General features: G+C 39.0%; 7 protein-coding genes across 12 annotated transcripts; all 7 read left to right on the forward strand.

The window, feature by feature from the left end:
* Positions 1–6,018: 6,018 nt before the first annotated feature.
* Positions 6,019–7,243, forward strand: LOC102077078 (hepatocyte cell adhesion molecule). The gene is made up of 2 exons (XM_005463131.3): positions 6,019–6,769; positions 6,858–7,243. Exons 1-2 carry the CDS (start codon positions 6,047–6,049, stop codon positions 7,086–7,088), a joined length of 954 nt encoding a protein of 317 aa, XP_005463188.1. The 5' UTR covers positions 6,019–6,046; the 3' UTR covers positions 7,089–7,243.
* A 13,222-nt stretch (positions 7,244–20,465) lies between these two features.
* Positions 20,466–30,511, forward strand: LOC100703120 (butyrophilin subfamily 3 member A2). The gene is made up of 6 exons (XM_005463132.4): positions 20,466–20,653; positions 26,308–26,649; positions 26,995–27,208; positions 27,370–27,434; positions 28,736–28,855; positions 28,993–30,511. The coding sequence occupies exons 1-6, from the start codon at positions 20,605–20,607 to the stop codon at positions 29,511–29,513; spliced, it is 1,311 nt and encodes a 436-aa protein (XP_005463189.1). The 5' UTR covers positions 20,466–20,604; the 3' UTR covers positions 29,514–30,511.
* Positions 30,512–32,347: 1,836 nt separating this feature from the next.
* Positions 32,348–37,001, forward strand: LOC100703390 (butyrophilin subfamily 3 member A2). The gene is made up of 6 exons (XM_003458168.5): positions 32,348–32,541; positions 34,275–34,613; positions 34,780–34,993; positions 35,242–35,306; positions 35,493–35,606; positions 35,865–37,001. Exons 1-6 carry the CDS (start codon positions 32,436–32,438, stop codon positions 36,287–36,289), a joined length of 1,263 nt encoding a protein of 420 aa, XP_003458216.2. The 5' UTR covers positions 32,348–32,435; the 3' UTR covers positions 36,290–37,001.
* Positions 37,002–37,400: 399 nt separating this feature from the next.
* LOC102077350 (butyrophilin subfamily 2 member A1) lies at positions 37,401–57,029 on the forward strand. 3 transcript variants are annotated; one of them, XM_005463133.4, is made up of 6 exons: positions 37,401–37,548; positions 41,025–41,369; positions 41,862–42,075; positions 42,259–42,323; positions 42,604–42,714; positions 43,966–45,657. In XM_005463133.4, exons 1-6 carry the CDS (start codon positions 37,428–37,430, stop codon positions 44,430–44,432), a joined length of 1,323 nt encoding a protein of 440 aa, XP_005463190.1. In that variant the 5' UTR covers positions 37,401–37,427; the 3' UTR covers positions 44,433–45,657. The 3 variants fall into 3 exon arrangements, with proteins under 3 accessions (XP_005463190.1, XP_005463196.1, XP_019210271.1); XM_005463139.4 differs by lacking the exons at positions 37,401–37,548; positions 41,025–41,369; positions 41,862–42,075; ... (1 more) ...; positions 42,604–42,714; positions 43,966–45,657 and adding exons at positions 49,529–49,690; positions 52,533–52,874; positions 53,285–53,498; ... (1 more) ...; positions 53,962–54,078; positions 55,590–57,029; XM_019354726.2 differs by lacking the exons at positions 37,401–37,548; positions 41,025–41,369; positions 41,862–42,075; ... (1 more) ...; positions 42,604–42,714; positions 43,966–45,657 and adding exons at positions 49,529–49,690; positions 52,533–52,874; positions 53,285–53,498; positions 53,702–53,766; positions 55,590–57,029.
* A 3,905-nt stretch (positions 57,030–60,934) lies between these two features.
* Positions 60,935–68,410, forward strand: LOC102077443 (low affinity immunoglobulin gamma Fc region receptor II). Of its 2 annotated transcripts, none has more exons than XM_005463134.4 (4): positions 60,935–61,186; positions 66,077–66,343; positions 66,424–66,687; positions 67,728–68,410. In XM_005463134.4, exons 1-4 carry the CDS (start codon positions 61,156–61,158, stop codon positions 67,832–67,834), a joined length of 669 nt encoding a protein of 222 aa, XP_005463191.2. In that variant the 5' UTR covers positions 60,935–61,155; the 3' UTR covers positions 67,835–68,410. The 2 variants fall into 2 exon arrangements, with proteins under 2 accessions (XP_005463191.2, XP_025756843.1); XM_025901058.1 differs by lacking the exon at positions 60,935–61,186 and adding an exon at positions 61,711–61,862.
* An 8,786-nt stretch (positions 68,411–77,196) lies between these two features.
* LOC100703935 (endonuclease domain-containing 1 protein-like) lies at positions 77,197–90,847 on the forward strand. 2 transcript variants are annotated; one of them, XM_025901016.1, is made up of 4 exons: positions 77,197–77,450; positions 77,580–77,627; positions 78,561–78,899; positions 90,434–90,847. In XM_025901016.1, the coding sequence occupies exons 1-4, from the start codon at positions 77,241–77,243 to the stop codon at positions 90,815–90,817; spliced, it is 981 nt and encodes a 326-aa protein (XP_025756801.1). In that variant the 5' UTR covers positions 77,197–77,240; the 3' UTR covers positions 90,818–90,847. The 2 variants fall into 2 exon arrangements, with proteins under 2 accessions (XP_025756801.1, XP_019210289.2); XM_019354744.2 differs by lacking the exons at positions 77,580–77,627; positions 90,434–90,847 and adding an exon at positions 87,193–88,172 and having other exon boundaries at positions 77,206–77,450.
* Positions 90,848–93,245: 2,398 nt separating this feature from the next.
* On the forward strand, positions 93,246–100,508 carry LOC112843133 (uncharacterized). Of its 2 annotated transcripts, XM_025901013.1 has the most exons (3): positions 93,246–93,369; positions 97,502–97,837; positions 98,329–100,508. In XM_025901013.1, the coding sequence occupies exons 2-3, from the start codon at positions 97,502–97,504 to the stop codon at positions 99,148–99,150; spliced, it is 1,158 nt and encodes a 385-aa protein (XP_025756798.1). In that variant the 5' UTR covers positions 93,246–93,369; the 3' UTR covers positions 99,151–100,508. The 2 variants fall into 2 exon arrangements, with proteins under 2 accessions (XP_025756798.1, XP_025756795.1); XM_025901010.1 differs by lacking the exon at positions 93,246–93,369 and having other exon boundaries at positions 97,185–97,837.
* The last annotated feature ends 6,168 nt before the right edge of the window (positions 100,509–106,676 follow it).

Genomic DNA, 106,676 nt, shown 5'->3' on the forward strand with positions numbered 1-106,676 from the left:
GGCCTTGAATGTGGAGAAACTGGTTAGACTGCAGATATAATTTTTTTTTGCAAAGAACAAAGACAAAAGATGAGCACTGTCACACACAGCAGGCCAAAAACATGCAGCTGAGGAAAGAAGAAGGATAAAGAGTCAAAAGATGGCAAAAGGAGTGCCACGCCGAGAGAACACCCCTCACAGACAAATCAGAGATATGATAACAAATGCAGAGAGGAATGAGAATGAGGGCCCAGCATCTTCACCTGATTTTTAACCTACTTGGCTTCAGGATTGACAGTAACATCACAGCCTGACTCACTGTGGAGTGGACTGCTGCTGTGGTGACAGAAGAAACAAGCATCCCAGCGTTGTAAGAAATCTATTTATTCACTTACATGAATACAAATAAATGCTAATGATGTAAACAGAAAATGACATTAGAAGTTAAATAAAAACAGAGTAAATGAAAGCCTTAATCAAAAATCTTTTTTGGTCATTGTTGATTGATTCGTGAATATTTTCTTTGTGATTTTTACAAATGTTGTTGTCGTCAATAATCTGCACAACAAACTACAAAGACAGTTCTCTTTCTACAATGTAAATATTCATAAAATACATACTATCACTTCCACCTCTTCTTAAAGTCAATAAAGAGCTGACATATGCTTTAATGTGAGTCGTAAGGTCTTGGGGTTGTTACAGCTTCACCTTGATCACAAACTACGCCACCGTCGAACTAAAACATAACATAAAATTCAATGAAATAAAGACATAAAATGATCTATTTAACATACAAAACATACCTCGCAGGCTAATCCATGCTTTGAGGCAGAAATGAGCACTTTACAGATACTTTTAAGAACAAACTTCCTCTGAATTAAATTAGGTTTGGTCACCACCTCTGGATGAGGTCCAGGTAGTAGACCAAACCCACGGAGTCGACACGATAGGTGTGTCCAGCAGAGTGGGCACGAAGCACATCTGGACCAGTAAGATTTGAGCAGCCACCACACAAGAATGACAGCCAAACACACTCCAGCTGGGTTGCAGTTGCTCCAGTACAGTAACAGAAACAGACTATTTAACAATACAACATGTTACAGATTTAAGAAATAGTACTAATATATACAAATCATTCTATAATAAATATCAAGGATTGACAGATGTGATTATAAATAAATATCAAGAATATTTACAGCAGCACAGAGTACAAAAGAGCATGTTAAAAAAGGGTGTAACTATTGCAGAGTGTAGAGTGTGTTAGATGGAGGTGTTGTCGTTTGTGGTGCTTTTTGGTATCTCATTCTCTCACTGAACGTGCTCCTGTGACTAGCCAGCACGTCATGGAGTGGGTGAGCATTATCCAGGATTGTCTCTTTTTTTGGACAACTCCATCCCCACAACATTACTGGCCTTGCGGATCAGTTTTTTTGGGTCTGTTGGCATCTGTGACCCTCAACCTAGCCCAGCATGCAACAGCATAGACGACAGCACTGGCCACAACAACAAACTCAAATTTATTGACCTCCAGGTCACACCTGCAAATCCATGCGGTGTTAGAGCTACTGAGGAATGTGCTTGTTTCATTTGTCATACTGTGTACGTTCTCTGTTATTGCGTAAGTCATCCCTTGTTACCGTTTCAAGAAATACATGGGGGGAAAACAATGCTGTTTCCGCTAACTCTTTGTGATTCAGCGCAGTGAACATCCACGGTTTCTTCATTACTGGCCACTCTGCTTTGTAATGTGCTCTATGTTAGACCCTCACTCTCCCCCCTGGCTGCAGCATGTTTTAGCGATGTCAGTTTCCATGTATTGATTTCCCCGTTCTGCTCTCTTATGTTTTATTACAGCGCTCTTGAGCTGACATTATATGTCATCTCATTTTCACAGCCAAGGACGCAAAGCTGCAATCTTTATTGAACTAAACTGGGCCTACAAATCCAACCTGAGGCACCGTGATGACTGAGACTGCTCAGAATACTTTCCTGGAGGGTTTCATGCTTCCTCGCCTGTTATCTTTGTGAATTGTTGTTGTTGTTGTGGAGTCACTAAATGCAACAAGGTCTTCAAATTAGCTTTCAATGCAGTCATGTTAACATGTATCGTCCGTGTTGTATAAATAAATAAAATACAAAATAAATAAATAAAACACAAAACAACATGTCTCCGGCGACCTCCTGCACACGATTACTTGTTCTCAGTCAGTCACGCCCTCACTGGGCAGCCTGCCAGAGTCACTATCAAAACTTTACCAAGCCTAAGTGATGACATTTGGGGCTTTCTTTGCTCTCATTCCAATATATTTTTTTTTAAAATCTTTTTACTAATGAAAAACAATAGAAAAATATCAGCAGTGAGACACCGCAGTAATCGTGCTGTAACTGTAGCTGTTGCTGTGTTTAATCCTCTTCAGGCTAAACTATTCACACTCAAATATGTAAGGTAATTTATCCAGCCGCATTAATATAATCAGTAGACGTGAAACTATGCATGCACTATAACTCTTTATAGCTGCTGAAGAGCTTCACAGAGTTTTCTTAACTCTTAGCCTACAGCACTCCTCTGTGTTGGTAGCATTGGGCACTAAATCCGCCTCCACAGTGAAAGGAGTGAAAGAGCTTAGGAGTGATTTGTAATTCTAGATGTTGTGGTTTGATTATGGTCCACTTGGCTGTGGCTCACTGGATTATCAAGCATTTTTGTTGTCCTTGTTAGAGGCATTTGTTGTTATATCCTGTTTTCCTTCTCTCACCCCAACCGGTCGCAGCAGATGGCCCCGCCCCTCCCTGAGCCTGATTCTGCCGGAGGTTTCTTCCTGTTAAAAGGGAGTTTTTCCTTTCCACTGTCGCCAAAGTGCTTGTTCACAGGGGTCATATGATTGTTGGGTTTTCTCTGTATGAATTATTGTAGGATCTACCTTACAATATAAAGCACATTGAGGCGACTGTTTTTGTGATTTGGCGCTGTATAAATAAAATAAAATTGAATTGAAAATGGTTTCTGTGCTATGTTTTAATAAAGTTGTTTGGATGACACCATAATTTAAATAATTGAAGAAAGTTATTTACTTTTATCTCTTATGTGTCATCTTTCTAATTGTCCTCGCACCTGTGCTTATGTTAAATATTTTTCCACGAGTGTTCTCTCTCTCCCCCTCTCTCTCTCTCTCTCTCTCTCTCCCTCTCTGATATCATCATTGTTCTGCTCTGGCTGCTACGGGCAGAAGTATGTAAGTGGATTACTCACACGTGTTTGAACTTAGCGATATTGCGAAATGTGCTATGTTTTAATAAATTAGTCCGGATGTTGGTATAATATAAATAATCGAAGAACGTTACGCCTAACCTGTTAATACCTGTGATTTTCTCCTCCGTCATCATCCTACCCTTGTTTGGCTTTATATTAAACACACGATTGATATTTCCCCCAACCAGACGAATGTGGACAAACTGCTTAGACGGGCTGAGGTTAGAAAAAGCATTCAGAACAAAGAGAAAAGACGAGCAATGCCACACACGGCAGGTCAGAAACATGCAGCTGAGAAACAATGACGGATAAAGAGTCAAAAGATGCAAAAGTAGCGCCACGCCGAGAGAAAACCCCCTCACAGAAAATCAGTCAGACATGTTGGGCTATAACAAATGCAGAGAGGGACGAGTAAGTGGCCCGACAGCTTCACCTGATTTTAACACGAAATGAGTAACACTAAAGAAATCCTGACTCACCGTTAATTAAGCTGATCTTTATTTAGGCGCTTACATGCAAATGATATGAACATAACTGTAGAAAAAAGTGAGGAAATAAAAGCTTTAATCAGAAATCTTTTTTGGTCGTTGTTCATTGATTTGTGAATATTTTCTTTTGTATTTATACAAACACTCTTATCAATAATCTGCACAACAAACCACTGATTGAAAGACAGTTTTCTTTTGACAATGTAAATATTCATAAAATACAAAATACAATTTAAAGTATTTAAAACTTAAAATTCTTCAGACTGCTGAGATGCTGGTGAGCTCAACGGTTTAATCACCTCTGGATGAAGTCCAGGTAGTGAGATCTAACCCACAGAGTCGACACGATAGGTGTGTCCAGCGGAGTGGACATGAAGCACATCTGGACCAGTAACATTTGAGCAGCCACCACACAAGGATGACAGCCAAATACACTCCAGCTGTAATGCAGACAACAGCAGGAGTTCCCAGACCCTTCTCTTCACAAATCTGTTTTAAAACAGTCTTCTCGTGTGCACAAACCTGCGGTTCCCGTGGCCAAGTTTTAACTGCTGAATGTGACTCATTCTTTCATGAACATTTTCCCCTTTTCATATTTGCAGCCGGCAGACGCAGGTTATCATCACATTGCCCCGCCCAGGGGAATTTTGTATTTCAGGTTTCACATTCCAGCTGCGATAAGCGTATTTATTATCACCCAGTAGAAATACACCACTACAGAAGCAAATGAGTTCACGCCACTGACAGCACTTAACATCCCCTATGACCGACTGGTTTTAGTGCTGATGGAGCGTTTTATAAAGCACAGATGAAATCCCTGGAAATCTGAAAGAACTCGAAAAACTGAACAGTAATGTTCAGGATCACGTCCTCCTGAATGGGTGTTAGTGTTTTACAATGTTATATCAGCTGACTTTCTTTTTTGAGATAACCTACAAGCTTTGTTCGGAAATTGTTCGTTTAAAAAAGATAAGCGTGGCTATTTGTTATTGTATCTGCGAAATGTCTGAACGCACCGGAAACATGACTGAAATGTGCAGTTAGAAAAATCCGGGGGTTACATCCCCGTGAGTATTTCTTCTTCTTTCTCCTGCAGGGGAGAGAAAAGCCGAGATAATAGATGAAGCTGGCGTCGATCGCGCATCACTGACTTAGCGGAATGATGCAGCCAGCGTTACACCACCCTGGGATATTTTCAGGGTGGGGGTGGGGCTGTGGTTCTGCTGAAGTTTCATCCAGTTTGAACACAACAGTGATGCAGCAGCACACGTCAGGGCACTTCTCCCCGCAGGCCTCCGTGAAAACATGCTCCGTGGGACATTTCTGGCCTTCGTGTCCTAGTCTTAGTTTTCCATTTTCGGGGAGCTCAGGCTTCCTGCTAATAAACATTAGTAAATGTTTGATGTGTTTTACGAAATTACCTTTATGTGACAAGCGTGTGGCAAAGTGTCCCCGTGCTTTCAACACGTGCTTTTTGTCCCGCCAAGAATAATCGATTTATTTTTTAAGTACAAAAAATATTCAAACATAAGCACGATTACGAATAAGTCTACTGTAGAAAAATGAAACAGGATAAATGAACATCAAACATCAGTCTTGTAACAGTTCAATTGATCATTCCATCATTTTCCATTTTAGTGCGGCTGTAAAAGTTTTCAATAGTCAACTCTTTATGAAGTTTAGACGGCCGCCTTTGTTTGTTTTAAATGGCCGAGCACCCTTTTCATTATCTGTAAAACTGTGACTCATCCGTCAGCTCCTCTATGGACAGAATCCAACACATGATTGAAGGCGTGTGTCGCGCCTTTGAACACGGTAACTAACACAAAGTGTTAGTGTTAGTTACTAACACAGAGTGTTAGTTACAGTCAGGTGTGTCCGCATTGTTTGACTTGTTTCACGTCCGGGCTAGTTCAATAAACAACCTGCGCTCCTTTCTGTGTTAAGTATCCCAAGATGCCTCTGTGTGTGTGTGGGGGGGGGGACCAACAAACATGACACTCTTTTGTCATGTTTGTTGGTCATGGTCTCTGTAAAATCAGTCACGCGGAAATGGCAGCACCCCAAAAAAGCAAATAATTAAAAAACAACACAGAAAATGATTGAAAACAGATCCTAATTTTTACCACAAGCCTCTGGAAGTGGTTAAAACAGTTCCTTTATTACCCACACACATCCAAATAAACCAAATCTCAAACTCATGTTACGCCTCTCAGACTGTAACATGAGACGAGACGGACACGCCTCCTAACACGAGAGAGAGCTCACACCACACGCTGAATATCCTCCACTCTCTTTCTCTCAGCACTGAGATCATCCTTCCTGACCTATGATGTCGGGTGGTGCTCTCTCCGTCTTTTTTGCTCTCTGTGTGCTTTTAGATGGCTGCTGTGGAAAACCGGCGATTCTGGGAGAGTCTGTAGAGTTATCAGCTGATGTGAAGTGTGAAGCGCAGGAATTCAGTCTGATCTACCGGCTGAGGGATGACAGTCCTCGGACTGTGGCCCAGCTGGTAAACGGTGTCTGGATCCCGGGAGAGAGCTACAGAGAGCGGGTGGAGCACAGCTCCACGGGCAGCTTGTTGCTAACCCATGTGAACTACAACGATCAAGGCTACTACGAGTTCACCTGCGCCGGGCAGGTTGTCACCACCATCCAGCTGGAGGTCCTCATCATCTCCAACAACAACCTCTCTGTGCCTGAAGGAGACACGCTCACGCTGCCGTGTTATTTCCACACTGAGGGGGACTCCGTGGACTCTGTTGTGTGGGAAAGAGACGGGGAGCTGGTGCTGAACCAGAGCCTCTCCTCCGGGAAGCTCAGACATGGGACTGGGTTTGAGGGCAGAGCGTCTGTGAAGTCTGACTGGTTTGTACTGGGAGACCTGTCACTGACGGTGGAGCGGGTCCAGCTGGTGGACCGAGGTGACTTCTTCTGCTGTGTTAATAAAGGCAGCAGAGAGAGCGGGAAGTGGAGAGAGAGGGGCAGCCCTGCAGCTGTGAGAGTGACTGTCAGTGAGAGGAGCACCAACATCAGCAGCATCTCTGCTCCCGTAAGTACACCTCAGTGCTAAACAGTGAAGCACATCACAGCTGTCAGCGCAGTGGGTCTCACATTATTTCATGTTTGTCTTTCTGCAGCCCACACGTGAAGCAGAGACACACACGGCAGCTTGTGTCACTCCCATCATCATCACAGCCGGCATAACCCTGCTGCTCTCTGCTGCTGCTGCTGCTGTGTGGTTGGTTTGGAGGAGGAAGTCCCGCAGATCAGGATCCACACCTGACGGCTCTGATGGAGGACCTGCCAGTGACGTGGAGACGACACCTTTCACTGAGAGAGGCTCTGACAGAGGGACGTTCATCGGATAACTGAAGCCTGTGTGTGTGGTTTCTACACAAACACGACCTCTGCTGTGATACTCTTTATAAAAAATGTTATGGATTTTTTTTGTATCTTGCTCCTTGCTTTAGCCTCACTTCCTGTTCCTGTAGTTTATAAGTTTTATAAGATGTAAATATCAGCTTTTCTGCCAATAAATATCTGAGATTTTAATGTTTGATCATGTTTGTTTCATGTTTTCGTGTCTTCCAGAGTGTCCCTTTGCCTTTTCTCCAGAAATCTGGCAATATTAAAATAATAAATGAAACAAATAAATAAAGTAGCTTAAAAAAACAAAACAAAACAAAAAAGTTAAATGGAAATGTGGAAAACTGATTTAAGAAACAAACAGAAGTCAAGCTAAGAATAAGAGAAAAGGCCAGACAACAGGTTGTTTGGTATGACGTCGACAGATCAAAGGGTGAAAGGTCAGAAAGTACAAAAATATCTCCCAGCATGCCCCTCTGCCATCAAAACGTCCCGTTAATTGTTTTCACTTTAAACAATGCTGTAAATGAGTAAATACATTTCGATAATGAATTTTAGCTCTGCATGAATGACGTTAAACTTCGGTAGTTTCACAACAAACAGTCGTGACTTAAACGTGTTAGTCCAACTTTCATGTCAGCTTGGAAATTTACAGCAAACATGTGCAAACGTGCATGTAGCTGCTGTGCTCTGCTGTTCTGTATTACTTTTCGTCCCACGGTGAGTCACTCTGTCACTCTGAAATGTATTTGGGACTCAGCCAAAAAGTAACAACGGGGAATACTGAAGCTGCTTGTGTTTAGTTTCTCGACACAGGCCACACCATGACATCGTGTGAAATTTTAGACAGTTTACATCACAGCCTCCCATGAAATCTGTCTGAAAGCGCTGAATTTACCTATCCCTGTAGTTTGTGTCAGATTTCTGCAAATGAAGATTAATCTGAATTTTGAAGTTTGTTCGGTTTTTGTTTGTGACAAAGTGCTCTTGCCCCGCTAACCAAGCAGAGATTTGTTTTTGTTGGCATCCCAGTGTTGTAAGAAATCTATTTATTTATTTACTTACATACAGTGGCGAACACTTGCTCTGCGTGAGACTGAGATGACCAAAAAGCAACTCACCACACAGGAAATCATTCCTGCCCGTGGGCATCTCCCTGTACAACACCTCCATCTAACACACTGTGAACACTGCAATAGTTACACCATTTTTACACACGCTCTTTTCTATTCTGGAATATTCTTGTCAATTTTCTTGATATTTATTTATAATCACCTCTGTTAATCCTTGATATTTATAATTGAGTGATCTGTATATATTAGTGCTATTTCTTAAATGTGTAAAATCTGTAACATAAGGTGTTGTTTGGAGTTTAGTCTGTTACTGTTACTATTTTTTACCATTTCTTCTTGGAGCAACTGTAACCCACATAATTTCCTTAGGGATTAATAAAGTATTCTGATTCTGATTGTTTCAGGATGACCTGCCATGATCCAATGACACATCTGCTTACCTGTATATTTGGCTCATTTCTCCTCCTCTTCTTTTCTCTTTTTTCTAAACTGAGCACCTGATGACTTTGAACTTTTCTTGTCCATCTTCCATTGGTTTTAATTTTGCACTCCAGTATGAACACCCATCCCCCAACTCGAGGATCACCACAACATAACCTAATAGACCTACACCTTAGTTCACAGATTGCGGTGTATTTCTGGGATTTCACACAACCCAGGATTCAAATCATGAATACATAATGGGCTTGGATTTACAACATTATGAATGAAATGTGTTCTATTTGGAAGCAGCCGGACCCCTCTGTGGGAAGTTAATATAGTTCATATATTTTACTATTTAGATTTTGCTGTTGTTGAACTTGTTGGTGTAATTAATAATTTAACAAGTAAATGCATGTTTATGGTGGTGGAACTAAAATTATTTTATTGCTGTGTTGGTTTGGTTACGTAGTAGGCCTACCATGAATACATGTGCCTTAAAGACTTGTGTTGACAGTTAAAATCCGGACGTCACGGATGTATGCAAATTAAGCGCATGCGGTGCGGGAGGTGGGAGAGAGAAAAAGAGTTAATACGGCTTAAGCTATACGCGGCAGCTGGGGAGAACAGAGCCACGCGGTTTTCCTACCGTAGTAGGTTATTTGTTGAGGATAACTTAAATCTGACCACTCCTGTAAGATGACCAGCAAACTGTGGAATACATTTTTTGTTACATCTTTTCACATCGGAGTCCACCAGCTCCATCCCCACAACATTACTGACCTTGTGGATCAGTTTATTGAGTCTGTTGGAATCAGCAACCCTCAACCTGCTCCCCCAGCATGCAACAGCATAGACGACAGCACTGTCCACAACAACAAACTTAAATCATTGACCTGCAGGTCACACCTGCAAATCCATGAGGAATGTGCTTGTTTCATTTGTCATACTGTGCCTTCTCTGTGACTACATGAGTCATCCTTTGTTCCCCTTTTCAAGAAATACATGAGGGGGGGAAATGTGAATGTGGAAATAATGCTGTTTCTGCTCTCAACTCTTTGTCATTCAGCGCAATGAAAGTGTAACAACAAACTCCTTTCTACACAAAACAACATGTCTCCGGTGACATCCTGCACACGATTACTTGTTCTCAATCAAAGCCACTCCCTCACTGGGCAGCCTGCCAGAGTCACTATCTAAACTTTACCAAGCCTAGGTGATGACATTTGGTGCTTTCTTTTTCCAGCATTCCAATTAGTTTTTCTTTTTACTGATTAAAAACAATAGAAAAACAGTGAGGGATGTGCTGTAATCGTGCTGTCACTGTAGCTGTTGCTGTGTTTAATCATCTTCGGTCTAAACTATTCACGTTCAAATATGTAACATAATTGATGTAATTAATCAGATAAGATGACAGGTTACAGTCAAATACCTGACGTAATGTTTATTGAACTAAGTTGGGCGTGTGCAAGTCAAATCCAGGAGAGCTTGATGGTTAACAAAGCGTGCAGACAAACAACTACAACTCACCAACAGTCACTGAGTAACGGAGAGTGAAACGTGGAGGACTGACGACACTTGCTTGATTAAAAGGTAAAAAGCAAAGGGACGAACCAGCCCGAGAGATGCATGTTGCACTCTGCTGTGGGTTAGGCTGCGATAACCTCACTGTTTTCAGTCAAACTCTCTTACCGGGCATCCTGCCAGTCTTTATCAAAGCGTGACATCAAGCCCAAGCGATGACATTTTTTTTAGCTCCTTTTGTTCGTAATGATCTCTCCGTCCGCCTTGTTTGTGTTCGGCTTTGTACTACACACAAACAGCGGCGTGAGGGATAGACGATTTAATGTCGATTTTACTTTTAAATCCCTTTAACAGTGTTTCAGTTGTTGAATTAATTTTTGTCTAGAATGAATGATTCATTTTCAAATATTTAACCTATGCTTTAAGTCACATTATTTTACTAAGTACACGCTGACAGACCGTCTAATCTTTACTGAAGCTGCAGAACAGCCTCGGGGTGTTATCGTAACTCTTAGCCTACAACACTCCTCTGTGTTTAAGATTCACCGCAAAATCCGCCTCAGCGGTGAAACAGATCAATCACGCAGCGTGTGTGCGGATTGTCGTTAAGCTCAGCAGTCATTTGTAATTCTAGATGACGTGATTAGAAGTTCATTTCTTCGACCTGTTGAAGTTCAGCAGCGTCTGGTTTTACAGCAAATCACGTTATGACCTCGCTACTCTGGTATCAGCATTTACTGAGCTTTAACGTCAATCTGGATTTCTGGCTAGCTTAGCATTAGCATGCTGTCTGTGCCGGTGTTTGCAAGCTGCGTTAACATTATACTGCTGTTGTATCTGTCCTGGAGCAATCTCCCTTTACCATCGCGCTCTCATCCTTATGTGCAATACAACGGCTATGCATACATACATGCATACATCAAAAAGTAAAAAAAAAAAAACCCAGTAAAACAGAATTTTACAAAAATGCAAAATAATTTTGTGATTAACCTATACTCATTATTTTACATGTATGGCAATTTTAAAATAATATAGGTAAAATAATTCGCTAGCATTATTTGAACAAGTTACTAAAAAAAGTCATATTCAAAGTAAATAAATATGTTTTGTATATTGTACTTATCAAAACTGGGATCAGATTAAAATGTATTAATTCTCACTTTTTTAAAATCTCCTGTAGATATATATTTTTAATTATTATGTTTTAAAACAGCGCCGTTCACCTCTTTGCTCTGGTAAACCTTATGTTTACATCTCTTGGCCTTAGTTCAGAAGAGTGAGGGCTAATGACATACGAGAGGGATGACAAGAGGCTGTGACATCTGTCACATCACAGGATTCACGAGTTTGCCAAGTGATCAACCTGAAAGTTTCTTGGCTCAGGATAGCAGCCTCTCCCTTCTTTTTGCTAGTGCAAAAGAGTTATTTATAGACGTCACAGCAGACAAACAAACAACGACTTCTAGTAGACTGAAAAACAATAGGAAGATATGTGACACAATTAAAGTAAGCAGACATCTTTATTTGAAGTATGAGTTTTCAAAGATTATTCACCTCACCATGTTTATATCTATCTATCTATCTATCTATCTATCTATCTATCTAAATATATGTATATATATATATATATATATATATATATATATATATATATATATATATATATAGATAGATAGATAGATAGATAGATAGATAGATAGATATATCTTTTTCTGCTTTTTCTTTGATAGATGCAGTGAAGACTGACTGACAGAAAAGCAGAAAGAGAGAGGAAAGGACGCAACAAATGGCCACAGGTCAGATCGATAGTTTCTGTAAAGTGTACACGTGTTTTTTCTCTTTCTGATATCATCATTGTTCTGCGCTGGCTGCTTCAGGCAGAAGCATACAGTTGGATATATGTTTGAACTTGGCTGGGCGATATTGCAAAATGACATGTTGGTTTGAATAAAGTAGTCTGGATGTCGCTTTAATTAACAACATTGAAGAAGTTTACCCCTGACCTGTGATTTTCTCCTCCGTCACCACGCTCCCCGTGTTGGACTTCATACACACGAGTGTTTTCCCCCTAACGTGCCGTTATCTATCTTGACGAACTGGTTAGACTGATATTTTTTTTTGTTGTTGCAAAGAACAAAGCCAAGAGATGAGCACTGTCACACACAGCAGGCCAGAAACATGCAGCTGAGGAACGAAGAAGGACAAAGAGTCAAAAGATGGCAAAAGGAGTGCCACGGCAAGAGAAAACCCCTCACAGACAAATCAGAGATATGATAACAAATGCAGAGAGAATCAGAAAGTGTCCCAGCGTCTTCACCTTCAACCTACTTGGCTTCAGGATTGACAGTAACGTCACAGCCTGACTCACGGTGGAGTGGACTGCTGCTGTAGTGACAGAAGAAACGAGCGTTGTAAGAAATGCATTTATTTATTCACTTACATACATACCAGGGGCGATTTTAGCCCATTTTTGGGGGTGCTTCAGCACCCCCAAAATGAATCAAAGCACCCCCAAAGATTTCTTACTTTTTTTGACAATATTTGCTGTTTGTGCGACACACTGCTAAAAATATAAAAAGCATACAGTGCTTGGTTGAGACATAACATTTTAACAACAAAAGTATAGATACCCCCCCTCCCTCCCAAAATGGTTTGTTCCAGCTCACTGTTCCCCTACTCTGGCTCTAGCACCGTTGCTGCCAGAGCGATGGTGGCTGAGACGCAGCGGAGCGGAGGTGTAAGTGCCTGGCTTAAAACAGGACATATTAGCTGCATTTAACCTTCAGTTACTCTTTATATAGTTAGGTAGGAGTCAGGCCATGTTTCTTTTTAGCTGAAAAACATTACACCCAGGTAACCTGCAGTAAGTTTTCAACACTGCAGTCCGTCCTATACTGTAGTAAAATCAGCGACATCTGACCGTCCTGTTGCTCCCATTGAAATATATATAGCCTATTTAAAATCTAAAACTTAAAATTGTCCCTAGCCTACTGTTGTTACCACTGTCCTGTTTTAAATGGATACTAACTAGCTAACTGACCGAATGCTCATTAACCTTATAACAACTGGTGTGTGTGTGTGTGTGTGTGTGTGTGTGTGTGTGTGTGTGTGTGTGTGTGTGTTTGTACAGAGAGACAGCCAGGTTCATAATAGATAAAAGGAAGTTTTTTCAAAAAAAGGAGCCACATTCAGGTAAAAGTGTAAAATCAAATGATCCGTCAATCAAGAATAATGTTGGATCAGTATTTCAATATTTAAATCTTTTATTAGATGTTCATGTGGTTTGGTTATTTTCGTTTTGGTTGAAAGTAAACTGAGAGAGGACTTTTTGTTAGTGATCTTAATAGTATTTTTTCATATTAATGTAATTTTTCATCTAATTGAATACAATCTATTTGTGTATGATTGTCAGTCCAAAGAGGGAGAGAGGAAAGAGGGGGATGTGAGGAGAAAGTACAAGGTCACGAAGAACCAGGTAAGAAAACAGACAGGGAACAGTGACAGGCACAACAAACTGTTAAACTGACAAAGAGAAAAAACCTGATTTTACTCATACAATCAGGAAGTTGCGTTCTCCCTATATTAAAGCTGCTATACAGAATCTGCAAAACAAACTGGGTTGAAACATTTTTGACCCTCTTTAACAACATTCCAACATAACATTATCATTGATTTGGGAGATTAAAATTAATGATATATTTTTATGTGGTTCAGCCACAACTCTACTAAAACCTCAGCCAGTAATAGGTAGGCCAACCTTTGGACCATCCAGTTGTCTGTATGACTGCTGCAGTACGTGCACCACATTTGTGCACTATCAGAAAGTGCCAAACAGCCCTGGTGGAGTGAGGAGCTGTAAAGAGAAGCAGAGTGGTCTGTTTATATTCTAAAAATGTTTTAAGCTAGCTTGTTTCAAAGATTCTGTACTGCAGCTTTAAATGTTTTCCAAAAGCACACATACACTTAACTTATCAGTGTTTCTCAAACTTTTTACAGTGTGTACCACCTGATAAAAATGTCAAGTCTCCCAAGTACCACTATGAAAGCATGAACCCGATTAAATATTACAACACAAAATTAGTATTATTAAATTAGTAAATTTAGTATCTGCAGTAAAGATTTTTATTTGTAATAATTTATTCTATTTTGGGAGTGTTTTTTTATGTATCTGTACTATATTATACATACACATTAAAAGTGAATCTCTGTCCAAAAAATGCACTCAGTTTACTTTTTACTCACTATGAGCATCATTCATTATCCTCCCCCAGTAATTAAGGTTAGGATATGTATTTTTTATTCCAATCCATTCTTCTTTTGCAGCATTTAAATAACCTTTATCTTTGACTTGATGGTGTTGTTACAGACTTTTCAAAAAAGTGTTTTGCTTTTCTTTCACAAATATGGGGATTAAATTGTGTTAAAATGTACAAAACAGTGATGTCATGTTTTGTGATGAGGACCCAGGCACAGAGAGACTTGTTGAATCTAAGAATCATATGATTTAAGAAAGAAATTTGCAGACTTGCACAGAGATGTTAAAATTATGATGACTGATAACGGAGATGAGGACAACAGACGACGAGGACAGGGAGGAATAAGGGTTTAAATGCACCAAGGAGACAGTCATAGAGAACTCGGGACAACTGGAGACATTTAAGGATGCAGGGACTGAGCGACACAGGGAAGAAGTCTCATCGTGATGAATAAAGTTTATCTTGCCTGGCTGGGCAGCTCTCTGGGTGCTCAGCACCCCCAAAGCTCTGATCCTAGAATCGCCCCTGATACATACAAATAAATGCTAATGATGTAAACATAAAATGACAGAAGTTTAAATAAAAACAGTAAATTAAAGCTTTAATCAGAAATCTTCTTTGGTCATTGTTCATTGATTTGTGAATATTTTCTGTTGTGATTCATACAAACGCTCTAGTCAATAATCTGCACAACAAACCACTGATAGAAAGACACTTTGACAACGTAAATATTCATAAAATACAAAATACAATTTAAAGTATTCGTAGCTGTTGCATTGCAGTCACATAATAATTACATTTCAAGTTCAAAATTAGGCATTTAAACTGGTTTCATGTTGTGTTGTCGCCACCTACTGGTGGACCTGAGAGTTGTGCTTGTGGCACGCATGCTTTTGGCGGGTGTTCAATTAAGCACGCATTCCGCCAGAGACTGAGGACTCCGTGTATTAGACGAAAATATGGACACTGCGTATCTGTGTTTTCATTTTGTATTAGTTTTTCACAGTGTTTGCTGGTGAAAAAAGGATTACTGGACAAACTCCGTGTCGGTGCGCAGCGACATCCCGGGACTGCGGCTGTATTTGGCGAAGTTTACCCCCTTCTTCACTCTCACAGTTTCCAGGAAGAACAAACGAGTCTCGTAACATCACTTTCACATATGGCATACTCCTCTCAGAACACTCACGAAGAAGAGCGCAGGTAAGAGCAGCTGAAGCAGCTCCATAACGATGCTCTCTGGCTGTATCCCAATTCAGGGTCTGCAGCCTTAAAGTACGCAGCCTAAGGCCGGAAGTGCGAGGCTTGTGAAATGGGACGGTCTAGCCTCCTTCGCGCTGCCCAGGTTGCCTAGCAACCATGATAGCTGGAAACGTGTGGTTGACAGAAATGAAGAACATATTTTGTTTGTTTGTTTGTTTGTTTGTTTCTACATGAGCTTTGTGTGATTTAATAAGTATCTGAGGCTGAGACCACAGGACTGTAAAACATGATTGTTGGGCTTCATTTCTGTACTGAACAGTCATTAAGATTAACTAGTAAATAACAATTAGCTAATGTTGTTCATGAGACTAAAGTCATTATAAATATGATATGGCCAATATTATAGTTATTATATTAATCATTATAAGTTATTACAGCAGTGAGTTTGAACTCTCAAATCAAATCACTTCTATTGTCACATCACATGTGCAGGTACACTGGTACAGCACATGTGAGTGAAATTCATGTGAGTGAACTGTGTGTCAAATACTGAGCTTCAGTAAAGATTCAAGTTGCAGTTATTTATATGTCCTATCACCTTAAATCTTCACTCAAAGACAAGTATCTTTGACAGTGTATATGTAGATGTATTATATATAAGAGACAAACATTGTTCTTTTAATATATTGGTATTACTAAATTTGGCTCAATGCTTATATATGTGTGTAAAAAGAAAATGTACGAGCTGTGATAACTGTTTCTGATAGAATGCAGAGTAGACTGATATATTAAATATTCCTTTATTGGGTGAGAAAATCAGACCATGTCATAACTGCTTTAAGTCATACAGAATAGATATCAGAGCCTTAAACAGGCTGACTTCTGCTAAATGGGTCAAACTGGGCAGAAAGTATACAAACACATAACATCCTTATAGAATATGATGTAACACTATAGATCAACTTACCTCAGAATATATAAAGCATATAAACAATTACAGCAATATGATGCAACAAACACAGCAGTGCTACTAATCCAAAATACTCAAAGCTTCATAGAACTGAAACAAACATTTATTTTTAGCTCCATTCTGCTGCTGATACATACTTTAGGTTTCTGAATATTAAACTTGTTGCTGCCTTTCATAGTGTGTAACTTGAAGGCTCTGAGTACTTTCTCCCACACTGAAAACACTGGGATGATAACATTATCTGAACATTACCTAATAAGACTGATTCAGGACAGACAATTAGTTATTGTAAACTTTCCTAGCAGTCCTTCACAAACAGGGAACAGTCTGTCTATTCTCTCCATCTGTCAGCTGCTGCTGGCTCTTCCTCCTCCTCTTCCTCACACACTGCTGAGTTTGTCCTGGTGGATCATCAGGGGTGCAAAGCCTCACAGATGATGTGCAGCAGTGGGTCCCTCAGTCTGTCCTCACTCTGGACACTTGCAGTCGTCACACATGGAAATCAAATGTGTGATAAGCTGCAGGATTCAAACACAAGTGTAACTTATAAATACATGTTCATACTTTTATTCCACAATCAGAGAGAAAGAAACAGAGAGAGAGTGCAGGACAGACAGACAGGTGACAGTCTCAGGTGTACACACTGCTACAAAACAGCACAAGAGAAGGAGGATTTAGTGTTTGTGTTATTACGAGTGCTAAACAAGAAGAGTTCCCAGATGGTCCAGTGGACACATGTGTGACTCCTGTGATTAAAGCATCTTTCTTTCAGCTTAACGAGTGAACCGTCAGCTCGTTCAAACACACGTTAAAGTCCGTTTGGCTCGACACCACCGAACAGAGGCAGCAATATAACATAGCTAACATTAACAGTGCAGTGAATCCTGCTTGTGCCGTCATATTCAGGACTGCAAACCGAGCAGCATCACTGACTTTCAGCTTGTTGTGTTTGTGGATATATGACTGACTTTAATTATCCATAAAATCATCACATTCTCTGTAAGATTAAGGTCAACTATTGTATTATTATATTTTAAAGCTTTAAAATCAAGTAAACACTGAAAGTACAAACATTGCTAATGTCAGATAACTTTGCCGACATGTGGCCAACAGTAATGTTTTAATGTTCCTCATTATTAAACATTTGCACATAAATAAGTGACATAATATTCAGTACTTACTTTTAACAGTTTACTCTTCGGCTGCTCCGCTTCTGCCATCTGCGCAGATCTTTGGATAATGGACGGTATTATGTATCCTGAAACAAGATAACATTCAGTAGTAAGGCCAGGACTCTGCAGTCTATTTACACCTACAGGCCAGTGGACACTCTTTCAAGGATGAGGATGTACACATCCTGGACAGGGAAGAACGCTGGTTTGAGCGCGGAGTCAAGAAGGCCATTTACGTGAAAAGGGAAAGACCATCTCTGAATCCAGGAGGGGGCCTAATCTGTCCCCATCTTACAATGCTGTGATTGCAGCCATTCCCCAACTCTCTGTGAATGGTACTCATGGCCATTGATCAGTGGTTGTTGATCAACTGTCATGAGAATATGCATATTAATGAGCAAGGAACTGACCTCCCAGCCCATTGTTCATTCAGTGGTGCTAGTTTCACTCATTATGCAAATATGCGCAGCCACCTGCCTAAACGACTAAAGACCAGTGGCACTCCAATCATTGCAAAGTGTTTTGAGAGAGGGGTGCTGGCCTACATTAAGAGCAATATTCCACACACTCTGGACCCCTGCAGTGTGCCTATTGGCCCAATAGGTCCATGCCAGATGACATCGCTGCTGATCTTCACTATTCCCTCTCCCACCTGCAAAATAATGACTCCTACATCACGGTGGAAGTTCGTGGATGATACTGCAGTGATTGGTTGCATTACTAGAGGGGATGAAGCAGCTTACAGGAGAGAGGTGGCCAGTCTGGTGTCAGGGTGTGAGGACAACAACCTCACCCTCAACACTGATAAGACAAAGGAGATGATAGTGGACATGAGGAAGAAGAGGAGGCCTCACCAGCCGCTGTTTATCCGGGAGAGTGAAGTGGAGAGGGTGAGCAGCTTTAGGTACCTGGGGTCCACATCTCTGAGGACCTCCCTTAGACACTGAATACCACACAACTGGTCAAGAAGGCTCAACAGTGGCTGTACTTCCTGAGGAGGCTGAGGAAATTTGGTATGTCGGCCAAGATCCTGGGCAGGTTGTACAGCTGCATTGTGGAGAGCACATTGACCAGCTGCATCACTGCATGATATGGCAGCACTACGGCAATGGACCGCAAACGCCTGCAGAGAGTGATAACAACCAGGACCCCGCTGCTCTTTCTGCAGAGCATCTACCATCGCAGAGTCCAGAGGAGAGCTGCCTCCATCCTGAAAGACCCCACACACCTCCAATGCAGACTGTTCACACTTCTGCCCTCAGGACGAATGTTAGAAGTGTGAAATCCAGAATGTCCCAACTAAACAACTCCTTCTTCCCCACAGCTATCAGACCCTTGAACAGATGACCTACCGCAACTGCAATTTGCACATCAGGACACTTTGCACACTAATTCATTTTGCACATTAAGCTCCTTTGTACATCTACATCTGGATACCTTACTTGTCTTCACTTACCTATTTTTGCACTTATTTATTTATCTTTCATTATTTTTATTCTTATTTTTTTTTATCTTTATTTATCTTGTTCCTTCAACCTAACTTGGCATTTGTGTATGGACAGCAAAGGAAGAATTTCATTGCACAGAGAAATGCTATTTCTTCTGTACACATGACAATAAACACTTTGAATCTTGAATCTTGAAATATACTGTTTATAAGACTGGGGAAACCCGAGGGAGTGTTCGCCCAGGGCACCAAACAGTCCAGAACTGACCCTGTCTGCAGTAATGCTCATCTAAATAGTCTCTTCCTGAAATCGAAACTCTTAAAAACATATTTGCCATAAGGACAGTCAAACTGGCACTGTGACACTGAACCATTTTTTGTTCTGTTTTGCAGTGTTTTCTACTTCTGTTGTGTTTTATTCAAGTTTATTAGTGATTTTATGTCCTTTTGCAGCATTTTCCTTTGTTATATTGGCGTTTTCTTAAGTTACAGCTTGTTTGAGCTCTCAGGGCCACTCACATCAATCAGTAATGGAGCTTCGTTTCAATGATCCCAAAAACTCCCAATGTAGAAAAAGCAAACCTGGATCGAAAAACACACACTATCATAGAGTGACTTGCCTAGAGATTCTTTATTGAAGCAGTGTGGGTCATCTTGACAAAGAACCTAAAAAATGGTAAATGGTCTGTATTTGTATAGCGCTTTACTTGGTCCTAAGAACCCCAAAGTGCTTTACACTATACACAATCAAAAAAGCAACCATCTTTTAAAGAAGAGCTTTGAATGTCCTTCAAGACGCCTGGAGAACTGAAGACTACTAAACGAAATGAGAAGAAATAGATTTCAGACTGTGTTGAAGAATAAAGGTGGTTATCCTAAATATTAACTTTCAAGTTCGTTAGATTTGCACAAAGTCATTTGTTTTGGGTTTTTTGTTTGTTTGTTTTGCGTGTGTGTTTTTGTGTGTTTCATTAATTCACCTATTTCACACTTTCCTAACAAAATATAAAGAAACGAGGAGTGGCGCGAGACTTTTGCACGGTGTCGCTACCCGATCCGTACCGGAAACCCGATCGGTACGGGCCGCAGCCCGCGAGCCTGCCTTCGGCCCGCCTCCTTCAGTCAGCTGATTAGAGGCAGACGAAGTCAGTTGAGTTTCGAGTTAAATTTGTATTTTATTTTAAGCCTTTCTAAATATCTCCAAAGGAGTTCAGTGATTCAAATCTCCCAAACTCAGTAATAAATAAATAAATACAATTTAAAAATGTATGATAAAATTCTTACCGACCCTCCTACTTCCTGTTTTGCCAAACTGTGGTTCGTCATTTTGCTTCAGGCTCTTCCCTGGAGAAGACGTACGGAAGAGTTTAAGAAAGTTTGAGACCTTTTTTTTTCTTTTTTACCTCCTTTTTTTAATCCCGTGGACCCAGCAGGTCACTTTTTCTGTGTTTCATCCATGTGTATCTCTGTGTTGCTGCTCCTCGCCGCCCTGTCTTCTTGCACAGGTAGGATTTGGATAAAGGCGACCGTACAAGAGTGGTTCGAGTGTGGATGGCTTTTCGACGCTCCAGTTTCCAAACCGGGCATTAATATACTTGTTATAAAAGCTGCCGGGGACGATCTCCGTGCAGCAGCTGCTCGGTCAAAACGAGCCCGTTCAGGAAGCAGAAGTTGTCTGAGAATAGTCAGGTTTTTAAGGTTTCTTCGTACTTCACTTGATTCACGGAAAGCTGCCATTAGATGGAATTACCGAACAAAGTAAACATGAATTGTTAATGTGTAAGTCGATGTACTTCTCCAAAAAATGCAGGCAAAGGGGCATCTCCTGATTAGTCTATAAGAAAAAAGAAAAAAAGACAACTTATAAGATCATAAAACATCCCATAATTGCGAGACTACAGCGCTATGTTTCGAAGAGAGAAGTCGTATATCTGAGAAACCGAGATAACGATCTCACAGGCCTGTGTTTAAAAGCGACGACTGTGAAGTCGGGCTTTAAGCCTTTAAAGGTCCCAGATAGCAAGGAAACATTGAAACAATGTTGAGTCAATATCAGGCGACGTCATTGAAGCAACGTTGAAGTGTGACGTTGACCCAACATCACTCTTGCACCCATTTTTAACGTTGAAACAACGTCAGGTTTTGATGTTGAATCAATATTGAAACCTGACATTGATTCGACGTTATATTTTCGAATACTGTTGACATTGAAACAATGTCAGATTCTGATATTGAAACACTGTTGAGCTATGGTGTTAATTTTCCACCTCTTTTGCACAGTTGCTTTTTATTGAAAAAAAAAAAAAAAAAAAAAAGGTCAATAGACATGTATCATTTGCAAAATACTTTATTAAAAGACAAAGTTTCCTATTTACATTTCTATGTTTCACGTCACTTTTTATTATTTACTCCGGGATGGGGATGGATGATGTGCGTCCTGCGCGCCACCCGTACGATCTGGAGCATATCTGAGCCATTTCTGGACTGCTTGAGCAAAGACCAACTCAGACATAGAGTTCGCCCCTACCTGCTGCGCCAGGCCATCTAGGACAAAAATAGACACACACACACAAAAAAAAAACAAAGACAAAAAAAAGGGAATTAGAGCACATGAATAAGCTCTTGTTAATTGTCTTCAGCAGGGAGAAAGTATGTAAACTCCTAGGCTGATAAACATGAAAGTCACCAGGCGTAAATCTGCAAACTGCCGCATTTGATTCCCAAAGAGCTATAAGCTGAAAATGTGATATGTCTTAGCATGGTGTGCCGTGTATCCTTTAAAAAAGAAAAAAGAAAAAAGAAAACATGGGGTCCTCGGGCTGTACAAAGTGTACAACCCAAGGACAAAACAAGCCGAAGACCAAAGACTCCATCTCCAGATTAACCGGACATGAAAGTCTTGTTATTAAGAAAGACAAAGTAATATAGCAAAAAAAAAAAAACATAGGAAATGTGAAACGCACCCAGCACATCAACTGATCCCTTTATTGTTCACTTTAGGCTCATAAAACTACAATAAACAGTAAAACTTACCAAATATGCATCTGCACAGCGCTGTCTCTTTAAATGCCCTTTTTTGCTTTGTCTGGTCCTTGGTTTTTTCCCCTGCCCAGTTGAGTACAGAGGCCAGCTCCTTTGTAATGGCATAAACCATTACACGGCGGACTCGCACCTCCAGTGTGGTCCAGCAGCACCAATCAACGCAAAGCGTCTCACCTATAGACACATTTTAAGAGATGGAATTAGCGTGTCTCATGTCTTAAATGTGTATGCAAGTGCTTGTGTGTTTACTTCATGTAATTGATGATAGAAACATGTCATTTAGTTTTCCCTAAAGCCTGATTTTCAAGTCATACAAAGAATAAACCAAAGTATTGGCAGTACAATGTATTTCTATTCCCTTTTGTTGGATATTCATTTGTTAGTTCTTGTAACTGCTAAAAGTGTTTACTAGTTTTTGCCTGTCACATATATTTGTTATACCATGTAAACTGTGAAATTCCAAGATTTTCAAACTTGCCTTGTAATAGTGGCCTCACAGAGTCTCTGGAATCTACAGAAAAAAAAAATCACAACAAGATGACATTCAGGAGTATAAATTGGGGGTTTTTTTTAGATAAGAGTACAATGACATTGTGATGCAGCTTTAAAACTTTTTTTAAAAGCATACCATCTATAGGGAAGACATCAGACTCTGCATGCTGGCGAGATCGCAAAGCTGTGTCGGTTTGTGCTGGAGTGGCGAAAGGTGCCGGAAGCTGGGTGGGGCATTATGATGGTTGCTATCAGTGGGCTGGGGGGCAGACTGGAGTGATGAGGGCTGTTTAGAAAAAGATAATTTTTTAAGTATTTAAGAATACAGACAACTTGTCAAAAAAAGTTTCCTTGTGTCAGACACAGATATGTACACAGACACTAGACAGTATTTTATTACCTGGTATTTTCACTCGAGGGGCCTGGGGAAACCGTTTTTTTGTAGGTTGCTCATCCTCTGAGTCCGTATATGTGTACAGGGGATTTGGTCTAAAGAAAAGAAATTAAAAACGGTCTTAAGTAATTGTAAATATGCTTTTGGCATATTGTTTCCTAAAGTTAGTTTGATTTCTAACAACACACACAGGAAACAGAGACGTGCAAGAAGGTACAGTATACAATGAATTTTTGAAGTGCACAAGTGTACACGACTTTGCATTTTTAAAAAGTTTACAAACTTCCACTTTTTGGACTATATTATGTGGTGATATTGCAGTATGCAAGCACCACAGATATGTATAAAAGACAAGATCATAAATTCTTAACAATCAAAGATATGTTTGTGAATAAAAGGGTTTTACTTGTGCTTTCTTTTAAGATTGGTCTGGGTTTCTTCTTCGGACTGAAGGTCAGACGTATCACAGCGTTCACGTGGATATCTCTGAAGACTGCGTTCTGCTTCGTGAAATGTGCCTGGAAATACAAACACAATGTACGGCCAGACATAAATTACGTGTGGACAAAAGGTGCAAACGCATAGAAAAATCAGCGTTTTCAAAAATACGCTGGTACGTGTGGACATAGCCTTATTCATTATACAAGGCACAAACAGAAAGTCATGTACGCGTGCAACGTAAAGTTAGGTCAGCGTGCAACGTACAGTCACGTGGGCATTCAAACTGAGTCTAAAGTTTTCGTGTGCGAATTGAAACGAGTGCTCTCCAATCATCAAAAGTAACAAAGTCATTGAACACGTTTATACAGTTAACTTTACGTTTATCAATCATATATCACAGATTTAGAATTTTTTGTAGTACTAAGCAACTACAGAGCGAAAGTCTGGGTCAAGCGTCGAGGCCACGGCAAGAACAAAGGAAAACTCGAAGCGTTAAAGCTAGCTTTGTAAGGGAATATAACGAAGAAATTATGAAACGAAAATGTTTTCTTTGTTGATATACTTTGTTCGCAGTGCAGTTTATTTGTTGCCGGATTGTAAGAAGTAGACACAATTTCGGGCTCGTAAATAACAGTAAAAAACTTGTTAATGTACAACATTAACGAGTTTTTTACTGTTATTCAAATGCAAACATGGAAATAACGAGTAGGAAAAAAAAAGTCATTCATTCTTACCTTATACTAATCGTGGTGCAGGCCAGTGCAGTGCATGAACTGATGCCTTCTCCGGTCAATTGCGCTGAGAGTAAATCAAATGTCCCGCTCTACTGTAGAAGACAATGAATACCTGGGGGGATGTACCAATGTGAGAGGGGTGCTGCGGAATAGTCCAAGTGATCGCTGCTTTAATTTCCCGGTCAACTATACATAAATTGCACGTAGACACGATTTTTTTTAAAGCTGGTGAACTAGACCAAGTCATTGATAACAAATGAACAATAAATCTACTTTCTCTGGTACTTTAAACCCGATCAGTTGCAATGCAATTTAATGCTCAACTACAAATCGATGGTTTTTGATGGTGACCGGAGCCGAATGATCGTCAACTATAAATAGACGTTTTCTCTACGTTGTTGTTGTCACCTGGTCGACTACAAATAGATCAAATATCAATGACAAAAAAACAACGGTGAATCAACATCGTTACAACGTCTCTATAGTAAGACCGTCGGTTTACCACAGTATTTCAATGTTGTTACAACATTGGCATTTCAACCCCGACCATATACGACGGTTTGGATGAAAAATCAACATAGATTCAATGTCGTCTTGCTATCTGGGGTCTGTCCCTGCTGGTTCTGTATTAATGCTGCTAACACGAGTGTGATCTTGTGTTGTCTATTATGTGCTAAAAGCGTCAACTTCAGTGAGCAGATGTTTGCATTTGTCAAAAGGATTAAAAGGTAAAAACAGGAAGTGTTTAGTTTTCGATGACTGGCAGGGAGAGTTTCACTTCGCCGTGGGGGAATTGTGGCCCACCTTTGGCGTTTTGTTTTAATCCCGTCAGACTGGAGGGTTTCACAGCATGAACAGCTGGTCGTGTCACAGCATGTTAGTCGGATTTGAATGTATCACAAACGCTTGTTTGCAGTTCTTGCTGCCAAGTGTGAAACCGATTAAGATAAGATAAGAAAAGATAAGATAGTAAAGTCTTTATTACTCACAGAGATTGGACAAATATAATAAGAACATAAACTGAAATATGTGATTGAATATAGATTAGCATAATCTTAGGACAATGACACCATGGAAACAATATAGAAAAACATTGTACTGTCTTGTACTGTAGGTATGTGACTACTCTGGTTTTTATGGGCGTGTGCAGGACAGTAGACTGTGTTTGCTCTGAATGTTGACTTAACAGTTAAAGTTGTGATCTATCAAAGCTCAACATGTGTTTGTTGCGGAAACTTCCAAAAGCAGCTTCAGTGACAGATTCTCACTGCCTGAGTTTTATCCTTTAGATTACAGGGACAAGTTCACAGGATGTTTAGAGTATATCAGTGGCATGTTTGGTAAACACCCCTCCCCCTTCCTATTAAACGTGGCCTGTCATATTATTCATGTTGCATCCCGTAATCGTCTTTCAGTTCTGTTGAAGAAGTTGAAGGTAGCTGTAAATGTTAGTCTCTGCTCAGCTTGTGATCGTGCCGTGCAGACAGACTTGTGAAACTCCAGAGAGTTCAGCAGCATCACAAGGACAAAAGTGCAGAAGTAGTCGACATCGAACAGACGTAAATTTACTTTCAGAAGTATTCTCACTGCACATGTGCGTGACTATACATCGCTTTAACGATTTACAAGCCCAAAAAAACCAACCCTTGAAAGGTCATTTCCACATCCTTTCTTTCTAATGCAGATATGTGTTTAGAGCAGATTGGTGATTTTGTTATCTGTAGGGACCCTACTAGTAGATTTGTAGTCCCTCTTTTAGTTAAAAAAGTTAAAGAGGGTTTACTATTCCGAGCTTTATCTTCATGAGTGTTTAGCAGCATCTGAAGCCACAGGCATTACTCATACATACACATGCCCTATATGTATGAGTAATCTGTTGTCCTCTGGGTTTCTAATAAGAAGCTGCGCCCTATAAATGTGCTTACTTTAAATTGAATAAAAAGGTTTGTGTGATGAGTAACTATATTGTTGCTACACCGATAAAAGGTGTTAGGAAAACTCTTTTTAAAACCCAGTAATGACCTACTCCATGTTTTATACCTTTTCCTCTTCACAGGAACAGCGGCCTCAGCAAACAATGTACCAAAGATCGTAGCCTCTGCAGGTGAAACTGTCCTCCTGCCCTGCAGCACCACTGCCAGCGACGATGTACCAGCAGTGGAGTGGAGTAGGGAGGGTTTACCTCCAGATATTGCCTTCCTGTACCGAGATGGATGTGAGACCTTCGAGATGAAGAATCCAGTCTTTCGGTACAGAACAAACCTCATCAGGGATGAACTTCACCATGGAAACCTGTCAATGGTGATGTCCAACGTGCAGCGAAATGACAGTGGAAAATACCAGTGTGCGATTGTTAGGAACCCGAAAACGGTCATCGCAAGAGTGGAGCTGTTTGTAGGTACGTCCACTCAAAGATTAGAGCTGCATTTAATCCCTCTAAAGTAATTTTTTTCACTTTGTAAGTCTGCACGCGCCTCACGTTTTGGTTTATGTTTCTTTAAACAACCTGAGGAGTGCATTTCACAGATTTCATTCTTTATTCTAAGCAGCAGTAACAGATGGCATTTTCACCCACATCATTTGTGACAAAGGTTCTCTTGGGTTCAAATGCAGATTCTTTAGTCATGTATCTCTCTCTTAAAGCTCGGATGAGATTTCCTAATTGTTTCTCACAGTTTTCTATGGACATTTGAACTGAAATGTTGGTCACAGACAACAGCCTGAATAATGAATATTTTTGCAGGTGCTGTTTCTGAGCCGACACTCTCAGTTGTTCCAGATGTGGGAGGTGGACTGACTCTGCAGTGTGAGGCTAAGTGTTGGTTCCCTGAACCTGTGATTAGATTTCTTGATGCTCAGGGAAATGAAATCAGTGCTGAAGACCCAAAGAGAGATAAAGAGTCTTTGGGATGCTTCACGGTCAAAAGAAGAGTCACTCTGCAGACTGCTACCAACAGGTTTCATTACAGTATTAATACTCAAACTTAAAGTGGCTCAATCTGGGTCATTTAGTTAAACTAAGTGGGATATGTTTTCAGAATATTTTCTGTGTGCACACTTTCTTCTTTTTCTAGAATAGCAAAGGAATAAATCCTAAATATGTGTCTTTTGATCACAGGGTCACCTGCAGAGTTTACCAGACTGAGGTAAACCAGACCAGGGACTCAGAGATTTACATATCAGGTACACCAGAACTTTAACAAACACCTGGATGAATAAATAATTCATATTTAAATTAGATTTAGACTTAGATTAAAAACAGCAACTTGTTGAATCTCAGTAAATAACAATAAAATTTAACTATATTTTGGATGTTAAAAAACAAACGTGTTTAAGTTGTTAGTATATCTTCTAACATCGCATTACTCCTGCAGCTCAATGTATATGGGCTACAGATAAGCAATCATTCTAAATATTTATTTTAATATTTCTAAAGTTATTTAAATACAACCTGAGATGAACAATAGCATGACATGTTACATTTTGTGATTATTTATTTAACAGAAGATGCATAAGCAACGTGAAACCACATACAGCCCATGAATCAGTAGTTTTGAAAACACCTTGGGAGTAATAACTTGGTGTAATTGCTTTTTGCATAACTTTATCAGTGTCTCACACTGTTTTGGGGAGTTTTGGTCCACTCTTCTTCACTACATTGTGTCAGTTGCTCCTGTCTCACCACAGCATTTGAGTCAGTTTGGTTTGTGGACTTTGACTGGGCCATTGCAACGCCTCTTCTTTTTCAGCCATTCTGTGGTAGGTCTGCTGCTGTGTTGGGGATCATTATCCCACTGTATGACCCAAATTATACCAACTGAACCTTGGGGTGAATTTGCAGGGACGTTTACTCCTGTTAGACTGGCAGCTGTCCTGAACTTTTTCCATTTGTCAATAATCTTTTGCACTGTCAAATTATGGACTTCAGGCTATTTGCAAATGGCCTTTTAATCTATCCCAGATTAATGATCAACAACAGTTGCCTCTATAAGATCATTGCTGGAGTCCTTTTTTTTGCACATTGATCTGACCTTGGGGTGAATCTGCTGGGATGTCTGCTCATGGCAGAGTTGTTGCATTGTGTTAGCACACACTTGAATGCTCCAGACCTGCAAACTTTTATTGCTCACGAACAATTAATCAAGTGCGTTTGATCAGCTACAGCTGGCTGCTTACCCTCTTTATTCCTATGAAGGCATTAAGGGTGTACTTTGGTTTTCCACAGACTGCTTTTGCATTTTGTCTTAATTTTTGTTAAATAAATAAAGACACGTTTTGTAATTAAATTATTTTCAAACTGTACGGCCCAGATCATATTTTTATATTTATATTACTATGTGTTGATATGTAAAGCCTTAGTGGTAACATTTCAGTTAAAAGCAGCTTAGAAAACAAACCATGGAGATCATCTCCTCGTGTAATGATTTTTATTTTATCCCATTGTTCGTGCTTGATCTTTTTTTTTTTTTTTTAAATCATTTCAGATGAATGCATGAAATCCTCCACTCGAATCATCGCAACTGCTGTGGTGACGACCATCATGGTGCACACAGTAATCTGTGTTTTTACTGTGCTCTTTTTAGTCCAGAGAGGTTACTTGTCTGGTAAGTCAGTTTTTTTGGCTCTATGTTTAACTATTACTAAGTATTTTTTCATTCACTAACTTTTGTCTTTGTTGTAAGATCAGTGACCATCAGGAATGAAAGAAGTGCTAACTGTATATTTGTTTGTGTTCATACAGTGGGAGGACAAAAATCGAGCTCGGAGGAAGATGAGATCAAGCCATTAACTAAAGAGCTGAATGACCTCAAATCCAGGCAGAGTCCAGCACAACAGCCCAGCCAGTCCTCAAATAACCCTAGATCCTCACCAGGCACCTCTGAATGTGGCATCCCACCCCCACCAAAGTCTCCCTACCAAAGCAAGCCCCTCAAGCCAGACGGCAGCCATCCAAAATCTGGCACCTTACCCCAGACTAAGGACTCAAAACCTGTTGCTTCAGGACAAAATCCAGCACGCAGCCCACAGATGAGAAGAAACAGTCACGGAAGACGTTCTCCTGTCTCAATAACTAATGGTGCTGCGTCATCCAATCCTCCAGATTCAACAGAAAAACTTCTTCCCCGTTCAACGAGTCTGTCTGAGAAACGGCCTCGTATAGGCATTCCAAGATCTCCGCGCAGGAATACTCTCTCAGGCATTTCTAACAACCCATATGGTGTCCTGGCAGATTTATCCGAAGATGAAAATCTGATTGGATAAAGAGTGATAACTAAATGGGATCAGGCAGGTTTAAAATTTGTATAAATGAAACAAAATGTCTGAGGTTAGTGATTGAATCTTAGTAAAAGCTGTCAGTTAGATGGGAGTTTGGGAGGTTTGAAAAAAAAAAAAGGAAAAGTAACGTATGTGTACAAAATTCTTCCCACTGAGCCTCTAAAGCCAGCTGAATCATCAGTTTTGAACAGCTAAGATCTCAGTAGCAGATTACCCTAAATCTTTGCAGCTTGAGAGTGATCTATATTTTAACATCTGTTACACAAGGCTGCCTATAAGAAAAGTTTTAGTGTAATCTATTTATAAAATAGAAACTTGCAATAAGTTGTTGACCACTACTATTCCTGCAAGACGCTGACATTCAGTCACAGTATTTGGGTCAGATTGACCCTCATTTACTAGTTTATTAACAGCATGTAAACACAAATCTGTTGTGTGGGTTTTATCCCCATTCCCATATAGTTTGTTCATACTTTATGAACAAATAAAGGCAAGCACTGCCAACATTTAAAATGAATACTACTACTATTTTTCTTTTACTTGAGCCACAGTGAATGTCTCAGTTCAATGCAATTCATTTTTATATTTATATAGTGCCAAATCACAACAACAGATTGCCTTAAGGTGCTTTATATTGTAAAGATCCTACAATAATATGAAAGTGTGAATTATATTCAGAGCCTCTGTTACTTCAGCCTTACTGCTTTTCCATCACTCTGATGGAAAGCACAGATGCTTTAAATGTTTACTTTTAACTCCTGGGACTTTGTTGATGGGAATTAAACTCTTTTTGTTTCGCACTTTTCTCTTTAATGTGATGTTTATAAATGATGTTATTTTGCATTTGTGTTTGACTACAGAGATTTGACTGGTGGGGTTTTGTACAGTTTCATGGTATAAAAGTTACATTTGTTAAAAAATTGATCGTGCTGCAATCTTTGTGCATTAAAATGAGACTAAATAAAACCAGAGTGCTTCCTGTCTATGAGCAGCATATTATTGAAAGCTTTGCAAGCTGCAGATGAAAGATCGAAAAGTTTGAAGTTTTATTATATTTATAGGAACAAACACTTGATCATCTTTGATCCAGTAAGAATTGAGGTCTTCCACATTTAGTGTTATCAAATAAGGATGCTTTTCTTTTTTCTTTCTTTTTTTTGGTAAACATTTATTTTTACACTGTTCAAAAAATCAAATGGACACTTTTTAAATTGTTATTAGCATCATGTCAGAAAATGAATTTATGGCACCTTACTAAAGGCAGTAGTAATAAGGTAACAATAGAATCTCTCTTTCTATGACCGCCCATCAAAAAGTCCTCAGTGGACATTAAAGCTGGACCTCAGTGGCATTTTGGACACTAAGCCGATATTGTCAGTAGATGTCAGGTTGACACTGAGGGCAAGAAAGACACACACTCACATTCAAACATACTCTACACACTAACATGATACACATTGTTATTTGGTTGAAATATTAACCCTTTGTGTTGTGAATTAACTGCTTATATTATTTAAACCTGGCCGTTCATTCTCTGTGTGTGCAAACTAACATTGTTTTAGTTGTTTTACACAACACAACCTTAACCATGAATACAATAATTTTAAGAAATCAACATTAACTGCATCTGTTTAATTAGCTGACAGAGAAATGTGTGAGAGAGAAAAGTGGTGTCACACTTCTCCAAGTTGACTTTTATTAGTAGGTGCTGGGTTTGAATCCTCCATGAAGCTGACAGTTGTTTTTAATCTATAAAGCATATTTGTATGCTCATGCCTGACTGCTAAGAGGAGCTTAAAAATAAACACTTTATAATTACAAAGTTGCAATATTTTCACAATACTTTCCTGCTGTTTAAATAATTTTAATGTAAATTTATCTGTTGCCTGCCGATATAATCAAACACATGAATCTTAATTAATTTATGTTGATTTATGAAACACACAAAAGAGCCTTCCTTACCTCCTTTAGGATGAAAAAATCACATAAAAACACAACTTAATGTCCCACTTTTTCCACTAACACTACCTTTTTTTTTGTTCAAATCCTTTGACTTCTTGTTTTTGAGCCTTGTGAATGATGAAGTTTGCTACATAAGCCTGAAATATGTTGACAGCTTTGGTTGTGTGTGCTGTAATTTGCAGTTTCTTATTTCAGTTTCACTCGCTCAGTTTCACTGTAATGTTTTATAGCAGTGATTTACCTCAGAGTCAGAATCATGGTTTGCACAGGGCTTTGCCCGTGAGTTCAATTAAAGCCTCAGACTATAAGTTCAAGCTGCTGATAGCAGAACAGCTGCACTGGTATAATGTTAATGAGATTGAATCAATAATTGTTTTCTGGAATAATAGAAAATGTATCATGTTCATAAGCCAGTTAAAATGTGGACAACTCCTTTAGTCGCAGCACACTGGTCAACAAGAGATGTGCAAACTATATGAAACCTTAACACTGACCTATAAATCATTCAAGTATTATAAGGCTCAAAAATCAAGAGATGAACCAGCGTTGAAACAGAAAGCAGACAGAAATACAGAAAGCACTTAGGTGTTAAAAAAAAGATGCATGTATGACTGTGTGAATGGATGAATGAGTCATATTGTACTATAAAGCCTCCGAGTGGTCAAGTATAGTAGAAAAGCGCTATAGCATCCAGCCTTACAAAGCTACTTTCAAATTAATGATTATTAATGAGCTTATAATAGATGATGTAAGGAAACCTACCTGTATAAGAGGAAGTCCTTTGATTGTTGATCTACTAAGCGCTATAAATGTGTAAAATTATCAGACTGCATGATGCAATTCTCACATGGCCCTGATCCCGCCTTCTTCTCGGTTTGCGATCAAACTACAAGAGTCGAAATTGTTCCGCTTCGTCTGTGTCGAGCTGCTCTCTGAGGAGGAACCATGGACGTAGTCAACAAAGTTTGTTTTGATGCCTGTTTGAACAGGTCGCTGTGGTTTGTCCGCCTGCTCCTGCTCGCCGCTGTCCTGTCCTCATCTTGTTGTACAGGTGAGATTTATGGATTTATGTTTTCAGCGAGTCACTTTACAAATGTTAACACAGAGTCGCTGTAAAAGTGCGCATCTGTCTGCCTTTTAATGTCTTTGCTACTGATGTTTCTGTATTATTCTCCATCGAAGATCTGACGATAAAAGCAGGATGTTCGGCACGTGGAGGCTATTTGTTTATATTTTGAGGAAACAAGCTCAAAATCTGTGTGTCAGTCATTTAAAGAGCTTCTCTGTGTTTAAACTTGAAACGCTGAGCGATATTATCAAATGTTTCTCACAGTCTCAATGTTGCTGCTCATTTCTACGTTTAGGGGAAGTTCATTTTGACCGACATGACTCGACTAAATTGACACCCAGTTCCTCAATTCTCAGTGCAAGTTCACTCACTTCCCAAGTTTATTTTTGGATCATTCTTTCAGACATCCTGTTGTAGAGCACCGACTGCAGTCAGCAGGGAAATCACACTGCTGCTGTTGTTTGTGTGCAAACAGCAAATGACCACAGTATCCAAAATACAGCGATTTACTGTGACATCGATGTGCGCAATGCGTGACACCCGTACAGTAACTTTTTTTTTCAGAGTAGGCTACTTTTTGTGTACGTTTATTGGTGATTTTGCTGTCACGGTTGCAGCAGAGATTAACAGTGTGGTTTTGTGCTAAAAAATGTGTTTTTAATGTGTTTTCTTTATAATTGTCCCTCAGTTTTATTGCAAAGTTTCCTACAAATGTTTGTTCTGCATTTATTTGACTCACGTTATGCAGGAAGTTTAAGAATCTGTCTCACATGACAGGATTTCCTTTATTGCGCATGCTATAAAAAAGGCAACAAAACAACAACTGAAGTAAATTTACTACTTGCAGGTACACAGAAATGTTTCAGTGTATTTGTGCAGGACGTTTTACCTGCCTGGAACTGTGAGTCTACTGCTGGAAAAATTATTATGACATTTTGTCTGATTTTTCGTTTGACGTTATGCAGGGATAAACTATCCACAGAGACTGTAACTGTCTCCTCCTTATTTCAGACAAAACAGACATCTTATCTTAAAGACACCACATCACCCTAACAGATTAACATCGCTCTCAGACATGTAGTTGGTCTGATATTTAAAGCAGAATGAGGAGGCAGCGCCTTCAGCTTTCAGACCGCCCTTCTGTGGAACCAGCTCCCAGTTTCTTACACTCTAAAGCACCTTTAGCTAGTGTTGTAATTTGTTGCCATATACAGGATGAAAGCATCCTTTTATTATATGGTAAAGTTGGGCATGTAAATGTGGCAGTCTGTGGGGACTGGCACACTTTTGTAACCAGCATTAATTTGCCACAATAGCGACAGTAGGCTGCATTTCTGCACTGGCCTAGTTTTTCAGCCACAGAGACTCCTGGTTGGGTAATCTGTGGTGAAGAGGTTAGCTATTACAAATATATAAATGAAATTACACATAAGGCTTATCACTGACCTACAACACAGTCTGTGCGTATTTTAGAGTCTCACAGTTTTCACAAACAGAAGAAAACTTCAGATTTCTTTGACTATATTGTGTCGTGAGAATAAACACTTGTGATGAGACCTGATGTTTCTATTTATGCTTTCTGAGCAAGTTTTAAAGCAGAAAACAATAATGAGGTTGCTGCTGCACACACACAAACATTTTTTTAAGTAGATTCAGTTCTTTGAATAAACACAGTAATTAGTTCTTCCGTGTTTTGTTATTTCTATTATTCACAGAAAAACCCTCAGTGATTGTCGTACCAAAGATCGGGGCCTTTGCAGGTGAAACTGTCCTCCTGCCCTGCAACATCACCCCAAGTGGAGACGTCCCAACAGTCGAGTGGACCAGGGAGGGTTTACCTCCAGATATTGCCTTCCTGTACCGAGATGGGTGTGAGACCTTTGAGATGAAGAATCCAGTGTTTCGGTACAGAACAAACCTCATCAGGCACGAACTTCACAACGGAAACCTGTCAATGGTGATATCCAACCTGCAGATAAGCGACAGTGGGAAATACCAGTGTGCGATTATCAGGAAGAAGAAAAAAGTAATCACAACACTGGAGCTGTTTGTGGGTACGTTCACTCAAAGATCAGAGCTGCATTTAATCTCTTTAATGATTTCTATGATATATATATATATATACATATATATATAGAAGGTTTCCACACTGATGTATTTTATAACACTGTTGGTTTGAAAGTTCAACGGCCACAATGTGAATAATGAATATTTTTGCAGGTGCCGTTTCTGAGCCAAAACTCTCAGTTGTTCCTGGTGTTGGAGGAGGACTGACTCTGCAATGTGAAGCTAAGTGCTGGTTCCCTGAGCCTACGATTAGATTTCTTGACAATCAGGGAAATGAGATCAGTGCTGAAGACCCAAAGAGAGATAAAGAGTCTTCAGGATGCTTCACGGTTAAAAGAAGAGTGTCTCTGCAGACTGCTACCAACAGGTTTAATATCAATTTAAAACTTACCACAAGTTTATATTCTGAATGATGTGTTTGAGAAGTTTTATCTTGATCATTTAGTTTGTTTACTTCAAAAAAGTTGTACTTGTAAATATACATTGATTAGTGTGTAATTACGTCTTTCAACAATGCCTTCTCAAGAATTTAGAATTGATCTGTTAAATTCGCTAACGCTAACCCCACTGGTGCACATTTTGAATAAGACGTAAATGTGTGTGTTTTGGTCACAGGGTCACTTGCAGGGTCCACCAGCCGGAGATACATCAGACGAGAGACTCAGAGATTTACCTGCCAGGTAGCTTTAATCAAACACCTGGATCAGCTGGACACAAACCTTATACTTGTGTCTATGCTTCACTATCCATTAGCTATTCAGACACACAACATTTATTGAGTGGCAAAATGTGCTGATAAAGCAGCTATGAAATCATGCAGGTGTCCTCTTCTTTTATCAAAATTGTATCTTTTTTTGTCGTTACAGATGGATACCAGGGATCCTTCACTGTAACCATTATAATTACAGTTTTAACCACCTTAACAGCCACGGTCATCTGTTCATTTATTGTGCATTTAGTGAAGAAACACAGCTGCCCTGGTAAGTCAGTTTCTAGGCTTTATTTTTTTTTAACTGCTAATTCAGTTCAATGAACTATCAAATAAGTGAAGGAAAAGTAACGAATTCTTAAATTTAAGAAAAAATCAAAGGAAAAAATATACATATGGTAACAAGCACCTGGATTTTAGGCCGAATTTAGGCGGGCTTTGTCATAACAGTGTGTCTGTGTAATAAGAACAATGAAATGTCAGGAATGAAACAGATGCTAACTATATTTGGTTTTTTTGTGTCATACAGTGAGAAGACAAAAATGGAGTCTCGATAACTATGATACGAATGATGAAAGGCAGAGTCCGGTCATCCAGACAAGGGACTGTACAAATTACTCCGAATCCTCACCAAGAATCTCAAATCCCACGATCCCCCCCTCACCAAAGTCACCTCAGAACAACGGCAACCCCAGACCAGAGGCCTTGACAACGTCTGTCTGCTCCTCACAGACCACAGAAGAAGATTCATCACATCTGGACACCAGCCGCAAGATGAAAAGAAACAGTGACGACAGCAGCTCTCCTCCAGTGTTGTCCATTCCTCCTCCACATGAGCATCTTCGCCGTTCGTCCACTCGTCGGTCTATTAGAGGCAGTATACGTGTTCAGCACAAAAACACCCTCTCTGAAGACTCAGAGCCGCTGATGGAGATCGGAGCTGAAACAAAATGAGGAACGTTTCATAATCAGACAAATGAAACAAAAAAATATCTGAGGTCAGCGTTTGAAACGGACTCGTGCTGTCAGTCAGGCGGGAGTTGTTCTTCAAATATTCGCTATTGCACCTGAATTTCCTGTTAACTGATTTGTCATTTCTTTCAGGATGCTATCCAAGTGAGTTTTCTAGAAATACATTGCATTTTATAAACATACCAACATTTTAAAAACTTCTTTGATAGTTTTTGTTTTTAAATACAGTAAAAGTTGTCATTTTAATGTACTGAACCATTCAGCCTGTCACAATATCTGCACTTCTTGAATATCATCGTAGGTAGTAGTACGGTTTTATAACAGAGGCACCTCAATTCAAACTTTATCCACATTCATTTTGTGTAATACATTGGGATATGTATTTATTAAAGCTTTTCTGTAATAGTTTTAGATTTTTGTAATATATTGTATTATGTAATAGTGCTGTTTTAACTTGTTAGTCACTGTTCTTGGAACAGCTGCGACCACACGATTTGCATTATTTTCACCTGGATTGCTGTGCATGTGAGTATGAAGCTGGCTGAGCTCCAGCCGAAGTAAAACTCCGACACGGACAGCAGTGACAGTGAAAGCCACGTCACGTATCATGTAACTGTTTGTGACATTCTGATATAAACACACACCTGTAACACAAACTGTAATGTTAAGAATAATAAAAGTTGTTGTGAATCTACAGCTGTTGATCATTAATTCTGATTAAAGCAAGTTAGGCAACTCAAAGGTTCCACTGGTGATAAGTGACCTTAAAAAACACCACAAACTAATTAATTTGTGCATCTTCAATGATCATCTTATCACTAATTTCGTTGTATTAAGAACTATAACACCACATATAAAGATCCTGAAAAGGCAACAGGACTTAATTATTATATATATTATACTTAAAGAAGTCCATCTGGCTTCTTTTTCAGATGCTTAAAATGAAGTAGAAGTGACTTAGAGGACAGACGAACTATTTCTCCCACTTAAAAACGCTGTGTCTGGATAAACAGAATCATCGTTCCGGCAGTATGACGAAATTCCCCACCCATGTCCTGAAATGGGGTAGTCCGAATCTTTGCTCGTCACTTTGCCTCAGTAAGCTCTCTGGAGAGGAAGCATGGAAGAAGTTAGCGGACTTTTCTTTTCTAAAACCCGTGGATCCAACAGGCCTTTTTTCTGTGTCTCTTCCCTGTGTGGCCCTCTGCTGCTGCTGGCTGCGGTCCTGCCTTCTTGCACAGGTAGGATTTGTATGTGCAGAATATGAGCGCTTTACGTCAGTATTATTTTTTCATGAGTCACTTTACACATCAGACATTATTGGCGACTGTCAAGCCTTTGAGTCGCCGAGCAGCTGAATAGGGGAATAATGTTGACGCGCCCGCTGTTTGAAACATAAGTCAAAGTTCCAGGTTAAAAACTCTTTTATTTGTTATCAAATCCTTAAAATCCGTAGGAAAGCAGTGATCAAAAACATTCTAAGTTTGAGCGGTCAGCAAAAGTCGACTTCCCCCATCACCCACTCATTCACAAAATTTCCCTCGGGCCGTGAACAGGTGATATAGCAATCACTATTACTATTACCGACACCACGTGACCCAAAGCTACGCCTATCCACAACAGACATTAATACATTTGTTATAAATGCTGGTGAGGATGATCTCGGTGTAGCAGCTGTAACAAGCCTGTTTGCAAAGTTCAAAACACACATAATGTTTTAGGTTTTCTTCAGTATTCACTTAATGCAGTCATATTTGAATTCATATCAAATGATTCAAGTTAAAAATGAATTATTTATAGCCAATTCAGTTTTCTTCTTTTTCCAAAACCTGAGAAAGAAATGGGCTACATATTCCTCACATTGCAGCTGAGTAAAAGAAAGTAAAAAAGATCAAAAACAGAAATATAGTAAAAGAGAAAAATATATAAAATGAAGTTATGGATCTCATACGTACGTATGTAAAAACAAACAAACAAACAAACAAACAAGGAAAACTAAAAGAAAAACAATGGGAAAAATGCAGACAAATGTTAAAGTTACACATTTAAAATTGAAAAATGCTCACTTGGGTTATGCAGCAGGACAATGATCCAAAACACACCAGCAGACCCACCGCTGAGTGGCCTATCATCTGGGCTTAAATGTGACTGGATTGCAGAGATTATAGTGAAATGCTGGAAGAAGCTGCTGCTTTTTTAATAGTAAACAGTCACAAAAAATTTAAGTAGCTTTGACATCATATGCAAAGCACACAAAGTAGCAAAGTGTGATGGTGAGTTACTGAAAAATTTTATGCTAACAGCCGTGGCAAAGGTTTAAAGTGAGTTTTTAAAGAAACAAGGTATCATTTTTATATCTTTTCATTTTTTACATGGTACAGCTTCTTGTTTTTTTCTGTAGTCTACGGAGGATTTTGTGGTATTTACTGTAAAATGTTAAATCTGTGGGTTTTATAGGAAGAAGTGTCAGGTGATGTGAGAATTTAAGGGAAGCGACTGCAACTGTTTTTTGTTTTTTTGTTTTCTTCCTGATATCTTCCCATAATCGTCTCTCATTTCTGCTGAAACAGTTGAAAGTAACTGTAAATGTTTTTTTCTGCTCAGCTTGTGACGCGTGCTGTGCACACAGTTCAGGAAATTTGTTTCACAAGGACAAAAAGGATTTACAAAATTGCACAAGTTCATGGTGAACAGAAGTAAATCTACTTAGTACGTGTATGGAAGTATTTTACTGCATTTCTGCACGACTTTCTACATCACTTGAACTACTTACAGTTATTTTTTTAACTACTATGTTTTACAAAGCAGTGCAGTTAAAACCTCTGAAAGATATTAATTCCACAGCAGTGTGTCCATAGCAGAGTGGTTTCTTATATATGGGCCCTTTGCTATGATTTCACATAGAGAATTTCGTCCTTTATTTTTTAGTTAAAACATTAAAACAGACTTACTATTCTCATTTCAACCTCCATGTTTCGATTCTTGGAGTCTGCTACAGTAGTTTTGCATGATGCCCACTTCAAAAATATTCCTTATTTTTAGCATGTCTTGATCTACTTTAGCCATATTTCTTCTGATTGGCAGGCTGGTGGGGCTTTTCTTCACAGCCACAGCTGTGTGCCTGACCATATTAGGAAGATCCCTTCTCTTTGACATCATACAAAGAGAACTGAGTGTTTACAGCAGACTTTTGGATCACAGAGATTCATCTTACATTTTGTGTTGTCTTAGGTTAGAATAAGGGATAGTGTAATTTGCAGTTATTTTCCTTTCAATACATTTTGAAAGCACAGAAATAAGTGAGTCTTCTCTGTAACAATAATGCAGCTTAAAAAAACCTTTCACTGTGAACCAGCATAGATTTCCTAACAGATGTTTTTTTTGTTTTGTTTTTTAAACGCTTAAATTAAAATATATTAAATAAATGTCTTTTGTTCCTACTGAGTCACACCTAATAAAACATGAATGTGCAGTCATGTTTGCTGCTCTGAGTCTGTATTTTTAACTAAATTTTAGCAGTTAACATGCCCAACATGACAAAATGTGCCACATCTAGTTCAGCCCCTACTAACATTTGTTAATGCTGTTAATCACAGCTGAGCAGATCATCCTGAGTGGGACAAAAAAAATCACCAAGATAGACTGTTTATAAAAGATGGTTTGCTTCTTGGATTCTGTGTATTCAGATGTTAGCGTATTGCAGTTTGTTTGTTTTTTTGTGTGTATGTGTGTGTGTGTTTGTTTTAGAAGAAGTGACCACCTACGTAGCACGCCAAAGATGAAGGTGGAAACCCACTTTAAAGGGTCATCAACTCTGGTGAACAGCAGCTAACAGAGGCTAACAGCAGCTAACAGCAGCTAACAGAGGCTAACAATGGCAGAGCAACACTACCGACGGTTCACCTCACTACCGCTGTCACTGGTCAAAAATGAGTTTTTCTGACTCATTCACCTGTTTCAGACTCCTTTCACAAGGTTTTACAGCCTATTTCAGAGTAAAGCAGCTGATAGCTGAGGTAAAAACTAGATTGAAAGTCTTCCATGGATAGGGAAAAACTCCAGGGTGTATCCAGATCCAGTCTCAATAGTAGTAGAAACGTGCCGACCGGCCCTGAGCGTTATGGGGTACAGTCTAAATTTATGTTTTTGATCTCTCTTGGATGACTAAAACATGTTTGTCCTCTACCTGCTCCCATAGCTAGGATTATGCATTTGAATTAGGAGGGTTAAGAAAATCACCACGATCTACAATCTACTGACATCTAGCAGTAAAAATTTGTAGGTCTTATCAAACAGATGGATTTTTTTTCTAATAAGCTGTAGACACAAGAACTTTAAACAGGTTTATTTTTTCTCAAAATCTGGGCTTTTAAACATGGGAAACTATGAAAACTGACTTTTAGAGCTAGAAGAACTGGGATCTGCACTTCTGCACTGGCTTTGTTTCTCCAGCTCTCTAGGTTTTTGGTAATTTGTTGTCCACTGTGTTTTTAGTACAAATGGATATTTTCAATTTATGAATAAATTGAAATTAAATTTTTTTTATCAAAAAGTTGAACAGACAGTAGAAAATAATACATTTGCTTCAATTTTGGTGAGTCCTGATGTTTAATTCAATAGTTTTTGGCAATTATTGGAGTGCAGCAAAAAAGGAGCAACCATGTTGTTGTTGCACAGGTAAAATCGGCTCTATGTTTTGCGTCTTTTCTACTGACAGGATTAGCGGCCTCAACGGTTGTTGCACCAAAGATCATAGCCACTGTAGGGGAAACTGTCCTCCTGCCCTGCAGCACCACTGCAAGTGATGATTTGCCAACAGTGGAGTGGACTAAAGAGGGTCTGTTTCCAAACACTGCCTTCCTGTACCGGGATGGATGTGAGACCTTTGAGATGAAGAATCCAGTCTTTCGGTACCGAACAAACCTCATCAGGCACAAACTTCACCATGGAAACCTGTCAATGGTGATGTCCAACGTGCAGCTAAATGACAGTGGAAAATACCAGTGTGCGATTCGGAGGAACAGGAAAAAGAAAGTCATCACAAGACTGGAGCTGTTTGTAGGTATGTTAGCTCCACATTTTGATGTGGTTTCTCTGAACACTCTGAGGAGTGTGTGTCTGTAACCTTTGTGGTCAAATTGAATAGTTTATAATTAAAGAAGTACAGAGAGAGTATGAACCATCATCAATGGTCCTTAAACCGCACAACCATTAAGAATCTACCAAAAGATCAGAACAGAAAAATGAAGCAACAGATTTCTGTCCTTTATTATAAGTAAAGCCAGCTGTCTGTAGACAAATGTTAAACTGTTTCTTTGTGGACATTTTCACCCACATCATTCGTAAAGCTTGTGTAATGTAATGTTTTGTATAAACATTTGACCTGAAATGTTGGTTGGAAAGTTCAAAGACCACAAAGTGAACAATTAATAGTTATGTATCTCTCTCTTAAAGCTCAGATGAGATTTCCTAATCGTTTCCCACAGTTTTCTATGAATATTTGAACTGAAATGTTGGTCACAGACAACAGCCTGAATAATTCTTACTTTTGCAGGTGCTGTTTCTGAGCCGAAATTCTCAGTTGTTTCAGATGTGGGAGGTGGACTGACTCTGCAGTGTGAGGCTAAGTGTTGGTTCCCTCAGCCTCTGATTACATTTCTTGACAATCAGGGAAATGAAATTAGTGCTGAAGACCCAAGGAGAAGTGAAGAATCTCCAGGGTGCCTCACAATCACAAGAAGAGTGACTCTGCAGACTGCTACCAAAAGGTTTCATATTATTTTAATATTTAAAGTTTCACATCTTAGTTCTGGTTTTATGTGGTTCATTTACCCAATTTACCTCAGTTGGGTGGGATTGTGTTGTTAAATTATAATCAGTGTACAGAGAGCTTCAATTTTCCAGGACAAAACTATGTGAATAAAACTAAAAGGTGCTTCTTTCGATCACAGAGTCACCTGCAGAGTCCACCAGCCGGAGATAACCCAGACCAGGGACTCAGAAATGTACATACCAGGTACACCAGCGCTTTAACACACCTGGATCAGCTGAACTACATAAAACACAAATTTTTGTCCATGGTTTACATCCATCTAGCTTTTCTAAAAAAAACACCACAAACTGTACATGTATATGAAAACTGTTTAAAATGTAATTAATTTTAATTTAAGATTTGGTAATTATTGTGTTGTTTAATGTCACTTCTGTTTTAATGTAAATTTTTACAACATGGAAGTTACGTCACCTGTTTGTGTTATTTTTGCCAAATTTTACTATCCTAATCTTCAAATGTACAGTTTCAGGTGAAAGCCTCAGATCCTGCACTGACATCCTTATAATCGCTGTTGTCGTGACGATCTTTGTAACAGCAGTCATTGCCTTTTTAGTCAAGAAATGTCAGCATTACGGTAAGTCCGTTTTTTAATAATTTATTTTAAAATTAATTATTTAACCAATTATTTGGCCATCAGAGTGTAAATATTAAAACAAACAAACAAACAAAACAGATCTGCTGCAATTACTTCTGTCAAGCAGGTTATGTTTCTGGTAGCGTTTGTGTGCTTTTCTTTCTGTCTGTAAACATAGTTGCTTGAAAAGTTTCTGATGCATTCTGATTAAGCTTTGCAGGCGTCATGTTAACAATCTATTCAAATTCAGCTAACATCCACCAGAGTGCTCAAGGTCAACTTAATGATTTATTGGTCAAAAAAGCTGCGTGATTTAGAAACCATAACTCATACGAGTGTGGTGTGTATTGTCAACGTACAGAAAGCTATTTAAAATAACATTTCTTACTTGGACATATAGAGACTGATATAGCTCAAAAACTTAAACTTTCATAAAATTTATTTTATCTTTAAAACTTTTATCTTTAAAATTTCTACTGCCTTAGTTTGCATTGGCAACATGTAGGAAATGATATTGGTATCATTTAGGGGACTGAAAATATCACATTGTCCTCTGACCTCACTTTTACATTTCACATCAGCTTTTCTTTCAAACTGTAAGAACACAAAGATATATGCTGTAGCTTTAAAGAACGTATTGTCAAGAGAAAGACAATGAACTGCCCAGTAAGTGACAAATATACTGACATTTAATATTTATATAATAAGCTTAAGTTATTAATACTCGACTGTACACTGTGTTCGTGTTTTCCTCTGAAACAATAAGTTCCGTTGGAGCAGCCTTTCAACGCCTCTCTCTGTCTCCCGCAAGCAAAGTTGACCCAGACAACAAAGTAAAGCTAGTTTTCAGTTACGAGCCTGAGGTATTAGCCAGAGGTCCCTTTACTACGGTTCAGAGGCGCGGACCTGTTTTATATACACGCGGAATAGTTTTCTATACGAGATCGCTGCAAAAAGTGCAGCCTTACCTAATGTCCATCCTACTGTTACTCATTTATATTAAGATTTAAAAATCTAGTTGGTATTGGTATGGCGAGTAACCTTCAGTAATAGTAATAAATCACACAGCAATAGTACATTCATGCAGTTGTAAAAAGTATATATATATATATATATATATATATATATATATATATATGTATATGTGTGTGTGTGTGTGTACGTGTGTACGTGTGTACCGATCGATAGTGGTCAAGATTTAACAAATTGTCAACCAAATGATTCTTTTGTTCACTTTTTGTGTTCATACAGTGGGAAGACAAAAATCAGGCCCTGAGAAAGATAAGATGACATGTGTTCAACAGTCTAGCCAGCCCTCGGGATCATCACAAAGCACCCCCAAACCTGTTATCCCATCCCAAACAAAGTCTCCCCACACCATCAGCCACCTGAAACCAGAGGCTTCAACCAACAGAAACCATCCAATCAGCTTAACACAGACCAGGCATTCCACACCTGCCATTTCAGGACAAAAGCCAACATCTGGCGCGGAGATGAAAAGAAACAGCCTCGACACTTCTGCTTTTTCAGCAAAGAATCGTGCTGTGTCATTCAGAAGTCCTTCAGATTCAAAAGAAAGAAAACGTCTTCCCCGTTCAAAAAGCATGCGTGTGTCCTGGTCTGGTGCAGGCGGCTCACATGCGCCTCAGCGCAGCAACACCTTCACTGACAGGTCTAAACTGCGCTACAGCATCCTGATAGATTCATCTGATGTCTGAGGACATCAATAATAAAATCAATATAATAGTATTAGATTTAGTAGCAGCAGTAGTAGTTATAATAATGGTAGTAACTGTAGTATCAAAAGTTAATAAAATTATTAATACCACTACATAAAAATACTTCTGAGAAAAATTAGAATCCCAAGATGTGAAATGATTCAGTGCAAGAAAAAGGTCTGTGACAGGCTTTATTTTCTTTATGGATTCATCTTCTGATTTCTTTTATTTGTTTTATTTTTGCCTGTCGAATTATTTCAAGGGTTTCCCAGTCATAACAAATCTCATGCAAAATGTCAATTACCAAAATGAAATTGTGAAGAGCAGCTAAAGATGAAAATGTATTTTTTTCCCCACATGAAAAGGTTATTTTTTCATGTCATGTGGACTTTTGGATACTACATCAGTCAATTTCATGGGAAACCTTCCACTTTCACAAATAATTAATCTTTCATTTGTATGTGTATAATGTGTAAAGTAACATACTTAAAAGTTGTGTCTCAATTGATATTTTTATTGCTTTTGATTATTATGATATTGGAATAAAAGCAAAAATATGAAATTATCATAAAAAGACAAAAACACCTTTCATTTTAAGCTTTTAGCTGTTTTATAAACGTGATTGTCTTTTTCTAGCACTATATTGTATGTCCTATCCTTATATTCACTGATTCAGCCACTTTAAACTGTATGTTGATGTTTCCATTTGTATAAAAATGAATAAACTTTTTTTTCTCCCAAACTCAATTTAAAAATCACATCACAGAGTCACAGCCCTTACCCTACCCCAGAATTCTTCCAGCGGTTGGCACAAATAAATGCAAAAGACACACAATGTAACCATTCCTTTCCTCCTTACAGGAGCCATGGTGGTTTGAAGGAAGCTTCAGTGCTAATTTGATTTCATTCATCTGTAACCCAGAGGGTTTAAAATGAAAGTTTTGTGGAAATATTTAAGCATCTGTTGATCTAAGCTTATGCAAATAAGAACACCGATCCTTCACATTAACATCATGTGAAATAAAGAAAGAACATTATACTTCCACCTTTGCTGCTGCTGAGTTCTCCAACAGAGGTCAACTTTTCTATTCAGGCTTGTTTTAGGTCCATGTTTGTCTCTTATAATATCGCTGCTGCTGGACTTTCTGTCTGTGTCTATAACTTCTTGGAGACTTGTCTCGTCATGAAGAGACAAAGCTGTGTAATAAATAAATGAATGAATAAATCCTGTTGAAACTGGGTTTTTTTTTCAGCATATTTAAACGAGCAAACATTTTATCTTTGACTCATGTCCCAGTTTTTAATCCCTGTTCAGCGCGGATGCCAGACTAGTGGCAACTGCTAGTTTAATGTCCATTCTTTCTATAAAGGTGTCCAACAGAGAAACTTCATCTTCCTCTTAATGCTGATCCAAAAATAAGGGAGCTGTCAGAAGCTTTTATAGCCTCTGTCTTGCCTGGGCTCAACTTATAAGACTGTACATGTTTCATAGGACGCAGAGCCAACATAGCAAGCTTGTTTCCACCACTGAACAAAAACAACAACAACAAAAAGAGGAAATTTTGTTTCATAGATGACATTTCTTTATCAGTGATATAAACAAGTTTCCATAGGCATAGACAAAAAATATAAGAGGGAGAAATGTCTTCTCTGCTCTGTTTAGTTCAGTACGCATGGACTCCATTCAACCAAAGATGAGCCTTGTCTTTGAAAAATGGGGTCAGTGCCTACCAACGCTTATAAAGATATAAATGTAGGCATACAATTACACTTCAGTCACTGACAAAGTAGAGGGAACTGTAATGTTAGGTGACAGTAAGTTTTGCAGAGACTTATGTCAGTATTTGATTGCGTCAGACAGACGAGTAACTTCTCAGAAGTTCATGAACTGTAAAAAACTGCATAAACATTTTCACATCCATTAGAAAAAAATTATTTTATTGTTATTGGGAGAGAGACAGAGTGAAGTAAAAACTCAGAAACCAGTGAAGGTGGCACCGCTGATTAATAGGATTTTCAAACAGTTTCACATTTGCAGTCGATCTGTTTTTGTTCAGAGGAAGAGGATTTACGACAAAATTATTATGGTTTTATGTTTAAATGGCATTATTTTTTAAACGATATTAGGCTGTTTTAAATCAACACTTATTACAGTAAAACTGATGTTTTACCTCATCCAGTGTCCCTCTGTTTTGTTGTAACCTATGAGTAACTTGTCTTGCTGAAAATGATTTACTGTGTGTGATTAACAGGAAACAGCAATCGTATGTTCTCGAAACCATCGACAGCACCTGTGAATGACTGACAGAGGTTAACTCACTCTTCACTGCATCTACAGCAGGTCTATGGCCTTTTGGTCAGTGAAGCTGCACAATGGTTTATGTTTGTTTAAGTTTTAATAAAGCACATGTGACTATAATTGAAATAATAAAAAAGTTAGCAATAATAACGCATTGCTGTTAAGATTTCAAACTCTGTGAAATTAAAGCTTGGCTTATTTACTCACTCATATACTGAAAAACAGCGTACCCGTGTGGTAGGATATGATAACTGCATTTTATTATCGACCTCTTGATTTAATATTCAGCTTTTTAAAGTTCGTCTTTATATCTAAATATCCTACATTTTTCAGCAGATCAAAAAATTTTCTGATTGTTCTGGTAATTGTTTATTTTCTTCCTTTTTTCTCCTCTTCAAAGGACTTCCATGATATACCCTGTATATGAGACCAGATCCCCAAAGTGAAACATTAGATAACTACATGCAGTGCAGGTGTGGCAGGTGTGACCCTGAGTTGGATAATTGGAAATGGATGGATGGATATACATGTATGTGTGTGTGATACAGGGCTTGACTCACACTACGAGGATCTAGAGCAATGACAATGGGATGTCATTTGAACTTGAGAAGTGTAGGCGGATGGTAATGAACCCAATTCCAGCACCCTGAGGCTGTACGCTAAGCAGAAGGAAGGAGGCCGAGGGCTCGTGACTGTCAGCACCACAGTCCAGGATGAAACAACAAAGAGCAAAGATATGTTGTTGTTGCCTTGACATTTTGCATCTGACTGTGTTTATGCTGTCTACATCATCTGTTGGGTGGACCTTTTGTGTCTTAAAGTTGAGGTTTTGTCTCTTTGTAATAATTGTTGCCCATTTTGTGTCTCTTTCAGCTCTTTCAAGACACTTTGCATCACTTTTGTATATAAATATGGAACGTTAGCTGTATTTCCTTAAGTCCCTTTCACTTGGCTCCAAAAGGAAATATTTTTTTACTCTGCTACAAAGACACAGGAGTCTCTTCTTATAATGTGCTCTAAAAAACAAAACAAAACAGAGTCTCTGTTAACACATAAAGTTGCCGCTTTTACCATATGCAAAGGAAAACAATGCAAAATGAAAATGCACAGCAAAGGTATAACAGGTCAGAGACGTGTAGAAAACGTGAAGAAGTATGTCCGCGTTGAGATCCCTGATATCTTATCTGGATGAATCATTTGGTTTGTATAAATAGCATAAAATACAACAATATGAATGTTAAATTTGGTGTATTCAGTCATATTTCTTTTATTAACAGATTCAAATGTGAACATAATCACACGGGCTATATTGTCAGCAAATAACATAAAGTGCTACTACATGAGTTACTTCTCTCACACAAATTCATTATTATCTTGAAATGCACTGACTGACATGAGCTGTCAAATGACTGTACTGCTGTTTGGGTGTAAACAGGAAATGACCGGAGCTTCAAAATTACGGTAACTTCATGCAATGCACAGTAACAAAGCATGTTTCTTGCCTTTTTTTGTAGGTTTACCAAATGTTTCATGGCATTTACTGTAAAAATTGTGGTAAAGATTAACAGTAAGGTGATTTTAAAAGCACAAGCTGTCAGCTGATGATTCTTTTGTATCCCTTTTTGTGTGTACTAAAAATAAAATTGTGCTTGTGTTTCTTCTTCTCCTTCCTTTCTTTTAACTGATGTTCCCATAACTGTCACTCAGTCCTCTTGAAAAAGTTAAAAAGGTTTGCAAGAAGTGTTTGTGTTCTGCATGCATGTGACTCATGCTGTGACACGTTTGAGAACTCTGCCTCACATGACCACAAAGGATTTCAACATTAAGTGCTCTTAATGTTGTGATGTTATCTTCTTATCTGCCTCCTGATTTAATCTTGAGATTTTTTAAGGTTTGCTGGTTACATCTACAAATATTATACTTTTTAATCAGCAGCTCAATAACTGGTTCTAGTTGTTCTGGTCATTAGTTTCTTTGAGGGACTCCAGTCATGTACCCTGTTAATTTTATATAGGAGACCAGACCTCAAAGTCATCTTTGTCTAATGTCAAAGACATTAGACAAAGACATTAGATGACTACTTACAATGTGGATGTGGTTTGTGGCTGTGTTGTACATCCTTTTGTTGTTGCTTTGAGTTATATTTGTTTGCAGACTTTATGCTAAGGGGAAGGAAGGAAGGCGAGGACTAGTAAGTGTCAATACCACTATTCAGGATGACAAAGAGCAAAGATTTGTAGCTCGGTTGACATTTTACATCTGCCTGTGTTAATCCTGTCTACATCCTCTGCTGGGCGAACTTTTTGTGTCTTAAATTTGGGGGTTTGTGTCTTTAAGATATTCCTTTTAGCTTTTTTTTTTTTTTTTTTTTGAGACACTGGACGATTTCCCAAAGGGTCTCATATGAAATGTGATGTGAATTAGAGAATTACAATCTATGATGACAAGTTGTCAGTTTCAGCACATTCAGCATTACAAAGCTACTTTTGTAGCTGTTTGTATTGTTTGGCATGATGAAAGGAAGCACTTTCAGTTGACTCACTCACTGTTTGACTTGAAGCAGCAGACCTTATTGCCTTTTTTGAGTTTGTTTTCATTTAGCCAGATATATCTTGTACTGCATTTGAATCTTATCTGGGTGTAGTTTAAGAGAGCACGACGACTATGATCTCCTAAACTACAAATACATTAAAAAACAAAACAAGAGTGTATGATGACATTCACACCGCCATGAACCCACCCACTTCCCGTTTTGTGAATGAGATACTACACTCAGAACAGTTGCTTGTCATTTTGCCTCAGGTCGCCTTCTGGAGAGGAAGCATGGAGCAGGTTAACAGAGTTCGGGTCCTTTTTCATTCCTTACTTCTCACCTGTGGATCCGGCAGGTTGTTTTTCTGTGCTTCGGCCACGCACGTCCTTGTGTTCCTACTCACCGCGGTCCTATCTTCTTGTAGAGGTAGGATTTCTACAGTCCCGTGGGAGTGTTTTGTGTGGCGTGACTTTCCCACGAATTACTGTGCAGATCACACAAGAATATATTTGTTATAAAATCTGCTGAAATGGAGAGGATATCAGTGTAGTAGCTGCCTCTGCCCGTTGTCCGTTTATATGCCCATATACAGTGGACTACATGGTTAATAGTGCAGGAAATGCTTCAGAAGTCGCCAGAGAATTATAAGGTTTTTAACATTTCTTTACTATTCAAGTAATTTTATAAAAGCTTTCAACATATCAAATGGTGCGAAGTGTAAAGTAGCTGTTAATAGCAAAAATGTTTTTTTTAAATAAATATATAAAACGAATGGGCAAAATCAGTGGTTCTCAAACTTTTCTCAGTGAGTACCACCTCATAGAATATATGGCTCTTGAAGTACCACCCTTATGACCGACTTTAAAGTACAGTAGTATAGGCCTATGTAACACCACATACAGTTTACACAGACAATTTTATTTCTTATATGAATGTTATTTATTTTAAGTGTCATAAGATAAGTGATAATAATAACAACTGCACTGCATTAAAACATTCACAGCAGGTGGGATATCCAATCTTTAAGTGATGACGTATGAACAAACTACTCTGTGTTTATTAAGCCTGTTGTGTTTTTAACATGTTTTAATTCTTTGTATCTTGTTTTATTTAATCTGAAACAGTCAGTGATCACTGTCACCCTCTCTCGGTTTTTATTACCACTGGTCATTTTAAAGCTCAGTTTTTACAACCTTACGATGTAACTACAGCCCAGGCCATGCAGCAGTATATTAATGACTACACTTATATTGTGGATGGATTATCTCAGTTGTTCTGCTGCTGCGCCTCTTAGATATGACTGTAGTCATTACTGCTTCACTATTTGTTTCAACTTCTATTGACAGTGTGTTTGAAGTGGTTTCAGTCAGCCAGAACTGAAAACACATCCACACACAGGAAGGCCGTATTATCTTTAGTATGCTGTCTGTGGTTGAATTACATATTGTACGTCCATGTGACTGAACCATATGATGCATTGTGCTGGCTGTTTAATTATTACATTTGTCTTGCACGAAGCCTTAAAACTGAAAGGAAGTACTACATTAGTTCATTTATTATAAGAACACAAACCAACAATCAAATTATCTTATAAAGGTACAAAAAAGGATGTTGTTTTACTTTTTTGTGCAACATTTCTTTAGACATCATCTTGTAAGACAGTTATTGATATCAGCTGTCAAATATAGATGTTACAGGAAACAACTACAGCTTCAAAAATAACTTACTGTGACTTCATGCAATGCACAGTAACAAAGCTTATGTTTCATGCTTCTTTTTGTATGTTTACCAAGAGTTTCGGTATATTTACTGTACAAATCGCACTAAAGATTTACAGGAAGGTGGTTTTAAAAGCACAAGCTGTGAGGTGATCATTCTTTTGTATCCCTTTTTGTGAGCATTAAAAATAGATTTTGGCTGTGGTTGTGTTTTGTATAGATGTGTTAACTGATTGGGTTCTGTTGAACAAGTTGCAAGAGATTGCAAGCGTTTGTGTTTGCATGCATTAGAGTCATGCTCTGCACCAAGTTTAAGATCTCAGTCTCACATGACTACACAGGATTTCCTTTATTGCATAAGCTATGGCAAAAAAAAAAAGTGGAAGTAAATGACATTTTACGCTTTACATGCATGACTTTGAAATCTGTCTGTACTGAACACATGCCAAGACTTTCTTCTGACTTTCTTCAACACCTTTAACCTCTGCAGGTCAAAATAACACATTACTTTCTAACAAGTGTGTGTGCACACGCACTTCGTCTTATCTATAGAGGCCTATTATGTTTTCATTGTGAGAGTCCAACATTTTAGTTAAAAAAGAAGGGGGGGGGGGGCGTAGTTAGTTAATCTATAAAGACAATATGAAGAATGAAAGGTGGTTAGTCGAGCTGAGATACCTGTGGTACAGAAGACCAGATTGTTTTAGACAGTTTGCCTGAGGAATGGAGAAGAAGTGTACAGTTACCAAGCAGTTTCATGTTTTGATGGCATCCATTATTCTGGGAGGAAAATCATCCCACCCTTTGCTTTTGGGCTTTCAAAGCTTTAATGTTTACGCCTGTAAACAATGTTGTATTTTTGGAGCCAGATTTGACCAAATTTAATTGCTAAATAAATGCTAAATGCTAGCATTCTGTTTAGCAAACTGCATCGATAAACTGTATTTACACAATGGGTATTTGAGGGATAAATGCCCTAAAAGACGCCAAAAGGTCTTCTTTATACACTTACTTCAACTGAGGCCTAGCAAACAGCTATTGGAAATAGCTGCCAGTGTTGGCAGACCCATCAAAGTAAGCTCAACTGCAAAAGTTAAACCTCAACAAAATTTCAATGAGTGGTAATAATAAATACATTTAAAAAAATCACTCCTGCTGTTGTCATGTTGAGATAAACTATCCACAGAGGCTAAAGCTGGTCTGTCTACCAAGCTGTAAACAAATGTTTTAACCCTCTCAGGCTCAAATTAAGTTTTAGTTGCTAATGCTTAACCAAGTCCTGCAGTGGTACTTCTGAGTAAAAAAAAACTCATAAAATATGTATGTGGGGTAATCAGGTTGTTAGTGTTTTAACTGTTGCAAATCTGCAACGCCTGCCTTGAGAGGATTAACTTGTTTTAATGTTGTTAACTTGGGCATTTTGAGTTCTATAGCATTGAGAAATAATGTTGCTGCACATGTAAACTATATTAGTAGATTCATTTCTTTGACTGTAGGAAAAACACAGTAATTAGTTTCTACACATATTCTGTTTTTGTTCTTATTCACAGGAATAATGTTAGTGGAGACTGGACCAAAGATCGTCGCCTTTGTCGGTGAAACTATCCTCCTGCCCTGCATCACCACCATCAACAGTGAGGTGCCAACAGTGGAGTGGACTAAAGAGGGTCTGTTTCCAAACACTGCCTTCCTGTACCGGGATGGATGTGAGACCTTTGAGATGAAGAATCCAGTGTTTCAGTACAGAACAAACCTCATCAGGCACAAACTTCACGACGGAAACCTGTCAATGGTGATATCCAACGTGCAGCTAAATGACAGTGGAAACTACCGGTGTGCAATTCGGAGGAACAGGAAAAAGAAAATCATCACAAGACTGGAGCTGTTTGTAGGTACGTTAACTCAAAGTGTAGTGCTGTATTTATCTTTTCCTCCACTTTGGAGATCAGCACAAGCCTCACATTTTGGTTTAGGTTTCCCTAAAGACTCCGACGAGGGCGTGAGGAGTGCACAGATTTTACTGTGAATGTCAGATTAAATGATTTATCATTTAATGAAATAGTCTGAGGTTTTCTCCTTTCTATTCTTTATTCTAAGCAAAGGTAACCAATTATCTGCAGATTTTCCCCAATCTTCTTTGCCAAATGTTCTTAGGAGAACATGCAGATTCTTTAATGATTTCTATGATCCACAGACCTCAGATAATATTTGACATTAAAGTATTTTCCGCAGTGAAAATTTTTGTAATAATGTTTGCTGGAAAGTTCAAAGGCCACACCCTGAATAATTCTCATTTTTGCAGGTGCTGTTTCTGAGCCGAAACTCTCAGTTGTTCCTGGTGTTGGAGGTGGACTGACTCTGCAGTGTGAGGCCAGGTGTTGGTTCCCCGAGCCTACAATTACATTTCTTGACAGTCAGGGAAACGAGATCAGTGCTGAAGACCCAAAGAGAGATGGAAACTCCCCAGGGTGTCTGGCAGTCACAAGAAGAGTCACTCTGCATACTGCTACCAACAGGTTTAATAGCATTTTAATGCCTAAAGTTCAAGACCTCAGATCTCATTTTATCTGTGTCATTTACTTCATCCAAATGGGAATGTGATATCAAGTCATTGCATCAGTGCACTCATGCGTAAGCTATGACAAAAAGTGCACATCAGTTTTCTTTTTCCAGGACAAAACTTTGAATAAAACTTAAATGTGTGTCGTTTTAATCACAGGGTCACCTGCAGAGTCCAGCAGCCTGAGATAAACCAGATTAGGCACTCAGAGATTTACATACCGGGTAAGCTTAACACCTGAATCAGCTGGACTGCATAAAACTTATATTTCAGTATTCTTTTGTAATGATTCTAAATGTTACATTTTTGTGGAATAAAAGTACATCAAAAAGCACCTTCAAAAAATAAATTATGCCAGTATCTCTTTGTGTACACTGATCTTGATTTTCTCATTGAATCTCTTTTTTTAATCATTTCAGATGAATACCTGAGATCCTGCACTGTAAACGTTGTAATCAGCGTTGCAGTGACGATCCTTTTAGTCACAATCACCTGTGCACTCGTATACTTTATAGTCAAGCGCTGTTGCTCCTCCGGTAAGTAATTTTGTGCCTTTGTTTTTAACTACTTCTAATTATTTGCTAATTAATTAGACAATTTATAAAATGGACAGAATGTTGTCTCCGGAAGTTTAGCTGCTTTAGCGTGGCAAGGTATGGTGGAGAACACGGAGGCAGCTTCCAAGTTTAGTAGATATATTCAGCTGTGGTCTGTAGTAATGGCACACAAAGCAACTATCAGTACTGCATGTGCTAAACATTCAACAGGTCCAAACATTATTCTAGCACAGAGATTGCAGATGGAAACTGTATTCAACACTCACGTGTTTAACAACTTCAACAATTACACAAGGTTTATAATTAGCATTAACTAGCTTAGTAGCTTACATAGCGTAGTAGCGTAAGATAGCATTAGCATAGTCACAAGGGAACAAATACACACAAAAGCATTTGACCTACACAACATCATGTAAACAGGACCCACCTTTTGGCATTCACACACAGCAATAAAACAAGAACCCACAAGTTGCTGCTGAGAGGACACATGGAAAAAATGCTGGCTATCAGCAGCTTCGAAAAGCAGTTTTTAAAGCCCACTGTGATGGCATCAGAGCTCTTGTTTTGCTTGAAGAGTCCAGAAATTCATAAGTTAAACATCAAATGAGTCAAGGAGAAGCAACATTTTTGTACTGTTATAAATAAGAACCTTGATACTGTCTAAAATATTGAAATAGTTATTTGTCAGTAAGTAATTTTAATGTCAAATTGCTAACACATTAGCAACTTGTCTCATAATTGCCCCCAGAGCATTTTTGTTGGGTTCAAATGAAGATGAATGCTATTGTAACTAAAATGCTTGTATCTTACAGTTGGAGTTTTCCAGATTTTACACACACAAAATAAAATGGAACTGTGCCCTCACTGATAAAGAAACAGCTCAAAGCAGCTTTCGATCATTAAAATAACCTTGTTAATCAAAACAAATCCCAAATATGGGGTCACTCAAGTGAAGCAGAACCTGGATTTGCTATGAAATTCAGGGAATTAACACTGAAATTATGGTAAAAAGATGCAGTAATGTGCAGGTTTTAATGTGGACAACAGAGGAATGCAGCAGTGGTAGTTCAACTGCGACTGCTTTAATTAAAGGAAAGTTGTTTTCGTTTGGGGGCATTTATATATTTGTTTGCATGGCTGCTCTGATGTCCTCATCCTTTTATGCATTTATGTGAAAAGGCAGGGAAAGACAGAGCAGAGACATAACACGAAATGAAGGAACTCACATGTAGGTGGTCTGCAAGCTGCAAGATAGCTTGAAGAAGAAGCAGCAGCTGCAGATAGAGTAAATAAGCTTAAATAACATGTTATAAATTATAGTAGCCACTGAAGGATATTAGCAACTGCCTTACCTAATGCGAAAGGTTAGTGCATTCATGTATATCAGGTATAGTATGTTTTTTTTCCCCTTTTTAATAGAAACAGGGAAATGTCAGGAAAACAAAATGCTAACTGTGTGTTTTTTGTTCTTTTTGTGTGTATTTCTACAGTTGGAGGACAGAAACCGAGTGTTAATGGAGTGAGCATCAACCAGCTACCGAAAGAGATGGATGAAAGCACACCCAGTCCGGACACGCCCCCCAGCGAATCATCAAATGACTCCACATCCTCACCAGGTATCTCAAATCCCAGTAATCCATCAACACTAAAGTCTCCTCAAAGAAACAACAACCTCAAACCAGAGACTTCAACCAGCAGCAGCCGTCCAAACTCTGACAGATTATCACAGACCACAGGAGGAGATTCAGAACCTGCCGGTTCAACACAAAATGCAGCAGCCAGCTCCCAGACGCAGAGAAGCAGTCAAGACAGCAATTCTGCTCTTTCAGCAAACAGTGACGATGTGTTTTCCAATTCTCCTTCACACTCAAAAGAGCTTCATTTTGTCTCAAACGCGCGTCGTGGAAGCACTGCACGGCCTCAGCGCAGACATACGCACTCTCCAGAAGCAGAGCCGCTCATCTCGATCTAGAGTGGAACTGAAATACGAGGATGTGGCAACTTTTACAACTGGACAAAAAGAAAGTAAAATGCGGATGTCAGCTGACAGTCAAAGGAGAGTCGGTCATGCAGTTCAAGTTTTACTTTCTGTCGACTGATTTTTCAGCCATGTTTAATCATTCAGCAGAGACGGCTGGATACTTCATAAGTAAACTTCATGCAAAGCAGTGCATTTTATAAGCAGTCCATTTTTTAATATATTACATAACATATAGTCTAAAAAGTAGTAGTCAACAGTAAGTAAATGTTGTCATGTTAATATATGGTATCATTTTATGACTCACTAGTAGCACTGAATAACTATTATCTTCACATGGTTTTCAGTATGACACTGCCTGAGCGCTTGTCAAGATAAACCTCCAACACAGATGGTAGATTAGAGGTAGATGTATTTTTTATGATTCTTTAATAATCAAGCTAACGGGACTTTTGAAATAAGCTTTTTCCTTATTTTTTGTTTGTTGAACTCCCTAAAAACAACCCCCCCCCCGAATATATCAAACTGTGGATTTGAAGAGCTGTTACACCCCATTCTCCTGACATACCTGAGTACCTCAACTGCTTCTACTGAAATGCTGTGAAAGTAAAGTACAAATACTTTAAGTACTTACTGGTTTTGTTAGTTTGCACTTTTCTCATGTTGTTCTTTTTTGCACATATGTTTCTGTGATTTTACAGGGAGGGCTGTGTAAGGTTTTCGTAGTACTAATCCTACATATCGACATCAGCTTTACCATTTATCAGATCCTTGAAACTTGGAAGCTTTAAAACTAACTTTATTTCATTTTGAACTACCTTATGATTGTGATTTTGCTTTTCTACCACAATAATATTTGTTATCAAGTTATTACAGGTTCATTATGTATTTCTTTTTATTTTCTGGTTGTGTAAAAGGAGCCGTATGAATAAACTATTTTGGGTTTTTAAAACTGTTTTTGTCCAGATTTAATAAAACAGACCTTGTTTCTGACCCATATTTTCGCAGCTGGAGGGAGAAAATTAAAAGGATGTTAAACAGTTAAAATATTTAAAACAAGAGTCCAGTTTTTTGTATTTTTTCTTCCTTCCCCTTGTCTTCACAGCAGTGTCTTGTTGCAATATTTATAGATGTCTAACCCTCTCAAATTACAAAAAAAGAAATGAACTACAGAACAAAATGAAAATAACTGGAAATCTGCAGCTTAAGGATTAGGATGAGGATCCAAAACTACACACTGTAGCTTGTCTGCCCGCCACTGTTTATTGCACTTCTTAATTATGGTAGATGTCAATACACTGTCAGCAAGTCAGGAAGTATAGAAAGTGACCATCATAACAACATCTGAACATTGGGCCACATTTGCCATGTCACTTCCGCCTTTATTCAGGTTACACACACATATCACTTGCATCACTAAATACATTATACTATAACTCACAGCAAGCAACTAACAAATAACCATTCATATAGAGCACATTAGTGAAGCATTTGTATATTGGTTACGGCAGAGGTTCCCAAAGTGTGGGGCCCGCCCCTAGGGGGGGCGCAGAGCCATTGCAGGGGGGGGGCGCGGTATGAAAAGAAAAAAAAAAAGAGCGCTTGGACACTGTGGACAGGTTTTTGACGGGGCTCCCACATAAACGCAAAGCAGGAGATGAAGCATCGCCAAATATGTTTCCAAACCAACTTCCTTCCAAGCCAAAGACTAGAAAATATGGTGAAGCACATCTTCCCTTTGGCTTCACCTGCACAAGTGCCAAGGTAGGTCTCCCCTGCAAAATTAGTTTCCCTGCGTCGGGAGCAGCGCTGGGCTCTCCAAGTCACGGACAAACAGGATCCCACATTCTTGATTTTTAGTTCACAAACACTTCTTGGAATAACTAACTACTCCTGACATTTTGGACATGTTAGCTCTTTATGCAGTAAAGTTACAGTGGGATACAAATAACATCAGGCTGATCCTGCCGTCATTTGTTCCCCCTGTTCAAATCATGGACAAACAGTATCCCACAGCTGTTTATGTGTTTTAACCCATTTTGCACAAAGAGGCATTTTTGAAAAATGTATTAACAGCAATGTTGAAAATTATTACACAGGAAAAAAAAACAACTACACGTAAAATGATTACACCGTGACGCCTCTGCCTTTCTAAATGGAGGGACAGTAACTGCGTGTGTATATGTAAGCCTGTAAAACCTGAAGATAGTCAGATTAACAGCAACAGTATTTTGTCTCTATCTGCCATTCTGCAATTCATCTCATGTAAACAATAACCTGGCGCACAGCGTGACGTGAAAAGAGGCACATACCTTTGACGTTAAACGCAAAAAAGGAGTTTTAAATAATCTCCGTTTTCGGTGAATCGCAACGCTGTTTACGTGTTGACGAAAAGCCCAAACGCATAGAAACAGCTGCGTTTTCAAAAATACCCGTGTAGGTGTGGACGTACCGTAAAAGAGTTAGTAGTATATTTTATTACTACCTGTAATTTATTGCCGTTTACTTGTATTTGCTTAATTGTTTACTAAATGTTTGAGGTGTGAAATAAACCACTGGGTTACGGCATTTGCATCTCCTCTTACCTCAACAAAACATATAGAAAACACAACTGAAAACATTCATGAGCCTGATTAACTTTACTGTCACGAATACTTTTTGTACTTCATTAGCATCGCTACTGCACTTGAAGCTTTACCTGCTAGCATCAAGTGCATTAGCCTAGCACGACCATGTTGACGTTACGGTTTCATTCTACTCACAATACTTCGACATTACTGAGTTTAAAAAATTATACTTTCCTTTGACATGTTCACAACAGGCTTATTGTTTCTACTGTGTTACCTATAAGTCATCTGAGGTCCAGTAACCCATCTGTGTATTAAAATAAAAGGCACAGATCATGAGCTTGTTTACTGTTCCTCCTGAGAGCTTTGCACCACCTAGTTGTATCTTAAAGTAATGCCATAAAGTGTAGTGAGACAACCACTGAACCAGTAATTAAAGAGATAAACACAAAAAAATAAATTACTGGGGTGACCATTTTTTACCTTGTTTAAAAACATGAACTGAACTGTGATTCCATAACTTATGAATTGTCTTTTTTTATCTCTTAACCTTTTAACTATTAGTTTAATCCCCATTTATGTCTTCAACACACATTTTTAACCTGTTACACTGAGCACTGTTTACTGTGTTTAGTGGTCCTCTCTGGACTCCCTTCTTAACCGTTTTCCTCTCAGTCCTTGTAAACTGACCTTGAGGAAACATCAGAAACAGAATAAAAGAAATCCTAAATTACCTTTCAACATATTGTTAATTCCTTTGCTCTAAAAGAGGAAACCGGACTTCTCCACATGTATTCTGTTTTCAGACCACAGAGGCCACAGGGTTAGGAGGACTGGACAAATAACCCAAATGGTCCCCACTACCTCCCCACTTGGTAAGTTCTTTTATTTCCTACTTGGTTAGGTTTAGGAAAAGAATTTGAGAGATACGGCCCAGAGCAACCCTACACACTGAGCAGAGGGAGTGATTGGCTGATCTGGCATAGGTTTTTGTAGGATCTAGGTTTAAATAAATATTTCAGTTAAAGACACATCTTGTTTATACGTATTCATGTAATTTCAATGAAAAATGTAACCAGCATCACCCAAGCACAGAAAACTGCAGATGACTTTGACATCAAATGAGAAGCACTGCCGAAGTGATTTTCGTCTGCTGAGACTGTCTTATAATAACACTTTTTATTTCCAGCTTTAGAATATTCTCACAGTCTTTGCCAACTCCAGATTTATTTTATTTTATTCATTTGGGGGTTTTTTTTGTTGTTGTTGTTATTGTAATGTGTAACTATCAGTTAACACCAACAGAGGGCAGCAGTGCACAGCTTTCAGGAATTGCCTTATAGTTACTGGTTGCCTGTTGTCGAAACAGATGAAGTCAAACACGTGGATCTTAAAAGAGTCTTTGGTGGATTAATTAAATACATGAGACTCTGCATCACTACTTCTTTATGTATCTGATAAATTGACAGCTATCGTGGAGTGTGCTATGATTTGCAGTTTTTCGCTTCAGCTACACTTGCTCGGTGTGAAGTTTTCTAACACAGCTGTGGTTCATAGCGGTGAGTCAGAATGATATTTTGCGTAGTGATTTCCCAGTGAATGGAAATCAAAATAGTTATATCAAAGCATCGCACTTCACGTTCGAGCTGGTGATAGCAGAACAGTTGTCGTGGTTTATGTTCAATTTAAGATCTTCCTCAGAATCATTGAACCCCACCCACTCACCCACACACAAGCACACAAGAGAGATGAAGACACCCTACAATGAGCTGAAACATGAACTTGTTATTGTTAAAACAGATTATTATGACTTTCAAAATATTTGGTTTTCACATGTGCCTATTTTCAGTGATATCAACTCTAATAGCAGGACATTAGCTAGGCATATAAACCTATAATTCTCTCTCCTTTATGCCATACTTTTCAAGCAACCTATATTTGACAACAACATAATAAAAATGTAAATTCTGTTTTTGAGGCGCGACCGCAATATTTTTAGTGGCCCCCATATGAAAAAATTCTAGAGGCACCCCTGTCTTTGTGAACTATTAAATTATGATTATTTAATTAGTTTGCTCTTTTAACGAAAACAAAAAAGGGGATTCAATTAAAGAAGATTTCATAGGCTTGCTTTAATTTATAAAAGAGTGTAAAAAAGAGACTTTTTTCAGTTATTGAAGGGTGCCTCATTTCCTGTCATGCTCAAGTGCACGGCATGAAGCCGCTTCAGAGGGGTAGGTGTGAAATGGTGGGGGTGTAATTTATGAGAAGGATAACTGTTTGGAGGGGGAAACCAAACAGCACTGCATTCTGCAGACAGAGACCGCAGGGGGTGGAAAATAGAAGCCCCCTGCATGTGCTCACAAATCAATATGTTGAGCTGACATTTGGAACATGAGGTTTTTTTTGCAGAACCCCCAAACACCTAATCATCTGTGCGACCCTAATAACTTCCTGCAAGTCAGAGAGCTGCTGAAAAGTTTCTAAGAAAGAAAAGAGCACCAAAGCACAATGGAGATCTCTTCAACGTGTCTGATTATCTGTGAGTAAATTTTACTTATTTAGTTGTTTTTAATTCAGCTGTAATTGAAAGAATTCCTGAGCTCGTCAGACATTTGAAGGTTTTATTAGGTTTATGTTTCCCCTAAAATCTCAAAGAAAATACGATTACTTCTTTGTCCTACAAAGTACAACTTGCTGAGAGCTGCTTCCTCACACATTCTGCTTTAAATTTCTCCCATTTCTTTCAGAGTTATTAGGTTTTGATTTATGTTCGGGTCTTCACAAGCTAAAAATGTGATTTGCTGTTTTTTAATTTCACTTTCATTTACTCACTTTCACGGTGCTGTTTTCAGACATACTCGTGATATATTGCACGGACAGAATGATGTTTTGCATGATAATTTTACTGTGCTGTGAGCTTAAACTGTTAAACTGAAGCGTCACACTGCAAACCCAAGCTGGCAAAGTACACAAATGGTTTTCCTACTGCAACATGTCAACATATCAGCAGTGGACAAAGTCCAGTTAGTTTTTGCAACCTGCAGGGACTCTCAGTGATCTGCCAACAATGAGACCAATGCCAAGATAAAATCACTATTCATTATGTATATCGTGAAAACGACATAATTATATATTTTAACACCCTTCGAGTTATATTGTCTCTTGTAAAAGGGACTTCTTTATCCTTAAAGTGCTTGCTGAAAGGAGATTTTAAGGTATTTGGTATTCACTTACTAATATTGTAGGGTCTTTATATTATCAAGCATTACAAGGCTGTTGTTGTGAAAATCATTTTGAGACCAAGAAAATATAAAGTTCTGGACATTTTTTTGTTTGTTTGTTTTTTGGAACATTTTAATTGTTTAGATGATTTGGGTTAAATACAAAACCTTTTTCCAAATAGCGGTTTATTCATTTATGTTTTTATTTTTACTTTCTGCCACTAGATCAACAACAGAATGATGTGATGTGGAGATTTGGTGTTCACCTTCATGTGGATTTCTGGTTATTGTTTTGTTCACAAACAGTAAAATTGTTAGATGAAGGAAACGGGAGAAGAACTGTCAGCTCATCTACACAGGACTTCAACGGTCTCAGCATAGAGAGGCAGCTTTGTTGCATTCTGTTGAAGGACAGTCTCATCTTCCAGAGATCATTAATTTTTCTTATTATTAGAGACATCAATATCAATTGTTACTTTGATGGAGTAATCTTGAAGATTTTTTTCTTGACTTAACTGAATTGACTATAATTAGGACTCAAGTGTGTCTGGATCCCAGTGCATCAGGCATGCCATGAACATGTTATAGATACACCAAAGATTGTTTTCAGGTTAAAACAGTTAGGAGAAGGAAACACATCAGAACACTAAACCATGAACATATTATATATGCACTGAAGATTGTTTTCAGTTTTCAGGTTGCCTTGTTAGATGAGCATCTCTCTGGTTTGTGTGCTCTGACATTTTCAAAAACCCGCTTTTCTTTTTCCTGTTTGAGGTCAGAGGGCCTCCAGGCTTGGCAGTTGTGGGCAGTTTTGTCTCATACTAATACTCATACAGTGTGTGTGTGTGTGTGTGTGTGTGTGTGTGTGTGTGTGAGTGTGTGCATGTGAGGGTTAAAATTGCTCTACATTTCTGAAATCCTACTACAATGAAGTTAGGGATGTAATATTTTTCAAGACTGTAAGGCCAGTAAGCAAAAACAGACCCAAATGCTGAGCTGATAGAGTTGTATCAAAGTATTACAATCTTTATTTACCCATGAGTTAAGGTACGCACTGAGGGGTCTTGGTAAAAGCACAGGGGTTTCTTTCAGTTCTTGAGGGAAATGTCCATAGAGAGAGGAGACAGGTGTTAAAAGGTCCACAACAGATCCACAAAGTAAAAGGTCCACACAAGGTCTGGAGGCCAAATGTTTTCATTCTGTATCTGCCACTTTCAGCTTTAATTAGACTCTGTTTAATGTTTTCTAGCCTCTACACGAGATTAAAATGTTGCTGTTTTCCAGCATACTGGTGATATACAGGAGGGACAGGATGATGTTTTGTGTAATCATTTGCCTGCATGGAGCTTAAATGGATAAACTGAAGCATCATCCTACAAGCTCAAGCTGGCAGTAGTAAAACAGTTCCCTAGCTATCGTATATTATATGGATGACAGTATTAGTCCACAGCTGTTAATCTTTGAATTCAGGCTTTTTAAGTCACATTTACACAGCTGTATAAAACTGAGCACCCATGCAGTCTGCCATTACAAACACTTACAAAAGATTGGTTGGTTCTAAAGAGGTCACCGAAACACTGAGTGTGGTATAACTAAAGTCAATTCATGGAATTTCTTCCCTCCTAGATATTCCATGATCAACTGAAAGTGATATTATTACGAAGTGGAACAACAGCAACTCAGCCATGAAGTGGCAGACCACACAAACAGAGCAGAGTCTCTAAATACTTAAGAGTTTCCCACACTCTGTTCACTCATTAACAGAGTCCAAACCTCCTCTGGCATTAACCTCAAACAGTGTGCACTCTTGTAGGTGTACTCCATCTGTGGCCTTTACTTTGGTCCATGTCTTAATTTGAGACGTTCCTATTATTATCATTATTATTATTATTTTATGCACAGATGTCATGGACTTGCAAGTAATAGATTGATATGATGTGGTGATCTGGTCTTAGTTTTCATGTGGATTTCTGATCAAGTTTTTGTTCATGAGCATTAAAACAGTTAGATGAAGGAAACACATCAGAACACTAAACCACAAACATGCTATATATGCACTGAAGATTGTTTTCACTGTTTAGGTTGCCTTGTTAGATGAGCACCTCTCTGGTTTGTGTGTTCTGGCATTTTCAAAAACCTGTTTTGTTTTTTTTTTCCTGTTTGAGGTCACAGAGGGCCTCCAGGCTCTGCAGTTGTGGGCAGTTTTGTCCTGTCTTCATGTCTCATGCTAAAAACAGCTGCAAGCCAGTTTCAATAGAGCTGAAATTGAACTGAAAAAGAAAGGAAGGGTACAGTTTAATGCACTGTTAGGAAATATATTATCAAATGTATAAGTCAACAGAATAAAATTGCATGGAAATCAAACTTTTAGCTGATTATGCACTCTTGGTCATCACAACATCTTGTGTAGAATACTGTGGTATACAGAGGAGTTCATGGCTGACTCAGTGACAGCAGAATGTCCAGGTCCTGATGGTTCAAAACAAGCCCAAACATCACACCTCCACCACTGAGCTGTAAAGACTGTTTGTGCTGATGTGCTGTGCATAATTTTCTCCAAAGATGGCGCTGTGCATTATGATCAACAATCTGCACTACAGCCACACCTATCCAAAGGACTATGTTCCAGAAGTGATTTGTTCAAATGCAACTCTAGAAATCTAAGCTGTGCTTACATGTTCATTTTCTTATATCAATTTCATTTAATTAACAGCATCTGGCTGGTACTTAAACTGTTATTTCATACTGGAAGCAGTAACAGTATACTTAGTTTTACACACACTGCTTCTGACTTCTTGCTTGTATGCTATATTATATTGTATTCATGCTTGTACCTTCAGGGTTTGAAAAGTTTAGTCTCTGCATTCTTTCTAACAAGCAGCAGAGGGCCACGTCTTCTGGATGCAAAAAGAAATTTGAGTATTTAGAAATATATGAGAAAATGTCCCTGTTTCTCACTTGATCTGCAAGCTCAGTAAACCATTTCCCGAAGGTTTTTTGCCCTGAATTGCTGCTTTCAAGTTATTTTAATAAAAAATAATTGTAAGTTAAAGTCCCAGTTAGGATCAGAGGGAATTGTAATGGACATGGGCAGGTAATACCCCTCAATCAGGGATAAAACCATGACGTATAATTTCAAAAAGCTAAGATGGCTACCGCTAATATGCTCACCTCAAGGCTTTTAAATAAAGACCTCACTATCCATTCTAACTCATGGGTAATATCATGCTGTCTACATGTACTATATATTTCATATCCAGTGTGCTACAAAGAACATTTTCTTGGGGCAATGTTATAGTAACATCCAATGATGGTCTCTTATGTCTGTTTAATGTCACCAAATAATTTGAATATGTAACATTTACAGTGGAGAACCAATACAGTTGGTATAATAATACAAAAAGGTATCCCTGCGTTGATATAACATTATAGTTATGTTAGTAAAATACATGACATTTATTGTAAAGTTACTGCAGCATTGCAGAAAAGTCAAGAGCAAAAGTCATGAGTGGCTCTTAGGCGTAGTGGCTAACACATTCGCTTTACACCTGAAAGATCCCCAGTATGAGACTGGGAAGGGACACAAACCCAATTTCAGGGGTCACAAGCTAGTGCCCTCCAAGCCCAGATAAATGGGATGGTTGCATCAGGGAATCCAGTGTAAAGTTTGTCTGAAAATAACATGCACATCCTTCTGACTTCTTAGCAAAAACTGAGGTGAAGCTGAAATAACAATTTTTGAAAAAATCACCCATTTGTAATGACACAACTTACCAAATTAATGAAAAATGCAACATTAGCATCACTTAATGTATTTGCAGGGTAAACTGTAACAAACAGGCCTATATGTGACCAACAAAACTGCCTCTTTGGATGGTAATTGTAGTAACAGCAGCTGGAAGTTTTCTAAATACCAGTTCTAAAAGCCACAAGTGGGTCACCAGTCCCACTGGCTGGTCACCCACTGACAACCAAATCCTAGCAACCTCCAGCAAATGCTAAATAACTGAAAATCAGGTTGTCATTCACTATGTGGTTTAATGTTGGAGAACGTGTTTTCTCTATCAACCAATGCTTGCCATGGGGTCTCTAGACCTGTGTGTCTGGGGCTTACCGCGAGTCTGCAGACTTGCATGTTTTAAAAGGACCAAATCTCAGCCTGACGCTTTTTTCCTCTTCTTTTTATTTCATGTTTCGAACACCAGCTGCTATGCTGAGCATCCACCCTGACAGGTCTCAGTTCTTTTGGTATGACACGATCACGCTGAGCTGTGAAGGGACAGACAACTCTGGAAATTGGACTCTGAAGAGAAACACCTCCTCTAAAACTGCTGAGTCATGTATCTCGGGTTGGGGAGTGTCAAATCAGACGTCATGCACTATTATGGACACCTATGCATCAGACACTGGAATATACTGGTGTGAGTCTGATCGACGGGAATGCAGTGAGACTATCAACATCACAGTCACATGTAATGCTCTTTATTATTTGATGTTTTAGACTTTGTATCTGTTATAGAGCTGAGGAGTCATAGCACGGTTTGATTTTCAGATGGAGTGATCCTGGAAAGCCCTGCGCTTCCTGTGACCGAAGATGAAACAGTGACACTTTTCTGCTATTACATGTACGATGAAGAGAGCAGTGCAACTTCTAATTTCTCAGCTAACTTCTACAAAGATGGACATTTAATCAGTACTCAGCCTGCAGGAAACCTCACTTTCTCAGCTGTGTCCTTATCTGATGAAGGTTTCTACAAGTGTGAACACCCAACAAAAGGACAGTCAGCACAGAGTTGGATGGCTGTCAAAAGCAAAGGTGGGTTCAGGCTACAAGACATCTGTTTTTAAGGAGAAATATGGTAGACGTGATACATAATCAATAAAATACACCCAGTCTGTTATCTGACATATTCATTGTGCTCCAAAAGCAATGCATTGACTTATTTCACCTATTTAAACTAGTCACTAAGGATTGATTGACGTATATTCAAAAGGTTTGGTTATTTTCCAACTGCTGAAGCATAAAATCCTTATTGAGGCAGTCCTGTCTTCCTCCCCTCACCCCCTCCCTGAGCCTGGTTCTGCTGGATGTTTCTTCCTGTTAAAAGAAAGTTTTTCTTTCCCTCTGTCACCAAAGTGCTTGCTCATAGGGGGTCATATGATTGTTGGGGTTTTTGCTGTTTTCTTTGTATAATTGTAGGGTCTTTGCCTTACAATATAAAATGCCTTGAGGTAGCTGTTGTTGTGATTTGGCACAACAACAGGGAAGAGGCGTCCAATCCACATTCATTGTTCAAGAACTTATGACTGAGTGAGCACATCTTGGATAATCCTTCATTCTGACTTCAATGAAGGCCATACTTTACTAAATGAACTTCATATTTTATTCATTATGACTAGACATTTGTGGCCGAGCCAAGCAAGTCAATGGAAAAAGGTTTAAAGAGGTCACAGAGTGAGGGAACTGAGGGTTTAGGGCTTTCCCATAGACTTCGCTGCACTGGAGTCTCCCCCTGCTGGCCATTAAAAGAATGACGGTTTAACATACTTGCATATTAGACCTTGAGGCTGTATCCATCTTTTATACAGCGTGTGCAGTACTGCTCTGATTCACACATCTTATCCACACATACTTAATTAGAAGGTAAATATGAGAAATACATATATACAGCACAAGAGCTTTTAAACTCCTGTGCCCTGTATTTCTGCCTTGGCTTTCCCTCTCCGTTCCCTAATTGATTATACTGTGTATTGTTTGATTTCCTTCCCTTATTATTGCCTTTTAGCGATTTATTCTGCCTGTATTTTGGGTGCTTTCTATGCCAACTCTGTTATTTTGTTCTGTCTTCCTTACAGTCAGAGCTCAGCCATCAGTATCTGTGCCTGGACTGATTGGTGCTATTCTGGTGAAACTCTTCTACACCGTGATTATTACACTGGGTGCAAATGTACTCATACGCTGAGCTAATGGTGGAAAACCTGAGAAAATGAGTGTGATGTGACCTCTTTGATATCATTGCCCTCATATATTCAAATATATCTTTATATTTATACAGCCATGATGTTTCGTTTTTTTATTTGAAAATGCTGGAAATTCATTGAAAAGAAATGATGATTCGTTCACCAACAGCTATGGAGTCTGTGGATGTAATGGTGTTAAACATATACTCATAAGACAAGTATTTAACCATCCAGCCATCAGTTTTTGCAGCTGAGCTAGAGCTGGGCCCCATCTCAGCTGCCCTAGGGAGAGAGGAGCTATGGACAAATTGCCCGAACTGTTGAGAGACAGATCTGAGAATAACCATGTAACCTACCATATCTTTGAATTGTGGGTGGAAGCTGGATACAATCTCCACACCGAGACCAGGCAACTGATGGATTCACACCCAAGACTGTCTTCCTGTGGGGCCGTGGTGAGAACCATCGTATCATCATGCTGCCCTTGTTACTATATGACTGTAACTACCCTCTATAGTGTTTTGTAAACCATTTAACACATTAATATGGTTCTAATAAATGACAACTGGAGCATCAAAGAGTGCATTTTGTGTTTTCTGTAGGAAAATACACTTTAGGTTTTAAAAAGGCATCATTTTAAATCTGGGTGAAGTCTTTTTTTATAGGAAATCAAAAAGGATCAAACTCTTACAGAGGATAAATGTGTGAATTACTATTAAGTGACATTGATGCTGCCTTGATTTGCAGCCTAATGTCTGTTCAAAACTAACTTTTCAGGAATAATTTAAAATAACTTTCAGAGTATGATGAAGCCCTCTGTCTGTAACTCAGGGTATCACAGCAAGTTTACACTGCTGACAGGTGACAAAAAGAAATGTTTCTCAGTGCTCACTCTGCCTCATTTTTTAGGTAATCACCATTCAAACTTGGGTGATAATAAAAACTCGTGATCACATTGATAATGTGGTCTCTGACAGCAAAATGGGCCAAAAAAATGGCATAAAAAGCTGAATATCTCAAAAAGTATAAAAGTTATCATCACCAAAAGATATATCAATCAAAAGCAGAAATAGCAGAACAGTTTAAAGTTTGAACGGTGAAAATCGACTGAAAACTGAGGGAGTAGTTAAGCGGCAAAGAAACGGAGCAACTAGAATAATAAAGGATAAAGAATAAAGAGAAACAGGATATCAGTAATTGTTATGGCCCTGAGCCTCGGAGGGAGTGAGACCGCTTTTCTCTTCAAGCAAATCCAATAGTACCAGGACTCACTAACGACTGGCTAGCTGGAGATCTTTGCCAGCCCTCCTGTATGCAGATTGCAGTGTGTCAACCCTCATAGACAGGGGTGCACATAAGTGGTCCGCAGGTGCGCATGCGCTGTCAAAATAAAAGACGCGCACCAAATAAGAAGTTGCAACGCGCGTTTGCGTGCGTAAGATTTTCTGGAGGAGGACAGACATTTGTTTAGAGCTCTTAAAGATGTCGAAGAAGCTCCTTTAAGCAGTTACTTTGGTGTTCCTCCACCTCCAAAGAAATGTCAGAAGAAGCCTGAATTGTAAAAGAAGCGCGTATTCTTGGAAAAGTGTTGCAGGAGGTGAGCTGGCTTCAAACAAATGATGCACGCACAGAGACGTGGTGCAGAATATGCCGTGTAAATCCCACTCTAGCAGACAAAAACAGTGCCTTTTATATGTACGCAAACGCGCGTTGCAACTTCTTATCTGGTGCGCGTCTTTTATTTTGACAGCGAATGCGCACCTGCGGACCACCTATGTGCACCCCTGGGGTCCGTTCTTCGTGCCTTGCTTACTACATCCAAGATCAAATGACACATCCAAGATCAAATCATCGCGCTAACTTTGAGCTCGCTAATCCGGTTCTCCGAACACACCTGTTGTTGACGATTAGTACAGCTGGATGAAGTAATCTGAGATCACTGGGTGGCTTAAAAGGGGCTACGCATCGATAGTAGAAACATTGATCGGCAACCCTGTGATTGGTCGGCGAAGATGTCGAAGGAGCGCGCTCAGTATTTTTCGGCAGCAGAGCAAGAACTCTTGATTGAGGGATTTCAGGAGTGCCATTCAGGTGCCAATCAGAGCGTATTATGTCTACCGCATTCCTCCACTGGTGGTGCCCCTCGTTTAAAGGAGGGACATCTTTTAACACATTTTTACGATCCTCAGCTGTCCACGGCTGATATGTATATGTAAATGTCAACTGGTCTCTGGGGATCACACCGTCTTCACCCGCAGGGCCAGTGGCTCGGCCGTAATTGGGATTTGGTACCTGGATTAAAGGAAATTGACCCAGTGTGGGTGGGAACAGCGGTGGCGGAAACCCGGAAGTAGGTGGGTTTATATGTGTGGTTGAATTAAGCTGTTGCCTAGCTGCAGCATAGGGGTCTTGTGATTTCACAAAGGGGTTTTTTGAGATTGGAGGACAAGGTTGAGGCTGCTGCTCACTATCTGGTGGGGCTGAGGCAGGAGGAGGCGGCTGATAAGGAGGGGGGTTTACTATTTCAGTGGGTGGCTTTTCACTCTGTTTGTTTTGCTTCACCTTTCTCTTATCCCCACGCCTTTTGCTCTCCTCCTGCCAGGGCATGAAAAATTTTACGTATTCAGACATTCTTAAATCCTTTTCCTTACCACTAGTTTGTTCTATCTCTTTCTGCAGGCATTTGTGTAGTTCCTGTACTGGGGCGGGGTTGCCATTCCCGTCCCAGGTTGTGCAAGTAGGTTTTTCTGGGTCTCTCCATCTATTTGCACTTATTCTACCTGCACCTGGGTGCTTTTTCTCCATCCACAATTCGTCAGGTGTTAATTCAGGTTTTGTGGATTTATTGCCCATTTCTAATTTTGTTTAATTGATGCAATGCTTATATGTTATATTTTATTTCAATGCTTATATTTTATATTTTATTTCAATAGGACCACTTTATTGATTTCTTTATTTATTAATACTGCCAACACACACTGTGAGACGTTCTGGTACTAGAGTCAGAGGAGGTTATTAAGTCAGCCTTCTACCCTGAACTAAATCCAGGGCGGACTTAATTTTACGCGTTGAAGCGCAACCTTTTCTCTTTCTCACCATCCAGTACTCACAGGAAAACAGTAGGAGTAGTGCAGGAGCCTAGAGCTCCTATTCAATGAAGCACTTACTCCTCAACAAACATTCAGCAAACAGTTAGCGCGCTTAGAGAAAATCCTATTTTATTTGACACTCTCGCTTCTCTGGCTACCAACCTTTATTTTGAATCCGTCTTACACAGGCGAGCGTGGCTACCAACCTTTTGTTTTTATGCTGCGGATTATGCTGCGGACTAAGCCGTCTTACGCAGGCGAGCGTGAGATATACTGGCTACCAACCCTTTTTTATGTTGCGAAACAGGCCCCCACAGGGCAGGTTGTTTCGTCTTACACGGGCGAGCATATTACATAGGACACGTCTGTCCTTTTCCTTTTCGGTCCACACAGGACCCTTCTATTTCGAGCAGTGTCAAACTAAAATCGATTATTCAACGCAAAGTGTTTCTGGCTGCTTTATATTCACCTTCAATGTTGCGCTGTGTTCTTTTTCCCGGCGTCACCGAGAACCTGGCGTCGTGGACCTGTATAAGACACTGGCCAGTAGGCGAATGTACGACTCTGGGCTTTTCCTCGCTTCGCTAGAAACGGTGGTTGCAGTGCAGGTAGTCACGACGTCAGGATCTGGTGGCTCCGTCTGTGAATAGTTAGATGATACAATAATATCAATAAACTATCCGGCTCGAAGGACCAATTAAATGTCAGTGGCAAGACATTTTTAAACATTGAAAGAATACAGAAACAGTCAGAGTTTTGTTCAGAGAACTACGTGCGCACGGGTGAGTGATCGAGTGATACTCACCCCGAGGCTTTGTAGTCAGCTTTATTTATACATCGTAGCATTCCCTGTTTTATCAGGCTGTAACAGACAATCTGGGCATGTATGGGACACAGTGTATATGTGTGTGTGTGTGTGCAGTTTCTATCTCGAGGAAAACAGAAGCCAGTTTGGGTCCTGTTTCCCAGGGTGTCTGCAAGAGACTTTCACAGGAGTCAGCGAATACTGCAGGGCTCATGTGTATGTGTGTGAGCAGAAGCAAAGACAAAACATAAAGATATGTGAACACTGTGTGCTTTTCAAGCCTTTCTTAACAGGAGCATATGAGTAAATGAGTAAATGGAGCAATATAAGGAGAACTGAATAAATGAAACATTAAAAGGAAGATGTATCAAAAAGGAAAAACATCATAAAATTACAAAATCCCTTAACAGCTGCAAAAGCAAGGAGAGAGGGCTGGCAGAAAGTTGCTGACAAATCAAACTCGTAAGTAATTTATTATATTATATTACATTATATCCTCTTTCACATTAGAGCCACAACAGGACCCACTAGAACATGGGAACAAGTAAAAGTGAAATATAAGAATATTCTACAGAATGGTAATATTTATCACTTATATTGCTTTTAGTCTCTTGAAAAGAGACCCTGGAATAATCTGTTTGTTTGTTTATAACAGCAACCAAGAAAAGGGCAGAGCAAATAAAGACAGGTGGTGGTCCTGCACCCCCTCGTCACACCCCGGCAGAGGAGCTGGCCCTAGGGTTGAATGCCACCAGACCCATTGTTGAGGGCATCCCTGGGGGCAGCTCTTCCTTAGACAAGCAGCCGGGGTGCAGTAGCAGCAGCGCCTTCATAACTGGTAAATGAGCTCATAATTCTATTTGTACAATGTAAAATATTTGGTTGTTGCCTTAATTAAAATGCTTTTTGTACTGTGACATTTATTGACATTGTGGGGTTTTTTGTGTGTAGTTTCACATAACACTCCATCACTTTTACCTGTTCCCATGCAAGGGGTGACTGAAGCATGCACAGTAAGTTGGGATATATATATATATATCTTTTATTTAATTATTTATCGCTTTTATAGCCGTGGTCTCTCATCTTGATTACACGAAGTGTTTCACTATTACTACTATAAAATATGAATTACATCTGAAATAATCAAATACATGAAATAGAATGATTAATAGTACATTTCCCTTTTTTTAGGAAATGACCTGTATGTATCTGTATGAAATCAATAAAAGAATCAAATGCTGCATTATCTTTAGTTACATTGATAATATTTATTTATGAAAAAACAGTGGAGAAATATCGCTGTTGCTTTTGTATAAATGAAGCGGACATACCTGAGTGGCTGCGATCTAATCCTGGTTACATAAAGTAAGCCTGCTCCCAAGCAGGTTTACGCTTACGGATCTGTTGCTATGACAGCAAGTCCCAGATGAGCTTCGGAGAACCGAATGATCCAAGATCACGCGAAATCGTCAACAATCAAATCCAGCTAACTTACTTAGCGAGGTACGAAGAACGGACCCCTGGGCCCTGTTTCAGAAAGCCGGTTTAGAAAACTCAGAGTTAAAAATGATACTCAGGGTTGAGTAACCCCGAACTGTCCAACTCGGAATATTCGGTTTCAGAAAGGCTGATAACAATTAGTTCAATCAACGCGGAGTTGCTTTAACCCCAAGTTAAGCGCGCGCATAAAGCCCTGATTAGTGGAGCACAGATTAAGCGAGTCACCATGGAGACGGAGGGAAAGAAGGCGCGGTCAATGTATTTTACAGCGCTTGAGGCCGAAATTCTGATGGCAGCATATGCCGATAACATGCAAATTTTGCGGAAAAAAAGTAACACAGCCTCAGCTGCAAAAGAAAGGGAGCATGCATGGCAATACATAGCCGACAGAGTCAATGCGTGAGTGTTAATTTAAACATTGATCTAGGGATTTCCACCCATTTAACACGTTATTTTATTATATTTCATTTTATTTTATACATTTTATTTTGTGATGTGATGTGAGCGCAGGTGCAACCCAACAGGCCCCAAACGTTCCTGGCAGCAAGTAAAAATGAAATATAAAAAATGTAGAGGAAGAGGGTCCAGCCACTTCTCCAACAAACCTTTCCTCAGTAAGATGTTCAGCACTGATTTACAACCAACCTAAGTAGGCATGTACTATGAATGTCAATGCTATTTTCTGTGTTTCAATAGCTCCCTGTAAAGCAGCTGTACAAGACCTATTTGATCAAGAAAATAAAAAAATGCTTTTTGGAAATGGAACACTTCAATGGTAAATGGCCTGTATTTATATAGCGCTTTACTAGTCCCTAAGGACCCCAAAGCGCTTTACATATCCAGACATCCACCCATTCACACACACATTCACACACTGGCGATGGCAAGCTACATAGTAGCCACAGCCACCCTGGGGCGCACTGACAGAGGCAAGCAGCAGAATGGAATGTGAGTGCCATCTATACAGCCAATCACGCCTGGGAACCCTGAAAATAAATGTAAAATCTAAGTAGTAGTTCAAGTATCACCACATCATGAATTAAGTTTTGTTCATCCTGATACCTGCAATTTTGTGGAATCCCTCTTTGATAAATCTTGTGGGTCTATGACCGGGGAACACCACAAACGAGTACAGGAGACGTTTCAGTGCAACTGTAACATTCCTGACTGCCCGACAGACGGTAGCCTTGGAAACGTGCTCAGCGTCACCAATATTATACAGAAAGCTCCCGTTTGCAAAAAAACGAAGTGCAATACAAATAATATGTACAGAACTGAGAGAATGTCCGCGATGTGTCACATGAGCAATATAAGGCCTGAGGATGTTATTCAAATAAATTATCGATTGTGCTGAAAAACGGTAACGTTCACACAGAAAATCATCAGGACATGATAAAATGTCCAAACGCGCTCTAATCACTCTCTCCCGGTGGAGAGCTCTGCGGAGAATTTGGGCTTCAACATCTACTGGCTCTTCAAGTAAGGGGCACCATGTCTGACACTTCCTACAGTCAGGTTTCCGACAAAGAGGCGGAGAAAGTCAGGGTTAGTTGAAGTAAACCTGCTAGGGGGCAGGTTAACTTCACGGAGTGAGTCGTCATAGTAACTCACTCAGAATTAATCTAAACTTGCTTTGTGAAACAGAAAACCCAGAGTTTTCGTTAACTCAGGGTATACTTACTCAGAGTTTGCACTAAACCGGCTTTCTGAAACAGGGCCCTGCTCATAGACAATTGACTGCCTGGGATCCTGTGGTGCTCCAGGAAGCAATGAGTGGTTGATTGTATGCACCTGTGGCTACAAAAGGTTGGAGATCTTTCACACTGGCCGTTTATCAATGCCCAAGTACGCGAGTACGTACTCGCGTTCTCGGTGAGTACGTACCCGCCGAGAACGCGAGCACGGACTCGTCGGCCGTTTCTCAATTCTCAAGTACGCGAGCACGGACTCGTGATTTGTACAGTCGGAACACCTGCGTACGTGATGATGTCACAGGTCCGGAGTTTTTACTGCCGTCCCCTCTTAATTTAACTGTGAGTAACATGTTATGAAGCTTAACTTTAATCACAGCCAAACCGATTTACTCAGGAACAAATAAAACACTGAAATAAACCAAACATTAACATGTAGAAGTGATCTAAGTGACTTATATATCATTTTTAACCTCAGTAGTGAAACCTTTATTAATAAAAGTAGTGTACATGTACATACGTGTACATACCTTAATAAAAACAAGCAGGTGAGATGTTAGAACGCTTTTATTTCTATTCTAGTGGACACTCAATACTATAGACAGCTGCTGGGGTTTCTTTAACCTGAGTAGTGACAAGTCCGCGAGCGGGGGGGGGCGATGTGCCGGGAGTCCGCTGTTGAGTTTTGGACGAAATGCATTCTGGGATATATAGCTGTCCCAAGTCTACATCGATGCATGCTCGATAAAATGGGCGGATCGAGAACACATCCGGGACTTTTTCGCGTTCTCGGCGTGATGCGTACTTCGAATTGGAACAGTACTTGGTCTCCGACTGATGACGTATCACGAGTACACGAGAACGCAAGTACGCACAAGTACGCATATTGATAAACGCCCTCTGTGTCTGCTGCTTAGGACTGAACATGCTTCCTTCTTGCCTCCCTCTTTGAACGTTGATAGCTCAACTCTGTTCATAGCATTGAATTTTGTTTGTTAACCTCGGTGCCTGGTAGAACTTAACTTGATTAGAGTTTTGTGATGCTTAACTCTTAGCTTTTACTATTGTCTGTGTTAATGCCTTCATGTAAAGTGGTCTGTTGAAAAATCCCTGTCGGTTTTCTGTTTTACTCAGTTTCTTGTGTGAGAGCTCGTGTATGTTACGCCTCCCTAAGAGAGGGGATCGTAACAACAACAACAACAACAACAACAATGATAATAATAAAAATCCCAAGATGTAAACTTACCCATGTCACACATTCAACTATGTGTTGTATAAAAGCTTTCACTATAGTGAAATGCATTCAATTTATAATTTGAGTCAGTCAGATTTGAACTTCAAGGTTAAAAACATTCATTTCTAATCATTAAATTGCTCAAATTCCAAGTGAGATTACTGCTCATGTAACCTTTGTATCCTTAGTTGTTGTAAGTCATGGCAAGTCAAGTTTTCTCACATAAAGTTATTGTGTAACTGCTCTTTTTGTATGCCTTTGTACAGTTATAGTTACTCTATCTTGTATTTGTTGTATTATGTTGTGTTGTATGAGTTTAGGCTATTTATTTATTTATTTCACCAAAACACACAATGCAAAATAAAACTGTAGACAGATTTGACTGATCATTGTCAAAGAGAAGGCTTCAGGTTTTCCATTAATTTGTCCTTCCTCTTTATGTTACAATCAACAGTTTGAGATATACGTTTAGTTTCTTGTGAAGAATGACACAGTAATTTAGGTTTCATATAACTTTATCTTAGCCTCAGCATCTTCCTCTGTGAAATATGAGGTGATGATTCAATTTTGGCCCCTGTTGTTTTGTTGTTTCATGTTGTTTTTGTGATAACAAAGTCCATCTGAAGACTGTTCTCGAAAAGACGAGCACCAAATGATGTTAGACCTGCCGAAGTGAGAAAGTTGTCTTTTTTTTCTTTTCTTTGAGGATCGAAAGTTTTACTTCAGAAAACAGTGAATATGTTTATTAATAAACGCGATTAAAGTTGAAGTTAACAACAGATCCTTTTCTTTACTTGCTAATGTACTAACAGCATTAACAACCTAAAAAACACACAAAACGAAAAAAAACAAACAAACAAAAAACATGTCGAGCACTTGCAGACTCAGCAGCACTTTCAGATTAGCATCTACAGTATATGAATGTAATACCTTTCATGAGCTGTGTTATATTATATTATAAATATACTTATTTATTATTTAATGTTTTTTTTAAATATAAAATGTGTTATTTATTGCAGTAACATTGCTTTTTTATGAAATACACTTTGCTTCTTAGAAAGAACTCAAATAAAAGGTGAAGTCACTTTAATGTGGAAAATGATGCATGTAAAAATGTTTGGTTGGGTTCTGAGAAAATTTACGAAGCATTTCCGCACTGAAGAACACCAAAACTACACTTCTTCTTTAGCTCAGTTTATATGTGAGGAAGGCAGTTCAGGTCCTCACTGGCTGTCTTGTTTCCTCTGTTGTATGAACCTGTTACAAGGTCATTTTGCTGGTTTTCACAGATCATTGGTGGTAAGAACTTCTCCACTTATCCCTATTTTATTCATCTTTTAATTTGTAATTTGGGTGACTGAAAAGGATTCTCAGTGAATATTGTCAAGCTTCAGTCTCTGTTTGGTTTTGTTGTTCTGGTGTTTCAAGTTTCAAAGTTCTGGATTCCTGATTCAGCTTTCCTGTTTTACTTTGAAGGTTAGCTTTCTTTCTTCTCTGTGAATGTCTTCACCTGTGTTTTGTAAAATAAATGTATTCATCACCTCTGAGAACAGGTGGCACATGTATGTTTCAGTATGTTACCTACAGTCCTACTCTTATCTCTTGTCAGCAAAAAACAAACAAAAACAAACATAAGATGAAACAGGAAATTCTGTCTAAGTGTGTGCTGTTTGTGCAGTAGTGATATTTAAATGAGAAAAGCTGAGAATGACTGTTTTGAAGCAACTCAGAATATCTAAAAGCCTTATTGAATTATGTTTTAGTTATTGTCTGGCTGACTTTGTGTTTTCCTGTAGATGATGAAAAACTGCTTGAGTTTCTGTCAGTTTAATCCAACTGACTTCTGACTGTTGGTCCTCTGTAAACAGAAAGTGTGAAGAGTGGGTGGGGTTCAGTGTTCACAGAATGCATGGTTTATTTTAAATATTATATATTAACCTAATTTTTTTTACTTTTAAGAATGTGGTCATGATAAAAAATAATATCCTATACTGGTTTATGTTTTACAACCTTTTCACAGTAAAGAGAGGAGCTGGTTGACCTTGGATGACCTCTAAAAGCTTTTATTAATATCTTAAAAACAAAAGCTATTGGATTCGTTCTACATGATTAAAAAGAATTCACCTCAATGATACTGGAATCCTAGAATAGACACTTGGACATAAACTTAGCTCATAATTGGAAACCTTCATCCTAAGAACCAACAGTCACACAGGTGACACCGCTACTTTACACATTGAGGGAAGTTTCTATTAAAGTTTGAACACTGACTCTCCCACAGTTTTCCTGACTGTAAAATTGGTCCGGACTGTTATGGGTTATTATGCATCTATATGTATGTGTCAGGGAATGACGAAGTATGTTTAATGTAATATCTGTCTTTTTTTTCCCTCTAACCCGATGACACAGGGCTCACCGATGATATCATTGATGATGCAGCACCTCCTGCCTCTCGCTACTCTGCTCCTTCTGTCCATTGTTCCCACTGAAACCAAAGTGGTGGCATCAGTGGCACAATGTAATGAGTCTTTTCTTGCGCAAACTCCACCAAACATCCCAGGAATTTTAGTGGGAGGGAATATCAACGACCACAACAGATACAAAGTGATTTGCCAAACTTTGAGAGACATCAGGAGGTTTGTGACGCTGTACGACACCAAGAACAGGATTCCAGTTTTTTCTGCTGCAGAGTACAGAGGGGGACCTGCAGGCAAGAGGCCCAAGATCAAATGGATGATTGAACCACAGGTATCATTATTAGTAACAGTCATCAATTTTAATACATCTTTTTAAGCTGTAATAAAATATGTTCATAATGCAGTGTTACATGATGATAATACTTACCACATTTATTACTGTGAATATTAGTATACCACTAAAATTAAACTACCCACAGTGCTATGCTACTGCTGTTGGGACTAAAGCACTGCAGTGAACTACAAAACTTTTATGGTAACACTTTATAATAATGTCATTCTATTAACCATAATTGAGGCATTAGTACGTAAAACATTTCCTCTTAATTAATAAGCTCATGTTTAACACGTTCATGGTAACATTTAGAGAGGCTGAAAAAGTGATTAACAAAGTATTTAAATGTAGATTTATATACATAGCAATTTAGATATGAGCTCATTGTTTGTGAGTGTTCTAATAAAGATTGTATTAATACTTATTTCATACTGTAATTCATGGTTAATTCAATCAGTTAATTGTTATTTAGTACTTTGTTTGACTGCATTTAAAGTGAGGAGTATTTTTGCCACATAAAGCATTTATAAAAGAAAATGAAAGTGTTTCAAGTCTGCATTTATACATTACATACTACGGATGAGTAATCCTCAGTAGTATGTACTACACTGTAAAATCTAATTAGTTCCCAGAACTCAAAAAAATTATGGAAACTCGTTGCCTCAAAAAAATTGAGTAAAGCTTAGCTAAAAATGACTAAGTTAGGACAACTTATTTATTTTGAGTACTCTGTACAAGCTCATTTGTTCCCAGAACTCAAAAAAATTGGATCAAGTTTACGTAAGATGACCAAGTTAGGGCAACTTACTCATTTTGAGTACACTGTACAGCCTTGTTAGTTCCCAGAACTCAAAAAAATTATGGAAACTCGTTGCCTCAAAAAAACTAAGTAAAGCTTACTTAAGATGACTGTTAGGACAACTTATTCATTGCAAGTCTGCAGTATTAAGAATAACTTGATATTTCTGACTGTACTATACTAATTGTTTACCTACTGACAAACATGTTAAGTTCAACTAAATGAAAAAACAATTTGTGGTAACCTGATTATGACTAAAAATAATTAACAACACTTTTTGTAATGATGTTAAAATGAGCCCAACTTTTATTTTCAAACACAACAAAGTATAACAGCCAACATACTGGACACTGTTCTGCTGAACAACAAACAATTATATTGCCATCACTGTTATAATTTTACAATGAAACAAAGTCTCAGATGTAATTATTCTGAAAATAAGTTTAGGCCTACCACAGTTTGTTTTGTACTTACATTACTTATATTTATTGTTCTGTCACAAGTGCAGTCTCTAATTTAAACAACACATTTGTTTTCCATTCCAACACATGAGCTGGAATGTTGTAATATTTTAAGGATGCTTGTTTCCAGTCCAGGCATTACTGCCTGAATGACTGTCATGGATCGAGGTGATCCAAATGTAGGTGCAGAAGAAAGTCTTTAACTTCCCTTAAGTACAGTGGCAGTGGATGTGGGTTGGAGATGCAATGAGCTTGAACCTGCAGGCGACCATCTTCACTGACCACACCATCTGTGACAGAGGACTCATCTCTCCTGTTGTCCTGCAAGCAAACAATCATATTTTTTGGAACATGAACTTAATTGCTTTCTTAAAACATTTTTTTCTGCATTTGGTATAGAACAGACTCCAATTTAGACGATCTCAGGCCCCCTCCCCACCGGAGAGGTGACATTCAATGTCCCAAATTGTCAGTCTGGATAGCCCTGACCACCAACCGACACACAATAATGTCATGAAAGCATCATTTTAAAAAGGGCTATGCAAATATGGCCAATAACTTTCATTCTAATGATGTGCAAAATGATTTTGGGCACAAAACAGATTTTGCTGTTAGAAAACTTGCAGACTTCACTATATACAGTGTAGACCCTCTAAACTAAGTTTGGGGGATGTGATCTTTCAAGAAATGCAGACCAAACTGTTGTTGTTTGTTTACTTACACAGCATGTCTTGTAGAATTAACTGTGGTCACCAGCAACAGCATAGTGCAGTCATATCTCAAGTCTAATAACAGAAGACAGGAAAAGATCAGTAAAGAAACAACTTCCCCAAACCAAAGCACAAATAAAACAATAAGTAAAACAGGCTGATCTAAAGTATGATTAAAGTTCAGCCTGATTAATATAAATGTCACTGACAGTTGCTAATATATTGGAAAACCAAAATACTTACTGATGTCTTTCTGTCCAACAGCAGGAGTGCTGGTCCCGAGCCTCAAAGACAGTAAGAAGCAAGCAGAGGGAGAAAAAACAGAACATTTTTCAGAAACTGATTTGATCCTTAATGGCTGTGCAATCATTGTAACATAGAGTTTGCTTATGTTGTTAAATAAAGGCTAGATTTGACATTAATAGATGCCACAGATGTTCTAAAGCTGCCACAAAACATGAAAAAAAAATAGACGTCTCCGAAAACGTCGGAGCATTTTTGCAAATATGTGATGTCTTGATAAATCGAGCAGATATTTGAAATTTACACAGCTACATTCTCGCCTGAAAATATCTTAAAAGTTTATTTTGTGAACCAGAAAAAGTAATAAGTTTTTCAGCGGCGCTCCTCCGCCATTGCCGCGCTTACAAGTACGCACAGGCTCCGACAATCGTGGCCGACAAATGCGATCCTCCTTTTCCCCAGACTACCCTTTCTGGGTAACAAAATAACCTTTTAAGATATTTTCAGGCGACAATGTAGCTGTGTAATGCTCAAATATCTACTTAATTTATCACAATATCACATATTTGCAAAAGTGCTTCCACGTTTTCGGAGAGCTCTGTTATCCACCCCCCACATCCCACCAGTGTTGCCAACTTAGCGACTTTGTCGCTATATTTAGCGAGTTTTCAGACCCCCTTAGCGACTTTTTTTCTAAAAAGCGACTAGCGACAAATCTGGCGACTTTTTCTGGTGTTATTGGAGATTTATTTATGACGACTTTTTGACGTGAAAGTGGGTATCGCTTTTACTCTCAACAAGCAGCGGGTGCTGCCGTGGGCACCTCGCCCGTACCAAAGCGCTCACAGGCGGAGGATAGTCCTCCCCCAGCTGCTATCAGGGCAGACGATGTTCACACCTATGCGTCCGAACTGCAAGTGAATCGCGCATGAGCGAAGCCGCTGCTGCCGCACTGACTGTAAAGCAGTCAGTTCTTCTTTTACTGTTATGCTGTTTTGTGGATCACGAGGTTTAAAACTACTTATAAACACACACACACACACACACACACACACACACAAAGTAACTCCACCAGAGTGCCTCTTTCGGGTCTTTTTTGCCAGTCCAAGCCCGGATAAAGGAGCAGGGTTGGAATTCTGACTTTAAAAAAAACAATAATTGCTAAAATAAATTTAATTTGTAGTTCTAAATAAATTCTAAATGCATTTAGGACGTTTTTTACTCACTTTATGTCTCTAACACAATGTTATTTCTCTCTCCAACAACGTAGGTTACAATTATATTAGCATGACCAATTATGCAAATTAGGCGATGATGTCATTTAGCGACTTCTGGCGACTTTTACGGTGCGTTCACACCGAACGCGATAGAGGCGGCCAGAGCGTCAGGTTTACATGTAAAGTCAATGGAAAGAGGCTGATGACACGCGATTGCGCGTCCGGCGAAAATTCTGAAGCAGATTTGCGTCGCCAAAACGCCAAAACGCCTGAAACGCGCGTCAGTGTAGCGCGTCTGGCGCGTTTGACTCGCGGAAAAAACCACGCGCGTGAGTTTTTGTGTTGCATTTTGTGCATACGCGTCTTTCGCCTCTACCGCTCGAGTTGGAAAAATTTGAACTCCAGCGTCAAGTCGCGCCGCGTCAACCAATCAGGAGCCTGGTGACGTGGCTGTAACCAGGTCAAAGGGGCAGATCAAACCAAAGCCCTTCATTCTTCATTCAGTATGGAGGAAAAACTCATCAACGCAGTGGCTAATCGTCCAGAACTATACGATGCTAGCTGCTACTTCTACCGGGACAGGAATAAAAAGGACCGAGCTTGGAGGCACAGAAGTGAGGAGATCGGGCAACCTGGTAAGTTCATTTGTTCTTCTTTTTAATTTTCAGACTGACCCGATGAAGCCGCGCTAAAGCTAGCAAGCCCGCCTACTGTCCCGCTATTTTCCCACTGATGTACAAATACCGTTCTGGTTTTATGCATGTTGTCATATAGGAATATATTGTTTATTAATAAACAGCACACAGTGGTCCCGCTCATCCGTCACTGCCTCGCTTTTTCGCTGATTTTTCATTGGACCGTACAGCATTGCATTCTGCAGCCTGATTGACAAATCTCCTCCGTGTCGTGTCTCCTGCGCTTGCCAAATTGATCATGTTTGGTTTTGATAACCATCACGTCCAATAGAAAAAACAGCACAAAAACACTCATAACTATGACCCTCATTCGGAAATAGACACCTGCACCGGGAGGAAAAGGAAAAGGCGCACGAAAGTGGCAGGCAGATGAAGACAAAACGCGGCATAAAAATACTTTTACGTTTTGCAATCTACAAAGGTTTGCACTTTGAGAATCAACTTGTGAGAACTGTGACTAATGTTCATGTGTGTGGGGAAAAAAGTGTATAAAGTGCGTGGCGAGGGGCTAGTTATTCTGAGAACCCCTGCTGCAATAAAACAGGGACCACTGTATATACTTTCTCTATGATTATTGTATTCAACCTGTTAACAGTTAATATTGTCTTGATAGAACCAACTGATTCTGCTGCAGAGCATCCCCTGTTGCTTCTCCTGGCTCCCCAGTCCCTGAGCTCCTGCTGCTGCACCCACAGGTATGTACAGCAAGCACTGATAGCTTTTTACTCGGTGTGGGATTGCCTTGTGATCACCTTTACTAAATATCTACAACTAATCTGATTATATCCTGTTTTGTTTTTTCAATGTTGAAATTAAAATCTAGTAGCAGCCTTCTCATTTCTTTGTGTATTGTGCTGTTTTACAGGCCCAGAGAGGAGGACAGCTCCGAGGCAGATGAGGGACGGGTCCCAGGACGGTCCATCGGCAGTGGAGCTGGCCATCCTGGTGTCCCTGAAGAGGCCACGCCAGTCTGCAATGGAGCATTTCCTCCTCAGCCTTGTTCCTGCTCTGGAGAGCAGCTGGGTCCTTTTTATTCCTGTCTCTCTGTAAATACTTATATTTTATATATTTATGTTTAATGTTTTTCTGTTTGAGAATTTTAATATTATTTCAAATAAATTTTTATAATGACTAATGTCTCAGTTCTACTACACAGCAAATGTTGGCACACGACTTGACACATGTAGAATTTATTTCATATTATACTAATGACAGAATATACTAATACAGTGGGATGCAAAGGTTTGGGCAACCTTGTTAATAGCCATTATTTTCCTGTATAAATCGTTAGTTGTTACAATAAAAAATGTCAGTTAAATATATCATACAGGAGACACACACAGTGATATTTGAGAAGTGAAAAGAAGTTTACTGGATTTACAAAAAGTGTGCAATAATTGTTTAAACAAAATCAAGCAGGAGCATAAATTTGGGCACCACAAAAAAAGAAATGAAATAAATATTTAGTGTATATCAATGTGTGTGTCTCCTATGTGATATATGGGGGGCCTTTGTCTGGACGTGCTTCCCATCCAAAGCTTCACAGCAGAGAGGGAAGTTCCAGCGCTCCTGGAATCCCTCTGTGATGGACCGCCAGTCTCCAGGTGAAGGCACAGCCATGAAGTCGCCCACTAGACAGTCCCAGATGGCCGTCGCTACCTGGGGGGTGATCTGGCACACCGTGGACACACCGACTCTGAAACTGAACGCGATGGTCCTGAAGGAGTCCCCGGTGGCAAGGAACCTGGACAAAATTGTTCAAAATTAGTATTATGTGTACTGCAGTTACAAAATACATTATTCAAATTCCAAAATACTTTTGTGATGTCAGATTTAAATTACAAAACATAAATCTTACATAAAACATTTTCTAATTATAAGGATAATTACATAATATATATTAGATATAATATAAAACAGTCAGTTGTGTTTTGTTTTAACTTTACCATATCATAATTTGATTGGTAGCAACTTTTACCACTACAGTGAGCCAATCACTCATAATTCCTAAACATGTAAATCAGGCAGGAATGAAGTAAGACATTAATAGAAATAAAGAGTTGTATGTTGACATGTAGCCCTTTCCTTGCTTAAATCATTAATATTTTTGAAAAATTAATCTGTGATAAGACATAGCTTATCAAGATAGAACCATATAACTAAAGATGAACCAAACTGTTCACAATTTTATCTACCTCTCAGTTTAAAGAAAGGCTGGTGACCCCTGTTATAGAGTCTGACAGCTGCCAGGATTACATACAAATATTCATCTATACCAGAATTAAACCAGGTGTAAATAAGGAGTGAGTATCACTACAAAGATTAACCCACAGTGGCCCTTGTACCAGTTTGATATCAGCAAACACAGAGAGCATACACTGATAGACACCACAGCCATGCTATCAATGCAAACACTGATAACAGCATAAATTGAATTAAATCGGGACTTGATGAGACCTTTCAAGCATCACTAGAAATATTATAAACAGTCGTCTCCATACCACAGTTTGCTATCAGTAAACACCGACGGCATTCATTGATAGCATAGCACATCCATGTTAGCAGTGTATAAACGATAGTTTAGCATATTAGCACAGGTATCAATAAAGGACTACCGTATTAAACACTTTTACTAACCGCAGGCAGATGGACAGGCGCTCTGCAGGTGGGATTGAGCGCCTGTAGTTGGTGTCTAGGCGGGCGATGCTTGGACCAACGCGGGACAGCAGGTCCTCAAACTGGGCGAGGGAAAGACGGCGATATCGCTGAAATCGGCTGTCATCCAGGCGCAGCTCCTGGAGCAAGTGGTGAAACTCACCAAACTGCTCACCCGTCTGGAGGACTTGATGGACCCAGGTACGGCGAGGACGTCCTTAACGCTGCTGCTCTGCTCTCCACAGTAAATAGAAACGCTAGCTCGACAGCTGCCGTCTAGCAAAGATACTGTCTGGCACAACTTCCTCCCACATCCCTCCCACATTTCCGGTTCACGCGCGTCAAAATTGCGCGCGATGGATTTTTCTTGGACACGCGTTCGAGGTGCGAATGTGCACGCGTCAAATTAGGGGCGTTTGGGGCGTTTTCGCTCGCGCCTATCGCGTTCGGTGTGAACACACCGTTAGGACAGCCAATAGCGATTTTCCTTACTGAGGAGTTGGCAACACTGCATCCCACACCTACCTACCCCACCCCTAACGGCTGCACCTCCCGAAGAATTTTGTCTGGGCTCTTATCTCACTTATTTATTTCAAACAATCAACAGAAAATTTCACCACATAGTTTTATGTAAGGTTTTTAAGGCTGTGGTGTTAATTTTTAAGTAACATGAGCCCAGCGGCAGCAGCAACGCTAGGCTAACACTAACTAGCTAGCAAGATTTTAAACCTGGTGCTAAACTAAGAGAAGCCACAAAATCAGTTTGAACAAGGGTAAACATTTACTCACCAAGTCAGTGTATCAGTTAAAGATCCACAGCAATGACAACAATAATATCTTGAGCTGACGCTTCTCCAGGTTTGCTCAACATATTCCATAAAAAATGCACCGTGAACATGCGGACTGATCCGAGAGGGAGGAGGACGGTAGTCACGTGGCATTTTCAAAACACATCTTTCATCCTTCCGCACTGAGAAGCAAAACTTCCAGCTTACTTAGTTTTTCTAAGTTAAGACAACTCAAATAAATGGAGTTTATCAGCGTTTTTGCATAAAAAGTACTGGTAACTTATTTAAATTGAGTTCTAATAACAAATTGATAAAAATTGAGTTCAGCCTATTTAATATTTTTAATTAAACACAATATTACATTTTACAGTGTAATACTAATACCTCACTAATGCTTAATAGTCCGAGATTATTATAAAGTATTACTGCTTTAACTTATTACTTATATTCAGTGATCCCACTTATATTTTGATGACGCTACATAGATTTTGCATTTTTTGTGATATAGGACACATCTGTATATTTCCTATGCAACAGCAGACTTGTCAATCAAAGTTTGCCTTTTTAAATGGTAGCATTAAAATATGTAAAGCTCACACCTTAAGCGGGCTGTTATTATGTTTAAATTATACAACTTTGATCAACAAATTAATAAATGTACATTTAGTCCACTTTGCAGCAACCATGCATGGATCACTAATATATCACTTTCACTTTTATAGCTTGAAAACCCAACTGGTGATGCCAATATGATACTACCAGAAAAGAACATCTTCTACACCCACCAGGCTGGGAACATTGATTACCTCAACCTTGGACAGTTTGACAAAGGACATTTATTTCCAAGTTCTTATAGATCTGATGATGTTGACAAAAGATCTACCTTTACCCTGACTAACGCTGTTCCACAAAGAAGACGATTTAACAATGGTAGGTGGGAAAAAATGGAGAGATGTGTTAAATGCATTCTGGATAATTACTGCATTAACAAAAACAAACAAACAGAAGGCTTTGTAGTGATCGGAGCACAGCCCAGTAGCAGCTTCTTCCTCAACAACAGGATGAATATTCCTTCAGTGCTGTGGTCGGCCTTTTGCTGTTACAGTCACAGTCAGAACAAATGGCTGGCAAGTGCACACTGGGGTGAGAACAAAGATGATGGCCTGAAATATCTGGAGACCAAGACCTTGGGAGAACTCCACACAGAGCTGGGAATTGAAGCATTTCCTGGAAAACACTGTCCTAATGACACAAGTGTCACTCAGCTTTACTCAGAACCTGCATGTAAATCCCATTGCTGACAATAATGGAACAGAAAGAAGAGTACATCTACTCCTCCTACAACCACTGCTATGCCTTCAGATTCAACACTTTTGTCTTCTTTTTCTACATCCAACTCACCGATCCCTCTCAGCACCACAACTTTCTCGTCACCTGGAACATCTGTCCCACTTTCCCCCACATTTCCAAATTACAGTACCACATCTGGCAATCCAACAACTGGCCCTCTGGGTACTACAACCAGTGTTTCTACTGCTGCAACTGTCCAGATTTCTAGCACATTTGTCAAAAAGTTTAGAGTAGATGAGAGTGATGAGATGAGGTGGTGCCTTGGAGAACATCAGAAGCATTATTGTGAAATGGAAGGCCATCATCAGTTTTTCTCAGGTTTATTGATCATTTCATGCTGTTTTTCTTACCAGAGTCTCTCTAAACATTGTTCTCTAACAGACAGATACCATAGACCACATCACAATCGAAATATTGTTGATGCTTTATGAAAGAAGCTTGCAATCCCAACTTTTGGCTGAATAAACAACATCAACATTACAATTTTCCTAAAATGAGTAGAGAAGTTAAAAATAAAAGAAGTTGGATTATATCTTTCTAGCAAAGATAATCATAAAGCATTTAATATGCATAAAGGGAAATTTAGCATGGTTTTAACATAAGCAGTTATATTACATTTTAATCATAAATGTCTGATTTAAACCACATATTTATTAACCATTCATGCCTGAGATGATAATGAAGTAAAAGGTACAGATGTGATTTAATGAAATAATAATGTTTTTGTTTCAGGGTTCTTATAAAGTATTTCTTAAGTTGTGGTTCCTGCTTTGTAATCTCCATGTTTATTCTTTCCCGTGTTTATAATGACCATAGTTTCTTTAGTTTGGGTTTTGGTACTTTGCCTGTCTCATGTGCCTTGATTTCATGGCTTTATTTGCCCTCCTGAGTGCCTGATTGATTCTTGTGTTTTGTCAGATTTCCTTTCTTTGTTTTTGTCTTGTTGACATTTATTCTTCCTGCATTTTGGGTATTTTATCTGCCAGCGCTGTTATTTTACTTTTACTTAAGAGTCAGAGTTCAGCCATCATTGTGATTATTACACTGTACTCATGTACAGTGTAATACAGTGTACTCATACTCAAAGTAAATGATGTGACCAACACTAACTGCTTTGAGATCATCTCCCTCAAATATTGAAATACAACTTTACATTTTATTTGAAAATGTCAGAAATTTATCAAATAGCAAAAGCAGGGAAGATGTGAGACAATATTTACACACACTGATGTGCTGGTTTACAGAAGAATGTTTAATGATGTGTTCACCAACAGCTATAGAGATAAGAGAAGTATTTGTCGAAGTATTGAGCTGTAGTACCAGCTACAACTCAACTGGTTGAGTTGTAGCTGGAGGCTATCCCAGCTGTCAAAGGGTGAGAGGAGCTATGGACAAATTACCAGAACTGTTGAGAGACAGATCTGAGAATAACCATATAACCCAGCGCATCATTGAACTGTGGGTGGAAGCTGGAGTACCTGGAGAGAACCCACACCAGCACTGGGAGAAGATAGAATCTCCACACCGAAGACCAGGAAACTGATGGATTCACACCCAGGATCGTCTTCCCGTGAGGCCGTGGTGGTAATCACCGTGTCATCATGCAGCCCATGTTGAACTGTTGTTGTTGAAATGTTATTGTGGTTCTAATAAATGACAACTGGAGCATCAAAGAGTGCATTTTGTGTTTTCTGTAGGAAAATACACTTCAGTATTTCAAAAAGGCATCATTTTAAGTCTGGGTAAAGTATTTTTATAGGAAATCAAAAAGGATCAAACTGTTATAGAGGATAAACGTGTGAATGACTATTAAGTGGCATAGATGCTGCCTTTATTTGCAGCCCAATGTCTGTTCAAAACTAACTTTTCAGGAATAATTTAAAATAACTTCCAGTGTACGATGAAGCCCTCTGTCTGTAACTCAGGGTATCACAGCATGTTTACATTGTTGACAGGTGACAAAAAGAAATGTTCCTTTTAGGTAATCAACGTTATTCTTACCCTGTAACTCAGGATAACAATAATAATGACATTACTATTATTATTATTATTATTAATAATGATGATAATAATAATAATAATAATGATAATAATAATAATAATCCCAAGATGTAAACCTAACCATGTCACATATTCAACTATGTGTTCTATAAAAGATTTCACTACAGTGAGATGTATTCAATTTAGAATTTGAGTCAGTCAGATTTGAACTTCAAGGTAAAATTGCCTATTTATAATTAATATATTGCTAATATCCAAGTAAGGTTATTGCTCATGTAACCTCTGTGTCCTCAGTGGCAGTGAGTCATGTCAGTTTATCTCGATTCACAGGTTTTTGAAGCTTTGTATTTTTTAGTTTTCATGTCATGGTTCGTGGGAGCAGCTCAGGGGTTTTCAATTTTGTCATCAGGATGGCACCCTGGCTACTCTCGGAGCCGCCTATGTCGCACCTGAGCCCCATCCGCTGTCCTTTACACGAGGCCTATTTAAGCCAGGGCTGCCTACTACTCATCGCCAGTTCGTTCAGTCACTTACTGTGGTGACTAGGCTTCGTCTACACTCCGCTCTGCCCTCGTCCTGTCTTCATGTTTAACTCTGCTCCCTTGTGCACAGGTGTCCATACAATCCCGCCCTGGACTCATCGCCTGTTGTTCAGAGGAAGTGTTCACCTCCTTGTTCCACCTCTGTCGTCAGCTCTCATCAAGGGAATCATCATCCAGTTGCTTCACCTGCCTTTCCTCCTGCAAGCCCCGACTCTCTTGGCAACTCAGGGAACCATTCCTCCCTTTGCACTGCCCCTTTCTGGATTCTCCCACAGAAAGCCTCTTGAAGCTAGCCTGGCCCTGTAAGCCCACAATGCCTTTGTCAGATTCTCCTTACTCACCTGGTCCTTTACCTGCCAGTAACTGCTTCTCCCTCTTTTGCAGAGCTCCTGTGGTTCCTATTGCGGCCTCTCAGGACAGCCTTGCTTATAGCTGTCCCCAGGGGCGGTCCTAGCCTGTTTAGTGCCCCCTCCCCCGACACACACAAGCCACATACACATACACACACACACACACACACACACACACACACACACAAAACATATAAAGAATTGTACATTAACTTATGTTATTGTGAAAGCTGTTGTCGGAACCATACTGAGTTTAACCAGACAAATATTTTATATAGTGAAAGACAGAGAGAGTGTGCAAATGGCTAACAGTCATTATAATTTATCATACATTGAGAATAGCAGACAAATCAGCAATAAACCTCCTCCAATTATTGGCTAATTAATATTGTGCTGAACAGTCCAAAAGACTCAATAAGCCACATCAGTGTCTACTGTCTGTCTACTGTCTACTATCATAGCCGAGTGGCTAACAAAGGTAAAAAGAAGTGTTCCCAATCCCTACTAATGAATGTTATCTTGTTTCAGGGTGTATAATACCTGCTGTTATCCAAACACACATCTGCTTACCTGTATCTGTTGCTTGTTTCTTCTCTTCTTTTCTCTTTTTGTCTAAACTGAGGACCTGATGGCTTTGACCTTTTCTTGTCCATCTTCCATCAGTAATTTTGCACTCCACTCTAATAGACCTACACCTTGTATAGGGTTTTTTTTTCCTGGGATTTCACATAACCCAGGAAACATAATGAATTCATAATGGGCTTGGATTTACAATATTATGAATGAAATGTGCTCTATTTGGAAGCAGCACGCCCCCTCCCCTTTCAACAAGTTGTGTGTGAGACTTCAGCACAGCAGCAGCAGCAAGCAGGTGCACAGAGGGCCCTCGCGCTCACTTTTCACGTACATGTGTGTGATAGAATTTAGAAAACACATCGGTACAAATTCTAAGTCTATATCATGTCTTCTGTTTGTTGTAGGGCTGTCAAGGTTAACGTGTTAACGCCGTCATCATGATTAACGTAATTAAAATGTTTAATGCATTCAACCCATCTGGAGCGCTGACAGCCCTAGTTTGTTATTTTGCGAGCTGGTTATTAGATGCTGCTCCAGCCAGCCAGAGAATTCCCCGCCGCCCCTCTCCTCCCTGTGCAGCAAGCAGCAGGTGCACCTCGTAAATGGCGGGTGCCGTTACTCCTCGCAAATGGGCGATAGAAAACCGATCGGTGTATGCAATGGTTTATTTGTGCGCCCGCTGTTGAGTTGTACATGCACGGGTTGTTGATTTTACATGCGAGGAATTTAACTGGGCCTGTGAAATGAATATATTTGCTCTGATCATTTTTTACTTGCACATTTATTATGAGTATAACTCTAAGAACTGAACACTGCTGATAGCTGAAGTTTGGCTTTTTAATTAGTACATGTTGCAGTGTAACTAATTAAACAACAGCTTTACCGACCTGATTACAACCTGTTTAGATATCATTTAACAATCAAACTGAGATATATATGCATAATATGTGTATGCGTGATATAAACAGTAGCGCGGTCATGGTTGGCTGCCTGTACCTAAACTGTCGGGGCCTATTTTCTGCTCCAGTGCAGTCCAGGCTCCACCTTTTTGCTCTTTGCTGTGTGCCTGCAGACAGACTCCATGTTAAACTATGACAGCATCATCTTCACTGCTGCTGTTGTAGCCTCTGTTTGCTTAGTGTTGCCATATCTTTCATTCACACCCCTGTTCCTGCAATGGTTTCTACTGCAGGTCTTTCTTCAGATGCAAATGTGGGTGAAACGTTTGCACAGTGACACTACAGAGTCGTGCATTAAACGAAGCACAGAAGTAAAAACTTTGCAAAGATTTTTAAAAATATTTGAGTTTCTCAATGAATAGTTGCAGTCCTAATTCAAGCTAATTTTTAAGTTGGCTTCTTGTCTGTTTGAGATCAACATGCAAAGAGACACAAAAACAACACAAAAAAACAAGATGACAGGAACAGAAACTGAATGAAGGCCTTGCATTTCACAGTCATAATGTTTCTGAGAACAACCACGAAAAGCAGAACATTCAGACTAAAATAAAGTAACTTACTGTGAAAACAGACTGCTGTATCACCATCGTCAAACAAACCACATTAGTGTGACAGTACATCTCAAAGTGTTAACATGAAGAAGAAAAACAAATTAATGTACAATCCTGAAGTCTTTTCTCCAATAAGAGTCTCACACACACAGCAATGTCTTGTTTGCTGCAACTCGACCTGTCAAACCTGCAACTCCAAGTCTTCCCTTCACATTGGAAACAGACCTGCTGACTACAAACACTATTAAACTGTGTTTAAAGCTGTGCTCTGCTTATCACACAGGCCGCTGACTCTCAGAAACACACACACGTTGGTGTGTGTGTTTGTATGCATACATAGATAGAGAATGAGAGACGAAAGGAGAAAAGAGGAAGTTGAGGTGCTAGACTATACACTGACTACACACTGTGTAAAACTGACAATAATCATAACATACAGACTTTAACAAAATTCTGAGTAGGCACTTACTTCCTCTTTGAGCCTAACTTATATTTAAGGAGGGTGACTCTGCACCGCACCATTTATCTCATTTCCACTGCTCTGTTAACCCATAAAGGAAACCTGAAGTGGTAAGAACTATTTTCTTTATTTTATTCATCACCTCACTGGTCATCTTAGTGGATGTGCGCACACACACACACACACACACGCACACGCACACATTTGGAGTCAACAAAGTAAAACCAAATTTCATTAGTTAGCATAGCAGTCACAACAAGCTGTACAAACTAATATGAAGTATACATTAATTCAATTAAAGCAGCACAAAGTTAAAAAAAAATAAAAGAAAAAATTGATTCTGAACTCCATTACTGTAACCCTTCTTCTTAACTTTCTCTTAAGCTTAACTAAACTCATAACAGGTTAGATGTTTACCTCATTCCAAAAAGGATTAAACATGAAACGCAGAATAAAAGTTTAGTAGAATCACATTTTCTAAAGATTTATTGAGTTGTTTGGGGCAGACTGAAACTGAATTTCACTCCATCTCAGGTCACTTGGGCTGAACTTGTCTGGCTGTTACATAACAGACACTCTACACCATTAAAAGAATTCATGATGATGGTTATGGGCAGAAATCTGTGCCATCAGAAACTGAATTTGAATAAGTTAAATTTGAATTTGAATTACTCGGATTGAATCTGAATTGTAACTTGAATGAAAGCTTTTGAAAACTGAATTTGAATTAGTCTAATTTGAAATTGAATTTATGGTTTGAAAATGAATTGATTTGCTTTGAAACTGCATTTTATCCTTTAAAAATTCAGCTCTCGAATAATTTCACATTCACTTCTCACCATTCAGTTTCAGTTCTACAATTCAATTTCAGTTCCAAAATTCAGTTTTTTGGGACTTACATCCGGTTCCGGTTCAAGCGCAGATTAATAGAACTACAGACTGATAGCGTTACTGACGGAATCTACAGCGTCTTGAGCTGAATTAAGACTTCAGAAGTCATTCGTCATGTCGAATGACCAGCGGATAAACTCTCAGGTTGGTAATGTATAAGAACAAGCGTCATGTTAACAATTGATAGCCGTACAGTAACTTTTATGCTTATTGTAGCTGCTAGCTAAAAACGCTAATTTAGCCTAGTTTGCCCTGGATTCAGCTTTGACAAACAAATATGATCGACTGTTTCTAGTAGAATTCCAAAGTTGTCATCTTGTACCCTCTCAGAGCCCTGTATGCTTGCAGAGACCCCTACAGTAAGGAAACATGCAAAACGCTGTCCAAACCTTTGTATTTGAGCTTTATTTATGTCTTACACAGCATCCCAACTCTTTAGCTAACTTAATAACTTCAGCTAAAGTGAATAGTTAGTCTTATTCATTAGTGCAGCGTTACTGGATCACCTCTGTTTGAAGTGATATAATATGATATACAACTATCACTGAAACAGCAGACTTTGTAAATAAACAACACTTCTCATTCTCTAAACGTTTGGCCACGGCTGTAAATTACACTATCAGTGCTTGTTCACTCTTGACAATAATTACATTTCTAAATTCTCTTTGTGCATTTACAGGTAAACAATATCTAATATTTTATCTAAATGACTGCTTTGTCTTTGAAAAGGTGAAGAGCCTGAGGCCGGTGACACTCCAGTTCTACTCTAAGTACATCCTTACGGTGGCTCACAGGACAAGGCGACATTCCTGTTCTGCCAGAAGAGAAGAGAAACTTCAGAGTCTTCATGAAGTTCAACCAAAACCTGTCATATGGAATATGACAGGGGTCTCAAACTCCATTCCTCGAAGGCCGGTGTCATGCAACTTTTCCATGCCCTTGATAACTGGAGTTTGAGACCCCTGCCGTATGGTGTTTATGCAGTTTTCTACCCCACAGTTACAGCATGTCTGACTGCCTGTTCAGCATATGCAAAAATATATGATGAGTTTAAGCATGTGATGACTAAGGCCTTCCATTATGGTGTTTGTCATCACATGTCACAGACATCTGGATGATCATTTGGAATAAACAAAAAAACAAAAAACTTGTTACTTCATCTTTTATCTTTATTATTATTATTGTTCTTATTTTACATTTTTCATTGTTAGGCATTAGGTTTATTTGTAGTAGTCCTTTCCAGCTTCTTTCCCTCTTCCATGTTACTGTGTCAGCTTGTCAGCATCTATTTGGGGTTGGGAGTGGAACAGGAAGTAAGGAACAGAAAGTGCCATTTAAACCAGGAGAGGTTCTTATATTTCAGAAGAAGGGATTAATTCAAAAGAAATGACCTCAATGCCATATTTTATTTAGGAACCCTAGAGAGCACTTTGCAAAATAACACATTCTTATAATTTCACCCTCAGATGAGCCAAGCTACGACTGTCAGGGAAGGTGATGTAGGTACAGAGCATGTGAGAGTGGTTAAGTTGATGTCTCTTGTCTAGATGAAGGCACAGGAGGGATCAATGGCACGGCGTAGAGATTCAGTATCTTCAGTCTTCAGTGGACACTCCATTTCTGGCACAAAACACCTGTAAAAGATGGTCGATTTAGGAGGTGACCCGACAACTTCAGCCTGTCAAACATAGCAATGGAGCAGTATGTTTAAAAAAAAAAAAAAAATCTAATTAAGCATGCACTCAGTACCCTAAGAATTATTATGATAGTTAAACACAGTGATAGTTGTATATCATATTATATCACTTCAAACAGAGGTGATCCAGTAATGCTGCACTAATGAATAAGATTAACTATTCACTTTAGCTGAAGTTATTAAGTTCGCTAAAGAGTTGGGATGCTGTGTAAGACATAAATAAAGCTCAAATACAAAGGTTTGGACAGCGTTTTGCATGTTTCCCTACTGTAGGGGTCTCTGCAAGCATACAGGGCTCTGACAGGGTACAAGATGACAACTTTGGAATTCTACTAGAAACAGTCGATCATATTTGTCAAAGCTGAATTCAGGGCAAACTAGGCTAAATTAGCGTTTTTAGCTAGCAGCTACAATAAGCATAAAAGTTACTGTACGGCTATCAATTGTTAACATGACGCTTGTTCTTATACATTACCAACCTGAGAGTTTATCCGCTGGTCATTCGACATGACGAATGACTTCTGAAGTCTTAATTCAGCTCAAGACGCTGTAGATTCCGTCAGTAACGCTATCAGTCTGTAGTTCTATTAATCTGCGCTTGAACCGGAACCGGATGTAAGTCCCAAAAAACTGAATTTTGGAACTGAAATTGAATTGTAGAACTGAAACTGAATGGTGAGAAGTGAATGTGAAATTATTCGAGAGCTGAATTTTTAAAGGATAAAATGCAGTTTCAAAGCAAATCAATTCATTTTCAAACCATAAATTCAATTTCAAATTAGACTAATTCAAATTCAGTTTTCAAAAGCTTTCATTCAAGTTACAATTCAGATTCAATCCGAGTAATTCAAATTCAAATTTAACTTATTCAAATTCAGTTTCTGATGGCACAGATTTCTGCCCATAGATGGTTATCAAACGTGAAGTTTTGATCTTCATTTCCTGCTGGTTCAGTGAATTTTAGTCAGAGTGACGAAACCTTCATATGTCTGTATTCAGCACTGATGACATGTCCGTGTACGTGCCGTGGGGTGAAAGATCCACACTTTTTGTTTTCTTTGTGCAGAATCTGTTTACCTGCTCTCATTTGCTGTTGAAATAGTTTTCTGAGCTTTAACCTGAGAGTCTGAAAGCCTCAGTATATAAAGTCTTAATTATTGTTGAGCTGACTTTGTGTTTACCTTTAGATAGATGAAGAAAGACACTTAACAGGCTTGAATTGGTTTTAAAATGTGTAAGAATGCAGCTTCACATGCAGGTTTCAACCGCCAGATTTTCTATGGTTAGACACCTTTTTATGATTCACAGTTCAAGCTAATCCTTAATCCTTATCTTATGCCCGGCCTTTGTTCACCTGAAATAAACTGCTTTATTTCCTTTCCCGTTAATCCAACCAGCTTCTCACTACACGTCCTTTGCAAACAGAAGGTTTGAACTGCTATACGCCTTTTTGACATCACACAGGTTCAAGAGTAGAAAAAGAAAAGGATAAAGGAAGCATTTATGGTAGTCCTGATCCTTAGTTTTAGTGATTATTTGTGCATGTATTTACCTCATTATTTGAAACTTTATCTGAGACAGAAAATATGGTAAATTTTAACTGTGCCTCTTTAAATGTAATAATTTATAAAGGTTTTGGTTTCTCCTCTGACCAGATGAATCAGGGCGCGGTGATGACATTACTGAAGCAGCTCCTGCTCCTCGCTGCTCTCCTCCTTCTGTCCATTGTTCCCACTGAAACTGAAGTGGTGACATCAGTGGAAAAGTGTAATGAGTTTTTTCTGCAGCAAACTCCACCAAACATCACAAGAATTTTGGAGAGAGGGAAAATCTTGAACCAAAACAGATACAAGCTGATTTGCCAGACTTTGAATGACACCAGAACATTTGTGACGCTGTACGACACCCAGAACAAGATTCCAGTTTTTTCTGCTGCAGAGTTCAATGGGAACATATCTGGAAGACCCGATATATGGATGATTGAACCACAGGTATATATTAAATATTTGCAATATTTATTAGTTATGTGTAATAACTGTTATATGTTACTTCATAATAACTGCTGTGATGCAGCTTTCAAACTGAAATAAAATATTATGACAGTGCAGGCCTACGTACATGATAAACTACTCGATGTACAGGCTGACTCCAACACTCTAGTGTTGCTGATACCATTTCTACTAATTCAGTAACTCTGCTTATGATTTGAGGGCTCTACAGATGTTTTCCATTACATTACATTACAAAGTGATAATCAGCATTGTTCAGTATATGTTCCTAAAGACATCACTGAGTTCGGCTTCACTGAGTTTGGCTAAAATTAATTTAGATTATGTCAGTTTAAGTTTGCTCTATAGATGAAAAAAAAGTAATATCAGCTGAAATAAATGATCATGAGGTGATAACTAAACTCTTTTAATCTGTCAATCTATTTAGCAACAACCATGCATGACTTACTGACCTACCCTTTTGATTTTGACAGCTTGAAAACACAACTGACAATCCAAATATGAGACCATCAAACGACAGTATCGATTACGAGAACCAGGCTGGGAACAAAGACTACAAAAACACAGGTTTTAGCAGAGGACACTTGTTTCCAAACTCTTATGGATCTACTGATTTAAAAAAAAATTCTACTTTTACTCTGACTAACATTGTTCCACAAATAATTAAGTTCAACAGCGGAAGCTGGAATAAAATGGAGGAATGCATCAAATGTGTTTTGAATAAATATTGCATTAACAACAATGGCAATATAGAAGGCTTTGTAGTTATCGGAGCACAGCCCAGCAACAACAGTCTCAACAACAGGATCAATATTCCTTCAGTGCTCTGGTCGGCCTTCTGCTGCTACAGTCACAGTAAGAACAGCTGGCTGTCAAGTGCACACTGGGGCAACAACACAGATCATAAACCTGAACATCTGAAGACAAGGACCTTGGGAAAACTCCACAGAGAGCTGAAAATTGAAGTATTTCCTAAAACAAAATGTCCTAAAAATACAACAGTTACTCATCTGTATTCAAACCTTCCCTCTAACTGCTCCTGCCCAAAAACGTCAAGTAAATCTGCCCCTACTACATCCACAGCTACCACTTCGGTTTCTGCGTCTTCTTCTTCCACATATAATTCATCTTTCTCTTCCCCTGAAACATCTGTCCCACTTTCCACCACATCTGGCAAATCAACAACTGCCCCTATGAGTACTACAATTGCATCAGTCAAAAAGTTTAAAGTAAATGAGAATGATGTAAAAGGAAAACATTTTCTTGGACCTAAAAAGAAGAAAATCCCAACTTAAAAGTCAGATTTTTTTCAGTTTACTTGCTTAGAAGAATCATGGGAAGAAAGAAATCATTAAATCAAAAAGTGATTTGGAAAAGCTGAAAATCATGAAAATGTTAAAGGAAATAACCTGGAAATGAATCATTTACTTTAATGAAGACAAAATTAAAAATAATGTAAAATAATGATGGTTATTTTCTTAATCTGGTTTTACTCAGTAGGTGTTTTATTTTTTTTTATTCATAATAACGTTGTTATCATGTGCTGCAGCTGCCTTTAGTTTAGTTACTGTGTTTTCTTCCCTGTTTGGAATTTCTCAGACTATGAACACAGACATATACACCAGCTGTCTCAATATTGGAACTTTCACATCTAGATACTGTAGCATTGATTTATGTTGTGTAGATTTACAAATAGAGGATTAGACAAAAGTATGTGCATTTTACATATTTACAGGAGAAGGGAGCGTCTGTGCCCCTGCTCAATGTGACAAATCCAAATAACTTTGTATTGAGCCGATTCAGGTTTTACCATTAATTTGTGTCCCATGTTTATGTAAAAAAGCCAAATATTTCTGAGATGTGATTATTTTTCAGTTTATCATTGCTGCTTAAGTTGTATTAAATAGGATGTGATGTTTCATGTAACTGTTTTGCAGTGTTTGCATCATAAGCGTTATTTTGAAGTGGAAGGGCATCATTAGTTTTTCTCCTGTTCACTTTGATCATTTCAGGCAGATGTTGTTTTTTGTGTTTTTTTCTATTTACCTGTGTCTCTCTACACTCCATACTAGGTGCTGTTTTAAACTTCACAAGGCAACGCCTGTTAAAATGTCATAAAGAAACTTACAGACAAAACTCAGTGCTTAATAAACAACACATTAATGTGACAGCTGGGTCCTGTATTACCTGGGTGGGTGCGATCAAACTTCCGGTTGAGTGAACGCTGGTGCGACTTGCTGGCGCTACTCACCGTTATCTTTTTATCTTTTATTTATATATTCTTTGATACATCTTAACAAATGATAAATCTTCTTGTCTTCTACTGACACTACTGGTGATCTAGTGAATTTTGCAAGTGCCTGAGTATTTTGGGTCTAGTTCATCTGCCTGTTTGTTTTGGCCGTTGTCTACTGTTTAGCTTACCTGACTGTCCGTGATGTGGCCTAGCAGGATCTGCGTCTTGCTCGTGTGGGTCTGGATTTTTATGTCATTGGTCCACCGACCTAGTGCTGGACTTTACCAATGAAACAACTCAAGAGCAGGACTTTGTTTAAAAAGGTTGAACAGTTTGTTTGCAAACACACCAGGTGCTATATACAAAATGTGCAAGGGGGAAAAGTCCAGGGAATCCAAGAGTGGGGAAGGGCAGCCACAATCCTGTGGGTCACCGGTGTTGGGTAAGTTACTTTAAATTAGTAACTTAGTTACATTACTAGTTACTTCTATAAAAAAGTAACTCAGTTACTTCAAGTTACTCATTACTTTCAGAGTAACTAGTTACTAGGGAAAGTAACTTTGGTTTTACTCAGAATTCTCTTGTTAATGTGTTGCTTCCGTAACTGGATACCCAGCAAGATTGTCAGTCTTCTAGCTTGCTTACTTGGCACAAGTGCACCGTGCCACCTACCAATAGAAAGGAAAAAATAATGTGCACATTTCCACGAGAGAAATCCCACGCCTGGACTGTCGTTGACCGCCGCCATGATTCTAGCCTGCTTTTTACATCCAACACAAAAACTGCAGTCGTGGTGCTTTTGATTGTACTCAGAACTCGGAAATTCTGCCTTCTGAATAGGAAGATGTAGGTAACACCAGACTGCAGATGAGCTGCATACAGAGCTGGACTGGGACAAAAAAAATCGTCCCGGCATTTTGACTAGAGACCGGCCCGCCATTATAGGAAAAATCATAAAGCCTTTGAATGAAAATAAACACTGTTGTGACAGTGATGTACACTGTTCTGATGGTATATATGTATCAATCTATCAATTGTTTGTTGTAAGACTCAGATAATTTTTTAAAAGCGAGACATTTTAAATGAGAATAATAAAGAAAAGTATTTCTTTCTGCCCCCCTTTCCCTGTTAATGCCCTACCTGGCCCCCTGGCAACACTTTGCTAGACCCGCCCCTGCACAGTTACCAGCTGTCAGCTACGTAGAAAAGGATCCTGGTGTTATTTGTCTCTCAGAAACAGTTCATAACTTCCCTTCAACTCATTCATGTCACCTAAAAGGTAAACCTGTTTCTCCATCACCTGTTCAGCTCTGATGATTCAGTAAGGACATCTCCTGGTTTCATCTGCATGTTTCCCTCTCACCAGATAACCAAACCGACATCCGCTGGTTTCTTCTTTCTGGCGCAAAGTGGGCGATAAATAAACAAGAGAGAAAAGCCGATCAGCTGATCATTGATCAGTTTCGTGATTGAAGTAGAAACAGGAGGGGAGAGAATGAGAGAAGAAGAGGCAGCTGTGCAGCTTCAGCTTTGTGTCTTTTTCATTGTAGCTGAAGTCCGGGACAAACTGTTCCTTTTCACCTCAGTACGAAATGCGTAATATTTTCTCTGAATACGAGACAATTCTGTTTTTTACGGGACGGTTGGCAACTCTAATAATTAACCGTATGAACAAAATAAAGTTCAACATCAGTAACATAGCACCCACACAGCTGTATAGAAACTCCGTCATGCTAGCTAGCACGCAGTACGAAAATGTCAGCATAACGAAAACAAACTCCACCTAAACTTGGTTTATATCTGACTCCAATAGACTGCAAGTCATAACTTCTTACCTGAAGTTCAGTTCACCTGACACGCGGACCGGCGGCCGCTTCGGGTCTCTCCTCTTGCCTCCCTTTTCCTTCATCCACCTGCTGGCCTCCACCACTTGCTAATGTTACTGAATCTGTCGAAGCTCCGTGATAGCCACCGCAAGAAGTAACGAATAACGAGCCTATCTAAATCCCAGTAACGAGTAACGCGTTCCTGGTTTTGGCATAATAACTAGTTACCGTGCTCGTTACCACAATAATAACGTAGTTACTGTAACACGTTACTTAATAACGCGTTAGTCCCAACACTGTGGGTCACAAACACAAAAATGGCGTCTTCAGTCACACGCACCTCTCGAACACACTCATGTTAGCACTGTTGGAGGGGAAGCAAATATTTTCATAAATTGCTAATCATGCATAAACAATAAGCATGATGCTAAAGATTTTTGTGATCTTCGTTATTCTGAAATAATAAATGAAAATTTTTAAACCTTAAAAAATTACCTATGATGTACACCTGAGGTATTTTTCTTTCTTTCTTTCTTTTTTCATTACAAAGTTCTCATTACTTCATGTTGGAGCTTGTTAAATAGGTGGCTTAATGCAGGATTCCTGTTAGCTTTTTGTGATAAGTAGGTTTCAATGGTAATTGCAGGACCAAATGCTGCTGTTTTGGATGATATCATCTTGGTAACAGTTCTGCCTTTTTGCCCTTTGCCATGTTGATAGATACATTGATAGAAATGCTGATAGAAATGTTAAATTGCTGTACAGCACTAATTTTAGTTGGAAATTAAATTTCTTTCCGTTTTCTGGATATGTTTCTACTGCACATTTGTTTTCTTGGATAGAAATGTGCTTGAAACATTCACACTTCCATGGCAATCAGAGCCATGCGTTAAATGAAAAATCAAAGGAAAAAATTGCTTCATGGATTTTTCTTAAAAACTCAAATTATTCAAATTAGATTAGATCTCATTTCTTTGATCATTTTATTTTAAATTTCCAAAATATAATACAGAAACAAAAACAGCCCCCCCCCCCCCCCCCCCAAAAAGAGGAAAAAAAAAAAAAAGGCTCGGTTGCGTTACAGGAAAAACAGTTAATTCAAACAGACTTGCACTTCATGATATATATACATATACATACACACATACATACATCTACATGCACATACATATATACATACATACACATATATATATATATATATACATATATACATACACACATACACATACATACACATACACAAACCTGAAATTAATGAGAGTTTACAAATCTAGTTTAGCCCAGTCTGGCTTTTGCAAAGTGTTCCAAAAAGGGGTTCCAGACATTCAGAAAAGAGTCTTTTGAGTATTCACTGAACCTTTCAATATGTATTATGAACATCATGTCTGTTACCCACAACTGAAAGGAAGGAGGGGTGGGGGACTTCCATTCCCTCAGTATTATTCTCTTGGCAACAATCAGGCCTAGTTCCAGTGGCCCCTGCAATTTAACCGGAAGTAGCCCTGACATGGGAGAACATCCAAAAATTACAAGTTCAGGTTCAGGCTGTAAAGGTTTCATATATGCCTTGGAGTACCAGTCAAATATTTTAAACCAAAAGCCTCTTAATGAGGGACAAGACCAAAAGGCATGAAACAACGTGCCCTCTGCTCGTCTACACCTGTCACACATTGGGGAAATAGAAGGATAAAACTTGTGCAATCTGACCTTAGAATAGTGTAACCGGTGGAGGATTTTAAATTGAATTAATTGATGTCTGCTGTTTATAGAGCAGGAATGGATTTTGGACAGACACTTACTCCACATAGATTCGGGCACCCTCATGCCCGATTCTTTCTCCCAAGCCTGCCTAATCTCAACGGTATGCACTACAATAGAGTCGCCAAATAATTGTACAATTTTTGTGATAAGATGTCTGGAATCAGGTTGGCTGTTGAGTATTTCATAGATCCCGTGCTCCGAATGTAAAGTTGCAAAGTCTTTAAACTTAGTTTGAATGTAATGCCTGACCTGCAAATATCTATAAAAGTGTGAATGTGGCAAATTATATTTCTCTTTTAGTTGACCAAATGACAAGAATTTGTTATCAATATACATATCTTTAATATACACTAAACCCTTGTCTCTCCAGTCATGATAAGTCTTGTCTTGCCAAGGAGGCATAAAATCATGATTAAAACATATTGGCGTCTGTACAGATGTGTCTGGCAATGCCAAAAATCTTCTAATCTGATTCAAGATTCTGGTGGTTTGTTTTAATACAAAACCCAGACATTTATAAGTGTCTAATTTTCCAAGCTTAGTAAATAACATTGCCGACAGAGAGGAATTTTTCACTAATTCAGCTTCTAGTCTAACCCACAATGGGGAGGTCAATACCTGATTATCCGGGGAGTCCTGCTGCCAGAACACTAATGCTCTGATATTAGCAGCCCAGTAGTAATGTTTAAAAACTGGCAGACCCAGCCCTCCTTCTCTCTTAGTTTTCTGCAAATGCACTTTAGAGATTCTAGCCCTTTTACCATTCCAAATATAGGACTGAAGGATTGAGTCCAATTGTTTGAAAAAGGCTGCTGTAAGATAAATGGGGAGATTTTGACATAAATATAAAAATTTAGGAAGAGAAATCATCTTAATTGAATTAATACGTCCAATCATTGACAAAGGTAGTGTTTTCCAGTATTCAATGCTTTGCTTTAGCCCTGACAAATACTCATTGAAATTCAATTTAAATATTAATTTGGGATCTCTAGGTATAATCAAGCCGAGATAGTTTAGATGGTTCCTGACTACTTTGAATGGAACTTGCTGCAGAAATTCTGGTGAACTGTTGTTGGAAAGAAGCATAAACTCACTCTTTGACCAATTAATGGTATATCCTGATATTTTACCAAAAGCTGCAATCAGGCTGAGGAGCAGAGGAGCTGATTGTTCAGCATCCTGCAGGTACAATATTACATCATCAGCGTACAAGCTAATTAGTGATTCAACACTTCCAACCTGGAGCCCCTTGATGTCTGGATGCACTCTTATAGCCACAGCAAGAGGCTCCAAAACAATGGAAAAGAGTGCTGGGGATAGTGGACAGCCCTGCTGCACCGAGCGCTGCAGGAGGAATGGGGCAGATTGGTTGTTATTTGTCAAAACAGAGCACATTGGTTCTGTGTAAATTAATTTCACCCAAGAAATGAAAGATTCACCAAACCCAAATCTGCACAGTGATTCAAACATGTAAGGCCACTCGACCTGGTCAAAAGCTTTATGTGCATCCAAGGCCAAAACAGAGGCTCCCTTAGAATTTTTATAGTCAGAATAGATGATATTGAGTAATCGTCTAACATTAAAAAAGGAAAGTCTACCAGGGATAAACCCCGTCTGATCAGGATGAATAATGGATGCCAGATGTTTGTTCAATCTAGTAGCCAGGATTTTTGTAACTATCTTACGATCAAAACTTTGAAGTGCTATCGGCCTAAAATTATTAGGGTCAGTCTTATCTTTTCCCTTTTTCAGAATGAGAGTAATATTGGCTTGACATAAAGTTTTAGGCAATTTTCCTTCTTCTTTCGAGTTGCGCAGCATCCTAAGCACAAGTGGTGCAAGAATGTCACAAAATGTCTTATAGAACTCTGGACAGAAACCGTCAGGTCCCGCCGTTTTGCCATTAGGGAATGATTGTATAGCCTGGATAACCTCCTGAAGAGTAAACTCGGAATCAAGATAATCCCGGAATGAGTTCTTCAATTTAGGCAACGGGAGAGAGTCGAAGAAGCCATTAAGATCAGATTGTAACACATTATGCTTAAGAGAATATAACTCACTATAGACCTCACTGAAGCGACGGTTTATATCGATTGGGTTAGTTAACAGAGTTCCTGTTTTGGATTTAATGCTATGTATTGCTCTTGTAGCTTGAACACCCTTCAGCTGTCATGATAACAACATGCCAGGTTTATCCCCAAACTCGAAATGCTTTTGTCGCAGTTTCCAAAGTAAGTTACTAACTAGGCCACTCATTATATCATTATATTCATATTTTAATTTCACTATCTCTTTATAATCCACAGAAGATTTAGAAACTTGATACGTTCTTTCCAGATCAGGAAGAACACTATTGATTTCCGATAGACATTTCTCTCTTTCTTTTTTAAGAGCTGAAGTATAAGAGATTATTTCGCCCCTCAAAACAGTCTTCAGTGCTTCCCATAAAGTTGAATCGGATACCTCACCATTATCATTTAGTTCTATGTAATTCTTCAATTTACAGGTTATATTCTTAACAAAAATATCATCCTTAAGAAGATTAGCGTTAAGTCGCCAAGCGAAAACCTGCTTTGGAAGTGCAAGATTTAATGATATTGTTAATGGGCTATGGTCCGATATTAGTATATTATAATACTTGGAGTTAGTGACTTGAGAAATGAGACGTGAGCTCACTAGAAAATAGTCAATCCTGGTATAAGATTTATGAACATGTGAGTAAAACGAGTACTCTCTACCTGTAGGATGTTGGATCCTCCAGATGTCTACCATGTCCCTAGTTTTGAGAAGGTTGTTTAACAGTTTTGAAGAAGCTGATTCTGACACTAATTGTGTAGATGATCTATCTAAGAAGGGGTCAAGATAGCAGTTAAGATCTCCAGCCACTATTATATTAGAGTCGTTATCTGGGAGCAGATCAAAAATTCTCTTAAAAAAACTCGGTTCGTCTGTGTTTGGGCCATATATATTTAAGAATGTTAAGGGATGAGAATTT

Source organism: Oreochromis niloticus, linkage group LG3, assembly GCF_001858045.2.
Source record: "Oreochromis niloticus isolate F11D_XX linkage group LG3, O_niloticus_UMD_NMBU, whole genome shotgun sequence".
NCBI lineage: Eukaryota > Metazoa > Chordata > Actinopteri > Cichliformes > Cichlidae > Oreochromis > Oreochromis niloticus.

Excerpts from the sequence above, each read along its gene's own strand:
- LOC102077078 (XM_005463131.3), top strand. The coding sequence starts at position 6,047 with ATGATGTCGGGTGGTGCTCTCTCCGTCTTTTTTGCTCTCTGTGTGCTT. Across the intron at positions 6,770-6,857 it reads TCAGCAGCATCTCTGCTCCC|CCCACACGTGAAGCAGAGAC; the intron begins GTAAGTACACCT and ends GTCTTTCTGCAG.
- LOC100703120 (XM_005463132.4), top strand. The coding sequence starts at position 20,605 with ATGTGTATCTCTGTGTTGCTGCTCCTCGCCGCCCTGTCTTCTTGCACA. Across the intron at positions 26,650-26,994 it reads AAGAGTGGAGCTGTTTGTAG|GTGCTGTTTCTGAGCCGACA; the intron begins GTACGTCCACTC and ends ATATTTTTGCAG. Across the intron at positions 27,209-27,369 it reads CTGCAGACTGCTACCAACAG|GGTCACCTGCAGAGTTTACC; the intron begins GTTTCATTACAG and ends TTTTGATCACAG.
- LOC100703390 (XM_003458168.5), top strand. The coding sequence starts at position 32,436 with ATGGACGTAGTCAACAAAGTTTGTTTTGATGCCTGTTTGAACAGGTCG. Across the intron at positions 32,542-34,274 it reads GTCCTCATCTTGTTGTACAG|AAAAACCCTCAGTGATTGTC; the intron begins GTGAGATTTATG and ends TATTATTCACAG. Across the intron at positions 35,307-35,492 it reads CTCAGAGATTTACCTGCCAG|ATGGATACCAGGGATCCTTC; the intron begins GTAGCTTTAATC and ends TTGTCGTTACAG.
- LOC102077350 (XM_005463139.4), top strand. The coding sequence starts at position 49,555 with ATGGAGCAGGTTAACAGAGTTCGGGTCCTTTTTCATTCCTTACTTCTC. Across the intron at positions 49,691-52,532 it reads GGTCCTATCTTCTTGTAGAG|GAATAATGTTAGTGGAGACT; the intron begins GTAGGATTTCTA and ends TCTTATTCACAG. Across the intron at positions 54,079-55,589 it reads CAAGCGCTGTTGCTCCTCCG|TTGGAGGACAGAAACCGAGT; the intron begins GTAAGTAATTTT and ends GTATTTCTACAG.
- LOC102077443 (XM_005463134.4), top strand. The coding sequence starts at position 61,156 with ATGGAGATCTCTTCAACGTGTCTGATTATCT. Across the intron at positions 66,344-66,423 it reads TATCAACATCACAGTCACAT|ATGGAGTGATCCTGGAAAGC; the intron begins GTAATGCTCTTT and ends TTTGATTTTCAG. Across the intron at positions 66,688-67,727 it reads GATGGCTGTCAAAAGCAAAG|TCAGAGCTCAGCCATCAGTA; the intron begins GTGGGTTCAGGC and ends TCTTCCTTACAG.
- LOC100703935 (XM_019354744.2), top strand. The coding sequence starts at position 77,241 with ATGTGGAAAATGATGCATGTAAAAATGTTTGGTTGGGTTCTGAGAAAA. Across the intron at positions 77,451-78,560 it reads GTTTTCACAGATCATTGGTG|GGCTCACCGATGATATCATT; the intron begins GTAAGAACTTCT and ends CCGATGACACAG. Across the intron at positions 78,900-87,192 it reads AATGGATGATTGAACCACAG|CTTGAAAACCCAACTGGTGA; the intron begins GTATCATTATTA and ends TCACTTTTATAG.
- LOC112843133 (XM_025901010.1), top strand. The coding sequence starts at position 97,433 with ATGGTAAATTTTAACTGTGCCTCTTTAAATGTAATAATTTATAAAGGT. Across the intron at positions 97,838-98,328 it reads TATGGATGATTGAACCACAG|CTTGAAAACACAACTGACAA; the intron begins GTATATATTAAA and ends TGATTTTGACAG.